This window comes from Eutrigla gurnardus (genome assembly GCF_963514095.1).
Source record: "Eutrigla gurnardus genome assembly, chromosome: 9".
NCBI lineage: Eukaryota > Metazoa > Chordata > Actinopteri > Perciformes > Triglidae > Eutrigla > Eutrigla gurnardus.
In genome coordinates, this window is record NC_139923.1 from 12437013 (window position 1) to 12560416 (window position 123404).

General features: G+C 43.3%; 8 protein-coding genes across 15 annotated transcripts; 1 reads left to right on the top strand and 7 right to left on the bottom strand.

Annotated features, from left to right (window-relative positions):
• Positions 1-5766: 5766 nt before the first annotated feature.
• LOC311018449 (filamin-C-like) lies at positions 5767-27875 on the bottom strand. 2 transcript variants are annotated; one of them, XM_084017431.1, is made up of 47 exons: positions 27142-27875; positions 24593-24841; positions 22931-23028; positions 21681-21831; positions 21408-21526; positions 21214-21291; positions 20958-21120; positions 20602-20802; positions 20328-20444; positions 19556-19693; positions 19241-19367; positions 19013-19149; positions 18712-18905; positions 18491-18604; positions 18246-18389; positions 18005-18128; positions 17584-17744; positions 17382-17472; positions 17049-17218; positions 16844-16961; positions 16489-16751; positions 15780-16377; positions 15329-15502; positions 14336-14498; positions 13918-14246; positions 13673-13796; positions 13341-13497; positions 13070-13259; positions 12953-12976; positions 12628-12869; positions 12257-12356; positions 11979-12119; positions 11685-11813; positions 11391-11564; positions 11095-11259; positions 10777-10980; positions 10536-10688; positions 10308-10430; positions 9955-10203; positions 9557-9826; positions 9327-9464; positions 9056-9171; positions 8141-8273; positions 7872-8048; positions 7537-7755; positions 7019-7246; positions 5767-6432 (listed from the first exon to the last, which is right to left on the bottom strand). In XM_084017431.1, exons 1-47 carry the CDS (start codon positions 27518-27520, stop codon positions 6245-6247), a joined length of 8244 nt encoding a protein of 2747 aa, XP_083873557.1. In that variant the 5' UTR covers positions 27521-27875; the 3' UTR covers positions 5767-6244. The 2 variants fall into 2 exon arrangements, with proteins under 2 accessions (XP_083873557.1, XP_083873558.1); XM_084017432.1 differs by lacking the exon at positions 20328-20444.
• A 2850-nt stretch (positions 27876-30725) lies between these two features.
• Positions 30726-49682, bottom strand: LOC311018310 (uncharacterized protein). Of its 4 annotated transcripts, XM_084017218.1 has the most exons (10): positions 49553-49682; positions 49270-49405; positions 42701-43027; positions 39486-39560; positions 38172-38474; positions 37265-37382; positions 35534-35810; positions 35212-35343; positions 33536-33648; positions 30726-32716 (listed from the first exon to the last, which is right to left on the bottom strand). In XM_084017218.1, the coding sequence occupies exons 2-10, from the start codon at positions 49319-49321 to the stop codon at positions 32704-32706; spliced, it is 1410 nt and encodes a 469-aa protein (XP_083873344.1). In that variant the 5' UTR covers positions 49322-49405; positions 49553-49682; the 3' UTR covers positions 30726-32703. The 4 variants fall into 4 exon arrangements, 3 of the variants coding, with proteins under 3 accessions (XP_083873344.1, XP_083873342.1, XP_083873343.1); XM_084017216.1 differs by having other exon boundaries at positions 42701-43064; positions 49270-49556; XR_014597711.1 differs by having other exon boundaries at positions 32642-32716; positions 33536-33599; positions 42701-43064; positions 49270-49554.
• A 7024-nt stretch (positions 49683-56706) lies between these two features.
• LOC311019214 (transmembrane and coiled-coil domain protein 3-like) lies at positions 56707-67785 on the bottom strand. The gene is made up of 4 exons (XM_084018485.1): positions 67574-67785; positions 57639-58606; positions 57357-57492; positions 56707-57144 (listed from the first exon to the last, which is right to left on the bottom strand). Exons 1-4 carry the CDS (start codon positions 67637-67639, stop codon positions 56842-56844), a joined length of 1473 nt encoding a protein of 490 aa, XP_083874611.1. The 5' UTR covers positions 67640-67785; the 3' UTR covers positions 56707-56841.
• Positions 67786-70084: 2299 nt separating this feature from the next.
• Positions 70085-76971, bottom strand: nr2c1 (nuclear receptor subfamily 2, group C, member 1). 3 transcript variants are annotated; one of them, XM_084017204.1, is made up of 14 exons: positions 76840-76971; positions 74908-75042; positions 74429-74656; positions 74231-74309; positions 73965-74144; positions 73723-73870; positions 73237-73333; positions 72730-72914; positions 72209-72362; positions 71952-72073; positions 71648-71790; positions 71330-71467; positions 71103-71208; positions 70085-70976 (listed from the first exon to the last, which is right to left on the bottom strand). In XM_084017204.1, exons 2-14 carry the CDS (start codon positions 74977-74979, stop codon positions 70805-70807), a joined length of 1824 nt encoding a protein of 607 aa, XP_083873330.1. In that variant the 5' UTR covers positions 74980-75042; positions 76840-76971; the 3' UTR covers positions 70085-70804. The 3 variants fall into 3 exon arrangements, with proteins under 3 accessions (XP_083873330.1, XP_083873328.1, XP_083873329.1); XM_084017202.1 differs by having other exon boundaries at positions 72730-72917; XM_084017203.1 differs by lacking the exon at positions 76840-76971 and adding an exon at positions 76645-76735 and having other exon boundaries at positions 72730-72917.
• Positions 76972-77530: 559 nt separating this feature from the next.
• LOC311018297 (FYVE, RhoGEF and PH domain-containing protein 6-like) lies at positions 77531-90961 on the bottom strand. 2 transcript variants are annotated; one of them, XM_084017201.1, is made up of 21 exons: positions 90810-90961; positions 87697-89662; positions 86118-86256; positions 85878-85945; positions 85495-85525; positions 83512-83663; positions 82939-83095; positions 82742-82829; positions 82138-82188; positions 81960-82018; positions 81805-81876; positions 81264-81332; positions 80245-80328; positions 80065-80144; positions 79820-79922; positions 79534-79680; positions 79313-79418; positions 78795-78883; positions 78584-78712; positions 78348-78487; positions 77531-78261 (listed from the first exon to the last, which is right to left on the bottom strand). In XM_084017201.1, the coding sequence occupies exons 1-21, from the start codon at positions 90829-90831 to the stop codon at positions 78225-78227; spliced, it is 3789 nt and encodes a 1262-aa protein (XP_083873327.1). In that variant the 5' UTR covers positions 90832-90961; the 3' UTR covers positions 77531-78224. The 2 variants fall into 2 exon arrangements, with proteins under 2 accessions (XP_083873327.1, XP_083873326.1); XM_084017200.1 differs by having other exon boundaries at positions 90741-90950.
• A 7323-nt stretch (positions 90962-98284) lies between these two features.
• Positions 98285-104488, top strand: LOC311018134 (methionine aminopeptidase 2-like). Its single transcript, XM_084016948.1, has 11 exons — positions 98285-98474; positions 99178-99291; positions 99507-99569; positions 100230-100332; positions 100603-100764; positions 101016-101197; positions 101423-101517; positions 102164-102260; positions 102342-102445; positions 103519-103634; positions 103776-104488. The coding sequence occupies exons 1-11, from the start codon at positions 98300-98302 to the stop codon at positions 104026-104028; spliced, it is 1464 nt and encodes a 487-aa protein (XP_083873074.1). The 5' UTR covers positions 98285-98299; the 3' UTR covers positions 104029-104488.
• A 140-nt stretch (positions 104489-104628) lies between these two features.
• On the bottom strand, positions 104629-112620 carry LOC311018133 (netrin-4-like). The gene is made up of 11 exons (XM_084016947.1): positions 112567-112620; positions 112404-112479; positions 111660-112216; positions 110030-110302; positions 109307-109433; positions 108862-109050; positions 107904-108111; positions 107656-107768; positions 107469-107537; positions 106585-106758; positions 104629-106192 (listed from the first exon to the last, which is right to left on the bottom strand). Exons 2-11 carry the CDS (start codon positions 112456-112458, stop codon positions 106050-106052), a joined length of 1908 nt encoding a protein of 635 aa, XP_083873073.1. The 5' UTR covers positions 112459-112479; positions 112567-112620; the 3' UTR covers positions 104629-106049.
• Positions 112621-120806: 8186 nt separating this feature from the next.
• Positions 120807-123295, bottom strand: LOC311018378 (histidine ammonia-lyase-like). Its single transcript, XM_084017311.1, has 4 exons — positions 123036-123295; positions 121875-121983; positions 121679-121748; positions 120807-121558 (listed from the first exon to the last, which is right to left on the bottom strand). The coding sequence occupies exons 1-4, from the start codon at positions 123253-123255 to the stop codon at positions 121427-121429; spliced, it is 531 nt and encodes a 176-aa protein (XP_083873437.1). The 5' UTR covers positions 123256-123295; the 3' UTR covers positions 120807-121426.
• Positions 123296-123404: the final 109 nt, after the last annotated feature.

Consider the following 123404-nt stretch of genomic DNA (forward strand, 5'->3'; position numbering starts at 1 on the left):
TCCATTTTAATAATTCAAATCATGCTTTTAGACATATATTTAAAAAGGAACGTACCACATCAAGCAAACAGAGGGTGATCTCAGCTGCTCTCACTCAGGTGAATCAGTGGAAATTGAAAGGCCCAGGTGAGTTTTCCGCCTGTACTGTACCCCTCCATCCACACATAAAAAAAATCGATTGATGTTCGTTGTGCCAGTTTCAGGCGACAGAACAAGCTGTAGTCACAACACTGACACTCATCATCTGAACCTAATTCCAATATTCACTCTCCTTGTAGCTCTGTTTTGGTCTCCACAACCTTCTAAGAAAATGATCTGGTTCTTTAGATACCAAATGCCAAAATGTTCACCAAGTTTGAAGATGGTGAGATCCAAGGAAGGCTGGTGTGAGCCCATTGCAAGATCTCTCTCTGGTCTCTAGTTTAAGTTAACAAACAAAAAATATATGTTTCTCAAGATGTGGTTAAAGTCATCAGGTCCGCATGCAAACATTCCTTTAATTACTCTGGATACAAATAATAAACTGGGACTTGAATGATTCTTACAGGCATGTAACAGCATGTAAATGTCACCGTGTGATATTTGATGCAGTAACTCCAGGATCCTGGAGCAGAGCCTGTTTTCATTAAATGCCCATGGATTGATTTCCGGTGATGATCAGTCATTCTAATTTCTCTCACCACATTTGTCCTCCAATTTTTCCAATAAGTCAGACCTTACATCCTTCTCTATCTTTCCACTCACGAGTAATGCCAAGTCTACCGTATGTGTCCAATGGTGATGTGGGATTTGTGATGTACATAAAACCTTAATGTTATTCCTGGACATCATGCACATTAATAGCCTGCAGCAAACCCACACACTAAATACAACAAATTTAATTAAATCCACTGGGCCCGAGATGGGCCTACATGACACTAATGTGACCTGAACCTACATGATAATGTAATATGCATGATAAGAAAGAGGCCTCTAGTTTAAAGATTCTAAATAATCTAAGCAACACATTATTAATCACCGGGTGAGAGCCCGTCTAGAAGACAGAGTGCCTGCAACGCACGCATTTTGAAGCAATGATGAAATAAAGGCGCGTGCCCGTGTGTGTGTGTGTGTGGCCATCTGTGTGGGTGTTTTAATCTATGTACACCTTGTGACTTTTGCACCCTGCAATGATGCATTATATTACATTTCCTCATACAGCAGTCAAAAATGACAATCCCAGCATCAATTTACCGCAGCGCAATTATTGTTATTCTTCTCATCTTTCAATCACAGACAGCTCAATGTTCGGTGAGTGCATTCAAAGGGGGGTGACTGTATTGTAATCAAACTTTGATAAAAGTAGCTGTGGCTCTCCCACGGATGCATGCATTACAGTGAGCCCTGCTAGTCAGAGGAACGGGGAAGGAATGCAGAGAAGGAATGTAAATCAGAGGGAGATCACAGCATCAGGCTGTTGCTGTGAAGTAAGCAAGAAAGATCAGAGGGATGACCGTCCATTCGCTGCTTTCCTATAGTCGAGCCAGCAAAGACAGACACGATATCTCACCACGCAATCCTGGCGGCTTGTATTCAGATTTGGCAATTAAGTGCAGCACTTGTTTTAGTCGTAAACAGTCAGTCTGCTCTAATATTTGGAAACATGTTGCCCTTTCGAAGCTCAAGGGCCAAAGCATTGTTTAACTTGGCCTGATGCTGTGATGAATTAGTGAATGTCCATGAGTGTGCCCTGAATTACATTATGCAAATAAAACAGAAGGCCCATTTGCAAGGAGCATCAAATAGGATGTATTTCTGTTCGACGGAGCTATTTCTATCCGATGGAACATAGCTTTAACCAGCTGTACGCATATTTTAATACAACATGATTTTCATAGAGGCACTGTAACCACGACCGGAAAAATACTCTGTAATGGGAATTGTCATACTCACGGGAAATGTAAAAAGCAGTGCATGTGGTGCCCAGCGACACATGGGGTCCTATCTTTTCTAGGTTAAAGGCTGATTGAGACCAATGACTTTGACTCTTACAGTAAGAGGGAACAAAAAGTTATGCCTCCATTTCAAATCAGCCTGAGTCTCAACCCACACACAGGACATGCTTCAGTGATCTGAGAAATTACAGGATACCACCCTTTCCAATTTCGCCATCACTGGACCAGACTGTTGCAGGCTTTTGAAACAATTACCCCAAGGGGACCAGAGTAACCTTGTTTATAGCTCATTGAGCATCCACAGTTCCAATTTCGCACAGGTAATTACAACATCGTTATCTTCTCCTAAATCTTCACCGGAGGTGTTATCGCGAAAACGCTACCTCTGGCTCAGCTGTTTGCCTTTTGGACACTGATGGAAACAAACACAGCATCAGTATGCCCGTGCATTTCTTGGACGGGCTTATGTTCGTTCTCCAGGTGTCGGTGACCCAGCGCAGCCTGCTCACCCAGAACACATCAGTCACACTAACACACATCTGTCGCGGCGAACCCACCTACTCCATCACCGCCGTGGCTGGTCTCTCTCCTTGAATGCCCCGCCCAGCTCGGAGAGGACAAACAAATCTTCTGATTTGCCTCTAATCTGCAGTCTACCCTCAGCGTGGGCCACCGTCAACCCAGCACATCAAGGACAAGCACTCCACAGGGGGGGTAACCATTAGCACAGCATCCTGCTTCCACCATAGTGTGATAGGGACAGGGCAGAGGGATACGCTCCAATTAGAGACGGAGACATGGGGACTTTGGCCCTGATACGTCCCTGCTGCTCCACAAAAGAAGTGTGAGCACACCTTTCTCGCACAAAAGAAAAGCCTTTCCTTCCCTGACATATCTCCTGCCTGGGGCCGTTGCTGTTCATTCACCTCATGGAGCCAAACCATTTCGCATCACGCTGTTTTTCTTTTCATGTGCGTGATGCTGGCCGGGTGTGTGTGTGTGCCTCGAAGTATGAATGGCTTATGTGTGTGTAAAATGTGTATAGTAGTAGACGTGTGTGATGTTATGAACGCCTGCTCACTCTTCGGCACGAGGGTGAAAACGTTATCTTGGCACGTCTTTGGTATGCATCTCTCGTCCGAGGCTTCCATCAACAGAAATCCATGCCTTTATATTGTGCAGCGTGTTCAGCCTGCCTGTTCCGGGTTGGGATAGGTTGAACCAGCTCCATGCTTTGTGCATTTGCATGCCGCATGAACACAATCTGCCGGTGCCCAGTGGGACCTCCTTCCGTCCATTTGCATTGTGTTTACGCTCCTGCGTGGAGTGAACCAATTTGTGGTCATAGTCCGTCTGATTTTTAATCAGGATTTGTGTACATGAGAGGTAGGAGACACAGAAGCATAGCAACAACACTGGTATGAATATTTCATCTTTGGTCTATATGAATAAAACACAACATGTGCTGGATTCAATCACAGGACAGCGTACCTTGCACGGGTCCCGTGTGTATATGTCTATTCTAAAGAGGAGAGATGAGCACTAGATATCATTTTTTTCCATTATAAGGCCCCTACCATTGAATCTCAACTTCATCAATGGCCTGCAAGTGCAGCCTTCAACATAAACACAGAAAGAATATAGTGTATTTGGTTGATTATGCAGTGTATCAACTATGCATGAAGCAATTACATACCAAGCCTTGGGGCTCGGATGGAAACTCGAATGGATGAATTCTTTTGATTCTTTCTTCTTCTTTTTCTGCGTGTCCGTTCATTAATCCAGCCGGGTGGCTATTTGCCTGTGCAAACATTCGTTTAGTTGTTTGTAGGTCTGTTTGCTCAGCCATGGAAAGTTTTTTTTTCATCTGCTGCAATCAACATCAGTGTATTGTGACCCAATCTAAAAGGATTTCCATCTGAATTGAAGAGACTGGCTGCATTGATAAATAAAGGTCAAAGGTACAAGTAGCGTGCCCGGGAACGAGGCTAATGGCGACAAAAGTGAGATGAGAAATAAACAACTGGATCTGCACAGACTTGGGTTGATTGGAATTTAGAGAGAGGGAGAAAAAAAAATTGGGGGATGGGAGGGAGGGAGAGGCTGGATCAGAGTAGAAAGAGAGGAGAGCAGGAGTCAACATGATAGGGGGCAAGCCAGAGAATGAGATTTTTTGCCCTGAGAGCACCAACTTCAAAAGCTTTTGGGGGCATGCCTTTACACAATTTTACTCTTAACATAATCCAGATTTCCGAGAATGTGAGTGTGTGTGTGTGTGAGGGAGAGAGAGAGAGAGAGAGAGAGAGAGAGAGAGAGAGAGAGAGAGAGAGAGAGAGAGAGAGAGAGAGAGAGAGTGTGTGCAGATGGGGATGAGAGAGACGTAAGAGAGACAGAAGCATCTCCGTGGCAACCCCCATTGATCCTCCTTAGAACAGAATTAATAAGTCATCACCCATTTCGCTAAGTCCAACATTTATGATTGCTTTGAAGGTTAAGCCACACACTACATTAGCATGTTCTAAATGAATCTGGAGCAGGGATTGAATCAGACGCAGTGTGTTTTGCCTCGAATGTACTTTTGCTCGTTTGTTTCTGTGTTTTTGTGTGCGTCTGCGTGCCTGTCTGTCTCCCTTTCTTCCACCAGGATTCTTTTAATCCCATTCTCTTCCTCTAATCCATCTTTCACCCTCTCTTCCTCCCACACTCTCTTTGCCCTCTCCTCCCTCCTCCCTCCTCTCTCTCTCTGTCTCTGCTTACTTATCGCTGCTGTCTGAATAGCGAGGGAGCTGTATCTTCCACGCGGTCGTGAATCACTTGGCAGCCACTGGAGATAAACATGTTGAGGTGGACAGACGCCTGGGTCCCGGTCCGGAGGAGCAGGCTGACGTGGTTGGGCCCTGCCCAGGTCCCAACGTCAGCGCGGGCAGCCGCGCCAGCCACTTGGCCAGATGGTCCGGAGTCGAGCTCTCGCCACTGTTCATCAAATGCGCCCGCTCGCTCTGTCTTGCCTCACCATGGCCCCCAGCATCATGTCACAGTGGAACCAGAGAAAATTAGCACCTAATTATAGGCTCCTCTTCTGCGTAGAATGCTACTGGTGCTAGTGGTGCGTGTCAGTGTGTGGGGGCTGTGCGGTTGAGTCACTGGGGGTCTATAGACCAAGCAGAGGACATGCAGAACACGTGCACGGAGACCATGGAGGACACAGGAGCACACAGAAAGATGCCCTTCTTTCTGGTTGATTTGTGCCACAGCATGGTGTCCTCCCAACCCACTATGATGCCACAACAGAAACCACTTGTGTTCCATCCATCTCTTATCAAACGGGATTAATTACACACACAATGGAAGCTGATGCCTCTGGTTTCTATGCTCCACAGGCTCCCTTGTGTTAAGGATGAAGTAGTTAATCTTCACTGGGAACAATGGAGATCTGGTTATAGTGTATTTGGTTGGGAAGAGAGCTTGACTATGCTGCCATCTTGTGATTACATCTGGACAAGTACAGGATTTCAATGAGTTGACTGGTAGAATATCCTGGATTGTTTCATCACATATTGCATATATATACGAATCAAGTTGAATTGAAGCCAGAGTTATTATGAGATCCTCAGGTGTGAAACTAATATTGAAAGCCTTGATATCTTCTACTTATTGGATACTAGCTGGATACTCGAGAGACCAGATGTGTTCAAGAGTCAATATTTTGACACTGCTCAGATGGAAGAACCAAGAGTGATCAGAAAATTACTGCTTGAAGAAAAAAAGTAAGAAATACGTGCTGGACTGTGTCTGCCAGCAAGATGAAATAAAACACAGGTTCTTTGTCTGGAAAGTTAGCAATTAAATCTTTATTAGGTCTGCAAAGACTTACCAAAAATAGGTTAATATAACAAAAAAAGGTATCTCATTCTTAAACAATACAAAACCATAATGCATCACACTTTAATACTGTTGATTACTCCTGAACTCTGAACGTTCATATACGGTATGATGCCATTCGATTGCAACACAACAGAACAGAGAGCAAAAGCATCACTCAAAGACTTAAACCACACAGTTTGCCTTTGCAATGCTCTGTATATGGATCCATGATTGTAAATGTCATTTCTGGAGTTAATGCAAAACTTTGGCACGATAGATATTCTGTCATCGCGAAAAAAAATGTAAGCAATTGTCCTTGCAGGTTTTAGTACATGTTGAGTGTCAGAATCCGCTGAAGAGCGAAAAGCATCGCAGGAAGAGAAGTGCCGGGGAGTTTGACATGTTGGGTCGGTGGAGGGGGAGGGGCCTGCCACTGGAGTTTGTTTTTAGGGTACAACCACCTTGTAGGGGCTCCCGGGGATGTTGTCGTCGCCCCATTTGACTATGACGGTGTAGCTGCCCTTGTCCTTGACGGTGTAGGTGACGTTATAGAGCTTGTTGCCCATATGCTTGACATACACCTCCTCGCAAGGAGTTTGGGGTCCATGCACCCCCACCATCAGCATGTTGGTACCTGGAAGGAGAAGGAAAAGGGGGGGATTTAGTGATTGCATATTCTTATACACCCGGTGGATGAAATATAATGTAAGAGAGGGGTCACCCGATTCTCAAGTTCACCTCAGCTCTACCTCAGCATTTTTATTCTGGTATTTCGGAGCCATAACTTAAGTGTTTTGTTTACTCTCATTAGCTTAATTTTCAGCATCAGTTGGCAGCTGTTTCCAGCTGATTACGTGCCTGATACCCGCCCAGCATCAATCACCAGACAGGCAATGTGTGCAACTAGTTCCCGAACACGGTGGTGCATTTAGCCACTAAAGAGCCACATATTTCCCTCAGGAGTCAGTGTGGACCAAAGAGACCTATAAGGAGAGTATTGGACTCGGTCAAATGAATGAATGCTTATATTGTTCTGAGTCAGCTGGATGCTGCTGGCAAATTGTTTGCATTCACCATAACTTACATAATAATATGTCAGTGTTGTGTTTACAGCTTGTTCCTCTGTCCCAAAGTGGCCACAAATCCAACAATATTTGTTTTTGCTGTATGAATATAAGATCCGCCTGTGTCTTTTGTTTTCATCTGGGTTATCATCTCACCTGCTTTGCTGCAGTCAACTGTAAAATTGTTTTTCTGTCCGACCGCAGCCTTGGACAGCCCCGCTCCACGGCAAACCACCATGCTGGCATCAGATGTCAGTTTTGTTGAGGTGGTGGAGGAGGAGGAGCTGGAGCTGTAGGCACCCCCCACTTTGGAGGTCTTGGTCACTGTTTCGACCAAGACGGAGGAGGTCTCGTGGAGGCTGTGCCCCCCTGAGAGCCGGGCTCCTGTCGGAGACGGAGAGACAAAGAGAGAGAGGTTATCTAATGTCATAATGCCTGAGTTCTTCCTCCTCAACCATCCTCAAGTATTTGTATGTCAAACTGACAACAAATTTTTTTTTTTGTATACACCAAGTAGTGGCAGCAGGAAGAGAAAGACACTGAGCTGTATGAACGAAGATGACATAACATTTTCCTCAGTTCCACACTTTTTTCAAAGGAACATTTGTTTCGCCACCGAGACACTAGTCATGCCAGATCCACGGATCAGATGGGAGAGTGACTGTTGAACAGACCTGTGATTTTAGCTTTGAAAGGGCTGCCCACGATGTGCTGTGGCCCTCCATATTTAATGGTGATGAGATAGTTGCCGGGCGCCATGGGTGTGTAGGTGATCTTGTAGCCTTCAGGACACTCCCGGCAGTCCATCTTCACCTTGGATGGCCCGTCGATGTTGACCGACAGAGTGGCAGAGCCTGCGTTGCAGGTGTTGACCACAAACTCTGAGGGTGCGCCTGGAAGAAAAGACGGAGATGAAAAGATGAATGAAATTCTTTGAAATCACGAGAAACCATACTGGATTATCAGGAAATTATAAAAATATAATAGTAGTGACGGTGGTGACATCTACCTGTCGTTCCTCCTTGCAGTCCAGGGCCGTGTGCTGTCACCATGCCTGGGTCTCCGGCCAGCCCCGGGTCTCCCACACGCACGTTGAAGGGGCTTCCAGGAATGTGGCATCCGTTGAATTTAACATCTATGGCGTGAACTCCGTTCTCCCGTGGAATGAAGCGGATTGCATTCTTGTCTGAACATGACAGACAACACAAGAGGATATATGAGTCATACATCGAGATACATTTAATCTACTTAAATCTACAAAGTGAGGTCGGTGCGTACCGCTGTCAAGCTCGGTGACATAGCATTCCTCAGAAGAGCCAGCTGGGGTGTGGACTTTGGCGTCAACCACACCTCGAGCCCCGTTTCGCTGCACCATGAAGGATGCCTCTTGGTTTACCTTCAAGTCCTTGTCCTACAAAAGACAGGGAATATGATCACAATATGCGCGCGTGTGTGTCTGCACTCGAGTGAGTGGCTCATCACGCCCGAACGAGAATAGATCGAGAGGTTGGGTGTGAGATTCAGAAAAAGGTCAGAGTTTACAGCGAGGCGTACAGCCGTGCGAGCGGTCCCCACCCCAGTGTGACATTATCAATGTTGATATTGCACTTCACCGGGCTCCAAGTGGCAGGAAAGCCCTGTGAAGTCAACTAAAAATACATGTTTTTAGCAGTGTTTGCACTGGAAACCGTGAAAGCAAAATTAAAAGCAGCATCTGTGAAGTGAGGAGAGCAATATTGTGAGCTGTCACAGGTATCTGTAAAGGAGTGTTTATCCTGCGCTCACTGTTTCCTGGCATTTGTCCTCTCAGACAGAAAACACAATCATGTAGACTGCCCACACGGCACAGCTTGTGTTGCTCCACATTAGAAAGGGACAGTTAATCCAGCCCTTCATCACTGGCTAGCATCGCAGTATTCTACCCGCTCCAACACTGGCATTCAATTACACTACAAGGGCAAAGTGCTACTAGGCAGAAATATCTGCAGCCACTCAAACATTATGTTACATACAATCTGTTGATATCTTGTGACGGTGAATGGGCTTTTTCTGCATTTCTTTTTTTTGTGTGCAACAAATGAATGTGGCTTTTGTCAGTCCTGTGTGTGTGTGTGTGTGTGTGTGTGTGTGTGTGTGTGTGTGTGTGTGTGTGTGTGTGTGTGTGTGTGTGTGTGTGTGTGTGTGTGATCTTACCTGAAGGCTTGTTACAGTGAGCCTGCGGGCCTCGTCTGACAGCGTAGCAATTGGAACGATGAACGGGCTGTCAGGAATATGCTCGTTGTTGAACTTGATCGACACCTCGTAGTCACCTGGAGGAGCAGAACGGTTATTTACTTTGACCATCAAATGACCGGGGGAGAAATGGGGAAGAATTACTGCAAAAATGTATTTAAAGACAAAAAATATCTCAGGAAAACACTTAAAGTGGGAGAACTTCCTCACTTGTGGGCGACAAAGGTTTTACCTGGTTCTTTCACTATGTAGGAGACGCCACAGGAACCGTCCTTCCTGTCCTCAAAGGAGATTTCAGCCTTGCTGGGGCCTTCTACAGCGATAGACAAACCGCCAGCACCCGCCTCCCTCGTCCAGATGCTAAATTCAGCTAGACGGGGTGAAGCAAAGGCATCAACATTTAAAGAAACATTCAACATCACGTCTGGAATCGTGCATGTATGTGGTAAAACAGATACTCACAAGGTGCTGCAGCCACGCCTCTTTCCAGACCAGGTCCACCTGCACGGACCTTGTGTGATCCGCCCTCCCCCATGGGCCCCACAGTAAACTGGAAGGGGCTACCAGGGACATGTTGCTCTCTGTATTTGACGTTGACAGTGTGAGGTCCCATTTCCTGGGGGATAAAGCGCACGCTGTAGGTGCTGCTTCCTCCGTCTACTATGTCGGCATCCACTGTTTTCCCACTGGGGCTGGTCACCTGAGCCGTCATTGCCTGAGAGCCACTCTCAACTGGGTGGGACAGAATTTAGATACAGATAGCCTGAGTTACAAAAAAACTACGACATTTATGTTTTATTGGACAGTTTTTGCCAAAGCATATACGTTTTCACGTCAAAAATGTCATTTTAGACTCTCACCCTCGGGTCTTGCAGTGATGCCAGCAAAGCTGCTGAGGCTCTCTCTGCCAAGGAAGTCTCCAAACACATCTCTAAAGGGGCTTCCACCTCCGCCCATCTGGGTGCTCTCCTCCACTCGCACCTCCCTCTTGGTCTCGCCTCCACGGGTCTTGCTGATCTCCGTGCGTTCGGTGCGGGTGTAGGTGTGGCTGCTGCGGGTAAATGTCCGGGTCAGCCTCTCCTGAGCTGAAACCATCTGGAACCAGTTTCCTACAGTGGGGAGAACGCCGTGACAATACAAAGGTGAGTTCGCATTTATTCTAAGATGGCTGAGCGTTTCCCTCCACCCACTTCTGACCGGCTCCTGTACTCACCTGGGATCTTGAGGTTAAGGCCACATGTGCTGCCCACAGAGGCGATAGAAGACGCCTGTCTCTTTCTTGTAATACTCTCCTTCATCCTTCCTTCTCCGGTCACCTTTACTGTGAAAGGACTTCCTGAAGGGCACAAACGCATTCACAGTGAATCAAATATATACAGGTTTATTTGTATTTTAAGATGTCAAGATATTTGTTTTGGTAAATTTAGCAAGAGATTCTAACCTGGGATGTGTTTTTCAGCAAACTTGATGTTGACAATGTAACTTCCAGGTTCTGTTGGACAGTAGGTGACTCTGCACGTCCCGTCCTCCACGTCTTCACAGTTGATATCCACTTTGCTCGGACCCTCTACTGACAATGCTAGACCTCCATAACCTAAAGGAAGAAGTGAAGTTGAGAGAAGTTGAAAAAGTGTGTGTTGCCCTCGTATTTTTTCCGGAAACATACCTTCTCTAAGTCTTACCTGCGTTCCTCGTATCCACAAAGAATTCAGCCATTTCTAAAGTGTGGGCCTCCACCAGTCCTTTCCCGAAAGCCTTCACTCTGCTGGCCTCGCCGATCTCTGACTGGCCAACCATGATTTTAAAAGGGCTATTTGCCACATGCACACCATTCTTCCTCACGCTCACTTCATGCTCGCCGACCTCCTTAGGGGTGAAAGAAATACCTGAACACATAAAAAAAGAAATAATAAAAGACAAAGAATAAGTAAAATGACATTCAAAGTCAGAGACATCTTATCTAGTTTCTACTCTTCCTGATATTTTAGTGAATATCACACCGAGGTGTCTGTTGGGCAGTTTCTTGAGCAGGCAGGGCTCCTCGTTGCCTGATGGTGCTCTGATACTGGCAGTCAGGGAGCTCAGATCAGTCTCTGCGATCTTCAAGGACACGTCAGCCGCTGTGCCGACATTCAGCTGTGATGTCCTGGTTATGGCGTCGTCCCCTTGACAGAAAAAGGGTGGTTTAAATGTTTGTCGTCCCCTAAAAGCTGATTTATAATGCGGGCATTCACTATAAATACACATCAACAGCATAAAAATGTCAGTCTATGGGAGAGATGATTTATATCATCACCAGTGATTTTAGCAGTGAAGGGGCTGCCGGGAATGTGCTTGTTGTCAAACTTGACAATGATGTTGTAGTCTCCGGGAGCTGTGGGCAGGTAGGACACGGTGCAGGTTCCGTCTTTGTTGTCCTTACAGGTGATCTCGGCCTTGGAGGGACCCTCCACTGCCAGGGACAGACCACCTGAGTGAGGGGAGAAGAACACACAGATTCTTAATTTTTCTGCAGTGTGGTAATATGTCATAGTTTTACCACAGATCCACTGTGAAATAGCAAATATCACTAGGAAGTGAGATAGAGTACCTTCTCCTGCGTTCTTGGTGACCACGGTGAAAGTGGCAGACTTGTTGACCATGCCGTAACTCAGACCTGGACCATAAGCAGTCACCACCCCGCTGTTCACAGCATCCACGAAGAACTGCAGAGGGCTCCCTGTAACGGATTTAATCATTGTCAGTAATGAGACTGAGAACTGTGAATAGAAACTACCGAATTTAAATGACAAAAACAGGACAGCCCCCCCAAAAAATACATTAATAAATCAAGGTTATATTTTAAAGTTGACAATTCCTTCTCATCCTGTGGCGTGAGCCGAACCTGGAATGTGGTTGCCGTCATATTTGATGTCCATCTCATGCAGGCCTCTCTCTGTGGGCTGGTACTTTATTGTGATGGTGCCATCCTTATTGTCGGTGATATGTGGGCAGGAAGTCTTGCCAGAGGGCATCCGTACCTCACCTAAAAATGAGAGTGTTTCGCTGAAATGTCAGTAACCTAAAGAAAGATGTTGTGTGTGTGTGTGTGTTTGTGTGTGTGTGTGTGTGTGTTTGTGTGTGTGTGTACAGTATTTTGGTGTGGAGTGGTGTTTGTCCCACCTGTGATTTCTCCTTGCTGCGGCGTGAAGGGGACGAGGAAGTTAACAGGACGGAAGAGAGGATCCACGGTATCGCGGGGAGCAACTGGCTCATTTGAGGCCTGTCAAAACAGAGAAAAGAAAAATAGCTTTCATGCAACTAAATGCCACAACAAGAGTGCACCTAGCACACAAATGGAGTGACGGCTACAAACTAGTTACTACTATATACCTCACTTTCTATAATATAGACTAAACACATCCTCCCAACTTGGCGGAGTATTTAAGCCATAAGATTTTCCTATCTCTCCATTGCTGATCTTTCAGCTCAGGTCACAGTCTAGATGCCGAACTCAGTTAAAAAAACATTTTCAAATGTACTCCGTTACTCACCACCACATGGAAGGGGCTCTTAGGGATGTTCTGTCCCCCAAATCGAATGGTAATAACATATTTCCCGGGTTCCGGGGCTGTGTAGTAAATGTCAAAGGTCCCATCGTGGTTTTCTACCACATCCATGTCCAGCTCCATCCCTTGTGGGGTCTGCACCTTGCAGGTCACCTTGCCTTTCCCAGCAGCCTTGGCATCCACTGTGATAACGGTGTCCTCGGAGGTCTGCAGCTTCTGGAGATTTGCTGTAAGGGACAGAGAGGAATAAGAATGAAAGATTTTCTAGCAATGTGTCCCAGAAATAAAAAGAAAAGCCTCTGTTACTCACACACTCCATGTCCTCCAATAGAAACTGGAAGGGGGGAAAAAGCAGATTATTGAAAAATGCTATAATGTATTATTTGTATTTATTAGAACAAGTATGGATCCGCGTTAGTTTTCTCACCTGTGACGCGGCATTTGCTGGCGTCTCCTGTGGGCAGGGATTGGATGCGGTAAGGGGAGTAAGGAATCTCATCTCCTCCATATTTAATGGTGATAGTGTAGGGGCCAGTAGAGTCAGGTACATAGGAGACAGTGTAGGTGCCATCCCTGTTGTCCTGGATGGTTGCATTCTTTGGCTTGCCCTCTGGGTCCTGTCAGTTGACAATATTAAGATGGTTTATATGGTGTCTTATGGTTATTAAAATGATTATGTGAAAGGCAGCTGAACCCACCAGAATCTGCACAGTGAGCAGTCCTTCTCCAGCATCACGAGCATCAATGGTGAACTCAACCGGCAGGCTTGCAGACACACCTTTTTTGTCTAGACCTGGGCCACTAGCACGCACTTTACTGGCGTCATGCCCAGGCTGAGACATTACCTTGAATGGACTGTGGAAGAAAGAGAAAAATGTGATTACGAAATCCAGGCATAAAAAAATGACATAAATGGGAAGAAAAAACATGGCGAACTACAATTTTATTTTTTAAATCCAGCCAGACAGAGCAGAACTTTAATTAAGACATATCTGCACACACTGCCTGACATGGTAGTTGTTTTTTGTACCTGTGTGGGACTTCCTGATCTGCATATTTAACGGCTACTGTGTAAGGGCCATCCTGGGCTGGGGTGTAATGAACTGTGTGGGTGCCATCGCCGTTGTTCTTCACACCAACTGGCTCCACAGTACCTGGAAATAAGACATTATGGAAATAAGATATTATGGAAATAATCCGACACCGCCAACTTGCTGTTATTTCTCAGCTTGGAGCAGGACAAGGGGCTTTCATCGTCAAATAGCAGGTCCTCACCTGATGGGCCATAGAGTTTGACATCCAGTGGGGCCTGCCCAGCCTTGGTACAGTCTGCTGTGAAAGTCTGAGGAACATGGGCTCTCACTCCAGTGCCCAGACCTGGACCTGAGCACTTGACCTTGCTGGGGTCTACAGGGTCCTTCACTGGGACACGGAACGGACTGCCGGGGATCGGGTGACCTCCGTAGTTGATGTTGACGTCATAGTCTCCAGTAGTGAAGGGGATGTACTCCACACTGCAGCTGCCATCTTTATTGTCCTTGCAGGATATCTTTGCCTCTGAGGCTCCCTCGATGGTCAGGCCCAGTCCTCCTGTACCAGCACCCCTGAGAGAAGAGCCGACTCTTTTATTTTAGTGCACGTTTGAGATAAGTTTCCCCAAAAAATGTCTCCTTTAAATGTTATCCAACAATACCTGGTCTCCACGGTGAAACAGTTGGGCTTGTTGGTAATTCCTCCCTCCAGACCCGGTCCGTATGCACGGACCCGGGTCGGATCACATCCCTCCACCACGGACACTCTGAAGGGACTCTTGGGCACCGGCGCATCGTCATACTGCACCTCAATCATATGCATTCCTGCACACAAACACACATCGGTTCAACGTCTCATGTCATACCACCTGAGCGTTCGCAAAGCAGGCAAACGTTTTCTGTTATTGCTGCTTGCCTTTAATTATGAGACAGACAATTTCCCTTTTAGGGGGGATAAACATCTGTTTATTTATCAAAGACGCCATCCAGAGCGCAGATGCTCTGGTGAACGTACGAGACATTACATCTGTTCCCTATTCATTATTCTGTTACAACATTTTTCTGACAGAGCTCTCTCAGTAGGCCAGATTCCCAGCAGCGCTGCTATGATATTAGAACATGTCTGGTGGTAGAGAAGTGCTCTGTGATCTCTTTGCTTTTGTGTTATAGGTCTCTATTTATATCCCGTGTCATTCCCCTGCTGTATGGCCATGTGCAGGCAGCCGTCAGCACACATACCTGCCTTGTTAAGAGCTTCTGTTCCTGAGCACACTATTTATAAAACAGAGTCTGTCTGCCTCTCTACCTCCCTGCCCTCACATCATTGCTCCACTGCATCATTCTGTATTTATACCCCTCTGTTTCTCGTTCTTTCTCTTCCCACTCTCCTGCTTTATTCCCAAACGGTGCCCAGCACAAGCACCTGTTAGTGACTTCGCCATCTGTCTGTATGCTCTCTTTCAGAAAGCCGATGTAAAATGATCTATCTATCTGCAGCGGATTAGTTGTGTTAATGTCAGAAATATGACATAGATCTTGCCTGCATCATTGTTGTTCGGTGCCACACAATTAAATGAACACAAGGTGGACCGAATGATCATTTAGTCGTATGAATTAATGCTGTTAAAGGACATAAAGTAATATGTTTCTCCTACCATCCTCAAATGCCGTGTACTCCACTCGGTAGGTGCCGTCCCCCTTGTCAGTGATGTAGGTTTCTGTGGTGGTGTTGGAGGGGCTGATAATGTGGACCTTCACATGATTTCCTCCGACCTTGTTGAGGGCACGAGCATCAACGATGAAGTGGGTTGTGACTTCCCTGAGGACCCCTAGAAACAGAAAAGGCCATTCAGGTGATTTGCTGCAGATGAGAAACAAGACCAAGTGAACTCAGTCGTTTTAAGGCTCAACATTATAAATCCTTAGAGCGGTTTTATGACTTGTTCCTTAACTAGATCACATATCGAGCTGTTACAAAAAATTGTAATCTTCTAATAGCTTGTTTTTGTGTGGAACTGTAAACATAAACAACAGAGAAAAGAAACCTGCAAATGTTGGTGTATTAAAAACCTGAAAGTGTTCATAATAAGCTTAGCTTCCCGTTACCTCTAGGCTCCACTCCTGGCCCATAGACATGCACACCGCTGGTGTCCACAGAGGGCTCCACCTGCAGGGCCTTGGGGAACTGGGGAATCATCTGGCCGCCATACTTGATGGTGATGGTGTGTTTGCCATGGAAGGGTGGGATGTATGTAACAGAGAAGGTCCCGTCAGCGGTTTTCTGGATGTGCACCTCGGCCTTAGCCCCGGTCTCGGACACAATCTCAATGGTGAGCTCGGCGTCGCCTGCCCGGCTGCAGTCCACAGTGAAAGTCGCTGGTTCACCTGCTTTGGCCTTCTCCAGGCCCGGCCCGGTAGCCGTCACCTTGCTGGGGTCCAAGGGTGAGCGCACCGCCGCCTTGAACGGAGAGCCAGGGATGTGCTGCTCAGAAAACAAGATATTGATGGCGTACTCCCCAGCCTCGGTGGGCAGATAGAACACTGAGCATGTGCCGTCGCCGTTGTCCTGGCACTCAATCTTCGCCTCGCACGGACCCTCCACAGTCAGGCCCAGCCCACCTGCACCAGCTCCCTTTGTGTCGATGGTGAATGGAGCCGGTTTGCCAACAACGCCTCCCTTCAGGCCTGGGCCAAAGGCTCGCACCTATCATGCAACACACAGGGTAACAAACATCAGATATTTGTGCGTTATGTTCCGTGACCCTCGAGTACAAACAAAGTGAAGAAACTAAATGCAATTTTCAAGAACTTTCACCTTGGAAGGATCAGCAGGCATCACTGCTTCAACCCCAAAGGGGCTTCCCATCACCGGGTTGCCATCGTAGCTGACATCAACTTTGTACTGCCCCTCCTCTGGGGGAATATACTTCACAGCGTGAGTGCCTTTGGCTTTGTCTGATTCCAGCTTGCATGGGATTGGTCGGGCAGAGGGTGAGGTCATCTTCACACCCACAATGCCCTGCCCACCGGCACCCTTTGTGTTAACTGTGAACTCCTGATCCTTTCCGACCTCCACTTCTGCAAGACAGGTTGTCACCAAACACTCAAACACGTTCAATCAACTAGTTTAACACTGTAAATACAAGAGTGTAGTATTTTGAGTCACTTACTGGTGTCTAATCCCTCCACTTTCACCTTTCCAATATCCAGAGGTGGTGCCACTGTGATGTGGAAGGGGCTCTTGGGGATGGGGTCTCCTCCATGAGTGACGGAAATTGTCATGTTACCCTGAAAAGGTGAGTATTGATTGATTTGATGCGTAGTTGTGAATAATTTCTGCATGCCGGCTTCAAAGGCAGGCCTGCTGTACTGTACCTGTTGAAGAGCTGTGTACTTGACAGTGTAGGAGTAATCGTGGTTATCGATGATCTCAAAGTCACGAACCGCCTCTCCTGGGCCCGATGCTGCGAAATGCACCTCAGGCTTGGCCTTGCCAGCTCCCTTCGTGTAGATGGTGAAGTGGGTTGGAGTGGCCACCTCCACGCCTGAAACACACGTTTGTTTTGTTAGTTCTACCAATCCTATTCAAATGAAAAAGTTTCAGCGACATTGAAGTATTGTAGGAGGTGTTTTGAAAATACCTATACATTTAGCATGCTTGGTACAGTATTTATACTAATTCTGGTTCTTGTCATCAGTGGATCTCACCTGTCTTGTTGAGTCCGGGACCTTCTGCTCTAACCTTACCAGCATCATGGGAAGGATCCACTTTGACTTTGAATGGACTGATGGGAATTTCCTAACAAAGCCAATCATAAAATAATCATAATAAATGACCCGAAACTAAATCAAATTCATAAAATGTTTCTACAAAACTCCCTCCCTCTTGCGTTGTAAACTGTATTCTTACCTGCTCAGCAAAGAGCACCATGATGGTATATCGCCCTGCTCCGGGGGGAGTGTACTTGACAGTGAAGGTGTCATTGTCATTCTTGATGATGTCAAAGTCGATGTCCGCCTCGGCGGGGCCAACCACCCCTGGGGCACACTTGATTCCAATGCTGATGTCCCCTAATGGTGCATAGCAATGAGCACAGTTCAAGAAGGTCATTCAAAAATAGATTAATAAAAATGGAGGCTTCACCGCCTAAAGCTTCATTTGAAGCACGTTAAATAACTAACCCCAAATTTGCCAGTTAAGCTACACAGCTTTACTTCTGATCACTGTGTTTTATATTGTTCACCATCCACATGATGTAGAACTCATTTCATTAAGCGTCAATTAAACTGTTTTTGTAACCACCCCACACCATTTTCTCGTACGTGCTCACCTTGACCAGCCTCACCACAGTCCACTGTGAAGTACGTTGGCTCGTTAGCCTTGAGCCCTGTCTTCTCCACTCCAGGCCCATAGACCTTGACTTTGTCTGGATGGCAACCCTCTCCGACCAGCACCTAATGAATTCAAAGTGCACTTAAGACCAAAAATCCCGATTTGATAGTGTATATTTATGTTTAACTGACGGAAAAGTGCAACCTATCTATGTAAGTGTACATGGTCATGCGTCTTACCCTGAAGGGGCTGTTGGGCACGTTGACGTCCCCCCAGGTGATGATGATGGTGTGTTTGATGGACTTGACAGGTGTGTACACACACAGGAATGTGCCGTCCCCGTTGTCAGTGATCTTGATGTTGATGGTGCAGCCTTCAGCATCCTTAGAGGAAAAAAAACATGGCAGCTCTGAGGCTGTACATGCAATAGCAATGATGTGCTCCTATAAATAAACAATGAAGGTTGAACAGTTGCTCTCCATACCTGCGCGTAGATCTTGAGCTGACCCTTCCCGGCCATGCGGGCGTCGATGGTGAACTCAGTCGATTTGTTCACAATGACGCCTGTCGGCTGCAGGCCTGGACCATGTGCTTTCACCTGCAACATTTTGTAATTAATTTTTGTTTTGAATATGATCACGTAATCCTAGCAACCCACTTGATACTTATTATATGTATGTACATAATTCAGCGAGTGAGAATTACCTTCTCAGGGAAGCAGTCGTTGGCTGCAGGGAGGATGTGGGCCATGAAGGGGCTGTCCTTGATGTCCTCGTCATCACAAACAACATGGACAGCATAGTCGCCGGCCTCAGTGGGCCAATAGCGCACATCACAGGAGCCATCGCCCTTATCATCGCATTCAATTTTAGCCTGTGACGGGCCCTCGATGGAGAAGCCTAAACATTGAGAGAATTTCAACGTTCAGATTTTGCATTCAGAATAAACTTTTTTGAAAAACCCACCTCTGAGCTGTGAGAGCTTGTATCAGCTGCACATAACTCACCTAAAGTTCCGACTTCAGTGCCGATGGCCTCTACCACAAAGTCAGCAGATTTTCCCACCATGCCAGTCTTCAGACCAGGACCCCAGGCTCTCACCTTCTGAAAACCTGCCTCCAAACCCACCATCACTTCGAAGGGGCTGTGGCAGCACAAGAAAACACAATATTACCCAAGTGTGAATCTGAATGTGCATTGCTAATGCGTAGCTAAAGGCAGCCATAGAACTCTACCTGCGTGGGATGGGCTGGCCTCCCCAGGTGATGCTGACTGTGTATTTACCGGGCTTAAGGGGGTAATATTCACATTCATACACACCGTCTCCTGCATCTCGCACTTTTACTTGCTCCTCTGCTCCAGCTGAGGATGAATAATACAGTCAATATGGATCCTTCTCCAGTCCAAGAGTCGTTTTAATGCATTTTGTTTGTTGTGTGGTTATGTGACTACCCTTCAGACAAAAAACCCAAACCAAAAAGAGAATAATCCTAAAAATGTATGAGGAGGAGTGAGGCGTGATGCATAGGAGAGGTAGCTGTCTGACTCACTTGGTCCTTTGACTGAGACGCTCAGAGATCCACTGCCAGCTCCCTTGGTGAAAACTTTGAAGTCTGCAACCTCCTTTACTCTCACGCCTTTAGGCTGAAGGCCTCTGCCCGTTGCTCTGCAGGCATTTGGGTTTATTGCTGAAAGGAATAACATCAAGTGTGAAAGGAGAGAAATATTAACCAACCCAACAGTAACTGACAGTAATGGGCAGTTGACAGCGATGTTAGTAGCAAAGACATTCAACTATCCAATTCAAGAGGGATTCCTTAAAGCTTGACTGGCAGAACCTGCAAATGAGAATGATGCTTTCAGCAGCACATACAACCCAGAGTGCAGAATGCCGAACGGGATATTGACACACTTAGAGAGCATTGAGGGAGCATCTGACGATATTTCAGTCAGTCACAACATTTCAGTCGGTGGAAATGTTGACTGCAGGCTTAAATGTTGGCTGATGTGACGAAAACAAACATGTCAACAGCACAAGCGACGATATTTAACGCAGAAGAACAAAGTAGACAGAAATGCAAAGTGGGACAGTCTGTAAACGGCTTGTACAACGTTGCATCTTGTCTCGCTCTGAAAATAACAAAACCATCAAGCTGCAGGACGAAGATGGAGCAGGCAGACAAGCACGGCGTTGAGCCGCCGCACCCTGATCTTAGAAAAAGAAGCACAGAGGGCCGTCTGCAGGACGTGGCATAGGAAAAGATTTGGAGGGGCATCTGGCTGAGCAATGAGCACAGGCTCCTCCTAGCAAGCCATACTAACTTGGGCGGCCGGGTTTTTGGGGGGGTACCCCCTTCCCACCCTTTGCTCCAGGAAGGGTGCGCACTGACTGAGGGACTATCTGCAGTGGAGCTCCCACGGGAGGAGCAACGGGTGGAGCTAGAAATGACAGATAGGAAGGGTTATGGTCTACACTGGGCGGCTGCTCCCAGGGAAAATAAAGATGACTGTGATGGATAGATCGCCCTGACACTAACAGCATGACAAGAAATCTGATTTGTCTGACAGTAATTTACAACACAGACAGATGGCTCACCCTCTGCAACGTTGACAGTGAAAGGGCTCCTGGGGATCTCCTGGCCTGCAAACAGCACGTGGATGGTGTGAGGCCCCTCCAGCATGGGCCGATAGGTGCAATGGAAAACACTGTCGCCCTTATTCTCCAGAAGGAGCTCCACCGTGTCCTTTTTGCCCTGAGGATCAACGATTACCACGCTGACGTCGCCATTACCGGCACCTGTGAGTGTGACAGGAAAATGATCACTAATCACAGGTCAGAGTAGATGCTGTGGCTCTGCTCGGAGAAAATTCCAGTGATTCATTTAATCGGATTCCACCCCGTCTGCGTGTGTCCTTGTCAGTGTGTGAAATGGTTGAATTCACTATACTCACCAGCTGTGTAGATGTCAAAGTAGGTGGGTTTGTTTGCCACATTGCCTGTAGCATCCAGACCTGGTCCCCTGGCATGGACTTTGCTTGGGTCGCCCAAATCCTTCGCTACATTCACTGTGTAGGGGCTCTTGTCGATGTCCTGACCAGCAAACAGCACTTTCACCTAGAGAGAAAAGAAACAAGAGAAGGTTAAGAAACGTTTAAAAGTGTGGTTTGTTCATGTCTTGCGGAGTGACGGGTCGACTTCATGTTTTACCTTGTGAACACCCTCAACTTTAGGAACATAGGTGACAGTGTAGGTTCCGGTTTTGTCCCTGTTGGGTTTAACCTTAGCCTGGAGAATAAGATGATGAAGTAACAGAGGGTGAGATTAAAGACGTAATGCTACACATTGCAAAACTTTGAGGGCTATCTGTGTTGGCTAGCAGGCTGTATGCAGGTATAACTTGCCTCCTCTTTGTGTCCCTCAGGATCCTCCACATAGACCAGGACCTCACCAGTGCCAGCTTCCAGAGTTTCCACAGTGAACACAGCTGGTAGCAGCACCTTGTTGCCATGAGGCTCGATACCTGTAATGTGAATACAGAGACTTAGGGCGTTGTGATGTATTCTGCTAAGGTTTGGAGTGATGTACCATTCTCAGCAACAGGCACCATATTCATACTGTTCATATGAACTGTGGTAAACTGTGCAGGTGTTCATGGCTACTGTTGGGCAACCCACCAGGCCCATAGGCTTTGGCCTTGTTTGGAAAAAGCTGTTTGGGCTTGAGATCGGCGCCGGGCTTCAGCTTGGCCTTGGGGAACTGAGACAGGTATGTCATCACTGAGTGCTCGTCCACATTTGGGTCCACAATCTCCTCAGGGGCAATCACCTACAGCACAGAGAGACAACCATTTTAATTGAAAAGCATGGTCAACATAAAGTCAAGTTCAGTTCAGCCATGAATATGAAACACGACAGCCTAATTATGTTTGCATGACGACACGTATATATTGAGTGTATTGTCATTTGTAAGAAGGGTATGGTTGACACTTAATACAAGTTCCCCTTATTAAGCATAGTGCAATGGGAATTAACAAGGCTTACACATATTTATTCTCCCCACCTCTCTCCCTTACACCACTTGTTTGCCTGTCTATCACACAATGGCACAATGTACGCTGGTTATATTTAACCGCAGGACAGCAGGGTTAAGGATTGTTGCCCTCAATAAGCCTGCCAGGGGGATTTATCCTGAGCCAGACCTTTCCCACATCTCCTTAACACCACCACACCGTACTCCAGCCCCCCGGCCCGCAGATCCATGACATACACCCCTTGGCTATCTCATCAATGCTAAGCCTCATGGACATCAGCTAACCCTGTGCCTTAGACAAAAAAGTAAACAACCTGCATAGAGCACATTACAATGTGGAGACTGAGTCACACATAGAGGGCTGGAAATATTGCACTCTGGCTCTGTTCACATTGTTATTCTGATGAGTGCAGGCACATTTACACCTCTGTTCCAGGGCCTCGTTCTGGAAAGGTTTTTCAGAAATCTTACACCTCCACGGATTCACAAATCTACTAAATAAAACTCCAACAAACTCACTTCCTGAGAGGTAGAATAAAATAAATGGAAATATTAGGACTGAGATGGGTAATAAATATTTCATGACACCCTCCAGCATGAGCTCCCTGGAAGAAACACTGGACTCCATATCGCGGTTCAGTGTTGCCTCACAGAGTGTGTACATGTGGTGAGGCATGTTTAAATTTGCATATGTGTTTAAACTGCTTGGAAAAAATTGGCGCTTACTGGATGTTCTTAACTGAATGTAAACTAAAGGTTGCCATTAGAAAACAGAAAATACTCCTGTGTATCTTGCTGTATTGTTTTCTAGAAAACAACCCCACCAATCTGACAGCCAGCTGAGCTAACCAAGCTAAGAAAACACTCTGTGAGTGACATCTATCATGCATCTTACCTGAGGCACACCCAGCCAGTCGTCAGCCTGTTGCATGGCTTCTCTGGCATTCTGCACGGGCTGATTTGGGTCCCACTCAACCCAATCAGGACACAAGCCTGAACAGAATGCAAACAGGACAGTTAGACAATTCTGCACAGGCAAATGTAGTCATATGCTCTTGTTGCTATAATAAGGCCACTTGGGCTGTCTGCCACTACTATCTGCCTAACACCTCCAACTACAACGGTCACCTGACCTTACCCACATTGCTCTGCTCCTCCTGCGAAGCCACAATGTTAGACGACGAAGGTCTCTCCACTGTTCGAACGCCCGAGACGCTCTGGCACTTTCACCAGAGCTAAAGCTAGCCATCTCTGCGCCGCTAATGCCTAAATTGGATTAGTGTCGGCGATGGAGTGGCCTCTCACTCAACGGCCCATAGAAGCACGCCATAGAATACTGTTAGCCAATTAATACAGACACGGGCCCACAGTATTAACAGGTTTGAGTTTACACAAATCTGTAAGGGAGGAAGTGATAGTCCAGACAAAAACTGTGTTGAGCTGTCAGTTGGGAGGCGCCAGGGTGGGCCTGTTACTATGTACCATGTTACTATGGAAAATTAGTGGTGATGTCAGCTCTGGCTGAAATCACAGCTACGTAGTTCATAGTGCAAAATCACTGTAATACCAAAGCAGGTGGTTGTGCGCTAAAGTTGTTTTATGAGTCATTTCTGGCAATACAACAGATGGAATATTGGTTTCTCCGTTATCTGGCCTATTGGCACGTTGAGTACAGTTGCTTCCGAATCAAAAGCAGAGCTTCGGTGCTTCGGCACGGAGCGAGCTCCGTCAGTCACCCTGCCGTTTGGTATTAGCCGACGAGACGGCAGAACCTTGTATGGTCAGTCCTGCAGCACAGTGTTTGAAAGATGCGTCTCTGCAGATCAATGGATCATATAAACACAGTTAAACAAGCCGCTCCACACTGCTCTTGCTACTCCCGGGCCTTTTTGCTCCGCAAAGCATGGCTAGGAGAGGACTCTTCGCTCGGAGGCTGAACTGGCAGTGCCTCAAGCCGTTGGCCTTGTGGTCCTTGGATCTGTGGCAGAGGCACCTCCCCATGACAGATAACTCTGCATTTTGATGCGGAGCCAAGCGGGTCCCCTTGACAGAGGAGGAGGAATGGTGCCCAAATTTGGGGGTGTTGTGTAGCAACAAAGCTATAAACACTAAAGCCGGACGTGAGGCACCGGGACCCGAGACAGTGAGAGTGAAAGCTTCAGTCATTGTGGGACAGCTGGCAGGGACGACCCCCGGCCATCAGCAACAACCCACTGACCCTACCTGCTCTCCGGAGACAGATTACACTGGCTGACATCTGAATCTGAATCTGGATGTGTGTGTGTGTGTGTGTGTGTGTGTGTGTGTGTGTGTGTGTGTGTGTGTGTGTGTGTGTGTGTGTGTGTGTGTGTGTGTGTGTGTGTCCTCACTTCTAGATGAGGAGCAAAGAAAAACAAGTAGGTGATACTGTTTCAGACACACTGACTGACACATGCCTGATCCCCACCTCCATAGCAACCCAGGAAAACCGCTATAAACAACGCCCCTTTTAACAGCTACCTCACGTATTCTGACAGCACTTATTCAACCCGGCCCGAAGCCACTACACACTTCTTACCAGGGGCACAGTTGTCAACCAGAGCTCCCAGGGCTTTTCCGTCCTGCCAGTCGCGGTGGAAGTTGTTGATGGGCAGCTGGGGCACTTTGTTCTGAATCCAGCCCAACAGGCGCTGTTTGGGGGTCAGCTTCTTACTCTCCTCTTCGTCCTCGTCGTCCCACATGGGCATGGAGATGGAGTAGTGGAGGATGAGAGTCCAGATAAGACCCAAGATCAGCTTTAGATTGCCATCCACAATGGCTTTGCTATCTGCAGTCAAACAGTAGAAACAAAAGTGTTCATGAGGATTTAAATTGTCCAAAAATAATTCACATAATGCACCATGTCCTACAGTATTTGATGGTTTACTGGTTAACTGCATCTTCCAGCTGTGATTCGGTCGTCCCTTCTGGGGAGATTTGTGCAATCTACTAGTAAATTGCTTTGCATGCTGTGTATTGTTATCACTGATCGCGGCACCTCAGAGCTAGCATGAGAAATGAAGGCCTAAGAGATATACAAAAGTGTTTTAGAACAAAATAGTCTTGCGTTGCCGTTCTGCAGAGTTGACCAGAAATATAAACAATGACTGCTGAGGAGACAAGAATCTAATGCTCCCTGCTGCTTCCCTCGAGCCCCTTTCTCTCAGACAGCTGTCTGGCTGAGGACCCCTGACAATCTGTCATCCAGTCACAATGGCACTATGAAGACAGTGACAGCTGAGGACATGTGGAAGTGGATCCCTCGCTCTGCATAAACACCACTTGGATTCCAATTACGCCGTCCAGAAATTGTATTGCCGGATTGCGATAAATCAAATAGGTGGAGATAAGGTTCGCTGACAGCGAGCATGCAGCTCATTTCCCGAGGTTCTCCGAGGGGGAAAGTTTTTGTCAAATAAGCCATTTCAAATCCACCTTAATTTAGAAATGTATCCATTTAAAAAGACCCTCTGAGGAGCGCTTGACTTTAATGTTTCATCAACTAATCTTGTGTGATACACTTCACTTAACCCAGTAAGACTTTAATAACGAAGGGACTTTGATGCCAGCTGTTTATCACAAGACTGTTTTATTGGGACTATTTATCTTTTCATAGATGAGTGCCTCCTATCGGAGGGTAATGTCTGATGCGACACTGTTTGACTGGCACAGGCAGGTGGCACCGCGTGGCACAGTGTGGGTTTTGATCCTGCCGTGTCCCGATTGAGGGCAACTGTGTGCTCAAAGAGACATCCATCAAATGGTATCTATTTACACACTGTGACACATGTGCGACTAAGCCCGTGGTGTCCCTGGGCCAGAGACATTATCTTAAAAGGTCTTCTTTGACCCACTAGACCTGCATGGAGGGTGCTAGGAAATAAAAAATGCCAGTACTTCTATTATCGCGCCCTGTTTCTGTCAAAACAGTCTGACCCGGGTGCGTTTCTGTGCAACTGGGACAACAGTGCCGGCAGCCACATGACATATTAAGTCCTAGGCACACTATCATGGACACACACACTCGGCAGACCTCCAGGTGATGTCTGCGATCGTGGCCTTTGCCCTCCTGTGAGCCCAGTATCGTCACACACACACTTGAAACTAACACACTCGATGGGTTATCAAGGTGGGCACACTGTGGCCTTCACAGTCGGCCAGCCAACGCCTCAGCCACGCCGGGAATTTCAATCAAGTGTGTGGCAGGAACATTAGTCACCAAAGCAGAAAAATGCTCTGTCAAAGTTTTAATAACTTTCCTCCTGCCTGAATTGTGGGGTTGTCTACAGGTGTATAATTAAGCCATAACTCTTCATCTTGCAATATTTGCGCTTTTTTCATGTTCGGCAACCAGAGCCTGCTCAGTTATTAAATATGTCTAATAGGTGGGATTCTGTTCTATAGTCTTCTTCTGGTGACTTTTGCTGGATGTGACACATATTTATTTTGAAACTTCAGCGATCTAACACCACAGTCTTATCCCTGAATCCCTCCGGAGTTAATCCTCACCTCACAGGAGCAGCTGTCAGCAATAGGCTGTCAGCAAAAAAAGCCCCAGTGGGTCATTCTGACCCCTGACCTCATAGAACGAGAGTATGTGTGCCTGTTTGTGTATAGAGGTGGGTGTGTGTGACAGCTGCCCACGTGTGCGTATAAATCATGTCATTCTCATTAGCACAGTCCTAGTGAATTTCCAGCCCATAGTTTACCACATTGCAGCGGGAGTATGCTCATGCACACTATGCGTACTATCCCTGTGGCACCTAGTCTGCAGTAACTTTCCAATAAGCTGTTGACCCCAGGTCAATGCAGTTTTCCAGAGGCCTGTAAACTCTTGTTTCACTGCTGGCTGACAACATGCAGAGAGAGCAGCTCCAGAAAGTGTACGTGTGTGAGAGCGTTTGACAGATTTCAAAATATCATAAGGTATCAAATGTTGGCGTTGTCACAGTCCAGCTTCTAAATATCAAAGCACGGCATCTTATTGGGCACACTGTCATTCTTTTTTTAATATAAATAACTATCTAACAATTGAATGTTTTTTTCATTTTTACATGTTACTTTATTGTTTCCACCAGTCCAACTCACCTATGGAGACCAGTTTGATATGCTCTCTCTCCAGGAACTCGAGGGCCACTGACACATTTTCCAGTTTCATCTGACGGAAGTTGGGTCTGATGTGATGCTTTCTGTACATTTTCTTCTGGCTCAAAACTTCCAGGAGTGAAATGAGCTTCAGCCCGTCGGTAAAATCCCTCTGTAGGTCCGTGACGGTCTTGTTGACGCACTTGAGGTGCTCGTTGCACCACCTGGTGAAGGTGTTCTGCTGGATCTTCTTCCAGGGGGCGTCCTCGGCCAGGTCCTTCTCCGTGGCCGGCATCTCGTCGTCCTCCTCTTCCCCGAAGTCGGTGGCCTGGTAGTACTGCGGAGGCAGCTGCTGCTCGTCGCCGTAGTTGTTGCTCATCATGGTGGCGTTGTCCGTGTCCAGTTTTATACCTCGGCGACACTTAGGTGTTGAATTGTGCGCTCGGTGGCGCAGGGAAACTTTTTCGCAGGTCGATGGCAAGCGCGCTCCCGCGGACGAGAGTTCAAACTTGGAAGTTTAAAAAGCAGCCGAGAGATTCTTGTTCGGACGCACTTGCTAAGAAACCGCTTCTGTCAGGCAGTGATGGATTCAAATATCCGAAGTATAATGTGCAAGTCGTTTTCTTTTTTAATTCGCACCTTCTTGACAAGTCGCTCTTCTCCGTTATGGCCCCGATAAGAAAATCACTTTTGGAGGCAGGTGAGCTGGAGCAGCGCCGTTAAAAGTTGACACTGAGCGTGTTTAACTTGACTATTGAGGGGAGGGAAAGAGTTTGGTATATAAAGGAGTCCTGGCCACGTCACTCAGCCTCTGTGATCATAGTCTATTTGCTAATCCATAAGGATAACAGGGAGTCGGGCTCGGTTTACGGGGAGGGGGGTCGTGATTGGTCGGACCCCAGGCAGCGCAACAGTTGCGGCATGCGCTTTATTTTTAGGCGCTCCTATTTGAGCGGCGGGGGGCCGGCGCTGGACGATTGTTGCGAATGTGTGTCATGCTCAGGATCCAAGTGGCTGAACAATCGAGCTAAGAAAAGAAAGTGAGACGTGAAACAAGTCCCTCTGTGTCAGCAAGCTGTCTTTTTTTATTCTCTCGAATTGACGATTAAAAAGTTTGATTTTGCGCGTTTAATTCCAGCACAGAGGCCTGAGGGAGAACATGTTAAAGGATGAGGTCATGGTGAAGATGAAGCAACTGCATTACGTGTGTTTCGCAGCTATTTGGCGTCCCCGAGGCAAATGCATTTCTGCGTGAGCAAGCAAAGGTCAATCAGAGCTCAGGAAAGGTTATGTGAACATGTTTTATTTGGGGTTTTGATACAAAAGAATTCATGTTTTTGCACTAGAAGGCAAAAATATAGTAATTAAATCAGCTGTGTCACCAACAACTATTGAGAGTTATTGCCTTTCAACCCGCCATACTCAGAATTTATAACCTAATTTACACTTTGAAATGAGGCCGTATAATAAACAATTTTTTTTTCTCACTAGAGAAAGAAAGGACGAACTGACTTCTTCTCGAACTGACAGAGAACAGATTAGTGTCATCTCCAGCTTTGTCAACATGACAGCATGCATTGATTGAAGCTGAGGCTGAGTACAGAAATACACTGAGACAGATGACAATGTGTGCACATAAAATTGATCATCAATAAACAAATTAAGTTGTTTCCTATAAATATCATGTTTGCAGGTTGGGGGCTGTCATGGTGTTGTGACTCAGCAGTCAGCGACATGGCAGTGACACCAGGCACCGTCCTTGATGAAGTAGTGGGAAGTAAGAATAACTGTGACACATGCAGAAGGCATTCTTAGGATACTCAGCCTGGACACAGCCAGGCTGAGCTCCCACCATGTAATAAGCTTTTTTGTTTCTTCTGCATCATGAGCCAGAATATGTTTCAATAATAACAATAGTAGGGAATTAAACTTTAATAGCCTACAGGTTTGTAAGACAGAGATGGCAATAATTCAATACCATTAATTTATCCTTAAAATGGTATTCTTGCAATATTTACATATCGGTGTAATAGTAGCAATATGTCAAAGTAAAGCGTATTCCACTGCAAGTATTTTGTTAGAAATGTTACTGAAGTACAAGTGCAAATGTACCAGCAAAATGTATTAAAGATTTAAAAGTTCAACACATCCTTTTACTTTATATTCCTGTCACTACTTTTTTAATAACAGATTACTGATGTATTACTGCAGTATTTCATGTTGTAGCATGGCAATGTAAGTTTTACGATTTTATATACGGCTGGGAAGGTTTTTCAATTACTGCATCATATTTTATTAGCTTGTCATATATTTTTTAACTGTTACTTTGATTTTCAGAAGTTGTTTATTGCAGTTGTGAAAATAGTGTACAAATGTGCAATATTTGCCACTGGACTTCTATAAAGTAATATGAAAGTGTACTTTTTCACATTTGACTCAATTAGTAAAACACAAGTTCAACTTATTCAATGTGATTCTTTATTTGTTGGTATAGTGTATCATAATAATACAATACAATCCCACCCTTGATAGGAATTAAAGCTTTGTCAACCAGACCAAATTCCAAATCACAGAGCTACTGTTGACCTGGACACCGTTCACTTGACATCATATCCCCAGAGACTGCCCATGGCTTCTCTCACAGTCAGCTTTCCACCTTTTTTAATTAGTTTTTCCCTGTTAGTCTGTCAGCTGAATATATTAAATATTTAAAAAGGGATTTGGGGTGATTTTGCCGGACAGATAGGCCTGAGGCCAAGGCCCACTTGATTAGGTTCCACTGGTGATCTGGAGCTGACATTTCGACCGTCAAGATACTTTTCATTTTTCTCTTCAGCCACAACTCTGACACAAAATAAGACAGAAATCTTATTCAGAATCAGTTGGGAATATGTCACTCCGGAAAAACTCATTTAACCTAAAGCTCGAGTGACAAGTTGCTCAGTGAGGGCAAAGCAAACTGTACATGCTCCCCCCATGACTAGGTCTGCACATCCACACTACTTTTAGATAATTAGATGCACTTGAACTTAGAGAACCATGAGTCGTAGCAGTGGAGTAACGTGTAGTTTATGGGCCTCGTCAACAACGTTGACACACCGGTTCCTGCCATCTGTAAGGGATCGGTGTCTGTGAGCATATGTCACGTCTCTGGAGCGAAGGTTATTAATATCCATACAACCCGTGTAATGTAATCCCAGCAGAGATGGTTCTCGCTCAGGTTGACTGCTAGTGATTTCATGAATGGGACTCTGTGATACTTTAAACCCTGAGACTGTGACCTTCCAGGAAAAGAAAGCTCTCGGACATCATGTGGGGTGGGTATTTTTATTTTCTTAAGTCATTTACGGTACAAAATAGACCTTCAGGTAACAAAATAGCCACAAATATGTTGGAAACCATCTTTTATTGAAGTTAATATTCTTGAAAATAATGAAAAGTAATGTTCTGTATTCCAATAATTTGAAGCCAGTGGGAATTTAATTTCTATTGCAAACTGGTCATTTTCATATAATAGACAGTGACTATATTGCAGTCCATCATTTCCTTAGTGTATTTCCATTTGCAGAAATGACATTGGTCAGGCATTGCTTATCAAGGATCTGTTTAATGACAAATGTTTCAGAAAAGATTTCAGTACATTTCCAAAATGAACGAGTCATATTGCTCTTTCTAGCAACGAAGGTCAAAAGCAATCTAAACGCATGCAATGACTACACCACCTTTGAACAAAGAGGTACCGGACATGATGAGTGATGCTAGCTAGTTCTTCTGAATAACGTCACCATAAATAAACATTTACACGGCATATCATTTGGCTATCAAATATACGATGCTCTTTCAAAATAGATTAAACTTTCTACAAAGCTAGTACAAATGGATTTCAGAAATATCTCTCCCATGGTACTATGTGTCATGTACATTTTCATGTAAATAACTATTTACATGAAATACAAACTAACAGAACCGACATAAATTATAAATTGTGCTTCTATATGGGTGTTTTTTTTTTGCATGCTTTTTTAAGGTCTAAAATGTTTTCACAAAAAAAGTTTCACAAATGTAAACAATGATCCTTCCACATATACATATATAGTTTTTGTAATTAATGCTTAAACTTTTCCTATTTACATATTTTGCAACCATATCAATTTTAAAATGCTCTTGCAACCTTATAAACCCTGATCTGCCGCTTCAGATGCATCAGTGTTTCAATCTGTGTCAACCGGTGTTTGTCAGATCGGCAGTTTGTTACATAATGCGTGTCGTCAGTCAACATCCTCACACCGAGTACCTGAACAACCACAATAACAATGCAATGCTGTTTAAATCCTGCTGGAGAGGAACAAAAGCTTATTTAGTGTTAGACATAAAATGATAATCCATGACCATCCTAACATTGGCTCCCAAAGCTGCTGGAATCTCTTTCCTTGCACAGATGGTAACAAAACTAGAGGAAACTGTAGTGCAACAATGTAGCCGTGGGTGTAAGATTTCAGAGTTTCAAAGTGGGCTGTGGGCAGGCAGGATGGATCAGAAAGACTGTGCATTTCTGGCGTTGTGGTTAAAACTGATGGAAGAGGAAGGTGGGAGTTGTTTGATGAGACAGACACAAGGACAATTAATTGTGAGGCAGACGTGCCAGAGCCTGGATCAAAGCACATAACTGAAGAAGACCGTGAGGAAGAGCTGGCTCCACCTACAGGGCGTTAAACATCAGTTTTATAAGCTGAGACCAGCAGGCATTCCATTATATTGTCATTGTAATAGCATATCAGTGGTGTTCACAATGGAAACAATCAGTTTGATAAGTGTGGGGCAGTAATAGAGTGGCAGGAGGTTAATGCTGGGATGGTGTTCATTTGTGGAGATTTTATGATTTTAAAATAGTAGAATATTTTGCATTCAGTATTTGGGGGGAAGGAAGTAAATGATAGTTTACAAATTGACAAAAAAAATGCAAACGGCTCTTTCTGCTAACATTTTAAGGTCATGTGTACATTTCAGTGCATCAAATTTCCAGACTCCATGTTTGTCAATAATATTAGAGACAACAATAACAATATATAAACAAACAAATAAATAAATAATGGTTAAATAAATTGGTGCACATTAATACTCAAAACCTTCATTTTTTTTTTTTTGGTTATCACTAAAGGAGAGAAACAATAATATTCACAGACACAGAAGAGTGACACAACACTAGAATACAGTTAGTGGAGTGAGATCGGTCCTCGTGTGCGGGCTCTCTGCAGGCCAACTCATCATCATCACCTTCAATCTCATACGAGACTGAGCGCACCTGTTCTTGGCGCATGTAGTACCGCCTCATTCAACATTTCCCATACATTTTCTACCAAACAGCTGTCAGCTCGAGCACATTTAGAGAACCCCCAAGTTCAGTCTGTAGACTCGGCAGGAGAGAACGAAGGCTGGTCTGAAGCAGACGTCTGTCCCTGTGCGGTTGTTGCCCATCCAATCAACATCGGACGAGAGCTCTCAACAAGCTCGTCATCATTAGCAGCACTGCTGTGGCTGCAGAGATAGTCAAAATGGAGTTCCAACCTACCTCACTCCCCTGAAGGAAGACAGGAAAAGAGTCAGCGTTAAGAGTCAGTAGAGGCTGCCCGTCCGCCAGATCAACCAGAAGTATTGGGGATTTTAAAGGAACAGTCTGATATTCTAAGATATATGCTCATTCACTTCCTCACAGGGAGTTTGATTAGAAGATCGAGCTCTTGAGAGCGTTATCAATCTTCTTGTCGCCTGGCAACAAAGCACATTTACCAAAATGTCCTACTATTCCTGTAAATGACTTATTCGGCGCCATTCGAGGCAATATTTTGTTCTAATTTGCCAAACTGCCCACCCGTCCCCGGTCCACCTTCCATAAATGTTTAATATCATTATCTACTTCCATTCTACATTCATTTTCCCCGGTAATTTTAGACCCTCCCATAACATCCATCACTCGAAATTAATCTTGAGCAGTAATTTATATCAAATGGTCAGTTTACCCAAATAACAGAAACATATATTTTCTCAGTGTGAGATATTTCTGCCTCTCCACCCAAGGGTGGAGGTGATTTTGTAACATTTTTATCCAGCACGTCTTTTCAGAAACAGTGTGCTGATTAATCTGAACAATCCACAGAATACACTGTCTGTCTCGTCCCACCAATACTGTTGACGGTTTCTGTGGATTATCTGGAGTAAACGATACCACACAAACCGATTTCTGAAAACCTGGGCGAATAAAAACAAAACCAGCTGCATAGCTTGACACTGTATGCAAGTAACTATGTTTTTAAGTTATTTGGGTGAATTGACTCTTTACTCATTGTGTAAGAACCACATGTGCCATTACGCATCAGATAGAGATAAGCTCCTCCCATACCTTGCCCTCTGGGACGCCAGCTCCGACAACCAGCACCAGACCACAGCCAATATTACAATCATTCCTATGAAGGGGATGGAGAGAACAGGGTGCTCAGACGGATGGATGAATCTCTGAGGAGGAAAGAAAAACAAACACAAGGACCATGGGGATGAAGGGGATGAATGAATGGATGGATGTAGACTGAAGTGTTCAAACAATAGAATAACAGATAAAGGAGTGTGACAACAGCACAAATGGACCACCACTACAAATCACTAGATTATAGTGTGACATGGTCTATGGCTGTGATATAAAAGGGAAGGGTTGCGATGGAGTGATTTGCATTTCCAGTTAAACAAACAACTCATAACTTTAAGGTGACATACACATCAACTCAACGTGAGTATGTGTGAGCGGCCCCGTGTGGCATTTACTGGCTGCGTGTGATGTAACGGTGACAAAGAAAGAAAGACGTGAATGTTGTGACTAGCATATGGTGGTTTGTCTCTCTATCCTCATTTTATAGTTTTGATGTTTTGGTCATTTTGGTATCGTACAGGCTGAGAGGTCATGGACATTCAGAGAACAAGGACAGAATCAGAGACACGGGTAGACAGTTTGACACGACGCAGAGACATCTGATCACAGCTGTTGCAGACAAAACACAGAGTTTTAGTCCTGTTTGTTTCCAACTAAAGGACCATCTTACACTGCTTCCAAACCTTAGTTTTGTTTCCTTACAGGCAGCCATTGGTCAACTTGCAGTTTATTGAGACCGTCTTTGCACAGTAATGCAGTTGAATTCACAGATTGTCCTCGGGTTTGGTGCGTTCAAGAGCCACACTATGCTGCATTTGCAAACAGTGTCTTATAGAGAAGTCAGGATAAACAATAAGCAAAAGTTTAAAAAAACATGGAAAGGAAAATTAGTATGTTAATTGGTGCTTCTTGCGTTAAATAAATCAACTTAAGAGTTTGGGATTTTTATGTGAGCACTTGGAAACACACCAAAGCGATGCTTTCAAACACTTATTATGCAACATCGGTGTAACTGTGGCTAAAGTAAATGTTCCAATACGCTTTTTCAGACCCTTTTCATTTCACTGCAAGTTGACTTTCACACAGGAACTTATTAAAATTAACATAACCCGCTTCAAGGTCGGGAGAACACATTAAATATCTAGAGGTGCAAGGTCCTTTCATTGCTTTTTTATAATGAACATTATCTGATGACTAATTATATTCAATGATGGCATTCTTTGCTTGAAGCCTGAATGCCTTTTTAGCAAATTGTGTGTTTTTGTCCAACAACAGTATAAAAAGCATTGCTCTCACAGAGGAATTAGAACACAGATACAGTGGGAGGAAGGTTCCCTAGCCCAAAGCACACGATAGATATGGCTGACCGGCCAGGTCAGTTCATATCAACACTTATGCATACAATGCTACAGTATGAGACACATAGAAAGTGGGCTCAACAGACACGGGATATAGTGTGATGTGAGGCGTGTTAATGTGTTAGTTGACAGTGTGGCTGCAAAGAAAAGGCGTTCTTTAATTGTGTGGTGATTCTCAGAACAACTTGTAAAACATTCATTTTAGAATAAATCCAGACACAGATGCTTTTGAAACCTGAAGCAAACCACACAAATTACATGAAACACATCATTGTATTATTCATGTCCATCCCTCACCTGAGCCCCCCCTGACAGCTTCGCCAGCTCTGCCTTGCAGCGCTGCAGCTCCTCTTCCAGCTCTGCTCTCTCCCTCTGACTGCTGTCATACAGTACCTGCAGCTCCTGCAGCTCCATCTTCAAACCGTCACACTGGAGGACAGAGAAGACACATTCTCAGTCTTTCCCGTACAGCAGTGAACTGACTGATGGCATTTATTTGAAACATGTTTTAGTGTATTAGTCTGAAATCAATTTGCGAAGAATGGTTGCCCCAAATCTGTCCATGTTATATTCATATTCAACTCCCAAGGCATTTCTCAGACGCTATTAGGCACCATACCTCTCTCTGAACCTGCGAGGCCTTCTCCTCTGCCTGCTTGAGCTGCTCCCTCAGGGAGAAAATTTCCCCGATGCCGCCGTTCCAGCTGGTTGGTGTCGCGGGCTTCCCGTCAAATGAAATATTCTTCTGGATGGAGGCGTCCACCAGGCGACAGTTCCCAGACTGGGCCATGGTCATGTAACTCTCTGTCATGACCTCATCCGAGCCGGTCTCCATCTCCTTGCCCTCTGTGCCCTCCTCTCCGTCCTCCTCTTTCAGTGACAGGTAGACACTGGAGCTGCAGGAGTGATGGTGGAGAATGCTTTACTTTCAACTCAAAAATGGGCTCCAAGCTGGCTGACAATCACAGGCTGAATGTGGTTGCTATGTTGTTTGATGTGATAACCAGATATGTTGCAACATGCAGCGTCATGGCGTACACAAAGTCTAATAACTGATGGAGAAGCTGTTTTTTAATTACTTGTGTTTCCGTTACAGACATGCCGCCATAGATATCTAGCCAGCCTTGTAATGGGACTGCAACTTAAGATTTTTTTTCATTATCAGTTAATTGTTTAGTATATTAAATGTCGGGAAACAATGAAAAAGGCCAATCATAATATAATTGCTTGCTTTATTTGACCAACAGACGAAAACGTTATTTTTTTTTTAAATTAAATTAAAGAAGATAGCACTATGGAACTATTTGCCATTTTTGCTTGATAAATTCAATTTGATTAATCATTATTTTAAATTGTTGAAACAGTAATTGCTCTAGTCATCACGCTGTGACTTGTCAGCTCTTTTTCTAGATTTTTTTTTCTCTGTTGGTTATTTCTACTTATAGTGTGTCCGTCACTTCCAACTCTTTTTCCCTTTTCTTCTTCCTGTAAAGCACTGAATGACTGTTTTGAATTGTACTATAAATAAAGTTAGCTTTTGTTTTCAGTGCATCACTTCCTCAGCAGATTATGAGTATGAGCCCAGTTCCCTGCCGAGAAAGATTGAGTGATGCGTTCGAAAATGTCAACAGCTACTAAATAGATCTTGAAGATTGGTCACCAACATCATATCTTCCCATGTATTTCTTAAAAGTGTTCTTCAGAAAGGTCCTAAGAAAGGTTTATGTAAGTTTTCTTAAACTGCAGAATTGTTCACACCCGTTTATAGCAACGAATCCCATTGTTGTTGTTCCTTATTACAACAGGTTAACACCCTGCCAAGCCCCCAAAAAGGGCATGAGACTGCAGGGCTGTGTGCAAACACACAACATCTAGTCTGCAATTCACGAATAATGAATAATTCACTCATGCTAGCTATGGCTGCTGTGGGGGATTTAACTTCCAGATTCTGATAAACGTTGAACTCTTTAGCTTTTAAATTTGATTCTGTGTGTTCTAGACGTGTTGACTTCAGATTTGCATTTCACATTACAAACACTGCAGCGAGTGATGTCAATGTGTCCGTGTTGAGTTTTGAATGCGAATGATTCTGTCCCTCAGACGACTTTGCATGCAGTTTCACGAGCAACGGCCCGTTATGACGTAGTGGGCCTGCAAATAGGGCTCTGTATGCTCTGTAAAATGATGAATAATGACAGTAATAGTATAGTAATACATTTAAAAAATATTATAAATAATCCTATAATAGTAGGCTATTATACAACTGTAGAAAGCATAGTATTCCAGAGGGTATCCCATCCAGCTGATCCAGGAAGCACAGCTGATGAGTGAGTAGTCATTGACCTCTCACCATGTCCTCTGTCTCTGCAGCAGCTGCAGTCTCTCAGTGAGACGTCTGTTGTCCTCCTTCAGGGTCTGACACTCCTCCTTGAGCACACGGCACTCCTCCTTCAGCAGGTCCACGTCACCTGACGGAGCAAGGGCGGGCAGACAGGAAGCAGGTCGGCTCATCTTTCATGTTTAACATCATTACAACATGCATGGAATATATTTAAGGTATATGCCTTTTTATGCAAAGCTATTTCTCGTCTGGGACCGGGCTTGGCAAAAATGTCGAACTATTCCTTTTAAATGAAGGCTTTTAGGATATTAAATACATACAAGAGCCAAAAAATCCACTAATATGAAGTCCCCTGCCTCAGACCCACCCGAGGCTCAGCTGCAGAGCCCAGCGATGATATCATGTGTTAGATGTGCGTGTTCCTCCGCCTCATGACTTCATGTCCCTGGTATCCTAAATGCACACACACATCTGCACGCACACACACAGCACTCCCCTCGCAACACTCAGCAATCGCATTTTTAATATGTAATATTTATTAAATCCCCAAATAATTGATGTGCTTGACTGTGGGATGCTAACCTAATGTGAACATGGAATGAGACCATCCATAACACCACACTTTGTTTTCATAATAACAGCCACAAAGACTGATCGTGGGCTTTTTGTTCAAATAGTAAGCTTGATAAATGCCATACACAGAGTCTTCTCACTGATGGCTGTTTACACAAGATGAGGTGTGAAGTCAAGACTTCTTGGATCTTAACTTTGATGGACTGGAAGTAAAACAATGTTGTAAGGGAGGAGACGGCATGTGTGCAAACAACCAAATGCATCTACATCCTTTCATCCTTCCTTATCCATCTATACTTCTCTGTGTGTTCTTTCTCTCTCTACAACACTCCTCATCCCTCACCCTCTCTCCTCTCCGCCTCCCTGCGCTGGCTCTTCATGCTGATCTCGGCTCTCAGCGTGGTGATCTCCAGCTCATAGTCCTGGGTCTCCTCGCTGAGGCGCTGCAGCTCGGCCCGCCGGCGACACAGCTCCTCCTGCAGCGAGGCGATGTCGTTCTCCCGCTCGGCCGCCGCCTCCTCTGCCGCCTGCTGGAGCAGGAACACCTCCTCCTGAGCAACACGCAGCTCCTCCTGGGCCTCGACCAGCTCGCTCTCCTTCTCCTCTTCCAGGCTGTCCATCTCCTCCTGCACGGAGCGCAGCTGGGCTGAGGGGAGAGGAGCAGGAGAGCGTTCTTCATGGGGAATGCGTGGGTGAGACTGCAGTAACATAATGTGTGTGTGTGTGTGTGTGTGTGTGTGTGTGTGTGTGTGTGTGTGTGTGTGTGTGTGTGTGTGTGTGTGTGTGTGTGTGTGTGCGTGTGTGTGTGATCTCACCTGAGGTTTTGCAACAGTGGGCCTGCATGTTTTGTGTGTGGGGGTGGGGAGTTCTTGCATGTGTGTGTGTGTGTGTGTGTGTGTGTGTGTGTGTGTGTGTGTGTGTGTGTGTGTTGTGTAATTGTAGGTGCTGTGTTTAAAAGAGGAGCTGATGTAACTGATGGAAACAGACCTTTTTCCCAGAAACAGATTATTGAGTTTAGTATTTTCAGGAAATGAAAATCTTCTCCACCTCATTAAAAACAACAATAACAGCATTAATACAAGGTAATGGCAATAAAACCTGTAATAACTAATTAAACAGTTCCAATCCAGTTCTATTGCACATGCAGATGCGTCATAAATAATAGTTTAAATTGATAGAAATAGTTTGGCAGTCCCCTGGCTGATTGAAAAAGCTTTGTAAATTCCATTCTGTCTTTTTTCTTACTCAGATTACTATTCTAATTAATAAATATCATTTAGGCTTTTTGATGAATTATTGTGTAAAATGTCATTTTGAAAAATGGTCACAGAAAGGGCAATGCCCCCAAATCAATAAGCCGATTGATTGCAAGCATTTAACATGTTCTGGTCAATGAAATCCCAACATACGTATGTAGCACTTTCTGTCTAAGACTATTCATTAGTGAACTATGGGAATCCATACAGTGACATACAAGGTGGAGGTCTTGTTGATTAATGCTGACAAATTATTCTTCACTGGCAGCTTGGAGACTAAAATTGGCATTGACCAACTATTGACAAAAAAAAGAAATGTAAAATACAATAGCTGATTTGTATTTTTAATCGATTTTTAGCCGTTTGTTTGGTTTTATTCAAAGAACAGAACTTTTAGATACCTTGTAGATTCTGGATCTGGCGAGTGAAGGCTTCAGCCTGATGGGCGCTGGCCAGACGCTCATCGTCCAACAGACCTGGTGGAGGAGTGAAGTGGAGAGGAGTGGAGGAGAGCGGGGGAGGAGAGGAGTGGGAAGAGAGATAAGAGGAAAATGTCAGTTCAGCAGGCCAATAGAAAGATGACAACTTGATAAGCTGTTCCACCTTGAGGCATGACTGAATGACACAAATAGTCTGCCTATGTGTGTGTGAGCCGGATCAATATTAGTATAACATTTGTTGGTATATCAATGTTACAAATATCCATTTTCCACACAGTCTTCTCTTCCTGAATATTATACATATTATAACAACAACAGAATAAAACCAAGCAGATTATTTTTGCTTTGTTTTTTTCACATCTATATGGTTTATTTGTGTCTTTCTGTTTCTTTTTGGTCTCTATTGGTCATGCCAAGTCATTGTAGCATACTCCAGGAGGATTCACTAATGCTTTAGATGTTACAGCTGCTAGGTGAGTACAGAGCCTGTGTTTTCTTAATGGATAAATTCTACCAAATTACAAAAACAAAATTATTTTCTTAAGTACCATTGGTGGAATATAGCCATTTAAAACAAATATCATATTTTAGCCACTAGTGGCATGGCTCTAGGGATGGCAATGTTGGCCGATCGACCACTTCCATCCTACATCTATCAATCGTTGAACAGATATTCATGGTCCCCAAAGGGTGAAATCCATTGTCTCTGGTGATCCCCTGACTTTTCCTCTAGTGCCATCATGAGCTCACACTGTAGTGTGTGTGACCAAATACCTGCAAAGCTAATGACATTCACATCAGACTCAGCTGTAATTTGTGTTGAGTGCTTATCAGCAAATGTTGCTAATATGAACACGGTGAATATCATACCTTCCTAACATTCAGCATATAAGCATTGTGTTTATGCATTTAGCGTCCGTACACCCAAGCAGCTGTTCCTCCAAAAACTGCAGTTCCTCAAATGGCTATTTGAGGCTGCTTCCAAACGTGAGTCATCTCTAGACACCCATGATAAAAAAAAAACTCAACTTTACAGCAGAAATAAACATGTTTACAACTTGGTACAAAAAAAAACTGTTTTGGTCTTTATCCCCACTGATGACAACTGTACAGGGGACAATGTTGAGCTTCAGTAGGTCTCTTCACCTATGGGTGATGTCACAGAGACTACGTCCATATTTTATAAGGTCTATAGTACAGCATCACAGAGTGACTAGCATGACTGTTTAAAACTCACTATCAACCGTTTTCATGAGTATAATCCAGACTGTGAGGCATCTTTTATGGATACACATGTGCTTTTACACTTTTTCAATATACATTTTCAGTTCTGTGAGCACCACAAAAAAAAAACATTTCCCTCCATCATATTGTTATGGAAGCAGAAATCTCCATCCAAAGCTACAATACCTGTATGGCTCGATACCTCCAGAGGTAAACGAGAACGGAATTGTTCTAATTTGCCTGAACTAATCCTTTCATCAGCAAAATCCTGCTTTAGATTTTTCTACTGCTGGCCATACTTTCATTTCCACAGATTCCCTGTCCGGTCTCCAGGGTTGTCCAATTGGCAGCTTGTATTCTTTATAGCTTTTTTTTTAGGGCAAAAAAATGGACATCTACGATGATAGGACAACATAACCTCACAAAAACAGCAGAAAGAAAAACTAGATTAACAACCATCCATAGTCATATTGATCTCTGACCATACACTCAGCACCCCCACCACCCCAACAGCTGCCAGCTGGCTGAACAGCTGACTGTCTCCAGTGGGAGTTGACCAAAAGTGTTTTCTCGCCGTGATCTAGGACACCCAGTCTGGAAGCTTCCCTCGGCATACACGCAGTTGTCTGAGGAATGCCTGTACTGCTGCCAAACAAACAACTGAGCTCACCACGCCATGTCTTTTAGTGTGACACAGTCACACACACACACACACACACACTGAGCTCACTGTAGGCCCATACCCAAGGCCTTACTCACTGCTAGTGTCCCTGAACATTAAGCTCATCATTTCTAAGGTATGATGCGATGCTCCATTTAGCGCCTATGATGAGGAACCGTGTCACTGACTGCATATAAACATTTACACTTCTACATGTTCAACTAGACTGTGATAAACAGTCGGGTGCAAAGTTAAGCTGTCCAGGTAAAGGACGGGGATTTTCTTCTGTGGTTGGGTTTAAAGAATTGAGACGTTAAGGTTGAGATCTTCCAACAAAAAAAAGAAACACAATCACGACAACTTACAACATAACTGAAGTTAATTCAAAGAGAGAATAAGTCATTTAATGGTAAAAAAAAAAACCTTAAATGCCATTTTGAAATGAGATCATCGGGTTTTAATCGCAGTTTAATTTTTTGTGTTTGTGTGTCTCATTTGGCTCGTGTGTGGAATTCATGTGTTTTAGCAATCACAAACAGAAAGTGATTGTATACTCTTTGCCTTCCATTCCATTTATGTTAATAGTCAATATTCACAGCATGCTACACATAAAAATGTCAAAGACTCTTGATAATAGTGTTTTATACTGAACATCAGAGTGCAGTAGGCATGTGGTAAGAGCTACTTATTTGGATTTGGTGTGTAAAGTTTTGATGCAAAAATAGCATTTTTTAGAGGAATGTAATGAAGTGGTTGCTTTTGCAAGAGATTATTTTGTATACATTTTTCAGTTTTTTGTGTTTTGACAAAGATGGTCCTAGTTTCAGAAATTGTATTTAATTTTACCAAAGTTATTAGAAAGCACTTTTACACTTGGATTGGACATGGTGGCAGCACCACCTTTCTCAAATTAAACAAACTCTCACATGCTCATGTCTGGATTACAGGTTTAACTTTCGTTTTGAATGGTAAACTGTGTCAACAGTAAAGAATTGTGAACCAAATTGTGGGGTGGCTTAATTATTTTTTATAAAGTGCTATGAGTGAGTATTTATAGCGGAGGTCTTTTGTCTCCACAGTCAAAGGCCCAGTCCCAATGTCTAAAACCTTGAACCCTGAACCATTAGGGACTTAACACTCACCTGGTGAATGATTGAGTGTGAGAGGCTGAAAGGGCTTGAAATAGTATAAATAAGAATGTTAGTAGATAATGAATGAAGGGTTTTTGATAAAGGAAGATTATGGTTGAATAAATAGTATAAAAACCCAGTCTTAGCGGTTACAGTCTCACCTTGCAGCTCATGGAAGCTCTCCTGGTGTTTGTTGGAGATCTCTCTGGCGTCGTCCAGCTCCAGCAGCAGCTGCAGCACCTGAGCCCTCAGCTCCTCCAGCTCCTCCTCCTCCGTCAGCGGCTCCTGCTCATCCTTCCTCTTCTCCTCCCCTTCATCTTCCTCCTCCTTCAGCTTCTTCTCTTCTCCCCCCTCCTCCTCCTCCTCCTGATCTCTCTCCTGGTCCATCTCCTCTTTCTCATTGTTCTCCTCCAACACGCCTCTCTCCTTCGCTGTTATCTCGTTGTCCATGGTGGGGCTGCACTCCGCTTTCAGATCGCACGGGTCATCTGATGAAAAGATGACAGCGATATTAGAAAGGGATGCCTGATAGGGAGAGAGAGGGAGACAGGAAGGGAGATTTAGAGGAGACCTCTGTCAGCAGCCTTAGGCCAGCCATGCTTTAAAACGCAGCACAGATTGTGTTGTCTTTTGAATCAACAGCACCATCTTGTGAATGAAGTGGTATCAAGACCTTTTTATGCCAACCTCTATTCCACTCATGTGCCTTCATTTAAGTCACTAATTTAAATATACAAAATGACCCTCCTATGAGAGCTGAGATTTTCATAGAAAGTCAACAAGAACTTTCATCGGGGGGAAAACGCGAGTAACATGTGAAACTGTCTCGTGTGTCAAAGCTTTGATTCTATGTTGTTTTAAAGTGAGAAATAATTAATATATAACATGTATTGATGACAATTCATTGCAATATGAAGACACATTTATTTTTACATTGTTTTATCTGCACACAGAATTTAATCTCCTGACCAGTAGGTGGAGTGAGTTAGCTGACACAATGCAGTGAGAGAAGGGGGAGGTGGGCCTGTATGCTGAAGCAATCACTATGACTCACCGCTCAGCAATGCACCTCCATAGTCCATAATAACCTACGCTACCACTCATAGTAAGAGAGATGTGATGAACACATTTCTCTCTTGTGTTATACTGTGTCACGTATGCCAACCATTTTTCCTTTTGCTTTTTTCACGTTGGTTTTCTTCCTCACTGCGGGCAGCCTGGGCCGAGTTGTGGTTTATTTGGGCCAGAAAAGTCCAATGGAAAACTGCATTTGATGTAGGGCTCTATAAATAAACTCGACTTGACATGAACCCCCGTTGCTAGCGAGATCTGCAGAGACGGATGCAAAGCAGGTCAGAAAAACGAGAAAGGAGGGCATCATTTTAGTGCACGACAGCATGACAGTAAATTCCGATTTGACTCGGGGGGGAAAAAAAGTATTTCCCATTAGACAGATGAGATTTACTGGCTGGCATGAAAGGCCAGAAACACTCACAGATACATTCACAGCGTTAGTTTGCTCACAGGTGCGGTTAAAGGTTAAAAGGTCACTTGCATCAGTGCATCAGTGACCGTCTCATCACTGGAAATTCACCTTCGACTGGCCTGCGTTTCTCTCTTATTTCCGGGGACAAGTCAAATCTCAGAAATAAATTGCATAACACATCCGTGTTCGAGTGATCTCAGAGTGCCTCAAAAATGCTTGCATTCAGAAAGTGGTTTGGAGGATGGGAGACGAGAATGGAAGGAAGCGATGACAAAAAGGTGCAGCGGGGGACGCAGTAAAGCATTACTTAAAGATCTACCTAATTAAGAGTCATGCTCACCTGTGTAATCTCAGCTCAGGGGACCCTTCCATCTCTTGTGGTAATTATTTCTCTGCCTTGTTGCATGTAACCATTTCCATCACATCCCAGCCCCTTGCAACATATCTGTATCCTATCTGTATGACATTAGCAGCAGGCCACATCCTTTCTGTTATAATAATGATGTTCATTTTAAACAATGCAGCCCCCTGAGAGACGTGTGAGAGGTTTCATGAGCACTGGGCTATTTTGTCATTAAACTTTGATGCCGGTGTAATGAGTGAGTCATAAAGAAGGAAGCTTGAGCCGCGTGGCAGCGAGAGAGCCGGCGGCAGCTACAGCCCATTAAGAGACAAAAACAGGCTGCAGACTTTCTGTGCTGCTGCCGGGCACTGAGAAACTGTTGAGGACATTTGTTAATATGGTGAACAAGGAAAGCTGTCTCAACTCATCTCTGCAGAGGAATTAGCCTCTACTAACATATTATTCTGTGTCCATCAACGCTACAAAACCGCGCCTACTATCTGTTCAGTGTTCCCGCAAGTCTGCCTGCTATTCCCAACAGCCTGTTAGTCATTTCAGTCCTTAAGGAAGCTTTGTCACCTCACCTTGTGAGTGAATGTCAAACACATTGTGCAGCGGAATCAGCTGCAGTGACACCTGTGATCACTCCGCCACGTACTTGGCACAGTGCTGGTCTTTAGTCACGCAGGGATTGCATTAGACAAGGATGCTGCTTGCATACAAGAGCAGGGAGGGACGGGCATAAGAGTCATCTCTGGAGCAGCGTTACGGCTCCGGGGAGAGAGGACGGCTTTATCTAGCCATAGCACATTCCTTTGTAATCACATTGCAGCAGAACACATTGAGTATGTCACAGCAGGAAGGACACAACAAGCAAGGCTGTCAGCATCTCAGAAATAACTGTCCCAGATTAAATGTGAGCATTAATGTGGCGACACAAGCTCTTTGTTTTGCTTCTGATTTTTGCCGTCGATGGAGTGAGTGGTGTAATGAAATTTGCACTTTGCAAAATTGAGGAGCAGAGTGAGGATTTTGGAACAGAGGGCATGCTAGCAGAGGCGTGGATGTGGGACAGAGCTGTTTTTACCTCACACCACAGGCAAGCCTCTCGCCGTGAAGCACTCACTGTCATCCTGCAGTTTGACTTGTTCGTATTAAATATGCAGAAAAAAACTGAAATTCACTCTCACTCTCATGGAGTAGATAGCAATATACTGAACATCGTATGCCTGCGAAATCTTAAAATGTGGTACGAATGAAGAGAACTTCTCTATGTAGCAAATATCCATCCTCTCCCTCCGACTGCTAGTTAAATACTTAATTTCTCTGTATTGAGAGGTAACATCTGGAGTCAAATCTCCTGTGAACAGAAATGACGGCCCATTGAAACGAGAGCTGGAGGTTGTCTACAGGTGTGCTGTGATGGATGACTTGTGCTGAACCAAGCTTGCAAATTGGATTGGGGAGACAGGTGGTGCTGAAATGTTAGAGGTGTGTGTGTAAGTATGAGTATGCACATGTGTGTGTATATACAGTACAGTGACATGCAGGCTTGGGTATCATTGTTTTGTATGATCCAATATTGATGAGCCTATACACACATATATGATCGCACAAGTCCGTATATACAGTATGCCATGGATCTCTGCAGCTGTGTAGGAGGCCATGCATAATGCAACCCCCAACCCAAGCTTTGAAGCCAGCCCAGTACAGATGCTGTAGCTTTCCCCCTGCACATGCACACTTTCTCCTCAGCAACACAACAGTTCCGAGTAGGGAGGGGGAGTCGAAAAAGACGGAGAGACAGTGCGAGAGAAGACAAAAATGCAAAGCAAGGGAGGAGGAGTTATGATGTTGCCTGAGGGCACTTGAGCTGCTCACTTCCCCATGAAGGCGTCAGGTGAAGCCATGCATTAGTTCGTCTCCACGGTGACCTCTGCACACCAACAACCCTGGGCTTCACCATATAGAGAGTCGCCGTGGTGATAGAGGTCTTGTCCACACTTTTACGAAGCACGGACATCTTCCTGTCTGCTTTCCCCCACAGACGCCCAAGTGATCCGGTGTGTCCCTTAACGAAGCCCACACAGCCAAGTCAGCATCGCATGAGATTTTCTGAAACGCCGTGAGACTCAACAGCTGGAGATGAGCAGTGAGCTACAAGGGTGGAGGTCTCACGAGGTTAATGTGAGTTCATCTCTCCGTCTCTCTGTACTTTGAGCCCCCGGGAGACGGAGGAACAACAGCAGCGGGAGATGACAAGAAAAGAAACGGGGTCCACAAGCACCGAGGAGTTGGGCTGACTTAATGAGCCGCTCCGTTATTTAAATGGAAAATCCATGTTTGCACTTTCAAAGGGAGATAAGAGAAATTGGGTCAGCAGGATACAGATACATTGTAGAATGAGCTATAATTTGGCCCCATTAGATGATTATGCCCAAAAAACTGTGTACATACTGATACTGCTGATTGATACAGGGGAGATTTTATGGGAATTATTATGTGGTGGCGCAGTGTTTGTGTCCACATGTGTCTTGTGTTGTGCAGCTATTACATTAAAGGATATGAACACGGATAGAGAACAAAGCAAGTGATGTGGTAACAATCTATTTGATCATACAAATCGGTGCCCACCTGCCACCTGAACGCAATCTCCGTGGAAGGTTTTACTTCCCTTTAATCGCAGAGGAAAGACGGGGTACCACGGCTTAACGTGTAGCTGCCAAATCCAAAAAGGATAAAGACCCAGAGGGAAAGAGAGTGTGCACTAATGATAGGTGGACGGCGCTGAGCATTTCTGTGGGGGAGAAAAAAAGTTGTTGTTTTTGAAATCCATAGAATAAGCCGCAAACAAGGGGCCACAGGAGTTCATAAACCTTCTTAATTCACCCGAAAGTTTTAGGAATTTTTCCATTATGCAACCAAGAGGAGAATAAAAAAAAAAAAACACGTGGCACACTTCATTTTTTCTTCTTCATCTGAGTGCCTTAAAAGCCTGCTTTCAAAAGCAGTAAAGTCTGATGGTGTGGGGGTGGGGGTGGGTAAATGCGAGATTTGTTTTCATTCGACTCGCTATATTAGAAACTCATGTGAGAATCTCACATTGTTGTTTTTCTCAGAGGCCTCTGCAGCTCCCAGATCTACAAAGATTGTCTACAGCAGCAACTTTGCTGTTTATTAGTTCCAGAGAGCTGAGAGAAATCCTGTTTGTACAACCTTCGGGAGTATCGCTGCTGATGTGGATCTCAAAATGTGAGAAGCAAGGAGGACAGGGGAGATACGCTGTGTAGGCTGAGGCACTGGCAGGTGCTAAGGTTTGTGTACGTGTGTGTGTGTGTGTGTGTGTGTGTGTGTGTGTGTGTGTGTGTGTGTGTGTGTGTGTGTGTGTGTGTGTGTGTGGGCGCTGAAGAGAGCAGAGGATTGGGATTGAAAGAGGGGGATGAGATGTTGTGTGGGAAAGCAGAGAGAAGGAGAGATAAATGGTTGGTTAATCGTAAAAGCGTGAGGAACAATAATGTGGCCTGTTTGGAGGATACGCAGACATCTTGTATGTCAAATCAGTCTGTGATGCTGTTTTATTGATGTCTGTGAGAAAGAGCATCTATATTCCCTCTGGTTGCATGTGGCAAGTGATTTTAAGAGCATTTCTTCAAGTGCAGAATTAATTCCCAGCAGAGAGAAAAAAGCATCGAGAATGAAAACAGAAGAATTTAACTGAACAAAGTCACATTTTTTCAAGCTAACTGACCTCATTCGCGACAGAATAAATGCACTTTAATCCATTTAGATCCCGGAGTGTATGTAATTCAAAACGATAAGAGTTAAGGCCCTCGCAGGATTCATGCTACATTAAGCCACTTCCCATCACTGGGTGCTGAATTTCCAGCTTTAAAGGCACATCTCGGGCTGTGATAAAAAGGAACAAGCGTTGCTGAGACAGCATCCGTGTGATGATGGTCAATACGCAGGCTTCAGCATGTAATAAAGGAAATTACCACTTAGAACAAAGTGGTTTAATAAGTCTCCAGCTGACTGAAGAGGAGGGGGGGGCTACAAATACTTGTTATTGAAAGTTCAACTTTAGGACAGTGCAGGAAAAGGAAGCCTGATTCTGGCAACCTGGCTGCTGGTCGTGAACCCGCCCCCCCCCCCCACACACACACACACACACACACACACACACACACACAGACCAATAAACATCCTTCCAGCTTCCAGCGGCGTCCCACACAGAGCAGCTCTGTCTGCACAGCCCATTCAAAACATGAAGAAAACACACTCTTCTCCCTCGTTGGGACACACAAGAAAACATTCCACACATTCTTCCCTGAACACAGTTATACGCAGTTCTGATTCTCTGAAGATGCATTGTGCCCAAATGTCATACAGCAACGCTCAGTGGCATGAAGTTACCAAACCAGCTTAACAACACGCAACACGCAAAGTGACTCTCCAGTATGTAAACAACTATAATAGCAAGCAAACCCTTGATTGAGCACCAGTCTCAGAATAAGGTCTATTTTCTTCCCTGCCTCTAGTTGCCAGACATTTATTATTACCAGGCAGCATGTCGCCTCCATCGGAGCTTCAAAGATGCCACAGCTGACAGTAATGCCCACTCTGTCTGTCTGTCTGTCTGTCTGCCTGTCTGACAGCTGGACCTCCTAATAAAGACGTCGGTCTCACACAATCATCTCCCCACTTCCGACCACCTGATCAACTCCCTCCAGCTCATCCGCCTCCTCAGGTCGCCGCCCCATCCCCTCCAACCAGCAGACAACACAGCAGCACACATACAACAACAACGACCCTCTGCTTCCTTTTCTTTCCTTATCAGTCGGTGCTAAAAATAACCTTCTGTAAGGAAAACACACACACGGCGACAAAACAGCAGCACAGACCTGTAGAGTCCAGAGCCTCCTCGATGAGTGGAGGTAAGCGCAGTCCATCCATAGCCCCCTGTAGCCGCGACGAGAGCGAGAGACGGAGGAAGGGAGTGGGCGAGAGAGGGTCAGAGGCTCCGCACGCCCACCTCAGCTGCGGGGGGAGAGAGAGAGAGAAACACACGGGAAGTAGCTGCTGAGCACAGCGTCAAGTACTCGCTCGCACGCGCAGCCTCCGATGCACGTATATACGAGCACGCGCGCGCCCGCAAGCACACGCGCACAAACAGGCTGTGTGTACCTCAGGAGGGTTTGGGAGGATCCGGGGAGCTGAAGGCTGAGCTCTGGAGCGTGGGAGAGATGCCGAGAGGGACGAGGGGAGGAGCAAAGTGCTGGGAGGAGAAAGATGCTGTCTCCCTGCGCAGACCTCCCTCTCTCTCTCTCTCTCTCTCTCTCTCTCTCTCTCTCTCTCTCTCTCTCTCTCTCTCTCTCCTCTCTCTCTCTCTCTCTCTCTCTCTCTCTCTCAAAAAATAATAGATTACTCCCCCCAAAAAGAAATGTATATTTTTCAAGTGTTACATAACTTAAGAACTCCACTAGTGTGCTTATATATATGCTTCTTGTAGCGTTCACTATTCATCTGTTGCTTTCCTGCGAACACACACATGCTTCCTCGAACACTGGTGTACGGGCCTCAGCCCCTAAGCCAGATGAATTTACATATAATGAGGTCCAGACAGTGCAGTGCAGTGTTACAGTATGAGGCTGACAGCAACCACTGTAGATTATTGATCATTTCCTCTCCATTGTTCATTTCCTCCCCATGCTGACTCTCTGTTCTGCTAATGAACAGTGGCTCTTATTCTATAAACAGAATCTGAAACACACACACACACACACACACACACGTCACACACACCTTCCGTTTTCCATCACTATCTTTCACACACGTCTCTTTCTGTCTCTCTCTCTATTCAGCTGCTATCACATCTGGCAACGTCAGAGGAGGCCTACATAAGGAGCCAGCAATGTGAGAGGTGCTATCTGACAGTCCGAAAATATGTCAGCATAGAGACAGGGGTGGGGGGAGGAAGTGCACACAGATGTACAGACACAAACTTCATAGTCACACATTCTCATATGGAACCTGCTGACATCTGAAAGAGGAAATGTTCCACACACACACACACACACACAAAACAGAACTTAGTGCAACGGAAATAGAAAAGCAGAGAGTCACCAGAGTCTCTGCATGTGGTTGTTTGCACCTGTGATGAACAGTAAGTGATTTCTCAGAGACAGAATTGATAAAAGAGATTGATGTCCTCTTATAAGCACTTCCTTCACTTCAGTGTGGCTCTGCTTTCCTCGGGCGGCTATAATCTCCCAGACAAGGAGGCTGAGCATGGTGGCATCTTACAACAATCTTTCACACAGTCTTAACACACACAATGACAGACACACACACACACACATACAGGAAGAGAGAGCTGTGGAGAGATTTGGCTGGCAAGGTGTTGATAATGAGCCGACAACATCTGTCTTCACTCCACCCGTGTGTGTCAAGATCCTGGTTGCAGAGCAGAACGGGCACAGAGGGAATGCTGATTCCAGATTAAACCATGGTCAAACACTGTAACATCACAACCACAACCAGAAGGGAGGGGCGCAAGGTTTTTTTGCCAAAGTACATCGTGATGATTGTTTAATGCTGGCTGTCGGAAACTACACCAATTGGTCTTTTGCTGTTTGCTCTCTAACAGAGTCTGAGGTCATATGCAGGGAATCTCTCCACTCACACTGTGTTCTTTGTTTTGTCCAGATTCAACAAGTCATACGCCCGCAGCTACAGTACAGACCTCAGCAACGTGTGTAACACAAACGGACACACACACACAAACATACAACGCAAACATCCAAAGGGTCGTTTCAAGTGTTTGCAGTGCTGTGCTTTTACATTCAACATCCCTCATTCATGTAATCTCGAGTGGAATGATGGTTTCAATGGGAGCGCGTTAAAAAAGGATCTGCACAAAAATGTGAATCATGATTATGATTATTTGTGGAATTCGGTCGGTCAGTCTGACACTTTGGTCCAGATTGAAATATCTCAGCAACGAACAGCCATTCAGACATTCATAGCCAAGAGGAATGACCTCGGTGATGACATGACATTTCATTAAGCATCGCCATTTTTGTTTTTTAGGTAAATGTCTCTTAAACAAATATGCATGATGCCCAAAGGATAAAGAACATTAGTGATTCACGACATTTCATCGAGTATCTACCAACGTCATCGGGTCAAATTTTCAATTTGTCGAATACTTTGGTTTAGAATCATCACGGAGCAGCTAGTTTTGTCAAAATAAATACAACAAAAATATAAGACAAAGGGCCCAAAATACCCCATATTGTATTTATTTGTGTTTACATGGTGCATAGTCCCATAGGAAATTGTGAGCAAACTTGGAACTGGTAATTGTTTTTACTGGGTCTCCAAGTGAAATTTTGTCTGCAGTGTGCTTTAATAGGACTTTATACTTAATGGATTACATGCGTGGAGAGCAGGAGGATCAGGGGGTCCAAAGGGATCCCAAAAGCAATTTTTTATATCATGCCATAGTGTGCATAGTGGGTTAAACAAGCCCTGCGTAGAATTCAGCTCTAAATAAAAGAGTCCTTAACACAGACAGACTTACAGCAGACATCACATGAGGCACCCTTTAAATAGAATTCATAGAAACTGATGGATGGAGCAACATTTAATTATTGTTTCTCCAATAACCAAAAGATATCCGCTCAAAGCAAAAGTACCATATGTTGTGAAATCTCTCAAATCAGTTCTAATGATTAGACTGTTAACAGCATGTCCAGCTGCTTGTACAACCGTTTGGCTAACATAATTTGCTTGTGGCTACAGAAGAGGGATCAACAGGCTGTATAATTATTCTCTAGTGACAGTGTATCATTGTCACTGTCAGCTGGCCATGTAATGGAACCTCAGAGCTAAAAAAGACAGTGATTCACCCCACAATCTTCTTCACACTATTGGGCTGACAGCCTTTAACTTCAGCATCACTGCGGTGCTCTGTGGTTGCCTAGCAACTAAAGGAAATTGAAGGTGCATTCGATTTAGGGCATTTTAGGAGCTGATTTATACAGAGACCTTGATGAAAAATCTGAATTTCCTTCCACCTGCTGTTTCTACGTGTTCACTGTTGGAGGTTCTAATTCTGGTCGCAGACATTGCAGCATCACAGATGCAGATCTGTGGCTCTTTGCTAGATGCAGGGTACACATTTATGTTATAGTCCCAAAGTGGAGAAAGGCAACATGGCCTGTTTCCATGACGCCATAAACAGGAAACGGGAAGGGCCCAGCGCTGCCAGAGGAGTCTAAATCAGTGTGGAAGTTGCCAGAGAGGTCAGAACTTTCCCATAATATGAGTTAATGCACTCGTGTGAAACACAAACAAAATCCACATATGTATTTGTAAATGCACACATATGACTAAAATTCACAGTATTATAATAAAATTAATTCTAGCCATGCACTTCCCACTCTCTCGTTTGCCTTCCAGGGAGTGAATAGAATGTGTCCCTAACACTCCCCCTCACTAGAAGAGAGCAGGAGTGCAGCTGCGGCAGTCCTTTTGGTGGCCTCCTCCATGCAGGTCCCATCGCCTACAGTCGCCATGCCAACCTGTGTGAGGAGGAGGCTAAGCCGTGGAGCCCAAAGAGGCTTGATGAGGTCCTGGGATAATTAGCAGCTCATTATGGAGCCCAGTGAATGGACCAATGAGCACCAGGGGCCACAAGAGAGAGCGCAGCGGAAAACACACAGGATCAGAGCACACATCAAAGGGAAGCGCTCACTTTCAGATCACATAATACAGAGAGAAGGAGAGATTGGGAAATAAAATAATGCTCTCCATTCACACCTACAAATATAGCTCATAATCCCCATTTTAAGCCTGTGTGTGTGTGTGTGTGTGTGTGTGTGTGTGTGTGTGTGTGTGTGTGTGTGTGTGTGTGTGTGTGTGTGTATACGTGGGTGGCTGTGTGGTTTGTCAGGATCTCTGCATCACACCAGTATTCATTTTCCCCAGAGGCCCTTAGATGCTCCACTAATGCACAAATCACAGCACACACACACACACACACACACACACACACATGTGCACACATGTGCACACAGCTCCCAATTCCACTCTTCGACTTAAGCTCTCATAAGTACGGGAACACTGTGAGTGCCACAGATCCCCAGTTAAGCTATCAGTCTATCATCCTCAGACCTGTTCCTGCGTCTCACCGTGGGTCTGTGCCTCTGTTTGGCATGCAGGCAGGCACCAGTCAGGCAGAATGAACCGCACGCACCGCTGTGCCAGGTGACCCATATTGCAGTGCGGCTGAGTTTAACCGTGCACAGGCTTCATTTTGTCTGGTTATGCATGTTTGTGTGCGGCCCTACTGCTCCATTACAGTGATATGCAGCAGTATGCGTAACATGTAACCTGTTATCTGGAGTGTCATTATGTACCGGTGTTAGATATTGTAGGAGGTGTTGTACCAGCTTGACCGAGGGGTCATTAAAGTGACAGTGATTGGATTCCAAATGAAAATGACTAAATGAAATCCTTCTCTGTTGCTATCAGCGTCCTAAATACACCCTGATGGGAACCACACCAGTTGAAGTTGACAGAAAGTATTTCTGTTCACAGCATGGAACGCAATATGATTTAATTTGAATGAAAACATGTTGAAATATGCTGAAAATGGAGTCAAGCTCTCTATACAATCATAGAAAAATGTGTGGAGAAATGGTCCTTTCGATGTTCATTTGTTATAACAGCAGGGGGCGTTACTCTTCCACATTTTTGTGATATAACTGCCACAACAAAGTGGTGTCTCTGTTGTCTTCTGTGATGTGTAGTCTTATTGATTGCTTGAAATGATGGCATCGATTTTGCAGAAGATGATGAGAGAATAATTTACATATAAAACATGCTTTATATCTGGTCGGTACAATGAAGGGTGTGTAAGATGCTGCAGTCTTCCAATGTTTACTTGGTGTATGATGTGTCAACAGTGCAGCACCTACACCCTCTAGTGGTGGTGAAAGAGAGTATTTAGTAGTGAGAACAGCAAAACATTTGTATTAAGGTAAACTACTGTATACACATAAGGTACTTCTAAAGGTGTATTCTTCTGGTGCACATTTCCAAAAAGTAAAATACAGTGATCTGCAGCTTTATTAATGACTAATGTAGTCAATATCTTCCATGAATGTAAATAGTTTACTGGCAGGATGTTTCAGTGAGTTATCAAACCTCCATCTGTTTCCTTTTTCACAGCAGTGACACATGATGAAGTCATCTCTGACTGTGGCTGCTGAATTACATAATAAAACCAAACCAGTACATTCCAAACACCAGTCTCAAGTCGATTAAAAAGGCTTGTTTAATTTAACAGAAAGTGTCAGACAAAGGCATTTAATGCATGAGAATACAACTGATTGATCATGTAATGCACCAGAGATGAAAAGAGAATGTAAACCAGATCTGTAGGTAAAACTTTTTCAAATATGTCAAAACAGGAACAACATGATGCAGTCAGTAGAACGACGGAGAGACAATAACAAACGTCAACACAAACATGTTATTATGACAAACATTAAAAAGAGGTCCATTGCTTCATATGAGATCATCATAGGCAATATTCATGAGACAAAAATAAACACAAATCAGTCAAAAATTGGCTCGTGGATCATCACTTGGAGCCTGTAACGTGCTCCTCTGCCATCAGTCACGACCACTGAAGGCTGTTTGTTGCTTCTTTATAAAAAGGGAATTGCAGTTTTCCTCAGAAAGGTTCTTGTATCACAGTATAACCCATCGCCTCTCAATCACATTATCAGTATAAGACGAACATCAGATCCATAAGACATAAAGACAGTCCAGTGATGGACTATTTTGTGTTGTTTGGGTGTGTGTGCATGTGTGCCTGCACTGGGGAGATGGCGTGGTTGGCATGCATCGATACGACCACACTACCAGCACAGTAATGCAGTGGGATTGATTTTTGGCCCTTAAGAGAGGAGACAGATGGTCTTATCAGAGCCCAGCAGTGGCTTCATTGGATCTCCCATGCCAACATTAATGACACTTCCCCTATAGCAGCAACACCCTGTCACTGTAAAACATCGACATAAAACATTTTTAAAACTGTGGTCTTCCACATCAAATATATTGCACTTTAAACATCGGTAAACAGAAAGAAAAGAAAAAACAATTAAGAGAGACACAAGGCAGACAAGGCAATAAGGAATGAGACAGGATGTCCCTTGCCCCTGTGCTTCAGCCTGTAGATTCTTCATTTAAAAAGGAGTAGTTCAAGGTTTTATAATCAATAGGCATATTATTATTATTTCGATTAGAGGATTGATACCACTCCTGTATGTATGCATGCTAAATACAAGGCAACAATCGCTTAGCACAAAGACTACAAACGTGAAACAGCTAGCCAGTCTCTGTGTAAAGGTAACAAAATCTGCCTCGGAGTACCCCTGAAGCTCTAAAAACAAACAGAAAGTGTAAAAACAATACATTATGAGTTATGTCACAGACTTGTTCTTGGCTGTAAATGGTCTGGCACGTAACATTTTACACTGTTTTTTATATAGATTAAACAAACAAGATATTTTGATGGCATATTAAATAGTAGAGGTGGGAGAAATAATCGATTCTATGATGCATCGCGATGCTTTGTTTAACGATTCTGCATCGATGCAGTAAAGTCTAAAATCAATCATATTTTTTTATTTTTTTATTTAAGAAAAACAATTTCAGGGGCAATCTTTCCACATTTTATCAACTTCATCATACAAATAGGAAGTGGTTTGAATCGTGATGTGACGATTCCCACCACTAATAAATAGTGAGCGTCAGAGCTGCTGGTAGGTGGATTTTGTTAGCCGATGCTAGCTGATTACCCCCATATTCAATGTTTAAGCTGAGCCAAGTTAAACGGCTGCTGCCAGTAGATTCACATTGACTGTAGAGATATGAATGGTATCGATCTTCTCATCAAACTTTTGGAGAAAGTGACTACGCTAATTTCCCCAAAATGTCCAATTCTTCCTATAAGGGTGTGGCCAACAAGATACCAAGCTTGAGGTTTTGTTTGTGTGTGCATGTTTTCAACTGTTTACAAGATGTTAAAGTCAACCTGAAGCAAAATGAGAAAGAATAATCAGTTAGTCTCATGTGCACTTCTCTCCACGCTTCTTGATCCTTGAATTGTCTATTTATGTCTTCTGACGATTCAATAGCAATCCTTGGAGAAGCAATAAAAAGTACTGTTATATAAATATTATTTTAAATGTTAAATGAAAATTGTTAGCGACACACATTCAAGTTCTAGACAAGACATATTACATTTCAGTCCGACTTAAAAAAACAGTGACCTCTGTGAATGCATGGCGATCGTGTCTTCTGATGATTGTACAACCAATCCTTTTAGACAGTCCTATCTTGGCAACAAACAGCGTCCGTATTTCTGCAGTTTCATTTTCAGTGTGCACTCTTCACTATCAGGCAGGAACCAGCAATCTGTCTATGGCGTACTGTAAACGGTCCCAGTTCTTCCAGAATATGGTCAAAAAACAAACTCCCAGAAAGGTAGCTACCACGTGGTGCCGGCTCCTCATCAGTGGAGCGGCAAACTTGGCAGCAGTGGAGACACACACCAGGATGAGGGTGATGATGGCCAGCATGATGTTGATGCACTTTCCCATCAGGACTCGGGCGTCACGGCTCTCAAGCTGCACGGTCTGCTGCTGCTGCTGCTGGAGCTCCAGCTTGGACACTCGTGTCTGACATGATTCCAGAGCCTCCTAAGAAAGAAGGAGACAGATTTTTTTTGTGTCAGCTGACAGGTTTGAGCGATGCATTGAGGTTTTACTTTAATCTAAAACAAAACATTTGAATTGAATCACTCCAATCTGACCTGCCTGCTGACAGCTTACCCTAATGGACCACAGGTAAGTCACATGTCAGCAGTTTCCAAGTCAAGCAACACTTCAGAATATATTCACTATTATATTACCTGTATGTCCCTGGCCCTTTCATGTGCCTGGTAGGCCACCCTTTCCTCGATACTGGCCAGTTCCTGCTTCAGATTAGTCATCTCATGTTGGTGAAGCTCTGTCAGGTCGTTTAGTTGGTCTTCTAAACGTTCGTACCTAGTAGACCATGCAGTAATAATCAAATTATTATTTATAGGCGGATTTGAACATGCTGTATATTAAGTACTTCCTGGAAATATGTATCTCTGAATTCTACAGTGGTTCTGTATTATTGAATAACAATGAAAGATTGTGAAACATACCTGTATCTCTCCTCCTGCAGTGTTGAGCTGATAATACCATACTCGCTTTTGAACTGAGCTTTTATCTCCTCCATATCCTCCTCCAGCTGACTCTGGGCTTCTTTGATCTCCCTCACCTCCTCCAGGCTCAGAGCTAGTCTGCTCTGGCTCTCTCCACTGGCCTGCTGGCCCTGCACTGGCCCCGCTGAGCCTCCTCCCCCCGCTGGGTTCCCGTTACTGTCTGCTGAAATGGAGGCGCTCCCCGAGGAGCTCTCATCATCACTGGGATATTTGGGCTTGCCCACCAAAAAGGTGCTGCTACTCAGCCCTTTTCCTGCACTGTCAGTGGGGAGTGGTGAGGAAGCATCCAGAGTGGTCTTGAGGTGAGCAATGTTGTCAGCACTGCCAAACTTGTTCCTGATAAGGTTGGCGAACTCTCGGGGCTTGCTGAAGAAGAAAGGAGGGGAGAGGGAAACGCCTGGGCCGATGGTCTTGATCTTGTCCATGGTCGGGTGTCGGCCACTGCCAGTCATATCCCTCAGCAGCTCTCTGGGAGACTCCCTGGGTAAGGTGCTGTGTTTGACAGCGGGTTGGTGAGAGGATGGACTGTGCTGGATTTCTCTGTCTTTCATCTTTCGATGGTACTGCTCCAGCTTCTTTTGCATCTGGGCAATATTTTGAGCCGACTTCTGGTTCTTCTTCTCAAACACCTGTTTGATTCGTCCTACTTGCAGCTTGTCTGCACTGTTCACCAGCTTTAGATACTCTGCTACGTTCTCATCCCGGGCCGTCTGCTCTATCTTCAGTTGCTCCGTGACTTTTAGTATCTTCTGCTGGAGGTTGTCCAAGCAAGAACGACTACGCTGTACCTCGAAGCCTTGAGCAGGAACGGGACCTCCATCACTCAGGTCCAGGTCCAGATTGTTCTCTGAAGAACCCCGATACATCGACCCAGAGAGGCTCCCAAAACTGCCCTCAGTACTCCGGTCCTACAAGTAGAAGAAACAACAATCAGATACTGTAGATATGGAACATTAGCATGGATTATATTTTACTGTGGAAATTTGTCCAAGCAGCAAAACGAGCCATCTGGAAAAATTAAGCGACTCTTCTTCTTTCAGCTGTTCCCGTTATGGATTGCCACAGCACATAATCTGATTTTATGATCTGATTTGATTTGGCATTGGTTTTATACTGGATCCCCTCCCCCCCTATTCACAGTACCCTGGAAGGATACATGTTCTGGTGGTGGGAGGAAACCATGATTAAACCCACACGAACACGCCTAGCAGGAATCTTCCTTCTGTAAATCACCTATTGTTGAGGTTAAAAGATACAATCTACAATTATATTGCAGAACTAGACGAACTTGCTGGTGTGAATGCTGGATGCTGAAAAGTTGACACTCAGCTGAATTGCTGGTTTAGACGCAAAAGAAAATTAAGTAGTAGAAATAATTGAAAATGTGGGAATGGGTTCAATCAGTATTTATGTCATTGAAATGTTGAATAATTCCAAAAGTATATAAAAGTGGAACATAATGCTACACTGCATTGCTGGCATGAAGTTTGTGAAGAAGGTGAAGTAGTAGGAATAATGAGAAAAATGTGAATGGGTTTAAGTTGTATGAAATTTTTGAAAAACTAGGTCCATCAGTGGGAGTAGGTATTTTTATTGTGAAAAACAAGACTCATCCTGAGGTTTCTGTTAGGTTATAGTTATTCTATAAAGCTATTATTTTGGAAGAAAAAAAATAGGCCCGTCCTGAGTTGTCTGTTAAGATATAGTCAACATTTAGTGCTTTATTTTATTTTTTAAAAGGGTCCATCCCTTGTTTCCTATCGCTCCTTTCATTTCTGTATTTTGAAATTGAGATGAGCTATCCCTCAGAGAGAGTGATAGAGTGACTGTTGATACTTCAGAATTTGGTATGATAGAACTCATCCTGAAATTCCTAATAAGATACAGTTATTCCAGACTCTTATTTTGAAGGGGTGGGGTTGAGGGTGAATGGCTAAATCAGACAATAGAAACGCCATATAGAGGTGATTCCATGATATGCTACATCATGATCCCCATTCTGTGTAACACACAATACGTCTATTGTTCTTTGAAGGGGTGGGGGGGGCTCACTATCTGATAGACTCGGGGAGGTTAATCCATAAGAACTGGGTCTGATAGGAAGGCTTCCATGTCCTGAGAGAGAGAGAGAGAGAGAGAGAGAGAGAGAGAGAGAGAGAGAGAGAGAGAGAGAGAGAGAGACAGAGAGAGAGACAGAGAGAGAGAGAATGTCTGTGTTTGTGTGTGTGTCTCTAACAGTAATGAAAAGGTTACCACGGTTATAGTAACTGCTTGGTGAGATAAGGCTTTGCATAGAGTTAAAGCAGAGGCACACATGTCATACAACAGCTTCCCAGAGAGAAAAAAACCTCATGTAGCACAAGGGGAAATGTTTCTGAAAGCATCAAAGTTACGAATAAGAAAAGTAATCCCACATGTCATAATTAAGATGAACGTTTTGATGTTTGAATGTAGTTTCTACGTTGAAAATGATTGAAGGAGTTAGACGTCAGAAACAGCAGCAGAGGCAAATGCTTCCAGCATTAACACTAACTATGTGTGTAATTAGCATGGTCGCTGCTAAGTAGCTCTGCAGTACAACGGAAATTTAATTTTCCCTCTCATTCATCAATGTATTGTATGGATTATTGAGTTAAACTGGCAGGAGGTTGTTGTTTTTTTTAAACACCATCTGCCGTAGCCATTCCCGATGGACTCTGCTATAGCTGTGTCTAGTCACTGCTTCCTTATGTTGACTGGTTGTGATGATCAAAACTTTTTTTTTTTTACTAATAACCAGGTAATAAAACATTTCCTTTAATCATTTCTGAATTTGCTCTTCATATACTGCAAGTCTACATAGCTTCTGCACTTTTCAACTTCCCCGTTATTGACAATGAGGCCATCTGTATACGTAATGCTCTTATTTGGCATATCCGTTATATTTCACAAGCCCCAAATTAATTATTTTTATTTACAGTATAGCACAGACACAGAACATTCAGATAACAGCTATTAATGTGTTTGAAAGAAGTGGAGCACACACATTAAATGTAGGCCAGTGATAATGTCACACAAAGGAAATCGCCTTTCCAGATGGCATCCCCTATTTATACAGTGCAATGTCCATAAATGCTCAACATTAGATTTAGTTCCTGACTGACATGTCAATAGTTCACGGCCGGGCATAAACGTCTGCTGTAGACTTGAGGAAGTGAAACAGAATAAATATGGCTCAAGTAAGCAAGTTTAACTATGACAGGAAACCTTACGACCTTACATAAAGAGGAAACGGAGGAGCGCTGTGAAGACAGAATTGAATTAACTTTCTGGAGGAACGTTTTGAGACTTTCCATGCAATAGCGCTGTGATGTGACGGTGGCCTAACAAGCCACTGAATCTTGCAAGATAGCTAAAACACCAGTGTAATGACATGAAATGTAAGCTGATCAAGCCCAACACAAAGTGTTGTACAACAAGCACTGTGGGCTGCACAAAGCTGCACTAATCCTCAACGAATGTAACACAGCTAGTTTCAAGCGAATAAACAGATCACAGCTAACCCACAGCAGACTTAGGGCTGAATCCTGCTTAGCATTTCCACATCACCACGCAACGGTTACATATTGCAAGCTAAGTAGCTCTACAATAGACCTCACCACAGACTGACACTCCTCGACACGTGACTCTCAGGCGGAACTCAAGACAGGTTTGCCACGACGAGAGTGATTAAGTATGACGTACACTGGTGTGCAGACGCTGACTAACAGATAATAAAACAATAACACATTCTCACTCAGCCCAGTCTTCTTCTTCGAAACCAGTTGGTTTCAAGTTATCCAATTACCTATTGCAATTTACTCGCTGTTGTCACTCAATCAACAAGTCAAACTTGTGTAGTGAGGATGAGATCATTGAGCAAAAATCTGGTGCGTCATCCCGGACGCGCTCATTTATTACTCAAACGTGGTTTCACTAGAATGTGCGACACAGAAATTGTTCTATACACTTGCTGGTCTGTCTGTCCACCACTTCGGTCCAGAATGAAATATTTCAACTATGGGATGTACGGTCATTGTACAATGGATTGTAGTTTCACACAGATATTCATGTTCCCCAGAGGATGATCCCTAGTAACTTTGGTAATCTTACTTTCCCTGTAACACCGGTCAACATTTCAATTTGTCCAATACTTATATTTAATACCTGCAGGTTTTTTGTAATGCTTTTTTTGGTCTGTGGTTAAACTAATTTGCATTTTGTTCTGCAACATAAAATACATCAGTAATTATCTTGCAAGTGGCACGCTGTTTATAGCCTAACGTTAACTTTTTACTTATGGCAATTAATTGTGCTTCTAAAATTATAAAAAGCATTTGTTTGCCACAGAGCTTATTTTCTGCAATAATCCAAAAACCAGTAGAAAAATCTCATAGGCTGGTTGTCGAGAGAACCATTGAACAAAGATTAGCATGCTAACACGCTGAACTAAGAGGGGGAAAAAATACTGGCTGTAAACTCTTGTAGACATGTGTGTGTGCACGTGCGTGTGTGTACACACACACACACACACACACTTTTGTTTTATTGTCATGGTCCCTATAATTGTACTGAACATACATGTTACATGTACGGATGTATAGTGTACCCAGAGAATGTCATGCCTGTTTCTACAAGCATGCCGAGGGTATTTCAGCCTCTGTCCTCATCCCACTCCCCTCCCCTCTCTGGCATCTGTCCTTCTTGAACACTGGACTCTTTGTCTGCAGAGAAAAAAGCACACTTTGTCATGTCCTACCTCTGCTCTGTCGTGGACCCTGACGAGCGAGCTACTGCATATGGATTGACTGGCCTGACGTATAGCCTGAGGCGCCCTGCGCCCAATCGCAATCCTGCTCTTACCAGAGGGCACAAACATCTCTTGTCACAAGAATTAGTTTCACACATAAGCCCTCGTTTTGTCAAACCCGTTTGTCACACAAAAGAAAGCTGAGCCAAATATCCTCCTCCTTGAAAAAAGTGTGAGGCACTCTTGTGTGCGCACTGCTCATATTAAACTTCTCTTTCATTTTCAAACAACAAAAAGAGCTGCCTGTTCGAGCAGACAGCTTAGACTAAATGCAGTCCATGAGGTACCGCAACTAAGCTAGCTCTTCAGGCACTCTCCCCCTACCAGTCTTAATTTTGTTCAACGTTCAATATTCTCATGGTGGGGGCCAATGTAAGAACACAGGGACGGTTATTGCTTCAAGGTGCTGTGATATCATTGAAACAGGATGAGTCAAATAGCAGCTGAAATTGTGACCTGGCAGCCATTGATGGATCACTGCTGAGGCCTGCAGCAAAGGCACCTGGATTAGTGAATGTCAAGCCAAAATTGTATTACACAGCTGAAATGGGGGGCGTAATCTTTTTCTTATGAAAACAAGACGGCTTTTAGCTGGAAGAAGCCCGATTCACGAGAGCAGCTCAGATAACACAAATAACACGAACCAGATGTTTTACACACACACACACACTCAATTTGAAAAAAGAGGTACGATGACCTGAATATTCTTTTATAAGAAATGTAATAACTCCATTTCACCACCCACTGCTGCTACTCAAGTTCTCCACACGCTGACTATCTGCTGGAGAAATCGGAGGGTGTCTCTGAATGAGTGGCTCTGCTAAATGAATTAGACTCACGCTGATGAAAATGTCTACCCACATCTGCTGAGGAGCTGCCCTACTTTTCACTCCGTTTCTCACAAACACTTATGCAGGCAGGCATTCTCCAGGGGTCGTTGAGGTAGGAGGGTGGAACAGTACCGGGATTGGAGGTCTTTGGGGGTGGCTGGAGATGACAGGAGGGGGGGAACCCAGTAACTAGGCGAAAAGCAGCTACAGCACGGCATACGTCTTACACAGTCCTTAACTTGGAGGTCGCAGATTCAACACTGGTTATTTGTGACCTGCACGGGTGTCCTTGAGCAACACGAGGAACTCCTACTTGCACTCCCTCACTGTGATTTTTTGGGATATAAAAGCTGGGCTGTGTGAGACCCATCTGTCTGATCATATGCTTAAAATCTGGTTTATTACTATCAATGCGAGAAAATGTTGTCTTTGAAATGAAGGAGCCAGGCATACGCCCACTGCTGCCTGACTCAGCCATCGATATTAGTGTGTCAGTGGAGCAGAAGAAGAGAGAGAGACAGAAAGTGGGAGAGAAAAAAAAGCAAAAGACACCAAAACAAAAACAGGATGACAGGAATAGAACAGAAGGAGGATTCTCCCAAACACAGCGGTCTCAAATCATCCCAATTATCATCGTCTTCATCTCCACCAACAGAAACTACAGGAGGCCCCGTGTGCCCCCAGGGGTGCCTCCCTTACCTCAGTCCTGTTTGAGCCCTGTGGCCCCACCCTGCCCTACATAGCTCAGGACGTCTGTCCGACACATGACCCATTTAATAAGCTCTGACCTCACTAGCAGCATAACATAAAGATCAAACTGCATTAGCCTCAATCTTAGCTGTGTGTCATTGTAAGAGAGAAATCAGTCCGAATCTTAGCAACGTTTTGGGGAGTAGAGCCTGCAGATGTTGCTCATCTTGCACTGCAGTGCACTCTCTTGCATCATTGATCTAGTAAGTGATTACATTTTTTATGCAAAAAACCTTACGCGCATGAGCCCACCGCAGTATAAGTGGAACAAATATTGGTTCAGACAAGCAGAACACACAGAAACTGAGCCTGTTACTTGCTAAACCCGTTGTGTGGGATGTTAATAAAACTACATGTTCGTTTGCAAACAGGAAGGCTTTGTCCCTGTTACGAGGAAGCAATGTTTGCAAATGCTTACAATTGCAGCTGTAATCTGGCGAAGCCATCAGTTCACAGGTAATACAGGCAAACAGGCCCATGCCACTCCAAGCACAGGTGTTTGCAGTGATCTGAAGAAATTTGATCAAAATGATGAGGCTGTGTGTAACAATAGAGTCCCTTATTCTAGGCCATTGCCTCTGTGCACACCAAATACCACCTAGAATATAAACATTCTAAGTTTTATTGAGCGAGTTAATTAAGCGTCATGCTGGCTGTTCTACCGTTTAAAGGATCAAAAAAATAATTTCCCCACCTTTTTTAGTGACTGTTATTTTATTTTTTTTTAAATGAATAACTGTGGGTTCAGAACTCCAAAGCACTCTTGTGGAAGTTGCAATGACAACAGGTGTCTCCTGGATCACATTTTACAGTGATGACACACACACACACACACACACACACACACACACACACACACACACACACACACACACACACACACACACACACACACACACACACACACACACACACACACACACACACACACACACACACACACACACACACACACACACACACACACACACACACACACACACACACACACACACACACACACACACACACACACACACACACACACATTGAGATGGAACAAACCCGTCCTTTCAGCAGAGAACAGAACCACAGAGGGGAAGAAGCCTGCGGTGCTTATTGGTATTCCCTCCAGCTGATTCTCATGGATACAGACTCTTCCACTCAGAGTTCAGACGGGGAAATGGGAAGAAACCCAGAGAGGGAGAGAGGGGAAGAGACAGGGAGCACATTTTTGATTGTACAAACCCAACATGCCCCCCATCTGCATCCCACAGCTGTCTATACGGCCTGACTTTGATTGCAAAACCGTTCTTTAGAAGCCAAACAGTACGCCTCATCAGAACAACCAAGGAAATTAAGTTTGAGGTCTTGGGTTTCCTGAATGACTAATCCCTGGGAGGTGAGTGATTTAAGACGAATTCCCTATTATCTCAAAGACAAGTTGGTTCAGGACTCAATCAATAGCCCATTAACACTCCCAGCGTGTGCTTGCCCACGAGGACTGGGAGGGTATCGAATGGGATTCGGAGAAGATAAATATGCAACTTTATTCAATGCACTGATTCAGAGTGAGAGCATGATCCAATGACGTAGCGGTCAATCAGCTCATTAGCCAAGACAAACATAATAGACCTTAAAACCAGAGAGAACAAAAACGGGACAATATTTACCAGTTAATGACTCACAACATACAGATTACAGCACATTCAAGTTGATAATGACAACAGGTAGGGCACAAGAGTCTGAGAAATGGCACGCAAATGTCTACAGAGCCACCATTCAGTGAGGGTTAAAAGATTCAAACTCAAGCTGAGGTGTTGCATCATCTTTGGCCTCTAACCCACTATATCTGCCGCACAATGGCTTTTTTGAGGAACAAAACTGGAATGTCATTTGCAGCCAACAAAAGGAGGAAAAGCATAATTACACAGTCCAGTGGTATTTAATGAGCCAACTCCTCAGATGCGTTGTTCCTTTATATTGTGTTGGTGTTTATACCACAACCATTTAATTGTTTACTTTGGAAGCTGGCTCAAATGATTTATGTGCAAATTTTTCAAGCTCTACTCCAGAGGACATTTTATTGATTTCATTAATTGATAAGGAGTTTATAAGTGTGTTTTGTTTTTTTTACATTTCAATCTGAAGTATCTGGAATTGCTCACATGGCAGCAAGGGTCTTAATATAAAAAAAGAGATATAGAGACTGCTGCCAGAGCTCCCTTTCACTTTGAAGACAGGAGTGGCAGGCCTGGAGGCTCATCCATATACTAAGAATTGACAACCTGCTGCACGACGGACTTTCTGGTTGCACAAGGTCTCAAACTCGACAGGGAATTCCCCTCCTCTGTATCACTGTGACCGAGACCACCTGGCTTTGGCCAGCATCATACAAAATGGCCAAATGGTTCGATGGTTTTCTCCAAAACCGTCTTTGCTGCAGAATTCATTTTAACAAAACATTACCCACTTCACTCACATATTTCAGATACAAGTATTATATTGTGCTACGAACAGAAACTAAAAATAAATAAATAAAAAATGCTTTATTTAAGACTTCCACTTTCTTTGGAAGAGACAATCTTATAAGAAACACCTGCTATGTGATACAACAGCACCATCAACTACAGCATAAAGGAATTAGTTACCAAATGGATTTAACCACATCATACCACAAGTATTGATTCCAGGACTGAGTTATTGTACTTATACTGTACCGTTATATTGATAGTACTTTTTTTATATATTAGGCTATGGTATGATGGGGAACCCGGTTGTTCATATCATATATTCTCACTGTACATATTTTGTCATAATGGTTAATGATGTCTATTTGCTTGTTTTCTTCTCTCCTGCACTGGAACTGGGGGCCATGCTACCAAAACAATTACCACTAACACTGTTGTGTGGCATTAATGAGTGTCTTAATGAAATTAATTATTCTTTAACCGCAAATCCCACAAAACTGTCCTGGATCCCACTTCACCTGTTGGGATATTGTGCATGTTTCTTGAACTAAACATATTTTGGACATTTGGTTGAACAAAACTTCTCCATTTTCTTACATTTTATATACCAAACAATTGATACATTTGTGGCCAGATTAATCGATATGGGTAATACTCGTTAGTGTCAACCCTGATGTCGATGTAAGGAAGCACAGAAAGATTAATGTGTCGATGTCGTCTAATATGTGGACAAACCCCATTAAGTCGGGACCGGGATTTTGTACTTCTAGACTTGTACCGGTTGTACCACACTACGACATCTCCACGAAGAAACGCTCTTTTTCACGTTATTTCCCTAAATGTGTCGCGGGGCAGACGGCTCTTTGTTCGGGGAAATGTGCAGCTTTAGGGCGCAGCTGTTGGGTTTCTCACACATGACGCGCAGCTCCACAACAGACAACAATGTACCGCTGGTACAGTAAGGGACCCCGCCGCTTGTGACACGCCAATGCCGCAAAACTCTCACATGATACTCACCATCCGGCTGCTGAGGTATTTCTCCACTTCGGATAAACTTCGCACGGACACGTTGGCGCTGGGCATAATAGTCCCGTGTTTGTGGTCCGTTAGGGGCTCCTGGTTCTTCAGTTCGGGACCGGGTCTAGTTTACAACTCACGCATAATCTCGTGTCCATGTTGAGCCTCGTTCCGCTCCCTCCCTGCCTCCCTCATTCTCTCTCACACACAAAAACACACACACACACACCCTCTGACTGCCCTCTTCAACATACAAAAAAACTATGTGCACCCAAACTCCGCCCACTTCTCTCTGCGGGCGGGCCGCGCGCGAGGAGGGGTTAACTCTTTCAACACACGTGCCTCTCATTGGTAGATTAAAAAGAGCCTCGTAATCAATCCTAGAAGTATGTTTGTGATCAAGAAAATTATATTCCCACATTGTCCATAATGGGTTGATGTGACGTAGTTTAATTACTCAAATGAATAGTGTCACATTTTGGGGGGAATGGACGTTTCAGCCAAAGTCTGTTGCAATACTGTATGAAATCAGGCCATTTCAACTACTTCAATGTAAAATAGTGTTACAAGTAAAATGTTTGAAGAAATATAGCACATCAACATTATCAGAAAAATGCAAATAAAGTGTCAAAGTAAAATGTTTATTGCATTCTAATTACTCATTCGTTTAAGGAAGCAGCATTTAACAACTCACGTATATACTGCTGGGTAGCATAATCTAACAATAATGCATGGTATTTTAATTGTTGATTATATCTGTCAAACAGAAATGCAATATTTCCCTCTGAAATGTGGTGGAATAGACATGAAGTGGCATCAAATGGAAATGCTCAAGTACAAGTAGCCTATCTCAAAATTGTACAATTCCTGAGTTAATGTACTTTCCACTGTCAGTTATATATTACTCATTGTGTGGAATTGTGGGGCACATACATATTTATAAAAAATATATATATACTTTTCACAATTCAGAGAGCTACGTTTAATTGCAAACAATTGAAAATTCAAAGTGCCAATCATGAAACAAAACAGAAAATTAAAGCTTTAGCTGAAATTATCCAAAAGATGTTGAAGATGAGAGAAAAAAGAAAAATTGACGTCTCTTTCTGATTCTTGACAAATTGTATTGTAACAAACTTCAGGCTTCACCTTTTCAATCTGTTGAAAATGTACTATTGTGTGGTATTTTATTCTACAGTATTGTTTTGCATGAGGTTTTTTCTTTTTTTGTAATTATTTACAATTCTTTTCATTATTATATGTATGATGATCACCTATAATAACGCTATGCAGCTGAGATGTCATTTGCTGGTGATTCTATCTTATCTTTACAATTATTAAAGTCATGTCTGTACAATTTGATTACAACATCAACATAAGAGACACCTGCGGCATTTACTCCAATTTCGCTCATGCAAGGGCCAATGGGAACAGCCCAATTCCATGCATTCACCTTGGAATGAGTTAATCCACCTAGCTGTGAACACAAATGACCATGTTGCATCACAAATTGCTTAACCTCAACAGTTACTATGTTTTTTTTCTCACAGACAATGAGTGGCGAGTGCACAATATATTGACATGCATGAATCTCTGTGGTTCAAAGAGTCACTGATGTAGCGTTATGATAAGGCTGCAGTGAACAAAATGCTTTTTAAAAGGATACACTGGATAATGGGCTTCTAAAAACAGCAGCAGACAGTAGAATTAATGCAGATTAAATTGTCCTCTCAGTGCCTTTAATTAGCTGAGCACATCCACTGGGTAACTACAGCCAAAGAAAGCTTACAGATGCTGCCATTTGTCCATTCATATCTGGAGAGCACCAATTAAAAATAGATAATAACACTCTGAAAGTTGTCCTTTGCACAGCAGACTGCGACACCTTCCTCCTTCATATCACTTGACACAATATGCAACAATAAATCACTAGAGTAAGATATAGATTTTGCATTATTAATTCAGAAAAAACATGTAAAATGTGTGCTTTGTTTATAGAAACAGGTCAAGTTCCAAGAAGCATGGTTAGGAGTTTTCTTGACACAATCAAAGAGCTATTTGGGCTGATAAACAGCTGCGAGCTGAAATCAATTTGTGGATGAATGCATTTAATAGAAACCTGGTCTACAAACGGGGAAATGGGACTTTGATAAACAAAGGTCAAAAGTTGATTAGTTTAGTATACCTGCCAACTGTATGTTTACCACTTTTATAGTTTGAATGCTCCTTTAATGTTTGTCTGAAGGCTAAACAATCTGATTATCTGGCACAAAAGCCTGTTTTTGTATTTCAAGGGTTTCTGCAGCAAGGATATTCAAAACAAATACACTAATTCCTTTTTACGGGACAGAAAAGACTACTATCTTTATTCACACAGAGTCCATTATAATGCAGACTGCTGAACTCCCAATGCATCCCAACATGACATGGGGAACACATTCTTTTGGGTATCTGGCAGTCCACAGCTGCTGCCCCAAAACTTGAGGACAATTGGGTAAATAATAGAAAAACATGGTTTAACGGTGTTTTTATTTTCAAATGACAAGACCATTTTCCACCCACATTAATCCATCCAAAAGATGGAATTCACAGATTACCAAGTGCTGCCCATTTTAGCCTTCTTGGTACATTCTATATACAAATCTATATACACAATGACTCATGATGTCAAATATTTGACAAGTGATGCTGCCCAGTCCTTTGGATTGGCAAACACACAAGAAATAAAGGTTATAACCTTTTGCAATAACATCATCTCACAAATCGATTCACATTATGACAAGTTTTTCTTCCTCATAATAATTAGAAAATAAAATAGCATGACCATGCAGGAAAGCAGTAAATAACAAACCACCCTCATTCCTTCAATGTAGAAACAAGATCTACAGAGAAAGGAAAGGCCTGGAGGCGATGAAGCATAAAATACTATGTACAATAAAAAGCGCAGTCTACTATGCAGGTTTCAAGGGTTCATTCCTGAATGGGCAGATATTGGCAGGCTCACTTGCCACTGGACTTGATTTGTGTTAGTCCTCTCTGTGAGGTGTGCTCTACTGACTGGTAACTGAGGAGTCAGAAGTAAGAGCAAGGTTATATTGAAAACAGAATTCCCAATGGATGTGGTATCATAACTACAGTATGTTGGGACCACTTTGTGATCTCTCTGTGGAGCACTCCGATTGGCTGGCCGGCCAGTTTTCACAGTCCAATGTTGCAATATGGCACAGTGTGTCAGACCCCCGAGACTGCTTGGCTATTGTAATCAGTGGACTCCATTTTAAGGATGTATGGGATGATGCTGTCGATCTGCACGTTTCCAATGAGGCCAGCGAAAAACAACTCCTCTGTGACAGCTGCACTTATCAGCCTGAGGGCAGGAAGACGCAGCAACAGCTTGGATAACCTGAGAGCAATGAGGGGAAGTGAGACATAAAATGTAAACATGTGTTCTGTAGCAAGTACATCTATGATATCATCACAAATCTGTCTCGCTCAAGATAGAGCAACTCTGCATTAGTAATTGACTGACCGATAGGAGTCTTCTGGGTAGGTCCTAGTTACGTAGTCCTGCAGTTCCATGTAGGCCGCCTCCTGAAACCGCTCTATCTGTGGAGTATTATCTATGCCTGGGTGATCTAGTACAAAAACAACATAGTCAGACAAGAGTCCAAGCATATTTGTTCCCACTTTCTCTCCTTCCCAACAGGACAAAAAGAACATGACAATGTAATTTTCACTGGCCAGTTGATTACGCACCAGGACTGAAAAGAACGATGGCTTTGAGGTAGGCATATTCATAAGAGTCTGGGGATAGCTTGGTCATGCTGTTACAGAACTCCTGCATCCTCCAGATGTGCTCCATTACTAGTTTAACTCGATCTGGCGACAGCTTATCTGCAGGAGATTCATTAAAAAAGAAAAAGAAAAAATATATATATATCATAGATGTAAAGAGGAGAACATCTGTATAGTTTTTGAGAATTCAAGACAGATTGTGTTACAAAAATAAACATGGTCTGCATGGCAGCATCACATTGGAAAACTTGCAGACAATCAACAGCAGAGCCGTCCTACCTTCCTGTAAGCTGGTCTGCAGATGGTTGATAATGGCACTTAGGATGGTACCAACATTCATGACGTTGGAGCACTGTGCCAGACCCAGGGCGAACAGCTCGTTCCAGCAGGCTTTCATTAAATTAATGTCATTGTCTTGCCCACTGTAAAAGAAAAAATATTAATTTTACAAGAGAACTGTATGACCACCTTACGGTAAGCTCACTTACATACCATTTTAAAAAAGACATGTAATGACAACGTCCAACGGCGCTATTTAAAAAGGTGTCATGAAATAATGAAAAACCTTGTAACAAAGGCTTACCCAAGAGTCTGAAAGGCAGGAATGGAGCGTGCCCAGTGCATAGAGAGAAAAAGTAGTCGGGACGCTGACTCACAGATGTAGTTGACATTGAGGTACTCTGGCACAGGCAAAGGCATCATAAGCTGAACAAATTGTAGAACAAATGAAGAACACATGACTGCAGTGTTTAAAAATGTGGAACTCAGTAAATCATAAGCAGCAGTTTGGTCTCGGTTGTATTTCATCCCGAGCGTAGAGGTCAGTGACTGTGTCTTTACCTTGAAAGGGATATGGTTGTCAGAGAGTATAGGTCCCTCCAACTCCACCACAGGACCCGACTGGTCCCCTGACATCAGTTGCATTGTGGCCTCCAAGGAATCTCCTGCTGAGCCATCACCAGGGTGCAGCACTTTAGCCAGGGTGTCAAAAGCTCTAATTGTACACAAAATATGAACACAAAACGTTAACATTAACAGTTCCATGTTTCCGGTCAGACATCTAATATATTGGAGATTAGACAGAAAGGGGAAATATAGGATATAGCTGAAAGCAGCACTCAAGTGCACTCTTGACATATGATTCATATGACTGTGGGTGAATCTAATTAAGTCTTTAAGAGCGGAGTCAGAAAACACATGGCCCTGCAGGAAATTCTATTAAAGCACTGCTATGAACAATAAATAAGCAACAGCCCCTGGGTTTCTTCCTAGTGCTCATGTCATTTGTGTGTATCAACGTATTCAGAAACAACTACTGGTTAGCATCGAAGCCTCTAGATTCTTTACGACATATCCCTCACCGAGTGATATCGCTTGCAGTTTGCTCATCTCCTTGGATGTCTGTCATCGATTCTTCCCCGTTGCTAAGCGTTTCATCTCCCATCGGATCATTGCTGCTGTCACATGCCTCCCTGGCCTTGTTGAGGTGAGCAAGGGACGTCACTACATTTGCCAGCGTGCCAAGGTCGCTTTGAGATGGGTCAACCTGCTGAACGGGTAGCTGCCATTATCGACCATGTCTCATAAACACAAAAGTTTTGATTTTTCATTTTTGTACTGAGCTGTCTAGTTAAAAAAACAAACATTTGTCCTCATGACTGAACCACGTCAAGAAAGTAATAAAACAGAAATGGTCCACGTCACACAGATATTCAGACACATGCACCTTTAATGAACAAGCAATTATTCATTTATTAATTATAAGTTATGCTGATGTATTTAAAACCCCAATATTCCCAGGGGCTTTCATCTTTAACAATAACTACGTATGACTTCAGTTAAATGTCATTTGACAGCATCAGCGTTACCTTGTCAGGGGATGCTGGAACCAAGATGGTGTTTTCGAGCTTGGAGAAGGGTTGTTGGATGTTGAGCAACATGCTTGATTCAAGCAAACTTGTAGATCTGAAGTTAGAGATTTAACATTTCACATTGCATTATGTAATATGGAACCATGCAATATGATTAAGTCAGTACTCACACATATCAGTTTATTAGTTATTCAACTATATGGAATGTTTTGAGGCTGTAGTTAGTGATGATGTTGTATTGGACTACATTATATTGAGGTGTTTCTAGTTTCCTTTCTGTGTCAATTAGGATAAAAATAAGAAACCACTTTTAATATGATGCAGTCCAATAGAACAACATAGTTATTTTATTTATTTAACACATATATTATACAAAGATACACTTTGCTTACATCAGGGCTATGTATCGTGTTGTATCAAGACTGTAAAGGTAAATATAATAAACTGGTAAATTAGTGAATTTATTATGTCAAGTGGCTGTACCTAGCAGTTTCCTTGTCGGACATAAAAGTGGGTGTGGCAGCCAGAGGACTACACAGGTTTTTGCGGATGTAGATTTTCTCAGTGGAGGCTGCACAGTTGATGGATTTCTCTCTGGTCACTTCAACAGGCTTTCTCTCACACTGCACAGCTAGATAAGACAAAACAAAGACATCAGACCTCATCTATGCAAGTTCTAAATGACACATCCACAACTGTACATGCAGAATATTACACTCTCTTACAATCTTGTTTCATGCCCAGAGATATGCAGCGATGCAGTCGACAGAACTGGCAGCGGTTTCGGTGGAGTTTGTTAATGGCACACTCTCCAGAACCCCTGCATGTATACACAAGGTTCTTTCTAATGCTGCGTTTGAAGAAACCCTTACAGCCCTCACAGCTGACAGCTCCGTAATGTCGCCCTGAGAGAGGAAAGAGAAAATAGGGTAAATGTGTTTTACTGAAAAAAAAATGAATAATGTTAAAGCAAATCAAACTTAATTCATACCTGAGGCCTTGTCCCCACAGACAACGCAGTACTCCACAACCGGCTTCACAATGGACTGGTCTGATCCTTCAGTCACAAACTGGCAAACAACATGGAACAATGGAATAAGTTAATAGAGCAAACATGTTCATGCTTCAGTCCTAAGACCTTTCAGTAATTTGTTTATCGCAAATGAATGAGGAAGTCCTTTGGCAATACCTGAATCTGCTGTCCAGCCAAATCAGGGGAGGCAAACAACAGCTGGTTAACCCCAGAGCCATCGGAGAGGATGACCTTGTTGGGTGAGCCCTCCTGCTTGGCAAGGATCACTTTCCCACCAGAGGAATAGTCTGCATTTGCTAGGATATACTGCTGTTTTCCAGGAGAAGATGGCTCAAGTGCAGTGACGATCTGGATCTTCTGGCCAGTTTGCTGATCAGTTACAATCTAAAAGACATTAAAAAAAAAAAAAAAAAAAACATGTGAGGGTGCTGACTCTCTGAAGTTAAACTAATGATATGAGGAAAAAAAAAAAAGCTCACGAGAGAAATTGTGCATGTACGAGACAGTACTGGGTTAAACCGCCAGATATACTATGATCTTGGATTTAATCAGTCCAAAATCATGAGTTAAATGTGTTTATGCAAATACCAAAAACAGAAGAGCATTTACTAGTGATGAACAGGCTGTCACATCACCTGGATTCTGTGTCCTAATGCCATGCTGCTGTCTGCTGAAACCAGTTGAATCCTTTGGGTCTGTCCATCCATTCTGAATCTGCAAGCACCTTCTTCTACCGTTCTTCACGTCAGTGTCCCATGAGGCATGCACACCTGTAGAGAGAGGATATGTTTTAGTTTATATCTTATTAAAGCAAACTTTGGGTTAGTTAAAGTAGTACCTTCAAGGATAAGGCTGATTGTATTCTGTACTTTTCTCACTGCAATTAAATCACATTCATAGTGTTATACTTCTCAATACCTTCTAATGTGCTTTTCTTCTTTAAAAACACTTTTCCTAAATTATATAGTCCCATTTTCCAGTAAAACAGCTGAGTTCTGTTTAACAGTAGGCCTTAGGCATACTTTTGTTGTCACTAATAAGTATTTATAGAAGCATGTCAATGTAGATGGAATTGGTGTGGAATAAACTAGTGTCCTATGTTCTAAGTAATGCAGAAACATGTCACAAAGTGCAACGGGGAGGCTCATCTTTTTAATGGTTCTGGGCAACAGTGCAGGTCTCTGATACAGGGGACTACGCTCTATCAGGCTAAACTGACAATACTCATTGACAGGCTTAATTAACTGTTGGTTTTGGCATTTCATTGACAATTAAAAAAAATATATAGAATATTACCAGCCCTGTCCATAATTTAAGACTTGAAATGCTATCTTTGAAATATGTTTGAGTTTAAGGTGTAGTTAAGACCTCATAAAACATTTCAACAACTTGTACCACATGTGTAAACAGCATTGTTGAATATACTATATATTTAAGATGCGTATCAGGCACCCGGAGCTCGAACTCAAATTATTTTCAATTTACATTATATTAAAGCTCAAAGCAGTTCAAATGACGATGAAGATTGAGTACGCTTTACAAACGTTTACCTAGCTAACGTTACAACTACTTTTTATCCCTCCGGTTTAACGTTGCTAGTTTAACACTACCTCTTTATCTAGAAGATATTTCAGTCCGATATTTCTGAATAATGCTTAAAACTAGCTAAATCAAAATAAGCTAGAGTTGATTTCTGTTAACAGCTCAAACAAAACTTCTTCTTTCAAGACTTCTATTATTGCGTGCCACTAACTAATGTTAGTGTGTGGCCTATGCTAACCAATCTAGCCTGCGCTAGCTCGAAACTGTACTGTTGGTGGCCTCGTTATAAAATGTGGCTTATTATCACTTTTAAGTGACAAGGAATGAGCGGTAATGCTGCAGTGGCAACACAAGCAAGCTCCTGACAGCCAGCTATTTAAAATCGATACGGAAGATAAAGGTATTTCTTTTCCTGTGGGTGAAAGGTCAACATTGAAGGGTTAAAGCACGCTTGGGTTCAAGGCCCATGATGCCGAAACGTAGAGTCCACGGCGGGACTTCGGTTTTGACATCGGGGCAACATTCGCATTCATTCTTGCACTGGACTTCCACATCAATCGGTACTTAAACAAGACAATATGTTGTTAACCACACGGCGTGTCGTTCCCGCTTACAGGCTTAAATTAATGTTGTGGCTGTTTAGTTTGCGAACTAGCGCTAGCAACGCTAGCACAGCAGCTAACATCAGCTAACTGTAACACAGCTTGTTGGCTAACTAGCATGTACGTTAGCAATATTGCTGTTGCCGAATAGCTACACATTACCATGTAACGTCAATTACGATAGCAGCGATGCAGCCGCGTACACAAAACAATGTGATGCATACTTGCCTAATTTAGTTTTTAAACGCTGAGATGCGGACGTCGGTGCCAACGAGCTAGGCTAACTGTTTGCTAACTGGCAATGGTTGCTTCCCTGCTGTAACGTTAGAACTAACGTTAACACTCCCCCCCTTCCTGTGTTACTGGCCGCCCGTGTCTCGTTCTTGAACGTCTCATGCGCCCACATTAGTAATTAGATCTCACCTGTAAAGGAGCTGTTGGGTCAGATAATGTATAGTCCTCAATAAATTGATATTTTAACTGTTAGTTGTAGTTGGTTGGAGGGTCAGAGTTCGTGACCCTTTTTCATCAATATACGATTTACGCACATGCGCAGTTAGGCTACCGCGGTTCATAGCCAGCACCCAGTGTGTGTGGTGTTTTTGTCACGAATGATGGCATGTATATCACACAGTGAATAGAGCAATTTTATTAACAGTTCTGCATCTCACACCAATGCCACAACATTTTAGTTGGTAATTAAAACGTACTCAGACAAATTAGGCAGTATCATTGGATATAATGTTATGAATTCAGATGTCTGGGAAGACATCATCAATCATAATATAGTGAGACATGCAAATGAGCCTATGCTTTCCATTGACTAAAGGCTCCACAGTTGTACAATTGCTGGCATTTCTGCAAAAGAAACCACATTTTCACACTACAAATGAATGTGATTTCACAGTCCAGTGGAAATATAATCTACTCAAAATGCTTTTCAGTAAAAAAACAATGATTATTTATGTAATGTATTGCCCCGATTGCTTACTATTACTTTCCCACCATTTAATGTGCAGCCAAATAGTTTGTTGCCTCTACAGTTGACCGTGACAAAATAAGAGTAAATCAGAACAATATTAAAGTGACAGAATTTTAAAAAATAAAGGCAAAATTCATGGCAATTTGATTACATTTATTCTATATATTTACAAAAAGATATCACTGTAGGGATTAAATATACAGAGCCGTTTGAGTTACTTAGGTGCAATAAACATTATGGTACAGTTGTGTCCAAACAGTGAACATTCCCCTGAGACACCAATAAGACTCATGATCAGAGTTACAGAAATGTAAGGTGAAAGGCATGCACAAGAGTGCACATTGTTGGTTCTAAAATAATCATTCCCACACAACAAGAAACATCTATACAATTTGTTTTGACCTCTAAAAATTACTTGGTAAATGCAGATCACAATGTTACGACAGTATTCATTATAAATCTATTTACAATTGGCTTTATAAACACAACACGTGTGCTTTGGAGATCCAAGCAGCATAATAACAAAATAATTAAAATGTAACACAAAAAAAGTCTATAGCTACACATGATTGTGGCATATGATTCTAAAATTGTAGCCAAAACTCCATGATTGTAAATAGAAAATATTCCTGTTAATTTAATATTCCCTAACATAGCTAATACCCACAAAAGGTAACTACAGTATGATTGTCTGAAACAATAAAATAATATATTTGGATTTTATTTCAGTGCAACCAACATGGTGTCTCTAGATGCTTTTTGCAGAATTCAGAGAGCACTGAGGTAAAACAGTATGTTGAACAGCTACACACACTGTCGACTGATATTAAAGCACCGTGGCTTCTTTGAATGTGTCAATCCATCTGTTTAAAAAAAAAAAAAACATTATTAGTATTATCATTGCTGCCACAATATGCAACAATAGCTAGCACCTCTCTTTATACTGTACCTCTGTGCCGTTTGTAGGTCATCAGCTGTAAAGATGTAGTAAAGTGTTTTTTTGTGGTAAAGCTTAAACTGTAACTTCTGAGATGAATCGACTTTCAGCATGAACCCTAACAGGGGCTGACTCTCTAAGGCTGCAACATCCTGCAGGAAGACAATAAAAGACTGATGTTATCTGGACACGAAATCAATTCCCTTCGGTTAAATTAGAACATAGGCATCACTGATCCAAGCTCTTACCTCACTTGCGGCATATGTGTACAGGACCTTATCTTTGATAACAAACCATAGCCTCTTCCCCTGTTTCTTATTGCCCTTTGACCTCTGCAGATACCCACTCATGGAGGAGTTGTCTGTGCTTGCCGACACCTGAAAAAAAACCCTCTATCTTATGAGATATCTGGTCATTATCACTAACAATGCATCGGGATCGTGACAAAGCATCGATCACCTCTTTGAGTGCTGCAGGTATCTTCTTCTGCTTCCTGGAAAAAGCAAACGTTTTGTTTCCAGGGGATACAGCTGCTCGAGCTCGTTCACCTTATGAACACAAATGTGGAACATGCAGTTGTTTAAACTAGTGTTTCTGAAATCTGGTGGTGCTTTGGGGTACTGCAAGGATATTTACAAGATATTTAAAAAAAAAAGTTAATTTAAAAAGATCAGTCATTCACAATTCCTATATGAATTATACATCATAAGTTAAATAAATCACATTTTATACACACTTTTCAATCCATTAGTGCTGTAAACTATTGCATCACATTCACAACTACATTTGTTCAGTTACGTTTTGCCTGGTAAGGGAAGGGGTTACATGAATGAAAAAGCTTTGGAAACCACTGGTTTATTACATAGAAAATACATACAATTCATGGATATCCTGTGTCTAATCTACATTTATGTGCGTTAGGATGACAGTGTGTTTGAATTATATTGCAAACCATATTAGAAGGAAGCAAGACTTACTTTTCTGCTGCTGAAGAACGGAGAAACACTGGTCACACACTCGTGCTAAGTGATTCTTTAGATATTCAAGACAGTATTTGTTGGAGGAACAAGACTGACACACCACCTGATCGGATCAAATATGTTATTATTTTACAACATGTACAATTTTGCAAGCAATCTTATTTTGCAGCTCAAGATTTTTTTTAGAAACTACATCTCCTTTTTTTTTTCGTTCTTACCTTTCCACATGCACGGCAGTGATGTCGCCTCCATGTTAGTGTGAACTCACAAGTGCAGATCATACACATGGTGGTCCGTGGGTCAGGGATCCAAATAGGCGCTTTGGATCCCAAAGGAGCGCCATCACCACAATCTGTCAGTTCTACCTGAATAAAAAAATTAAAAAAACACAAAGCTGACTCTCATCCATCATGCATACACTATAAAATAGACGTGGTATTCATCACTTTAAGAGAGTACACATTATAAACAAGAAATGCGATTCGCTTGAATTCATTTTCTTACCTCTTCTGGAGGTTTGCCAGATATAAAACTGATCTTCTTCCTGGTGTAGTCGCTGATCGCCGTGGAAATGGCCTCAAGCCATTCATCTCGCTCTGTGGCCGAACTGCAGACAGAAAGCACAGTGTGACTACAGACCTACACAGTATCCACAGACTTATGCAACGCAAGGAGAGACACAGAAGGATTGTTATGAAATAATGCATTATGCAAATTAGCAAGAAATAGCTTTTGTTTGGGATCATTACCTCGCTGAGAGAATGAAAGAGCGCTCCACACTCTCAATATTCAGCTCATTCTGATAGGCCTCTTGGCTCGGTTTGCTAACCTGTAATTATTGTCATTGTCAGCAGTGATGGCAGTGTAAAACATATCCTGATAGAATAATATGTGAAATAATGGGGGTTGCAAAGAAATAAGGTTCTCACCTTCATCCCAGCCAGAGACAACATGTTGTTGAACTTGTACTGGCCTGACTGAACAGGAGTGGTGTACAGCAACGTGTCATTAAACTGAAGGAGAAATGACAGAGAAATGTAAAAATAAATATTTTAAATCATTTCCCTTTCGCCACTTCTGTCCATCCTGTCTTCTCCAATACACTACAGAGAATATCACCGGTAAAAACAAATTGTTTTCAATACTTTTTGGCGTTATTAGCCACCATAATGCTTTAATACATATCATCAAATCATGAGCTTTAATCTCAGGAGAGTCAAAGGGCCTTTTCCAAACCAGCGCCTACACCCTCCCCCTACCCACTTCCACTCTGTTTGCGCGTTCATGTGGAGGGTCCGCCACATTAAACCAGTTAGTGGGGAGTGGAAGTGGGTTATAAAACCATCCAACAGCGAGCCTGCATCCATGCTGACTTACTAACCGGTGCAACAACACCTATACTGTTCATCATTGAAGGCGCTCCGTACAAACATTTACTCATAAACTGCTCCAACTAAGTTATATTAGATAAGAAGAGATAAGAGAGAACATTATTAATCCCAAAGGACATTCTTGTGCTTGGTGTTGTCCAGATATACAATAATAAATAATAAAAACAATATAATATCAAATATAGATAAGTAAAAGTATAACAATAGGCCTTCAATAAAGTATACAACAAAAGTGCCAGATCCGTGTGTATTTACATATGCATGGCCTGTCCATGTATTACTGTTTCCGCCAGAGAGAGGGTAGTTCATCCCGAAGCTTGCAGCATTATTCTCACCCTCCACCTTAATGAAGGGGACTTGATTCAGCTGTGAGTGTGACTACTAATGGAGTGCCCTCCGTGACGGAGTGGGAGTGGGAAGGGTTTAGTTTAGAAAAGGCCCAAAGAGTCTGTGATCCATAACTCCTTCTGATAGGTACATTCAAGAATGAACAAACATAATATATCGTAACTAAGCCTTAACTAAAAGATAGATGATAGATATGTGTTTTACTGTACCAGGAAGAACATTCTGGGCTGCATGACCTTCCTGGAAAGCTTCTTTAGGATGCCCTCTTTCAGGAAGATCTGGAGCCGAAAGAAAGGTCACATTAGGTCATGTTTGTTGTTTTCGGTTTCATTTAATGAGCATGTCTGACTCATTGTCTGACTCTGGAGCTTAAAATGAAGCACCATGTTACAGAAAATACAAAAAACCTGTACATTATTATTAATTTATTATTATTTCCAGTTAGTTATAATAATTATTAAATTACTTTATTCACTCTCAATGACAGGAGGCTTTATATACTATGGCTTAAAAAATCTAATAATTGATCCAACTCTTAACTTTTAAGCCAGCATGACCTAGAAGTTCTTAGAAGGAAAATAGAAATTTCAACTATTTCATGATAACTGATGATGACTGCTGAGGAAGATCATGCAATACAACTGAAAGCTTCAGAGCAGTGACTAAATGGACCTCAGAGTGTGTTCTCTACTTTATCCATTATGTGACTTCATCTACATATAAACTCTATAGTAATCTTTATGACCTTACCCGCCCAGGTTGAACTATCTCATGCTGGCCATTCAGACGGCACTGCACCTGGATCAGCTTCTGGAAGTTATCCTGAAGAAAAGTAGACATCAGCAACCCATGGAGCATTTTATCAACACATTAATACAATATGATGAATTCTTGTTGGTTCTCACCCCTTGTTTCATGATGTCGTTGGCGTGGTTGGCCACCTCTTTCACTATTTCAAGGGCAGCTGAGTGGATATAAATGTAGGTATAAAAAGGTTTACATCACATATATGACGGTGTTTACATTCCACTGACCCATCAGGTAAGCTTACAGTATAGAGATGTCAAAAGGCCCTTGGCTTACCTTTTGTGTCCTTGTAATCAGCTGAGTCTTCAGACAGGTTTTTTAGATAGTCTGAAACAAAGTTAGAAACATTTAAGAGTCAGTTTCAACGGTTAAAACGACTTTGCACTGGGTGACAAGTGCCCAGTGTTGTACAGTAAATTCCTGGAACGTAATCTGTAATTAAAACCCTGGATGAAAAGGTCTACAAGTGCTTACATAATACAATTATACAAGAGTGACGTGAGGAACATTCTTCACATTTTGCTCCCGGCGGATCGACCCTGAGCCATTAGACTCCACACAAAACACTAATAACACTAAGCCCACTCATGTTAAAGCTCGTGTTATGTCACCAAATCTGAATCGGGCTGCACTTCAAAAATCTCATTATATGAGGATTGGAGGAGCAAGACAGAAAATCCAGACTTTTTCTTGTTTTTCCGAACACCAGAGGGCAGCATGCTACCAATAATGGGACATCACAGGTTGGTCCAACATGCAAAAGGTGAGAAGCCCATAACTTCAATGATGAAGTGATTTTGGAATGATGAAGTGATTTGGGAATTAAGTAACACTTGACTTTGTGATGGATTAATGTAATGCTGTGGAAATGCAGATGTACCTGTGAGTAACATCCGGTACTGAGGAATCCTCTGAACAGGCTTCAGTAGGTAATGCTTCAGAGCCAAGTTGGCACAGCGTGGACTAGCCTAGGACACATCAGAAAACGACACAAGTTTCAGGAACAGCCACACCCACCTGACCCGACCCAGACACACCCCCTCAGACAGAGAAAACAGGTCCCGCGAGTCTCGTTACCTCAAACTCCCGTACCACAGCGCTGAATGCCGGGTTCTTCTTACTCTGCTCTTCCAGTAGAGCCACATTCTTGTCAAACTCGCGAATGTATGTGGAGTACATCTTCAGATAGGGCCCTTTCTTTAGGAAAACGTCTGCTAGCTGGGCATTCTCATCCCTGCACATGGAATAAAGAAACGCTACCTTGTGAATAAATCACAATACTACAATACCTTTGACCTCTAAATTATCACCTGTAATGTGGATATAATGACTAAGTGGGTAAATTAGGTCGATGAAAATGACATCACTTTATAGTAATGCAGCCTTTAAAACCAGGAAAAAGACCTCTAACATACCATTAAAATCTAAGATGATGTATAATCTCATGGCAGAATATGGACATATTGTCCAGCCCTAATATATGTAGAAATATAAACATATCATACAGTAACATTAAGATTTCTCTTGGGTTACTACGGCGTCTGGAAAACCAAGTGGACACAAATATGGGGACAGGTTTTCCATCCATCTTTGGCCCATGTAGTAAAGGTACACAGTATACACACAAGCGTACAACAAATACTTGTGTACCATTTGGCCACTCTCTGCTTCAGCTCTCTGAGCAGGTCTTGGTTGAGTTCGTAGAGCTGCGGGAGGGAGTACAGAATCTGGTTGAGAAGACGCTCCTCAATCACAGGCTTCCCACTCTGACGGGACGCCGTGGACACCGCGTCACGGAAGTCCTGCAGGCCAGATAGTCAGACGGATAACGAGTCAGCTGGTCAAATACAGGAACTCGGGCACACAGGGGGAAACCCAGAAGCAAATATCAAAGAAGTACTAAAGAAGAACTAAAACAAATAAAAAATAAAACACTATGAATCAGATAAGCTCTTGAATTTTTCAGTATAAAATATATAAAAAAAGAGAAATATTGCTGCTCCATGACCTACATACATCCGGCTCCCATTAAACAAACATTTCCATAATACTGTGAATCATGTCAAATAATAAATAAAAAAAGAAGGTGAGCAAGAAACCCTGAGGGTGCTGTCTGTGCTTCTTTTCTGATGATGTGGAAGTTTTCTAGTGGTTTATGAGGACACATGGCATATAAAAGTGCTTACTGACTGAGCAGCCAGTGGAGTGCTGCTGCGGTAATGTGTGTGATCTGACGGCCGAAGGAGGTGCATCATGTGGAAAAGGATTTGGCAGGAAATGAGAAGAATCTGGATGATTCATACCATAAGAGACGATGACAATGAAGATGTGACTGAATCAGCAGCGAGCTGAATGAATGTTTTGATAAGAGTTCAACAACAGGCCTGACAACAAGCTGTTTATTTCTCACTCCTAAATGGATTTAAATGATTCTTTGAAAGCCGATCTTCAATTTTCATCAAGCTATGAATCAAAGTTTTTCTTATCTTTCTTTTGCTGGAGAGTTGACATTTTACAGCATATCGCTGACAGTGTTGAAAATACGGCTCAACTCATAACTCAGATAAAACACAGGAGAAATGGCACGTGGCGTTATCATCAATCGCTCTGTGAAAAGCTGGCCGAGTGCCTGGCAGAGAGCGAGAATGAACAAATACTAAGTCACCTCGACATTTCAACTTGGTATGACTGATCCTCATTACTGGACTCCATTCCTCTACAGTCTGCAGAGACCCAAACACTTCCTGTCTGTGCTCTGCAGCCAGGAGTCATTGTTTATGACTCAGTCCCTCTACGATCTTGTTTTGAAACCTTGGTCTCTCCGAAACATCTGCTCATATTCATTCATTTTTTTTCTCCAAATACCAAAAAGCACTTTACCTTTGAGGTAAATCAACACTGTGAACACACGGGTACAAAGTTGAGTAATTAGTGTAAGATGATGAGTAGATTACCCTAGCATTATTATTAATTATAATCTACATTTATACAATTGGCGGAGTGATATGATGAGGAGGTCACCTTGGTTGTCAGTATTCAGTTGTCCGACTGTGGAGATGTACATTAAAGTGGAGCAGGTTATCCTGTTGTTCTGCTCTTGCTTCGCCCACTTCCCAAAAGTAGTTTAGAACTTACATGTGGGATTGTGTTCCTTTGTTCATTTACACTCATTTTACGTCCTATGAAAAGCGATTTAGTGGATGCGAGAGTAGATGGTTTATGTTGTGAGATTACAATAGAGCAGTGTTTACAAGTTGGATAGTTATACTGATCTGACGATACAAATGCTCAAATTTCTCAAACACATTTTTGGAGGAAGTAAAGCACCAAAATGATCTGATGATCTGGTTTTGGTGCTTTACTTCGATGTGTTGATACAGTTTGTCAAAGCATTACAAGGAGACAACATGAATCCGTGTAAATACAGAGGTGCACCCCGAGATCAACCTAGCATCGACAAAGCCAGGGAAAACCGTGAGGAATGTGAGCTGTGCGTTCAAGACTGAGGGGAGTTGGGTCTCCACACGGTCTAATCCTGCATGGGGTGTGCCCTAGTGGCTCACTAATCAAAGACATATGGAGAATGTAATGGAGGATATGTTTTTTAGTGTAGTGAAGTGTGGGGGTACTTACAACATGAAGCAGCTTCAGGACATTAACAAACCTAGAGAGCAAGAAGGGAACAAAATGTTGATAGTTGCAGAGGAAGTATAGAGATGCTTCCCCCAAATAAAATAAATAACCATAAATTCTCACTTATTTAGTGGTGGTTGATATTTTTTGTTTTAGATACACGTCTCCACCCAATACAATGCTGGTGAATGTAATTGCATCCGTGGTGCTCATAGCATAAATACAATTCAAACAATTCAACAACCTAATTTCTATTAAAAACACAGTCATTTAATAATACACAGACCTGGTGAGTCCTGTTTTAACACCCCTTGATGTAAATGATAACATTGTGTTTCATGTAATTTAAATACGCTTCAAGAAAAACAAATTAAGCCTCTTACACACTCTCAGAGCTCATGATTTCTGTGGCAATGTGGTGAATTTTGCTCTTCTTCTGTTCACTCTGCATCTAATAAACAGATGCAAAAAACACACAGACTTAGAATCACAATGCAGTGTACCATCATAAAATCACTGTGCAGATACGCTGTGCATCACAATATTCCATGGAATATTCCAGGAAGTATTTCTCAGCACAACCAGGAACCGAGGTCATAAATCCATCAGTGTGCGTTTCTCACCGAACTCCCCTCTGGCTGCTCAGGATCTCCTTTACTAGAGATGGAGCTGCTGTCGTCCTCATCCTCCGAGGTGTTGGCCAAGACGTCATCATCAGAGGTGCCATCGTCCAGGGGTGTCACCTCCTCATCGACAGAGCTTCTGTCAACAGGGGCAGGGTGTTAAAGGAGAATAGAGCATGGACGCACCGCTGTACAGGCGTTTATTAAAAATCCAGCTTGAATGATCACATCATTTAGACGCCACAAAAGGTGCAAGAATGAGAGGATGCTATTTATAGAAGAGGGGGAAAGAGATGGGGATGGAAATAAAAGTATGTGACCGCACATAATCTGGAGCAGAGTGACTTTGTCGGTCCAGCAGTATTTCACTGACTCCTCTCTCTGAACAAGTGGGAGTCATGAAACAACAAACTGACACAACCGGGGGGGAAATAAATAAATTAAATGATAACCATCAACACGTCCACATGATGCAAGACTTGTCCAACAGAGATAGAAGAGCTGGAAACCACCTATCATCACATATCACACAGCTTTAAAATGACTACATATGCACAGCTAAAAGGGAACTGTAACAACGAGGAACTACATTTCTAAAATGCCGCAATTCCCTGAGGGAGAACTTTGTGAGGCAACGCCCCCTCCCCGAACAAAACTGCATAAAAACAACAAGACTCGGGCTGAGCAGCAAACCCAATAAGCTCTGTGGGTCCTTCTCACTGTGGTATGTTTACAATCGCGGTTGCTGTAATACGCCGAGCTGTAACCGGTCTCCGTTTGTGAGCTGCTCAACATCGTTTTAACATGTGATTGTCGCACAGTTTGAGCTAAAGAGGAGGACACACTAAGCCGCGCGACGCCGAGTGCACAGTTGCACTTGAACTGTAATCCTATTTTTCAGACTTCTGCTCACTTGATAACGCTGCAAATTATTTTCTTTACATAAAATGATAATTAGAAACATTACCACCTAGAATATAGAAAAGGATCAAAAAAATAATTTTCCCACCTTCTGAGGAGCTACACTTTAAGATACACTTTTAGATACTTTTGCTCTTTTTTATTTCTGGTTTTGAGGATTTTAAAATTTGATAAAGAAAGGAACAGAAGTGTCTTTGCTCACAAATCTCACTATTTTATACAGTGACTGTTATTTATTGTTTTTTGTTTTTGTTTTTTTTAAATGACACTGAATTAAAACTGTGGGTTCAGTACTCCAAGGCACTCTGGTAGATGCAATGACAACAGGTGTCTCCTGGATCACATTTTACAGTGATGACACACACAGACACACACAAACACACACAGACACACACACACACACACACCTTGGACAGGAATCTGCATCAAAGTACACAATGGCATGTGGATCTCTACGGCGTTCCCTTCTCACTAATGATACAATCCCTCTCTGTAAATAACTACATCTTTATCAGACGGATGTTTTTATGAAGCCTACAGTGTTTTCCTGCCCTCCTTTCAGAAAACAAGGAAATCATCAGATATGTTCAAAGATCAGGATGCAAGTAATTGAGAGAAACAACACAAAAAGACAGAAATGAAAGCCATCATAACCTACCTCTCATAGTCCGTTGGCGTCCGACACTGTTGGTGTCCCGTGTCTTTCTCAAAGGACATATATGGCTCCTGCTCCTCATAAATGCCCTCATCATTATCCTGCCAGGTTGTAGGCTGTGAGATGGAGGCCCGAGGAGAAGACGCTGCCTGCCCTACGAGCACGTTCATGTAATCTGGTATCTCTTCATAGTGAGGCATGTTCTCATAGTAAACAGCTTGTTCAGCCCCGGGGGAAAACTCATCTCCGTCCACACTTTGCTCCACTCCGATCAGCGGGCAGGACAATTTACGCTGAGCCCTGTGATGCTTGTGGAAGTCCTCACATCCGTCTTGGTCCTCGTCTACACTTAGTTCACGATCAATCGCAGCGCAGTCCGAGCTCTGGCCTCCTTTTGCCATCAGCTTGGGAAGCATCTTCACGGAGAGCTTCAGGTCCAGCAGTTTCCGGAACGAGTTCCTCTTCTGTCCGTCAGAGCGAAGGAGGTCAGCGGCAGTAAATGACTTGGCCCTCTGTTTGCTGGAGCGAGAAGGCTTGATGATCCCTGGTTTCAATCTGCTCGTTTTCTCATCTGGAAGCAAAGGCAGCTCCCTCATCGTCCTCTCCTTCAAAACACAATCGCGTTTAGGAAGGTCCTGCCTTTTCTCGTCATCGCCTGATTTACACTCTTCTTTCTCTTCAGAGGATCCCTTCCTCAGCATCCATGCCATTGGGCTGCCGTGTCTCTGGGGCTTCTTGGGCACCACCTTGACCACCCTTTCCTCTGCTGCTGCAGCGATGGCAGGAGGCTGGCTCAGCTCCGCTTGATTGTGCAAATTGCCAGAAAGAGGTCTTTGCGCGAAGTCACTGTAAACTGCCTCCTCGTCATCCGTTTGTTCCCTCTCCACCTCTTCGTCCTCCTTGTCAACGGATACCTCCATCTCTTGGGTGCTGCTTTCCCAACCCAGGTCTTCCTCCTCCACATCCTTTGGGAGAGTCTGCGGAGCAGAGGTTGCTGCTTTCTCAGGTGCAGACAGTAAAGGCTTCTTCCTGGGCGGAGGGGCTTGCTGAGCGCAGGCTTTTCTCGCAGACAGAATAATAGGCAGCATATTTCCGGCAGGTACACCGAAAGACAGCGATGTGCTGTCTTTCCCCTCCGATGACACCTTCACCCCTTTGACGTTCATTTCCCTCCCTTCCTGGCTTGCAATCTCTTCACTCTCCTCCTCCACCTTTTCCTGACGGGCCAGCACAGGCGTCCTGGGTTTCCGTGGTAAAGGGACAGGGATGGGCTTCCTAGAGGTTACTGGGACTGGTTTGGGCTTGGGCACATGAGATATCTGCTCTGGGCCAAGAACATCTTCCTCTGGTCCTCGCCCAGGTGAACCCGAAGGTGTTATGTTACCATTTGCCTCATCGCTCCATGTTCTCTGGAGTTCTGTCACCTCAGGACTGCAGGTGTTGATGTCCGCGTTGAGAATTCTGTCTAAAGTCAATTTTTCTTGAAAAGGTTTATGGTTTGTGAGGCGAGTATTGGTGGACGTGTTCACTGATGGGAAATGAGCATTGTCTGTTTTCTCTCCGCTGTTGTCCACAGAGCCTCGAGGTGTGGAGAGAAGCTTTCTGTTTACTGGCGAGTTCCTGATGCACATGCAGTGTTCCTGGCTACACAGACAAATGGGAATAATATAATCCCAGTCTGGTTTTTTGTTCTCTTGCTGTATTCCATTGCGGGAGTTAAGAAGACCATCGATCCGTAGGTTTTCTGCCACAGGTGTTTGCAGCAGGCTCTTTGAAGCGAGAGGTTTGGACTCCACAGCGGTGGCAAGCTTGGAGAGGCAGGGTTTGGGGGCCAGTGCCGGTTTAACCCTCCTCGGTGTGCCAGGGGACGGGACTGAGAGGCCGTCTCTTCTGGGGGTTGAGGGAGACAGCCCTGGCCTCTGGGGCTGGGCCAGTTTTGGTTTGGGGGCCAAAGGTGGCTTTTGCATGCCTGAGGACAGAAAAACAAGAGAGATTTGAGAAATGTGTAACGTCTCCTGTCTAATGTGTAATGTCTCCTCTGACTCAAATCCTTTCGGTCAGGCAGGAAAACGGAAAAACTGAAACACATTAAAAAAGATTATGGATCTAATCTGACACATTAAAAAAACAATCTTTACACCCAGATGGTATATTTTCAGTGGTCTGGCAGATGTTACCCTACCCTAGTTACCACTCTTTCAACTCTTTGGCTCTGTAGCACTGATCCGAACCTAGTGACGGCTTAGTGTAAAACTGCTGCAAAGTACCAGACCACCTCTCCAGGGGGTTCAAATATCACATGGCTTATGTTTGGCCACTCGCAACACACAACAGCGTAGTAATCCGGCTACTGGTGCGTGTCAACAGCCAGAGGAGGAGAAGGAGCGGATGGGGGAGGAAGAGTGGGAGAAAAGGGAGGAAGGGGTCCAGGGACTGCAGAAGCGACCCGGTACATCTGAGTCAACTAGTGTCCTTAACGTTTTCTGTGCTGGACAGAACAATACAAAACACGCTGACCTGCTGACAGGGAGGGATGTTGGATTTCTTTCTCTCCTCCACCTCAGAACACATTCCCTCACTCAACAAGCCAAAAGGGTTAGAAACTAAACACATCCACAATCTACCAAAAACATTCTCATGAAGGTTGATGTGGGGATTCTGGGCACTATCAACCAAGACTGACAGACAGACAGGGAAATGGGTGTGATGTGTCCCAGATTCTACAATACATTTGTAGATAGACAATCACTTACCAGTACAATACATAACCACACACGTCTGTTTTATGTTTTCTGATGCTTTTATCTCGAACCTGTTAATAAACGTTTGTTTGTAAACATTTGTTTTGCTGTGTCACCCTATATTTAAAAGAATAACCAGGTATAGAAATTAAAACATCTGTTGCGTTGCTTCTCCCTGTGCAACAATCGGGTTTGTCTTGGTCCTTACAACAAACTAACACATGAATATATATATATATATAAATATAAATATCGTAATGTAACTTCCTGGTTTGTAATTTGTTGTTCGGCAAACACATGACTTACCTGAGTTCATCATCTCTTCACTCACTCCGCGTCTGTTGTTTCTGTTGTCAGTTCTCATTGATCATTTACCTTCTTTTGTATCCGGATACATCTCAAACCGTCGACGCCAAACACGTCGTCTGTTCCAAAATAATCCACGCTTTGTCCACTTTAGTCCGAGCAACACAAGCGATCCTGCTGCAAACAGTTCATATCCACCGCCCGGCTGCCAGCGGCGACATGGAGCCTGCCGAAGAGCTTCCTTTTTGTTGCCATAAACAATCCGCTAGGGGTCCTCGGGGGGCCACGCTGCCTCAATGCATCAATCAAAACCACGGTAAAAGTCTATTATCCGCCTCATTAGAGAGATATCCTCAATACTCGCAATGTATGTTCTGTGAAAACTACGATAAAAAATCCATCCAGTCAACATTTGCAGTATTACTTAATCATCATTACGCATGAATTTCCATCCACGCGCGTCTTTCCACATACATCATCACTGCTATATTAACACCACACGCGTGACAAATAAGGCTATAAATATGAGTGGAAGCCAGCTGATGCTTTGTAAGCGATATTTGATGTATAGTTGAGGAAGTAAAACAAAAACGTAATTTAGGGGTTGTGCTTTCATGCTGTTACTTTGTCACCAGTTGATTAATAAAGCCATTCTATCCTGAGACATTTTATTTAAAAACACAGCACTGGATACTTTGGTGTTTTTATTAAATCTGCTCCTGATGTTTCCAATGGGTGACAGATCTGTACACCTTACTGAAAGCATTCAGGCACAGATGAGACCAATCAGTAATGCCAACCAGCATAGTATGAAGTATGAACCCACAGTTGTTGCAGTTTTTAATCATTTCAAGTGGACCGATAACAGGAACAGCAGGGAGTGCCTGGTCTTCTTTGGTTTGATATAAAAGTCTCTCTGTCATTGGTGTGTGAGACTCCAGGAACTCAATGTTATAGGTATAGTTCATCTTTAACACTGTGATTTACAGCTTTATTTAAGGATGAAACTCAAAGGTGGTAAAGATGTCTGAGGACACAACTTATGAATTAAAGATAATGTATGCATTGTGAACCATCAAGGGAGTTACATATACATTCAGTCAGATATCTCTCATTGGCCTTCCACTGAAGCCGTCAGTGTTGCATCCTGTGAGGCTATTAACGGCATCGCTGCAAGGAAAGCAAAACTATAAACACCTGTGGTGGAAAGTAAGTAGAACATTCAATGTTTACATGTTTATGAGTATTTTGGAGTATTTTATATTATATGTATAAAATGTGGACATGTGTTGGACCAGTTAACTGTAGATTAACTACCCAACAGTACATATACATCCCTTTAAAGTGATATTCTGACTTTAATTTTATATTTCACTTTTAATTTATATGTATTTTTCCAAAAACAATTGGACCATCAACCCAACATTGTCTTAAACAGCCCCTTTGCTTTTAAATATCTATCTGTGCATGTCTGTTTCCTGTCTGTTGTCTCCATGGATCAATAAAGTTCTTTTGAATTGAATTGAAATGAAGGAGATAAAAATAGCTCCACCTCAACCGACTACAATTTTGAAATACTGATTACACACATCATTATTAATGACACACCACTGACAGCAGCCATACTGCCTAATGAGTACTTATACTTTTGATACTTGAAGTGATTTTTGTTTTGCTTTTATTTTCATACTTTAACATTTTGAATGCTTGTAATGGAGTATTTGAAAAGTGTAGAATTGCCACTTAATTCTGCCCTTAGTAAATACCTTTGACTTGTTCTTCCACCACTGATGAACATGTTCAAAGATGTAAACTTTGTCAAGTTAAGTTATTTATGTCTAAAATGTCTTTTTTAAAGGAATTAACCTATACTTTGAATTTCACGATGATCACTGTCAGTTGTTTTCAGTTTTATCCCCTTAGATTCACACTATTTCACTACATCACAGCAACGATTCACATTAAGAGTGAATCAGATGTGATGATAATGTACCTGATCTTGTAATCTGAAGGGAGGCTCAGACCTAATCTGTAGTCTTCTCTGGTTCTGCAGGTTTTCTTTTGAAGGTCCCTGACAGAGCACCTGTGCCCACCAGATATGCAGCTCACAAACAGCAGCCTCCCTCTGATGTGCATCTATCACATGAACAAGGAGAATTTACATTAGATGTGGGAAATGGAGAAAAAGGTCAGATCAGATCAGATCATGCAGATATTTTTAGATTTCACAACAGAGGATCCTGTTTACAGTGTCTACACTGCAGTTCTTTTCTAGGTATTTGGATTGATTTATAGACTGAAGAGGGATTTTCATCTTACAGCAAAAATCAATGGAGCGGCTGTCATGACTTTGGGCTACAATAAGACCACCCTTTTGTAATTAAGAGGCACCATCCCTCACTGTTTGTTAGCCTACAGTACTTTTATAATAGATGCGTTTCTTGGAAAAGGCAGCACCTTCCTACAATCCTCCTTTCCCTTCCATGCTATCACCTTTTTTCAAGCAAGCACTGCTGCTGCCACCCAGTGGGAACCATGAAAACCTACACTTAGAAGAGCCTACAGCCTTGAGCCAAGCCTGCAGTGGGTTTACTGGCCAGGACCAATCCAGGAGCAGCACATAGGTGAAATAAATCCACCTGGCACTAGATTTAAAAAAAAACAACAACCTGTTAGTGCGTTTCTACAAATGCATGGTGTACATTATCCTGCTGATTATGGTATGTATTTCACTGACCCTTTGTGTTGTAGTCAGTGCAAAGCTGTACATATAAGTACACATTTAGTGTGCTGATTATGAAATCTGAATGATATTTTAATTACAGGGATACAAGCAAATTATGCACACCCGCGAATCAGAGACTGTAATGACGCCATAAGAGGTGACCAAGAGTGGTGGAGTCACACAAACCACCAGGATCTGTTGACTGTGTGGAGGCTGGTCCATAACCAGGCATCATACTCTGGGTCCGTCACCACTGCATCAGCCTAGTGCTGCATCAGCACCGCCTGCTTTATGTGTCTCAGCAGACAGACAGACTTTACAGATATTTCTACATTTACATCCATCATCAGTAAATTTACTTTGACAAATAAAACTCTTAATGTTTCCCCTGGACTTTAGTCAAACATCCTGGCACTATGTATTGGTCTAGAGTTTGCACCATGGCAGCTTGGCGTCGGCCTCCAGAGGTCTTTCCGCTGATGCTGACAGAGGTCTTTGCAGCTCAAGTAACTCATTGCTGCCCTCTTCAGGCCGGACTGGTTTAGCATCTGCCCACCCAGGTGGGTTCAGAAAGGGCAGAGCAGCCGACTGTACTCTCTCCTCAGCCTGGTCCTCGGTGGGGCATCTGACACTTGATACCTGAAGGAGAGGAAGAGGTCACTCAGAAATGCACACTGACAACGAGTGACACGAGTGACCGTGAACAAGATCCCGATGGAACTATTCAATAATGTCGAGTTTGCAGGATGAGGTGATACTGTAACTTTTTGCTTCCCTGAATCACTCTAAAACAACCTTTCTGTGTGAGATTGGGTGAGTGTTACTATTATTTGCACTGCACACTTTAATTATTCATAATGTTCAGTACATCACACCCACTGGTTGCAGCCTGGTCCCAGTTGGGACGCGTGAGCACACAATGCACATTTCAGAAAAGCTAGAAAGGATGCGTGCACAAGTACATACTGATGGCCACGCCGTAATGATCCAGCCAGCTGTCCAGGGTGTTTCGTGCTCTCTGCTGAAGTCTCTTCAGCTCTCTGCCAACATGCCCTCCTCTTCTCCGCTGTGCTGACAGCTCCTCCAGCCCCTCCACCTCTCTGGCCATCTGGAGGACCTCCCGAGAGCACACTGACACCTGCCATACATCATTACGTGCATGGTAGACTGTATGATATAGAACAACATGAAGCGTTTTGCAAGCTGTTTTATACAAAGTGACTCAGTGAAGGCATCTTCAAAAGTATGGATGTAACAGATGATTTTTTAAGGCTTTTATATTCAGGTGTTTTGAGTCCATAAATCCATATCGTAAGCCTTCACTGAGGCATGATATGGTGACGCTTTCGCTGAGTGTGGCAGAAGTAGCCTCACACATACATCTGACAACTAGGAGACAAAAAAGGTTTCTTTAAAACGGAGATGATTTTTAAATAACTATGTGTATCGTGGGCACTTTAAATCATCTAATCTGCATGCTTTGCCCTGTTATAAAACCTCTCTTGGTCCTGTCAGAGGCGGTTAGTGTTTATTCAACAGTAGGTCATGCGTCATACCTCACATGCCCCTCTCTGTTTCCCTTAAATGTGACATTTCCCATATGCACATTTAGAAATTATCTCACATGACAGGTTCCCTCCAGATTCTTAGTCCCTCCGACTACCCTTGTCACTTGTTATATTTCTTGCCTAGAGATTACCTCGGGTCTGGTGTAATATGCAACATGTTGCTGTCTCTATTTGAATACTGCACAAAGGATGTGACCAAGCTGTGGTACTCTCAAAAGTCCAGGGGTGCAGATCCAACGTCAGGATTGGGGGGGACACAAAAGTATTTTTTTTTTTTTTTGCTCGTATGCAACTCATACCACGCCACCATAAATCACAACTTCCTAGAGGCTCACCATATCATTCAAAAAGTACTAGACAGGGAATCATTTATTGTGCTTTCTTGTTTCTTTGTCCTTTAACAATGCAAAATGGGAATCTAAAATGCGAAGAAAAGTCTGAAAATACATTTTAGGGTATTTTTATAGTCCCCTAGTCTGCAGAGGCTGCACCTGAGTAACGATCTTCTCCTTCTGTGTGCCATCTGTCTGCCAGCTCCACTCTTTAGTTATGTTTCCATGCTGGTGACATGAATCCCCCGTCCTGGTCCCACACTGCTGTAATGGCAGAGCTGGAGGAACATTTCACACATCATAAAATTAAAGAGAGGGGATCAGGGGTCTGACCCGCCCAATTAAGACTTGACCCCACTTTGGTCCCCAGGGGTGAGTGGAAACACTTATATTATAATATTTCACTCTGATTACATAGTAGGATACATAATTCCCATATTCATTCCTGGAACAATCTTGTAAATGATTTTGCAATAATAGCGACGCAATAGTAACGACCTGTCAATCACAAGGAAGCCTCGCCCTGAAGCATAACCTGCTTTATCCACTATTTGATTCTAAATGGGACCATCATTTACTAAATTAATCTCTTTATTGAGATCATAAACTCATGTTAACAATGTCTTCAGAGGTAACAAATCAAGTGAGAAGTAGGGTTGTTTTCTCATAGAACAAGCATTTTTGAAACCTGAGGAGTCGCCTCCTGATGGCCAATGGAGAGAATGCAAGTTCAGGGCACTTCCGGATTGGCTTCACTCTTCAGAACTAGAGGTTGCTGTCTGGTTTGAACTGGTGTTGAATGTCTCTTCTACCTACTTCACTCTGCCTCATTGCTGTGGCCAAAGTATAGAGTTTCTGAATTATATTGCATTTTAGAGAAGTCATGTTTTTTTGCCTTCTTTTTGGTAGTGTGGGATGAGAACATCAACATAAATCTCATCTTTGTTTGTCAAAGGGAACACATTTAATTATTTAGACATCCTCCCATATCAGTAGTGCACTCCTGAAGGGATGTGTGACAGCCCCCATACCCAAACTGTGTGATAGTCTCCAGAATAACGGGGTAATCGCTGTCACTGAATACGTTGGTATAGAAGCCGCCACAGGGCAGACCTGAGTGGCTCTGGCATACCAGACGGGAAGCCGAGAGAGCAGGAGCAGGGTCAAAAGGTCAGCTGCTGTGACACTTTAGCCATATGCTGTATAGTGTAAGTTATGAATAAACATGATGAGAGTAGATACTATATGAATGAGGAGCCATCGTGGATCCTGTAGTGTTTCTGCTGTTCCGGATCCTGCAGCATCACTTCTGGAGTAGCCTCCGTCGACACAATGCTTCAGTGATGACTGCAGCTGTTGGAGAAAGTGATGGTGGTGGAGAGAAAAGGAAACTCAATGTAACGTATATCAGCTGAGGTCTTACAATCATCTTTTTTATTGAATCAATGCTGGTCATATATCAGTCACAAATGGTGGCATCGGGGAACATAATAATGTAATGCAATAGCTCTGTTGCTGATTAACAGACAACAGAACATCTGTGCACAGCAGCTACCTTGTCCTGCCCCGTAAACTAATCCTCTCACTCCCACAAGCATGCAACCAAAGCTGTTCTCACAGTCAGTCTTAAAAGGTCATGTGGAATTATTGAATGGGATTTCACTTTTATCACTCTCATTGTTATTTCCTCTTACCTACATTTTATGGCACATAGTTAAATATAGTTCTGCCTGGCCTGCATTCTCAATGTGACACATTTGTACCCATGCAACACAGCATTATCTAATGCATATTTTAATAAAGAGTTTGTGTTATTTGGCTGCTACATACTCTTGTAGCATGACTTGATTTTTCTTTGTATTTAGCAAACAATGTATTTACAACTTGATGGTTTATTATAGTGGAAGCAGCCCACTATTGATGACTAATTTCTGTCTGCAGACCTGGTGACTTCTAAAGTGAGCATGCAACTTTTATTTACTTTCTAATAACCCAATTCATAAACCATGACGTTATTATTAATCAATATGCTATTCATTTTGATCACGATGCTCTGCAGCCTTTTTCAGAAAGGTAAACTAACAAAGCAAATGTATGCATGAGGAGGATAAACCTCAACCAGATGGATGTTTGTCCTGATTATATTCATTTTGAAACAGGCCTATCATTTAGGCAGGTTTTCTTCCCATCTAGTTATTTTCTTTTCCTTGCATAAGTGGGGTTCCAGAACAACGCGACAACCTAATGTGTAGCAATAAAGGAATTGAATTACCTTTGTATTGCTCCTTCATTTGTCGAATGGGAGAAATATCGCGTCATGCCCCTTTAATTCGATTCGATGGCTGCAGAGAGATCAGTTAGGAAGTAATGTCTTGCTGTTTCATTTCAACTTTAGTCTGTAAAATGAATCATTAGTCCACGTGGTCAAATAAATACAAAGGTCCCTGAATTCAGTCATTATTTCCTAACACACACACACACACACACACACACACACACACACACACACACACACACACACACACACACACACACACACACACACACACACACACACTCTAGCATCCACAGTAAAAGACTCGGGGTGGGTTATTCAGGTGTGGAGGTGACAGCAGGTCTTCCAGTCACAGGTGCGCACAGAAACTGCTGATTCCAGCCTGCACTGCAGCTTTTACAGGCCACTTATCAGGACTTAACTAAGCGTTTCCGTCTCCACAGAACACACCATGTGTTGCTGTGTCCTGTGTTAGTGCCCAAATGTATTTCCCCATTACGAAAAAAAAACTGATGATAAACTAAAGTTTTTGGTCCGCGGGACAGTGGAAGATCGTCTTCCTCCACTCGGGTCAAGTTGTTTGCACAGAGATGGTCTAATAGCTCATTATTGGCTCAGCATCATTTTCCGCTTTGACCACTGGAGGCTCCCAGCAGCTTATGCGTCACTTCATCTCTCAGTCGCTGATCATGGCGGAGCTACAGCTCCAGGACGAAGTGGAGCCTCAACTTCTCAATGGGGACGACTTGACCGAGGAGAGGGAAGACGCGGACGCCTCGGAGTCCGTGAAGAAAAGGAGAAGAAAGAAGAAGAGGAATAAGACCCCCGCTCCAGGTAAGAGGTATCACTTTGCGAGTAGGTGATCGGTTGGGGGGGTAGCGCAAGAAATTGCTCCTATAGTGCCGCTCGATGCAGAGCACGAGCATCAGATATGCGGGGAAGAAGACTTTTCAACCTGTCCAGCTGTCCCAACTGTGCTGCTGGAGCTGAGGGCGCTCACGTGGAAACGGGACGGAATTTACCATCAAAACTGGTTCAAAGCTGCCATTTGAAGAAATGAGTGGAATAAAATTGTATTTTACTCCAGATTAAATATGTACGAAGAAGAAATGATGTAATTAGCCACAGATTTTGTGTTGGAGATGAAAACCACTCTAATGCAAAAGAAAAAAGAAAAATCATTATAATTGCAGGCAAACAGCCTCATAATGTGACAAAATAAAATCCAAGGAAGTCCTGACTTTTTGCACCGGCCAGAAGTCAAGTGTGGTCCATTCAGCTCTGGCTTTGAATGGCTAAATGTCATAATGCTGCAAGGTACATATGCCCTTGAGGATATTGAACCAAGGCATAGAAATAAATTATGCACAGACCCTGCCAAGTTGAGATAGTAGGGGATGCACTTTCTTTAAATGGCTCTGAAACCACAAATTATTTACTCACACTTAATATGCTTGTGTGTGTGTGTGTCATTGTTGCACATGTGTGTGTTCACCTGCACATGCATGCATGCGGGTGTGTGTGTGTGACTTTGCAGCAGGGACAAATGAGGCTGAGGGGGATGCAGAAGCCGGAGGTGTTGGTGATGTGACAAAACAGTTGGAGCAGCAAACACTGGAGGACAAGGAGAGTAAGGAGGATGGAGAAGAAGGTAACTCCTCACCACCACCACCACCATCATCATCATCATCCGCAGCGGTGATTGTGTTGAACTTTAAGCCCCCGAGAGAGCACAGTGAAATATTCAGCTGGTCATATCTGCAATGTGATATCTGATTTTCAGTAGCACGCCGGGAATTGTGCCCAAGCTCCTGTCAATATTTCTCACTTTACCGACTGTCTTGAAACTAATGATGCTTTCAACAGATGGGGATGAAGGAGATAACTCAGCTGGAAGAAAGAAGAAGAAGAAGAAAAAGAAGAAAGGATGTAAGCCGGGGTTTTTTTCTCTCTCAGTGCACCGAGTGCATCTCTACAGTCTGCAACAGACACTTTGGCAAGGATTGTTTAAATCAAATTCACATTCACTCCATGCAGACTTTGAAGTGAAACTGCAATCCGCGTCCCAGCGACAGAATATTTATCGCCACAGAGGCACATCGGAATTTATGGGTAGGGGGATTGCAGTCTAAGAAGCCTACAGCTAAAGCCTTTCTGTGTTTGAACGGACTGCATCAGAGTCACGTTGAATCACGGGTAGATACAACAGGTGCACAGAGGCAAGTGGACTTGGTTAATTAGGGTCAGGAGAGTTACATAATATAGGGCTGACACAGGAGGTGTAGGACAAAATGCCAGACAGAAAGGACAGCACGAACGACATCATACTCAGTATGTCCTATATATCATTATGACCCACTATATATATAATACAAGAGTTTTTCACGTTGCAGTTTTTTTTTTAGCGTTATAATTCAATGTTTTTTTTCCCCAAGAGGATTTTGCTAAATTAGATCTGCAAGTCAGGAACTGCACTGTATTCTCTAGCTGGGTTAAAATGCTAATGTCATGGACACGGGGAGGATAACTTGTGTTTTCTTTTCTCTCCCTCTCTCCCTCCGCTTCACCTTCTCACTATCTGGGCCACAGTGAAGGGACAGACTGACCCTCCCTCAATCCCTATTTGTGAGCTCTATCCCAGCGGAGACTTTCCAAAGGGAGAGGAGTGTGAATATCCACCATCGAAAGACGGGTTTGTGACCTCCACATCGTCCCTCACACTCAGCAGTAGTCTTCCACTGACATGCCTAGTTTTAACTCAGGCATCTCTGCTTGGCACGTATTCCTATTGGACAACGTGATGAGGTGCAATGTCTTCATTTCCTGTTGGGGAGCACATTTCATTTGTCAGATTACACAACATGAGTGACAAAATGTGTCGCGTCATCATTACAAGAATTTGCATAAAGAGAAGATAATGAGTCCCTCCTCCTCCGTGGTGTGCCGGTCCACCTCCCACCAGGCGCAGTGCAGCGTGGCGGACCACCAGCGAGGAGAAGCGGGCGCTGGACAGGGCCAACGAGGAGATGTGGAGCGACTTCAGGGAAGCAGCCGAGGCACATCGGCAGGTCCGTTCATACGTCAGGAGCTGGATCAAACCAGGGATGGCCATGATTGACATCTGGTGAGAGATGCACTGGTGTATTGTCCTTGAGCGCCCTTTTAATTTACTTAAGTCTTGGCTGCTCATACAGATCAGGGTATAGTTGAGACTGAAATTGATGTGGTTTCAGCACTTCTTTGTCCCAGCCTGTAATCGACTACAGAACTGCTTTTGTGAGCTCAACGTCTTCTGGATGCATTATCCGCCCTGACAACAATATCAATGTTCCCGTCATTCATTGTCCCTTTGCACTGCTCTCTGTTTCCCGGCAGTGAGAGGCTGGAGGACTGCTCCAGGAGACTCATCAAAGAGAACGGGCTGAAGGCGGGCCTGGCCTTCCCCACCGGCTGCTCCATCAACCACTGCGCTGCCCACTACACCCCGAACGCCGGAGACCCCACGGTGCTGCGCTACGACGACGTCTGCAAAATCGATTTTGGAACGCACATCAACGGTCACAGCTCGTTAATAACCTTTTTTTTCAATGTGCTTTTTCTGCTGTGGCATTTTCACACTTGGCATTTGTTATGACACGGTAAAATGATGATTACATTATAATTTTTTACTGCCTGCTATAAACTGTCGTCCTAAGTGAATTGACTTTCACTTTATTGTTTTAGATTAATAGGTTCTTAATATTTCAGCAAAATGATGATCCAACTTTTTTGCGGTCTTTCAGGTCGGATAATAGACTGTGCCTTCACTGTCACTTTCAATCCAAAGTTTGACAGGCTGCTGGAGGCTGTGAGAGATGCCACTAACACGGGCATTAAGGTAGTACAACTCTTTCCTCGGCATTGTGCTTCTTTGTACTGCTGGTTACACAAACCAAATCCTGATGATCATATTCAGAGCACATTACATTCATATTTATATCTAGATTGTGCAATTAGACAATGACACCTCTAAAATAATGCAATGGTTGAGACTTTAGTACTTTCTGTCTCTTGTGGCACAAAAATGGTAAGGTAGATAGATTCCAACTAACATGACACACAACTTCACACAGGAAGACATACAGCTAGTAACTAATATGTACATAACGCAAAATATTAAAAATATTTAAAAAAGTGTCACAGCAAAAAATGGAAGTAAAGTCAAAAGAGGGAATTTAATATGCTGAATATGTGAATAAATACAAGAATGAAAATGTAATTTATACGTCACCAATCAGTGGCTCCTCTAGTATAAATAAGTTCCATTAAAAAAATACTATGACAAGCAAGAATAAGAAGTACAATATACAGGATAAACAGTACAAAGACTCAAATAATGCCCTAAATTTTGTGCCCTAAATATCTGGTACAGGATACAGATTCACATTTAAGGAAGTAATCATTAGATATTATTATGCTAACATACTTGTCATGTAGTTATTATATGATGTGTAATGACGTGAGTGTACACTCGCCTGTGTCAGTTTGCAGGAATTGACGTGCGCCTGTGCGACGTCGGTGAGACGATTCAGGAAGTGATGGAGTCCTATGAAGTGGAGATAGATGGGAAAACGTATCAAGGTAATATGAGGTCATTAATCATCTTTTCTTTCATGCACAGCCTCCTATTTATTAAACGTCAGTGTGGTGTTTTCTTTCTAGTGAAGCCAATCAGGAATCTCAACGGCCACTCTATTGGACAGTACAGGATACACTCGGGGAAGACTGTCCCTATCGTTAAAGGCGGAGAAGCCACAAGGATGGAGGTTTGTACAGCAGTGAATGCCACTGATTTGAAATAGTGTTTGTGAATGTGAGCAACAAAACAACACTGCAGCCCCATTTTACTGGCGTGAGAAATGAAACCTTAATTAGCTGATTGACCTTGCATTATAGGCCTACATGACCCCTTTTTAATTCTAGTGTAATGGATGAACATGTGGCTTTTTAGGGTTCTGACACGGTGTGGAGGATTGTTCCATTTCACTGCTCTAACAGTTTCTCATTCACCCTCGTCAGCACTTTAATTACACCTTTAAACGGAACGACCGGCCGCATCGCGTAGCAACACGTGTTAAAGATCAGCGCCTCATTTCATTGTGAGAGCACTGAATTGTGGGCATCCAGAGTCCATTAATACTGTACTTCACCAATGGGAAACACGGATTTGCACTATTTGCCAAGAATACACCGAGATCCATGCCTGCCTCACACCCGCACAGCTGCAGCACACGGCCATATTTGGGCAGAACTGAGCATTTTAATTGGCGAGTTGCTGAGTCAAGCATTTTACCTGATGGTTCCAGGAGGGGTCGGGGGGGGGTTTGCTGCTGAGGTGGCAACTTTTGTGTGTTGTGGTTTCAGTTGAAGCGTGTTGGTGTTACAGGGCCATTACCCTCTCTGTGATCAGAGAGTGGCAGCTGGGCGTGCCACGGGGCTGCTAGCACTTTGACTGATTATCGGTGCAGCGGGAGAGGGTGTCGCAGTGTTATCAGCTAATACCACGGGGACTCCAACAACAGCTACGCGCTGATAGAGACAAAGAAACGCCGATGAAACCCAGCCAATCAACTCGCACGAGGCACTGCTCCACAAAGGACACTACTGTCCTTAATAGACTACGCATGAATGTGTCAGCCGGATGGCATCTTGAGGTTTTTATTAAATTTACTCTAAGTCCCCTGGGGGAGGGAGGGGTCCTTCAGCAACACCATACGCAGTCAGCCCGAGATAAAGGTGCACTGATGCAGATATAGATACAGGCCTTCATTAGAATTCTTAAAGTTTTACATCAGCGGCCAAAAAAAAGTGTGTTTTTTCTATTTGTGTTGCTTCTCAGGAAGGTGAAGCTTACGCCATTGAGACATTCGGCAGCACAGGAAGAGGTGCGGTCCACGATGACATGGAGTGCTCACATTACATGAAAAACTTCAACATCGGACACGTACCAATTAGGTTAGATTTGCTGTTTTGTCTCATTCCTGTTTTGAAATGGAAAATATGCATTCAGATTATTTATGGATTAATTTGCTTCCAATCTGAATGTTGTTGCCTCCGATTTATCTCTCTGTTGACTCTGTTGTAACTGTTCTGCAGACTTCCAAGGGCTAAACATCTGCTGAATGTGATCAATGAGAACTTTGGCACTTTGGCATTCTGCCGCCGCTGGCTGGACCGCCTGGGAGAAAGCAAGTACCTGATGGCGTTGAAGAATCTGTGTGACCTTGGCATCGTGGACCCATACCCACCTCTCTGCGACATCAAGGGCAGCTACACCGCCCAGTACGAGCACACCATCCTACTCAGGCCCACCTACAAGGAGGTCGTGAGCCGCGGAGACGACTACTAAGCATGCGTCAAAGCTCAAGGCGAACCAGGAGGAGCATGACAGCTCAAAGACAACAAACCTCTGCAGACTGATAGCAATTATGCAATATTTCTCTGACCCAAATTTTCTCAGCTTGAGTACCTTTAGGTTATCGTCCTAGCAAGAGCAAAAGACTTGTGTCATGGTAGTTGCTTACTAGCATTTATTTTCCAAAGGATCGAGCCAAAAGACAAAGGGCATATCTTCAAGAAAATGTAGTGATGTCATTTTAAGTCGTGTTTAGATGTGCAGCTTTTAGGAAATATGCAAAAGAAATATATGCAAAAGAAACGTGCAAAAAAACACCTCGTCTAAAAACGCTTTGCTTCATTGTGTACCTTCACATACCTTGTGAGGAAACGGCAATGAAATATTTATATTTCTATAGTGCTCTATTTTAATTTGAGGAAGTTTTGTAAGAAATAAATTCTTATAAATCTTGCATTGTTTCCTGTGTGCATTTATAAGAGCTTAATAGCAAAGCATACTAATTACGTTTTAAATATCTGATGATATAAATGTGTATTTCTCCTTTTAACCAATGGAGGGCGGTACTAAAACATGGGACAGACATCAGTCAGCCACCTGTACTGGTGAAAACTTTACACATCTACAGCATGACACCATGGAAGGAAGGAAACTTTTCACAGAAGCATTAAGAAATGTATGCAGTTTAGATGAAAAAGAAAACATTTAGGACACGACAGAAATAGAATTACAAATATCACTGATGGCAGAGTACAGTCATGCTAAATCACCACTTTGTCCTTTACAGGAAAATCTCCAGACCATTTCTCTTATTTTGGTAAACTCTTCGGGACAAGGACGTGAGTGTTGATGTCATGTTTGAGGAATGCATCATGTCTCCTCACAGTTTGTCCTTCTCCTTGGAGACAGCGGAGCAGACCTATTCTTAACTAGGCCTGGCACAAAAATGGGCCTGTGGACTCTGGATCGGATACACTGTGATGTCAATGGCTTTTAATTCATGTTTATTTTGGGGCAGCAGGAGTCACAGGCCAAAAAAGAGGAGCACATGTTAGGCTCTCTTTCTCACACACACTCAGGCTCCCACAGGGTTGGGTTCGGAGAAGCCTTCCCAACACAATCCTCTTCTATGGAAGCAGGTCGAACAAGGACAGCAGAACATCCTCACAGCAACCTGACAGAGACCCACCAGCTGTGAGAGCAAACTCAAGCCCAAGTGTTTTAGTCGGCTGCATGTACCCCAGAGCTGAGAGGGTGGAGCGGAGGGGGGTTTGCTCTCGTCAGACAGCAGGCGGGCGAGTTTGCCCGAGCAAAGCAGAGCTGTTCAGATAAAGCCGTCTGAATCCCTTTAATGTTTTTTTTTCCATCCACTCCCCTCATCCAGGAGTTACTTGTTCTGACCTGCACGGTCCCAGACTCCCTGTCAAGGACATCAAGCAAATGTGCACATCCACGCTGACACACATTCTGACGCTGACTTCATTCATGATTTATCAGCAATACGTGTGAGACGACAAGGATAGTTCAGTCCAAGCCTTTGCAAGATTTCCACGTCAACAGCTCTCAAGGAAATTGATGCAGTCGGACACGACTGGCTCACCAACTCGGACAGCAATTATAGCCCGTTAATAATGTGGAATTTAGTATTTAACATGCATTCCTTATTGATTTATAAATAACCTGGAAAATATCATACAGTAAGACAGGAAGGAAATTCCAACATCCGCTTCATCTTTGTTGGGATCTAAGTCTTCGTGGCTTGCTTTGTTCTTTGACTCGTAAGTGTCTGGGTGAGGTATGTGCTATTTCTACCTCAGGCTCACAACACCCACAGACCTGTGGTGTTGTAAGCGTTTCTTGGGGCTGTGGAATCTAGTTCCTGTACTAGGCATGAGGTTTTGCTCTCATGTTAGTGTCACAGCAATGCCTAGTTCAAACAGTCCCTCTGTTATTCTGCACACTCCTGTATGTCACAGACATGCATCCTCCACCTATCCACCTCTCTGCCCGCCACCCTACCAGCGACCACAGTCCTTTCTGAGGATGTGGAGCATTTTGCGTCCCAGGGTCGACTTCCATGGTTTAACCAGGCTCTTGGTGTTGATCATCAGTCGGCCGCTCTTCCAGTCCTCATGACCAGCGACTACATACTCAGATCCTGGATGAGAGAGCAGAGCGTCACTAATATTCACAGGAGAAAATCACTTTATATAAAAAAGAGTGCACATCATTACATAACTATCATCAACTGCTGCTGCTATGGCTTGCTTGGATGAATGTTGCCAGAAACGATTATTGGGAAAGGGTTAGCTGTGGAATAGTCTCATAACAGAGAGGTGGCTCTAATCTTTAAGCTGTAAATGTTCAATCTAAATGAGTGATGTTAGGACATTGGCAGCGACTTCAAGCCTCCACGAGCAGTGACAAAGATCCTCTATTCTATCCTCTATCAGCACAAAGATGACAGATTGTTCACTCAAGAGTCAACTAATTAAGACGCCCTTCTATTCTGGGCAATAAAGGTTTTCACTAGAGGTGGTTGCAGCTGACCTGGGTTGAGGATGGGACAGGTACAGCCTTGGGTGGTCCAGGACTCTGGGTAAAGGGAGACGCTTCCCCTTTGGATCTTCATCTGAGGGTTCTGGTACAAGACTTTCTTGACCTTGACCTCCACCTCTGCATGGGAGCCTTTATCATGTGCTGACATTACCTTCACCACCAGCACTGCCAAGGGAACACAAAGAGTCATTCAGCAAATTAGTGGTCTAAAAAAACTACAAAATACAATTTCCACTTCTCAAACTTTTATTTGTTAATGTGGCCTTGGAGGAGATTTTCATGTCAAGGAAAAGAGTGTTGACGTCAGCATTTTTTTTCTTGGCTTGGGTTTTGGAGACTGTAAATCCTCGACAGAAAATCTGCATTTTTTGTGGGTGCATATGTGGGAGTGTCTAATGAAAAGATGCAGGATGTGGACTAAAGATATCTTGACCTCCGCCACGTCAATTTGAGGTGCAATACAGCATTTTAAGCAAGAATAGGTGAAACCTAGTATATGGCTGGATCGTGTGTGCTTAATTGCAGATCACATGACATGAATAAGCTACATTTGAGTAAAATGTTACAAAAGCACTTACAAGACTAAAACTTTGTACTCACATCTTAAGATGTTATAATGAAGCAAATTATGTGTACCATAATGTGTACTCATTATGGTACACATAATGAGTTTGGTGAGTTATAATAAATGTAAGTTTAAAATGTGTTTGCCTACAAGACATCTTCTTGGAATAATTAGACAAGATATCAAGTGGAACAACCAACATTTGGAGATCTAATGGGTTTTAAACAGACTCAATTATGTTGTTGAATAGTCTCACCCTCCTTCATTGACTCACATAATACGGAATCAATTCCCGCTGTCAAACACTTACCGTAGTCATACTCCGCAGCACAGAAGAGTTTAGGGCTGCCAAGGGTTACTTCTACGCACTCACATTTCTCTGCAAAAATAAAACATGCTTAATAAGAATCTTATAAATCTATAGATTCAAGATCAGAACAGCTGCAAATATCTGTTGAGTGTGCAGAGTGTTACGTGTGATATGACCTGTGACTCACCAGAGTGGTGCAGTGCAGAGAAAAGCTCCTCTCCCCTAAAGAGTGCCGTCTCCCTACTATTGCTGCTGTGTCCCATGTGGCCGGTGGCTGTATAGAAGACCTCCACATCTGAGCTGTGCCGCAGAGGTAAAACCAGTCAGAGGCAGGGCTCCGCTCAGTGTTAATCATCCAGAATGCACTCTGCCTCCACACCATACAATCAATTCATCTGAGCACAAATACATACGGTATTAAGTCTTGGCTCTCACCCAGAAATGCAGTCACCGGTGTAGGGGTCACAGTCGCCAGTGCAGTCACATGGACGGCAGCCGTATTCGTGAAGCCCCCAGTATCCCAGCATGCAGCTGTCACAGCGGGGGCCTCCGACACCGGGCTTACAAGTGCACTCCCCGCTGCTGGGGTTACAGAGAGTGCTTCCTCCTGAGAGGACAGAGCCTACAGGGTGGCAGGAACAGGCTGCAGAGGAAAAGGGGGACAGAACAAGAGGACTGCATGTTAACATTTCTGTTTGTAGGTCAAAAGACCCGTCTCCTTTTCTGGCACAGACCTCGGAGCCCTCAGTATATGTATGCATAGGACAAACACCCTTGTAGGATCGCACACAAACAAATTCAGAGTGTACACAATGAACTCCCACGGCAATATAAAATATTTGCTGCATTTTATCATCCTCCCTTAACAAGACACAAGTTGCGGATGTGTACGCAACGTGCTTTAAAGCAGCTGCTGCAAAAACAAACAGTAAACCGTGCCGCCCGATGATCCCTTTGCGATGACAGATTGATTTTTGTAACGGACTCGCTTCATCTGTTTCCAAAAACGGCATGTTTGGTCTTAAAATTGCTTCAGCATGCCTGGCGGGGGCAAAGGGCAAGAATGGGAAAAATGTGCTCGCATGGTCCATGGGAAATTCCTCCATTGTTTGCAATTACAGTCACATTCCAAAACAGTGCGGTCGCCGTCATTCCTGCTAAGGAGCGGACTAGAGTCATCTTACTATCTCATCACCGGGGAGGCAGTGACTCAGAAAAGGTGCTGGGCAAAAACACCCTTATCAAAGAGATCAATCCGCTTTAATCTGATGGCTCAAGAGAAAAATCTCATCTCCATTACGGCCCTCAACATATCAAAGGCTCCCCCCTCTTAATTGGAATTTTCTGCTGGCATTCATCCAGACAGAGTTATGGTTTAAGGGTCATGGTTTACCTTTGCAGGAGTCAGGGGCCGTTTTTGGTCGACTGGGGTCCCTGAAGAAGCCTTTCTTGCAGTTCTGGCAGTGACGGCCCTCTGTGTCGTGTTGGCAGCCGTCACACACGCCGCCGCTCCGCCGTCCCGTCGCCAGCCACAATCCGCGACTGAGGTGACAGCTCTTGGCGTGTCCGTTACACTTGCACTCTGGGTTTAGATGGACATACACAATCAAGCGCATTGAGGCGTTTTGTTCTTTGCTCAGCTGAACTCTCAAAGCCCTGACGACAACGGCTACAACTCTCACAGTGTAGCCGACATTAAAAAAAAAGAGCTCCGTTATTCATCTTGCACGAGTGTCTAAAAGGTCACATGTGATTTATGAGACTTAATTCATTTTTCCAGATACGTCTACACGCTGCGTGTCTTTCTGTGCGTTTGACTCCCTCGCCCCATCACTCACTCTGGCACTCATGCGGCGTCCCTGTGATGCCGTTGGCAGCCTGCCAGGGTCGGTCATTATAGAGAGGTGCACAGCGCTCACAGTGGTGGCCGGCTGCGTTGTGTCTGCATACACACTCGCCGTGGACCTGCCGGGCAAACACCACAGGAAACAATCTATTCATTTGATTGTTTGCTTCAGGAACATTGCTTGGTTAAAAGTGAGCAAGGAGTGTTGCGACATGCTTCCCATTGCATTATAGCGCAGTGTGCTCTGCACTCTACGAGCTTTATGTTCAGTTGAACATCTTCATTCAAAACCACAGTGGTTACACACCGTGCAGCTTATTGCTGGCTGCGTAACATGTCTACACCCCTTAGACCATGTTCCTTCTAGAATAACACAATAAGAGACTGTAGGTTGTTAAAGCATTAGGTTGAATACCATAATTAAGTTTTCCACATCCTTAAATCCCTGTAATGGTAGGTAAAGATGTGGCCTAATATCCAGTCTTCAGCTTCAGTGGCACATACCATCGCACGGCTGAGTAACAAGGGAGTGGCTGGACAAAACACGAAACCCTCTAGTCCCCAATCTCATCACATAACAAACAGAAATGGAGACAACATGAAGCAGTCAGCAGCCTTCGGCATGACGCAACATCTCAGTACGTTTTCACAACAGAGGGTGGAGTATCGTGCACCTGTAGCCTAAGCGGCTAAAATCCGGCTCAAAATCGCTCACCGTGTTGCTGGTCTTCTGTTGGCTGGGTTGGAAGCCCACGGCTGGTACACAGTGGTCAGCATGTCCATTGCAAAGGCAACTGCCTTTGACGATAAAATCATAGATGGCATAGTGGTCTGTGGGGAGGACGGCTGCCCCGGGTTGTTTGGCCTGGCAGGGACACTGCTGGCGCTGCAGCAGGCGGACTCTGAGGTTGGTGATCATGAGCTGGACCTGGGCAGCTGGTCCAAACGGGTCCACTGAGCGCCAGGGCGACAAAGATCGATAGATCACCTGGAGAATGAAGTAGAGAAGACAATTTCTCAAAAACCTGTGTCATTCGTAAAAGCTTGTTTGACAAGTGAAAAACCTCAGAGATGCTGACAGACCATGTGGAAAACATAACTTATGTCAGTGTCTCTTATTTCTTGGTCCATCAAATACAAAATAGGCATCAATCTGATTCCCCTTTCGTGCTCCTCAAATAGCTGCTATTATAAGATAATCAGACTAGCTCCAAAGTAAACAAATGGTTCTTGTTGGTCCTTGTTAAGTTTAGATGAATGTTGATGTTTCAGATACATCCTCTCGGGCTGTTTATGAAAATGTGCGCAGGCATAAAATCATGACTCTTCATTGAAACATGAGGAATGGAAAGGGTCGGACAAACAATAAGAAGTGTGTTATTTTTACGTAAATAAAAGGAATAAAGGGAAGCATCAGTGCATACGTTGTAGAACCAATATAAACATCAATGTGGACAAACTATATCCTCAGTACAGGTCCCATAGCTTTTTACACAACATTTTTGATGTCTTTGGATGTTGAGCAACAGATACATCAAATATAAAGGCTGACAGGCTTATAGAAGAGAGCTGACATACTGTAGACCCGTGCTGGTTTGAAATACACAGCGATTATGAGATCAGTCAAAGCCATATATTCATTCAGACGTTCAAACTTCCAACGTGGCTCTAGTGAGAGTCTCTCTTACACCATCTGTGTGAAAAAAATGGCCTGCTCATGATTTATCAGTGATCAGACTGCCTGGGATGATAAAAAAGCATCGAGGGAACATCAGAGGAACATTGAGATTCTAGCCGTGCATGTCAAAGCAGTTTGCGGCTTAGAAGGCTGGCCTAACAAAAAAGTCTCCCACAGCCCATCAGAGGAGGTCAGTTTACAAAGCAACTGTTTGCTAAGTGGGTTGTGTGATATCAGCTCGGTGCATCCGGGCCAATAAATAGACATGTTTTGATGTCTGGGAAAATAAAACCACAAACCAATATTGAAACCTTTTCTGTGAGGGAGAGCAACCTCAAAGATTACTGATCATTGGCCCTTGACCCAACTGTATGTGATCATATTGTGTTATCCATCCATCCGGGGTCACAGGGTCAGATAGTCCACACAGGGTTGGTGGGACTGGAGGTGCATGTGTCAAATAAACAGAGGACTGTTATCCAGGGGACCATGGTTCGTGCCTTGTGTTCATAGTTTGAAGCTTTGCAACACTGACCAAGCTGCATTATTGTATCCACTAGAGAGAGTTGGTTTCCTACTCACCTGCAGAAGCTGTATCTGTATTTGTCCCCCCAACCACACCTCTCTCATGCCACCCTGCAAAAGTCACTTCCCTGCCCCTACTCACCTCTCCTCTCGTACAAGGTGTCGCTCCTGAATACTTGGACGTGCATGTCGCTCCACTCTCCCCGACTGGCAACCCCTCTGTCAGTCCAAACGCCTCCTCACAGTCGCTGGCAAAATACCCGAGAGCCCTCCATGTGCGCCCGTGGTCTTGGGAGCGCTCCAGCACCATGGCAGCCGGGCGGGGTGAGCGGAACACCAGGATCAGATGGGTGAGGAGAAACTCCGTTTCCAGGTCGAGCCGGAGCGTCTCCTCCTCCACCCCTCCAGCGGACTGCCACCAAGTGTCCGGGTAGCGGAAAGAGGAGTCGCTCATGGCCGAGGGAGGGTGCGCCTGGCCGGGGATAGCAGAGTTGCACTCGCTGCACTTTGCCGCCGAGCAGGACTCCTTGCTACGGGGGGGAGCCGTTTCTTCGTAGAGGCAGTAGGGCTCCGAGGAATTGGAGCCGCAGACCGACTGGGTGCTCAGGACTCTGCCCGGGGCCAAGTTGCCCATGCGGGGGTTGCAGGCGCGACCGGAACAGCGGCTCTCCACCGCTGGACCTTTGGAGTTAGACGCGTCTGGTAACAAAAGGGAGCGTTCATGTTAATTTAAAGTTAAGCACTTCAGTTGTTCATGGCTGGCCATTAGGCTACTACAAAGATCGAGGGTTCGGTTCCCGCTCCCCCAGCCCTCCCCATGTGATGCTAATGATGAGGCACAAGGATAAAACGTCTCATAAGAAGTAACACAAAGTCCACAACTCACCGGCTGACAGAAGAGAGGACGCGCACACCGGGAGGATGAAGGTCCACAGTCTCATCCTGAACTGCTCACCTGTCCTCTATAAAAGCAGGAACGCGCCCTCAGAGGCTTGGTCCGATTATATCCAGTCGTTAATAATCCAACACATTCCAAAATAACTACTTACAAACGACGAGAGAAGTGAGAAAACTCAACTCAGACGTGGAGTAGAAATAACGCTCATCCTCCTTCAATTATCCAGCCCGCGCACTTCAATCTGCTGTCGAGAATCCACTGACATTTGGGAATATGAAGAGGTTAGCACCGCCCGCCCCTCATGTCTTCCCCCTGACCCCGCCCACGCTGCTTCCTAAAATCAGACTTCTCAAACCTCAGTGACTTTACTGTGTTTAAAGGGAATGTTTTCATTATGATGATGACACTGTCACCTTATGAGCCTCATACATAAGAGCATTAGTTTCCCCCCCTCTGCATTCCTCAATAAGCACTTATAATGAGAGCAGTTGGATGCCATCAGATTGAGAGTAAAGCAGGGTCTAAAACAATAAGCGCGACATTTAGATTGCCTCTAGTAACCACCCAGGCACTGCCCCACAAGCATGTCATTGTGCTGCATTCCTGTCACATCTCACCACTTATTTCTAACCGCCACTCATTAACCACGCTTTACCTGCCTCACCGTCAGACAGACCTGGACCTGAGGGGTCACGCAACCCTTGACCCCAATGATCATCCAGTCGCATGCCATTTGTGTTTAAACTTTAACGCCGACGTCATCTCATTGAGTCAAGAGACATTCCAACAACAACAAAAAACGTTAACGCGATACTACAGGCAGCTTTGCCAGTGGCTAACAAAATATATCATAATCACTTGATACCATGTAAACGTGTGGAGTAGACGGGCTGATGAGCGAAGATGAAAAGGGAGCAGTGTCAGTGGGAATAGCATGATACCTGTAGGAGGCATGACGTCGGGAGTGATCTGTTCTCACTGTGAATGTGGCCTGTCACATGAATCATCCTCTCATATGTGTGTATACGTTACAGGAGAGGAAGGGGGGAGCATTCCCTGCCTCTTCCCTAAGGCAGCCCCGTATCAGGACATTCCTTGAATGCTGCCGCTCTCGTCACAGCGGTGGCCTCCTCTTGTTTAAAAGGGACAGGGTTCACGTCTGTGTGTTTTTAGATTTGCATGGGTTATTTCGGTTGTCTCCGGATGATCCCGCCGGGGCAAAGGGGTGATGCACCTTGAGCTGTTCTTTTTGTACATCACTTGCATGTTTTTCGATCCTCAAATCCCAGGAGTCGCCGTGAAAAATGTCGCAGAGGAAGGATGTCTAATCTTGGCCGGTCTGTGATGTCTTCCCTTGGCTGTATGAAAGCGATGCTCATGACAAACAAATTCCTTTTACTCTCTTTGACTTCAGCTGCTTGTTGTTTCTGTCTCTGTTACACAACTTCTGCTAAACCCACAGTAGATTGTTACCACTCTCTATGATAATGGTATCAATCTTCTCATCTAAGTCTCAGCAAGATAGTGAATAAACGGTCCAGCTATTCCTTTAAGAGAAGACACTGTCCTCTTATCCCATTAAAAATTAAAATAATGTTAGACGTTGGGGTTACGTCATTTACACATGAAATATTGGGATGGAGTCCTCCTCTCATGTTAAATGTGTGGTGCTGGACCTCCATCTGGCTTCGTCATCTAATGACCCAATAAGATGACAGACGTGGGGCCGTTCCACTGCCACCGGCCGGCTTTATTTCCAGACTGTAAAAGGATATGGTCCCCCCCCCCTCATGCTGCCATGTCACCTTGTACCTTCAGCTCACTGAACCGTCTCGGCCCTTGCACGTAATCTGTCTACTCTCCTGTAAAAGCCAGACAAAAAGCCAGACATGCTCCAGGCATGGAGGGAAGGTGCCTTGCCCGCAGGCTCCAAACACCTTCTGTCACCGCTTTGCTTGCTCTTCGCCTCCATTTTTATGACGTTTATCGCTGCTATCTGTCTGCTTTTCCCTAGCCATAACATTCCCCTCGCCCACATTTTATCAGCTTCTTTGATCTGAAGTGACACAAAAATGAAACAGGGCCTATATTATGTAAATATTCATCCTAAAATGCAACTCTTCCCTTGATCTAACTCATTTGGCATTAACACTATTAGTTATTCATATTATACAATGACAGTAGTAAGACTCTTTATCCTACTTAGCACAGGAAAAGGCCTCCACTACCCCTCCACACACATTTCCTCAACCCTCTCCGCCCAGGCACTTCTGGAAGTTTATACTCTATATTTCACGGCACCTTTTGACACACTCTTTTAGTGCACAGGAAAGACTCAACAGATGACCGAGCACAAGCCTGGTTTTAAGAGTGGACACAGAAACAGGGGAACTGTGGGAGTTTCACGTTCATAAAAACCAGGCTGGCGGATGTGTCCCAGGTTTATTTTTTAGTGTTATGAGGGAAACGGAAAACCCACAGAGGGTTAAAGCGTACCTGTGGCATGTCATCTGCCATGCGGCATGAATAAAAGCCATTTTCAGCATTGTGATCATGTTTAAACATAGCACAAACCACAGGTGTGAGTTCCTCTTGTGTATCCGACGGATGATAGCTGAGAGAGCAGACCAGAAATAATGTGTTTGCATGTGACGGGATAGAGGATGGGACTTGTTAAGTGACAGGATTCACTGTATCCCTGTTGCATACTAAATATAAATTTCTCTGGTAATACTTTTTACATTTTAAACATGAATTTCTGAGTTTCATTTTCTTTTTTTTTATTTGTTTTTCTATCACCTGCATCATCATTCATATGGGTGGAGAGATCACCCCCATGTTTCGTCAGTTATAACCAATAATAGCTCTGCAATTCATTGTTTATGTCCAAATGTTGAATTCTGTGAAGATGCAGTCAAATCACTATTTTGCACATAGAAACGTTGTGTTGTAAAGTGGAATCATTTCTCACAGCTGGACAAGGAGGTGATGTTCCTGCAGACACATAATTCAGGAAAAATACATTTTTACTTGATATTTGTGAACATTTCAAAAAATGGATTTGGCCATAGTTCTCCACAGCAACGGCTCGGTTAACAATCATTAGGAAACGCATGGTTCTGTCATTTCCTGTCAGCACAAAAGTGCACAGTAAAAAATATTGTGGAACCTCCAGCACACCATAAAAAAAAGACTTAGTGTACACTTTATAGTATTTGCATGCAGTGTGGAAACGGGACACAGAGATGTGGTTGGCACAATGTCAGAGTGTTTGATCTTCATCGTGCAGGGCTCATTAGGAAAAAACTGGTTTCCATTATGCATAGCAAAACACTGAGGGCGTAGGTCTTTCAAAAATGTTCATGGGTCACATGGGCCAGCCCATGAGCTTGTGACAGACATGGTTACCTTGAGGGCAGATTGAAGACGGCTGGCAGTTGTTAATCATGAAGATGCCTTTGGGCTGTTCCGAGCTAAAATGTTGCAGAGAGAAAATAGCTCCATCATTTAGAGATCATTCTGTACCGTTTCAGTGCATTCTCCTTCAGTGTACTCCTTTACCGAATAAGAACATCAGGAGGAAACCTTTGAAAGTCAGAGGATAACCATAATGTTTGAGATGTTAAGCCGTCTATTAGTGGTTATGATTGATGGCAACATGCCTGGCAGATCCACCCTTCAGACTTTTACCTCAGGCAGGTGGGGTTAAGTAGCTCCCTGTGGATCTTCAGTTGAGGGACAGACAGGATTATAATCTCAGTAAAGGATGGAGTAGATTCAAGGCTGCCTGTGCTATGAGAGGAATGTGTGCTGCCTCACTAGCGTGACCCTGCTGTAGGCTCCGTGTCTGTCGTAATGTACTGTATGTCGAGGCAACTAAATATGCAACATGTTGCCTTTCTGTCTGACAGGTCAGGACAAGATGGATTTAGTTCCATTTGGGGTGAGTAGACTGTTAGAGAGCAGCCTGACAGCAACCATTGCTATTCATCACGTTAAGCCTTTAATATACCTTGCTGAAAGAAATGATTGGCGTCACTTTTCTGCTCAGCAGTCATTGATTTTCAGTTTACATCTCAATGAAAGAAGAAATACTCGGATCCTTCCAAATGTAGTATCAAAATAGCTACATATAAATAAATAAGCTCTCAAATGAAAATCCTGGAATTAAAACAATATATCCTCCCTAAATATAATTTGGTGGAAGTAGAAAGTAGCATGGAATAGAAATACTCACCTGCGCTGTCAGAAGATGCTGGTGTTTTCCAGGAGTGGTGTTTTTCCCGTCACAGACACCAATATCTGCTCAGAATGTACTTCCCCTCTCTGGTGAATGTACAATGGGTTTATTGAGGCTAAAGGCTCATTCTGCAGGTGGTATATCTCTTGCTTGGCACTGGTATGTAACAATGTGAGGAATTGCAGTTTGAAATTGTTGGTGTGAACGCTGGAAGCAGGAAGCATTCACACCATATGGCCTTCTACACGCAAACATTCCATTTAATATTATTCCTCCAATGATTTTTATGGGCTTTTATTTTTCAATGTAGAAAATCTATGCAAAAATTTAACTTAAAACGCATCAATTAAACATTACAACAATAGTGCATGCATGGTATTGCTTTTCTCATTCATAGCTTTGGTACTATAAATATTAAACATTTCCCATTTCAAATGAATGTTCAAACTTGACACAAATTCACACATTTTTATTCATATTCTGCTGCTAACTAATCAGTCAAACATTCACGTAGATACTCCATTCAAACTTAAAAATGTTCCACTTCTTCCATACATTAAGGATGTTATTCAACATTCAAATCCCATTCAAGTATTTTAGAGAAATAAACTGTCTTTGAAGCTTAGTAAAATGCCTTTCTCACCTTTTTACATGCGTGTACGTGGTTTAAAATCTTTAAAATCTATACTTTTCTTAGTTCTCATTACAGTTTTCACTCATTATTTCAGGTAAAAATGAAGAAATGTTGGCTCTTTCAAACAACGTCACTGTGGAAGCAAGAAGACCATTCTGCTGCAGGAGCCTGACACTAGAGGATCGCCAACCAACCGCGACATAGGCTCACATGTTAACTCCAAACTGTGTCAGTTATCTAACCTGCTCTCATTCTCAGACAGACACAGCTGATTGAGATGAGCTAATTAATGTACTCGCTCTACAACACGCAACAAGGGCTGGACCACTTTTTCCAAATAAAAGCCACAGAGGGTAACTCAGGACAAGGAAGTTAAATAATAGCCCCCAACTCTCACTGTATCAGGGAAACAGGGAACAACCTAGTTTTCCAAAATAAAAGCACCAGAACATAACTGAATCTTAACAGGGAATAATGCCATTTATTAAAGTGAGTTAATGATATTCATACAAATTAAAACAATTCCCACATTTTCCAAATATTCCGACAGCTTCATCTTCTTCTTTCCCATTTAAGTCAGTATTGCAGTGTAACATCGGCTTTTCAAAAAATCTTCAATTATATCAAAACACTCTTGGTATTATTCAACTTTTCAATGACCTTCATACTAATTATACCCATTCCCACTTTTTCCAACAATTTCTACTTCTTCACTTCCTTACGCATTTGAACCACCAACTCAGCGTAGCATTGGCTTTTCAGAATCACTACGCAATTTCTTCAGAATTAGCTTTTCAAGGTTGAAATTGAAATCCCCCTTGCAAGATTAATAAAGTATACCTGGCAGGCTATAGAGGCTCCACTGTCAATATGACAAATACATAAAAGGATTGTGATACAACACCTGAAAAATCCTCCTTACATGCAATCAGCTGGCAAACCCCCAATGTCCTGATACTCCTGAGAAGGTCTTGAAATGAAGCACAAAATATTCAAAATTAAGTAAACTTCAAAAAAGGAAATTATTTGACCTGATTCAAGGAAACAAGACTAGGTGAAACAGCTGGACTGTGTGTGGTCAATGTGATATAAAGTACTACATTTGAGTTAAATGTTACAAGACTAAAACTTCGTACTCATATCTTAAGATGTTTGATTAGAAAGATCTTATTATAAAGCAAATGACACTCATTATATGGCAGCTCATTCATTAGTCAGTATTTTGGTCATACAGTGAAAGAAATGAGCCTACAAAGCTGGAAGCATTTCCTGTTTTTCATTAATGTGTAACAATATACACTGTTGCCCTGTTGACTGCCTGACTAAATATCGTATTGGTGAGGAGTTTCAGGCTAATTATGGCTAATGCTATTAAAAATGTAGTAAGTAGTTCACTCGATTCTCCAATGATGCACTTGATCAGTCTTCTTCCTACTTACTTACTTATAGTGTTGGCCCTCTACGGGTCCAGCCAAAAGTTGGGGATTACTGCCATCTAGTGGCATTTCGTTTGAAAGAAGGCTGATGTCGATATTTTAATGGATGCAGGAATGTTCACAGTAAATTGTAGTCATTTGTGTGGTTTTGATGTGCAAAGCAAAGCTTGCGAATGATAAATCCTATTTACAGTTAAAATGCAGTTATCTTGATATGCATTTTACAGACGGATCAATAAATGCATATGAAGAGGAGTTTTACAGAGCAGGACTAAACCAAGATCTTTAGCAGCACACTATGAAAGCAGCACATAATACACATTACCAAAACCACACACACTATCCATTTCTAACCAGTTAATATTATAGTCAGTAATTTGTGCATCTCACTCAGGGTTAAGACCACACTGCTGTCTGTAGAAACTGCATTTACAACGTTAGCTTCGCCCTAATGTCACTCGTCGTAATGTTACCGCTAAATGTGCTTTCATTGAAAGCTAATGAATGCCGTTAGCTAGCTGTGTGGACGTACTTTCGTCACGTGTATTTCCGTAATTATCAGTAAACTCACTAATAAGTGCACCATGCATGGACATTAAATTCACACGTTCGGATCTTGGCGGCATGGTCCCTTCGATAGCTCAGTTGGTAGAGCGGAGGACTGTAGAGGCATATGAAGCTGAAATCCTTAGGTCGCTGGTTCGAATCCGGCTCGAAGGAGACACGTTTTCTTTTCTTTTTTTAATTAAAGGTTAAACGACGGCACGCCGAGTGAATCACATCACGACTTCCGTCATGTTGTCAGGTCGATCTTTTGCAAGCACATCCAAAGTCGAAATCCATCATGTGACAGCCAATCACGGTGCGTAGACGTCCATTATCGGACAGCCAGGTGAAACGTGAGACTACTACAAGGCTCACTAGAAATTGTATCGCCTAAAATGGTTTATTTATGAACATCTGATGTTAATAATGTAAGTCTTAAATAAAAGTACTGAGCATCATTATAACGTTTGTGAAGTGTGCCCCCAAACATAAGCAAACTTTATATGGGAATATTGGTTTGTTTAAATTGATTAGATTAATTGATGTTTTGAAACAGGTTTGGTGTCATCTGAGAACATTTGGGTGTCAGTTACATGTTAAATCGGACACATTTTTGCTCAAACACTTCTAGCAAGGGCCCAAACTGTAGGAAATGATGTTAGAAATATTTCATTCTGGTGTTACCTTATACAAAGACACTGTTGGTTTATATTATTGTCTTTCGTAGCCTATTGAACACACTTCTTTTTTTGCATTTCATTCAGTGATGAGCATTTGTAAAGTCAAGTCAATGCAGAAAAAACTGAATGCAGCTGTTATTAAGTTTGTAAAAGACTACGATTGCAACACCACAAATGAGCTTGTTCAGACATGCTGGGCACAAAATGACATTACAAAGTCTTCGTCGTAGGATCAAGCTATTTCTGTGCACAGCAGACTTCTGCCCCCTCCGCTCCTATCTGTGATGTTTGTGTAACCTTTGAATATGTTGACCAATGCTGTCTCTGCATGTCTGGGACAGAGGCTTTACCCTCCTCAGGTGGTTGAACGCAGCACCTGGAGGTGGCAGAGTGGCTGCTCAGCTTGGACAGTTAGGTGCTGCTTAACTGGAAGCTTCAGTTAAACTACCTTCCCTTAGGTTCAGCACGAGGAACAAAAACACTGTGAATGTAAAATATGCACACTCTTCTCTGTTTATGCTGAGTGTGTATAGCATGTAGACACTGGACTGAAAGGTAATTAAATTACTTATAAACATGTGCTCTTAAGAACCAGATGAAGACCATTTTTGTTTGCTCATCCTCACTTACATTAGATAAAGATTTATCAAATAAAATATACATTTCCCTCTGAAAGGCTGTGGAGTAGAAGTACAAATCAGCATACAAATACTCATATAAAGTACCTTAAAATTATAGTGCAGTACTTACTTTCCACTTTTTCTGTTACCCAACATTTTATTAACAGAACAGTGATGAAGAGATATACTGCTAATGCAACACTATCAGTTCTTCTACCACTACTACACCTGAAAACACACCAGAAACAAGTCGTAATCGTTGAGTAAAGTCATCTCTGTCAACCACAAACAAACCCTAAATGTACGGACAGAACAGGAATAATGAGCAGAAAGCAGGGATTGTGTAATCATACAAACCAGTAAAGATTGCAGTTTAATAAACTTTTATCGTTGCGTTGTCTAAGATGGAAATGTACAGATGACAATGGTTTAAGATTTCATGTAATTACACCAGCAAAACATTTAATCACAGGAATGTTTGTGCTCTATCATTAAAACAATTGGATATGCAAGTGGAACAATGAATGAGGTAGTCATGGCAAATAACAACTAAATTAGGCACATTTTTTGTATAAATACAACTCTAATGCACAGCGATGTAGGGAAAGTTAGACACCCAATAATTACCAAAGAAACACCCAATTCTTAAGTTACCAAGATACCCTCAAGGATTAAAAATGTTATAAATCAAAGCGTGAATTTGGTCTACGGGGGTCACAATAACATTGTATCTTCAAATCAATCATTGGTCTTCAATCAAACATTTTGGGTGGCTTTGATTCTAATAGTCATACGTCTCAGTAACTGATGCTTTTAATTATAGTTATTGCAAAATAATACAAATTGAACACGTCTTCACTCATGACGAACACGCTTCCTCTGTGATGCTGGAGGCTCCAGAGAGAAGGCCGTGGGAGAGACAGGGCGGGACTCGGGGATGTACTCTGTCTGATACTTGTCGATATAAGGTTTGGCAACGTTCCACACCTGAGATTAAAATATAAACGTGTTACTTGAGAATCACGATGTTTCCGTTTATTTGGAGCTTGTACGGATATAGATTTGACACACTTTGCAGCCACAGTAAAAAAAAGACTTGTCACTTGCCTTCTGGTCAAGTAGAAGACGGTGAGCAGCTTCAATGTCTGGAGACATGAATCTGTCTTTAATCCATGGTCTGTTAATGGCAGAATAGTGGAGAGCATGAGGGGGGTCAGAAGTGGAACAGTGGATAAATATTAACTATCCTGTGCATCATTTCAGACCGAAAGTTTTGTACCTTGGCCACATCTGTTTGACTTACTTGACCACACTGCGCACAAGTTCATAGACCTTCTCCAACGGAGTGGTGGTACGAAGTGGGCGGAGGAACTCAATACCCTGACAGGCTGCCAGCAGCTCTATGGCAAGAACTGAGCACAGACAACATCCATTAGATTTGACAAAATGCAGAATCACTTTTTGAGTTCATTTTAAAAAAGGACAGTGTAATAAATGGCATCTTATTTAGGAAAGTCCTCATTTTAGTGCTAAGAAACAAAAGTCACAAAATTAAACCGTCTGATAGCACCTCTGTGTTTGCAGTATGCATACTGAACACAGAGTGGTTCATACTGGACTGGACCAAATCTTAGGTACGGCGTGACATGACATTGAATAATGTAGGAATTATTATTATTATATTATTAGGGCTTTAGAAAGGCTTAGTTTGGATTCAGTTAGAAAGGTTCTATGTGTTCCTTAAGGAGAGATTGTGGAGCGCATTGAAGGTGCTTGAGTCATTTCAAAGCTTGAATTAGTTTTGCAACGTGTCGATTTTAACCATAGGTTTAAGGTTTTTCAGTCTATTATCACATATTTCAACTACTTTTGTATCTTATTGTATTTTGTCTTGTGAATATGGACCAACATAAAAAGATTATTAGCTAGAGATTTAGTTTAGTTCTATTAACCTAAAGTTTTATAGCTAATAATTAAATCCACTCAACGACGTTTGATTTTCAACCATGCAAATATTTTTAATCCATTTTTAATCCTTTTTTCGTTTGAAACTTTTTTGTGGCACGGGAACTGGAACTTCAAAGCTTAAAAGTGAGGTGGTTATCAGATCTTTTTTTTTTTTTTAAACTGCTGATGCTGATGACCATTGACCTTTATACAACTCAACTATGCAGCAGATTGTGTAACTCAATTTGTTTTCGCTTTAAAGTTAGCCATGTTTTCTTTAGTGATTCAGTAATTTTGGTCTTGTGACTGATTAGTCTATTTGATAGCAGTGTAAAGAATCTCTCTGAAGTCCAGGGTACCTACGTAACATACAATTATATTCCGGTAATGTAATCTGCATCACAGTATTCAGCATTGTTATCCCGAAATGCCTCACAATTACTGTCATAGTTTTTTATAAAATATCAATAGTAGGAATAATCCAATCATACCTGGATTTTTAAAAAACAACCCTTACCCTGCTCCACATGCTCCACGACCCTCAGGGCTTTCCGAGCAGCCCAGCCTCCCATGGACACGTGGTCCTCTGTGGCAGCACTGGTGGACAAGGAGTCCACAGATGATGGATGACACAAAACTTTATTCTCTGAAACTAGACAGGGGAAAAGGAGATTAGAGTTAAAGTTCATGCTAAAACATTGACTAAAACGGGACATGAATACAGATAAATACACCATTTTTATTTTTAGTAAACATATTCTACATGAAATTCATCGTTCTACATTAAAACGTAGCCACATCTATATTAATGGACATAAAGTAACATATAATTCACTTTACTGATGTTGATGTTTAATTTAAATGTCTTGCACACGAACCCAAGGCG

Excerpts from the sequence above, each read along its gene's own strand:
- LOC311018134 (XM_084016948.1), top strand. The coding sequence starts at position 98,300 with ATGCGTCACTTCATCTCTCAGTCGCTGATCATGGCGGAGCTACAGCTC. Across the intron at positions 100,333-100,602 it reads TATCCACCATCGAAAGACGG|GCGCAGTGCAGCGTGGCGGA; the intron begins GTTTGTGACCTC and ends ACCTCCCACCAG. Across the intron at positions 102,261-102,341 it reads AGATGGGAAAACGTATCAAG|TGAAGCCAATCAGGAATCTC; the intron begins GTAATATGAGGT and ends TTTTCTTTCTAG.
- LOC311018449 (XM_084017431.1), bottom strand. The coding sequence starts at position 27,520 with ATGATGAGCAACAACTACGGCGACGAGCAGCAGCTGCCTCCGCAGTAC. Across the intron at positions 12,120-12,256 it reads GCAGCAAGGAGAAATCACAG|GTGAGGTACGGATGCCCTCT; the intron begins GTGGGACAAACA and ends TCTCATTTTTAG. Across the intron at positions 7,247-7,536 it reads TTTCAAAGCTAAAATCACAG|GAGCCCGGCTCTCAGGGGGG; the intron begins GTCTGTTCAACA and ends CGTCTCCGACAG.
- nr2c1 (XM_084017202.1), bottom strand. The coding sequence starts at position 74,979 with ATGGATGGACAGACCCAAAGGATTCAACTGGTTTCAGCAGACAGCAGC. Across the intron at positions 74,145-74,230 it reads CTGTGGGGACAAGGCCTCAG|GGCGACATTACGGAGCTGTC; the intron begins GTATGAATTAAG and ends TTCCTCTCTCAG. Across the intron at positions 70,977-71,102 it reads TACCCAGAAGACTCCTATCG|GTTATCCAAGCTGTTGCTGC; the intron begins GTCAGTCAATTA and ends CATTGCTCTCAG.
- LOC311018297 (XM_084017200.1), bottom strand. The coding sequence starts at position 90,798 with ATGAGAACTGACAACAGAAACAACAGACGCGGAGTGAGTGAAGAGATG. Across the intron at positions 85,946-86,117 it reads AGCAGCCAGAGGGGAGTTCG|ATGCAGAGTGAACAGAAGAA; the intron begins GTGAGAAACGCA and ends TCTGTTTATTAG. Across the intron at positions 81,333-81,804 it reads AGATAGTTCAACCTGGGCGG|ATCTTCCTGAAAGAGGGCAT; the intron begins GTAAGGTCATAA and ends TTTCGGCTCCAG.
- LOC311019214 (XM_084018485.1), bottom strand. The coding sequence starts at position 67,639 with ATGCCCAGCGCCAACGTGTCCGTGCGAAGTTTATCCGAAGTGGAGAAA. Across the intron at positions 57,493-57,638 it reads CTGCAGGAGGAGAGATACAG|GTACGAACGTTTAGAAGACC; the intron begins GTATGTTTCACA and ends ATGGTCTACTAG. Across the intron at positions 57,145-57,356 it reads AAAGGGCCAGGGACATACAG|GAGGCTCTGGAATCATGTCA; the intron begins GTAATATAATAG and ends CTTCTTTCTTAG.
- LOC311018310 (XM_084017216.1), bottom strand. The coding sequence starts at position 49,317 with ATGGACTGCGCTTACCTCCACTCATCGAGGAGGCTCTGGACTCTACAG. Across the intron at positions 43,065-49,269 it reads GGAGGCTCTGGACTCTACAG|GCATCCCTTTCTAATATCGC; the intron begins GTCTGTGCTGCT and ends TCTCCCTATCAG. Across the intron at positions 39,561-42,700 it reads GAGCTTCCATGAGCTGCAAG|GTCTGTTGGACGATGAGCGT; the intron begins GTGAGACTGTAA and ends CTCCTCCACCAG.
- LOC311018378 (XM_084017311.1), bottom strand. The coding sequence starts at position 123,255 with ATGGTGTATTTATCTGTATTCATGTCCCGTTTTAGTCAATGTTTTAGC. Across the intron at positions 121,984-123,035 it reads CGTGGAGCATGTGGAGCAGG|TTCTTGCCATAGAGCTGCTG; the intron begins GTAAGGGTTGTT and ends GTCTGTGCTCAG. Across the intron at positions 121,749-121,874 it reads CTTGTGCGCAGTGTGGTCAA|ACCATGGATTAAAGACAGAT; the intron begins GTAAGTCAAACA and ends TGCCATTAACAG.
- LOC311018133 (XM_084016947.1), bottom strand. The coding sequence starts at position 112,458 with ATGAGACTGTGGACCTTCATCCTCCCGGTGTGCGCGTCCTCTCTTCTG. Across the intron at positions 112,217-112,403 it reads GTCCTCTCTTCTGTCAGCCG|ACGCGTCTAACTCCAAAGGT; the intron begins GTGAGTTGTGGA and ends TTTTGTTACCAG. Across the intron at positions 110,303-111,659 it reads CACCTTGTACGAGAGGAGAG|GTGATCTATCGATCTTTGTC; the intron begins GTGAGTAGGGGC and ends TTCATTCTCCAG.